Source organism: Dipodomys merriami, unplaced genomic scaffold, assembly GCF_024711535.1.
Source record: "Dipodomys merriami isolate MVZ:Mamm:240054 unplaced genomic scaffold, mDipMer1.0.p SCAF_1098, whole genome shotgun sequence".
NCBI classification, from domain to species: Eukaryota; Metazoa; Chordata; class Mammalia; order Rodentia; family Heteromyidae; genus Dipodomys; species Dipodomys merriami.
In genome coordinates, this window is record NW_027202380.1 from 9,417 (window position 1) to 153,286 (window position 143,870).

A 143,870-nucleotide genomic window follows, 5' to 3' on the forward strand; every position below is an offset into this window, starting at 1 on the left:
GTAAACATACATTTAGTATATTTAATTATTGCTGTCTTTTAATAAGTCTTCCTCTAATTCAGCACTTAATCCTATGCTCCACATGAGTCCTCTGACCCCAGAATATACAATGTAATCAGAGCAACTCTCACACGGCTGACTGGTTGGATAAATACATGATGAATAGATGGTGCATGATGCATGATGGATGGATGGTAGATGGATGATGAATAGATGATGGATGATGGATTGATACGGTATTATATAGCTCAATTAAAAATATTTATGAATTTTAAGTATATAACTCCCTCAGCCAGACCCAGAGGTAGCTCACACATGTAATTTTTATTACTTGTGAGTCTGAGAGCTAGAGGATCCCAGTTCAAAGCAAGCATAGGCAGAAAAGTCTAGGAGATGCCTTCTCCCCAAATAACCAGCAAAAAGCTTGGCTAAAGGCATAACAAGTGGTGGAGCAACAAACTACTAACAGTGAGGTCCAAGCCATGAGCACTGCCAAAATGCAGTATATGCTTCACAGTTCTTTTTTATTGCTTTCTTTTCTTCCTCTCTACCCCCACTTTGGAAGGCCTGGAATAGTAAAGCCTTATGCATGCTGGGTTTGCACATTATCGTCACCTACAACTCCAACACTTAGAAGAAATAAAGTATTGTCATATTTCTCCCACCAGAATGGAGTGAAGGTTTCTAGAACAGGTTCAGCTGAGGAATGGAACTGAGAAAGCACTTCTAAAGAATCTGTCATTTGGGGGGAGGATTGGGTGGGGGGAGGAGGCTTGCAAGGGATGGGAAGGGGAAACAAAGGAGGAGGCTACAATGCTTGATAAGAAATGTACTCATTATCTTGCCCATGTAATTGTAACTCCTCTGTACAGTATTTTTACAATAAAAAACTAAAATAAAATAAAATAGAGTCTGTCATTGGTCTTAAATGAAGGCTAGATGTGGTACCAACACACCCAGTCCTTGGCCAAAGCTTTAATTGAGGAGATTTGAGCCAACTTACTGTAAAAGCGACACACACCAGAGAAAATGGGATTCTGTCGTTGACAGAATTGTTTCTCTGCTGCTGACCACCTTCCATTCTAAGTATAACTGCTTGAGTGTGTGTAGGTGTGTGCATCTGACACACTCAGCACCTATTTATCAACTAGCATATAGAAGAGTCTCATTCCCCCAAGTCAAAAATGTTCAAGATGTTAAGGGGTAACTTCCACAAGTGGCCATAGAAAGAATTAGGTCATGAATCCACTGAAAAAGTCTGGGCCACGGTGAGGCAGCATGGATCAGGGTGGGCAGGAGTTATGGAGAAACCATCCTTCCAAGGCTTATTGGAATTCACATCTTGCTCAGCCAAAAAATGTGCAATCTGCCCCAAACCCTTCAACTGGTTGTACTTACAAGCCACACACACACACACACGAGTGCACACACGCACACACACGAGTGCACACACACACACACACACACACACACACACACACAATTATTTGGAAATGCATTACACTTCAAAATCAAGGCTAATTGTGTGTAGCCGCATGGAAAAAAATAGCTCACACAGGATTTCAGGGCCACTGAACGCCAGAATCCTAAACCCTGGCAATTTCGAACTGAAAATGGAACAAAGGAAGGAAGGAAGGAAGGAAGGAAGGAAGGAAGGAAGGAAGGAAGGAAGGAAGGAAGGAAGGAAGGAAGGAAGGAAGGAAGGAAGGAAGGAAGGAAGGAAGGTAGGAAGGAAGGAAGGAAGGAAGGAAGGTAGGAAGGAAGGAAGGAAGGAAGGAAGGAAGGAAGGAAGGAAGGTGGGTGGCTGTGACTTTTGAGAAGGCTGCTTGGGGAGGCTCAGCTAATCAACAGCCCAGGGATGCAGCTTAAGCCACCAGATGCAATAGCCAGACAGAGAAGGTAAACAAAAGGAAAGTCATCATATAAGAAAAGAATGTGGCTGGGTTAGGACACAAATCCCCTCAGGCAAACTGGGTAAAGATTTTACACAAATGGGGGACCACCAGGTGCTGGTGGCTTATGTTTGTAATGCTAACTACTTAGGAAGGTGAGGTTTGAGAATCACAGTTCAAAGCCACCCTGGACAAAAAAGTGCATGAGACTCTTAGCTCCAATTAATCAGCAAAAAGCCTGGGGCCCCATTTCTTAGGAAATGGAAAGACTTGGAAAAAATTATATTAAGGGAAGTAAGCCAGGCCCAAAGAAAAATAGGTTCCATGGTTTCCTTTATTTGCAAAAACTAGTATATGTCTGCGACAAGCAGAAAAGGTCAAAAGCTATGTACATATGACCAGAAAAGATGATGTTAACAAAATGAACCCCAAGATAGGGACACAAGTGGTTTTTTCTTTCTTGCTATTGTTCCATATGATTTTTTTTGTTGCTTTGTATGTTCCTCCCCCACGGTATAACACTTATTTTCACTGTATTTAATGTCAGTCTAATTTGGGGAGGGGAAGGGAAAAAACAAAGTGTTTAAGTAGGGATACAGGTTGACCCATTATAACAATTAGATATACAAGACACTATGTTGTTTACAATTTAGGTGAGGGGGGGAGTGTAGTTGTGGAGGTGGGAGGGAAGAGATGGTAAGGGAAAAACAAAGGCAACAATGCTTGACAGGAAATGTACTCATTACCTTCCTCATGTAACTGTAACCCCTCTGTACAGTATCTTTACAATAAAAAACTTATTAAAAACAAAAAAAGCCGGGGGCAAGAAGGAAAGGTATGCCTCAAATGGTAGAGTCCCAGCCTGAAAGAAAAAAGCTCAAGTCCCAGTGACAAACCAAAATAAATAATTTAATTTAAACAAGTAAACAAGTATCTCTAGCCTTCTACTGGGGACACTGACCAAGTACCAATATCCTTTATTACCCAGCTAGCCAAGAGGACTTGAGAGACAGAGAAAGAGGTGTGAGGCTCTTTACTCACTGCCCCTGTCCTATACATGTCTTTCTTTTCTGACTCAGACCACTAAGTATGCCACGCTGGGCCAGTTACCCACCCTCCTCCATCCATCTTATTCTTAGCCTCTGAAGGTAGCTGTCAACTCAGTGAGAAGCACTCAGAATCCAAACCTTGTTAGAAAACTAAGACTCAAACTCACCAGCCACCACTTCTCCCTTCCACCATCATATAGGTAAGTAAGAGAAAGAAATGGGAAGGTCCAAATTGCAAAGCATTTAGGGAGTGTTAGGAAGACAATGAATGGCCTTTTAGGAGTAAAGGAAACTGGGGAGGAAATGTGGAGAACCTAAGGAAAATAAAGCAACTCAAAGGGCAAAGAACCCAAGGGAAATTAAAGGAACACAAAGAACAAACAGCCAAGTGGGAATCCTCTACATGGGAGTCCTACTTCTAGGCTCAAAGAATGAAAACCCAGCTTCCACCTGCTGCAGAAGTCTAGATGCTCTGATATCACACAACTGCTCTCACTTCTTAGGCAGAACAAAGCAGGGGTTCTCAGCTAGGCAGGAGTGGGAAAGGGAATAGGCTGCTCCCTGAGAAGACAATCTGGAAAGTGTAGACACATTTTTTGGTTATCCCAACACATGAGCAAGCCAGTCCCCAGAAGTGGGGAGGGAAACTTTTTGGTTATAAAGCTTGAAATGTCAATAGCATTAAGACTCAGACTTTGTGAAATAGACGGCCAATTTCAAGGGCAGTTCTGCAAGTAGAGAAAGAAGGCTACCAGAGTCCTGAGCATCCCCCATGAGGAAAGCCATCCTGCCTAACAGAATTTGTATTCATCTATGGTTGAAAATAGCAGAGGCACCCTGGGGCCTATGCTCCTGTCTTCAGCGTGACTCAGTGGCCTGTAATCCTAGCTATTCAGGAAGCTGAGAGCTGAGGATCCCTGTTCCAAGCCAACATGGACAGGAAAGTCCATGAGACTCTTTATCTCTAATTGACCACCAAAAAGCCAGAAGTGAAGATGTGTCTCAACTGGTAGACCACCAGTAAAAACCTAAGAGAGAACTTAGCCCTGAGTTCAAGCCCCAGTACTGGCACAAGAAACACACACACACACACACACACACACACACACACACACACACACACACACACACACACACACACACACACACACACACATACATACATTTGTTCTATACGGCAAATAGTTCTTTTGATGACTTAAACTGCACTCTGGCTCACATGCCAGAGTACATCTATCCTGGGCTAGGTTGATGGGCACACTGTCCCTAGGGGAAGGTGAAAGCCAGGGTCATCTGAAGAATGGCACATCCAAAGAGGAGTCAGCTCTACAGAGTTCTGCCTCAGTGGCAGCAGGTAGCCCTGGTTTCCATGGCAACCCAGAAACCATCCCTCACAAGCAACAGCATTCACTTTTTTTTTTGTTTGTGTTGTTTTTGTTTTTTTTATGGTGCTGGGGACTGAAGTCAAGGTGGCATGCAACTTGAGCAACTCCCTCAGCTGAACCACACCAATTTCATCCTCATGATCCTCAGCTGCAGCCTTTGAGTAGCTGGGATTACAGGTGCTAACAACTACAGGTGCCCACTGAGCATTTCTATCAGCATGCATGATGATGATCCTCCCCAGAAGCTACTGCAGGAAAAGTCTGACTCAAGCATTCTAGTTTCTGAGGCTGGCAAGTCCAGGAAAACCACCAAGAGAAGCAATCAACCAGTACATTCAGACATCAGATATAGAAGATGAAAAAGGGTAGCAGAAAAAAGAATCAAAAGAATTGGATTTAGGCTCAGATATGCTCTCCAAATACCCCCGAGACATTTCACTCCTCCAAGCCCTAGGTGTCAGGAGATGGATTATGTGCACACTTTTTTTTTTAATTTAATTTTATTTTATTTGAGAACATACTGTACAGAGGGGTTACAATTACATGGGCAGGATAATGCATACATTTCTTACCAAGCATTGCAGCCTCCTCCTTTGTTTACCCTTCACCTCCCTTCCCAGCCTCCCCCCTCCCCCCCACCCAATCCTTCCCCCTTCCCCCCCACACCGACATTGTAAAGCTCGTTTTTGACATGACATTTTGTACTTCTCATTGTTGCAACAGGTCCACCTGGATCCTTAAACGACTTGTTTGTCCCCATCTCCTCCACAAGTTATACTGACATCAAATATAGTGAAAGCGGGGGTTTATGTGCAGACTCTCCAAATTGCACGAGGGAAAAGGGTTCCTGCTCAGGGGAAGAATCAACTAACTCCACACTGGGTCTCCAACCCATGTGCTAGTGCTTACCGACCCACCATCCCGCCAAATACTGCTCTTTGTGCAGAAATACAGTTCTCCCTGGAGCAGATCAAGTACCAAGAATCCAGCATTTTCAACTGAGGTAAAGTTTTGTTCCTATATTATTAACTCTCACAACTAAAATAGCCCAAACTGTAGCCTCAATTCTTAAAATTGCAGTTCAATAATAATCTTACTCCATTTCTGGAAGACAGGAGAAGTGGGGGTGGGGGGGAGTGAAGAGGGCCTCAGAAACCTTGAGCAGCATCTCCTTCTATTTATACATGTGACTCATTTCTCCACTCACCACTATATCAGGTTGTGCCTGCAGTTGAGTCCATTTGGTGAGCTAGCGTTCCTGTGCCCACATGCACTTCTAACTCCTCGGACTCCACTCTCCCATCACCTCCCACACACACCTCCCTTGGCTTGAGGACAGTGACAAAAGTGCTCAAATTATCAGAGCACTGACTTTGCAAAACTTTAGAAGATATACTGCAAAGACACCATTAATTTAATTGTATATCATGTGAATTGTATATCAGGCTTCAGTTGTGGTTATCATAGGTAGGTCATGATAGCTTATACTCACACAGCATAAATTATGCTCAGAACTAACTGAGAAGAGCAACCTGTGTGCATGCTGCACATGAGCTGGCTTTGCTTAGTAGCCTGCAAACACAACGCTGACATACTGAAAAGGCTGAGGGACGGGTAATTTCCAGGGACCACACTGGAACTTTGGATGTAGGGCTGGCTTTCACCTCCTTACGTTTTGATAGTGCTGAAGTTAGAAACCCTTGGCTTGTTTCTTTAGATAAAGGGTCTCAAGTCCCAACTGGCTGAAATGCCTAATTGAATCAGATACTGCAGCACTGTGGCTGCTAGCAAAAGAGATCTGCCAGTGTCTCTGCAAATCTCTTAATTAAAATCAAACATATGACAACTGCTCAGCATAAAATAGGAAAAGGAAGGCATACCAGAGTAAATTTCCAAAAATCTTCAAAGTTCTAAACTAGCAAATAGATTTACTTCTAAGTGCAGTAACTAAGTAATTCTGTATCACCACAGTGAAAAGCATGGTCTTGGGTCTCTGATCCCTCCAGGAGGGCGATGTTTGGGCCTAGCACACTGCTGTGGTCTATAAGCAGACAAAAAAATCAAGAGGATCTAGGTTTCAGGTCAGCCCAGCCCAAAAAGATGTTGAGACCCCACCTCAACAGAAAATTCAGCAGGGAGCAGCAGTGTGCACCTGCCAGCCCAGGACCACCAGTCCATTCACGCCATCAGGGATGAAAAGTAAGACCCTATCTCAAAAAATAACTACAGAAAATAAAGAACTAAGGGCCTGGGTCACATGGTAGTGTGCCTGCCTTGCAACACAAAGCTCTGAATTCAAACTCTAGTACAGAAGACAAAAATTGCCTTAAGAGGCATTTTTTTTTAAAGTTAAGCCAATAACTGACATTTACTGCTCTTGCTTTAAGCTTTAGAAATAGTGTCTTTTACAGATTATACCAACAGCCACCAGAAACAGCTATGTCTTTCTTATTTCAATATTCTCAGAGTCACTACAAAGTTGGCAAAAAGTGTAGATTCCTAGAACTTCCTGGATTATTAAAGAAAACTTAAAAAAAAGAAGGGCCTAGGAGACGTCGGCTGCACCTTGGTGCCATGGCCCGAAATGCAGAAAAGGCCATGAGGGCCTTAGCAAGATTTCGCCAAGCCCAGGTGGAAGAGGGAAAAGTGAAGGAACGAAGACCTTTCCTTGCTTCAGAATGTACAGAGTTGCCCAAAGCAGAGAAATGGAGATGACAGATTATTGGAGAAATCTCCAAAAAAGTAGCTCAGATTCAGAATGCTGGTTTGGGTGAATTCCAAATTTGAAACCGGAATGATGAGATCAATAAGCTGTTAAGAGAAAAAGGTCACTGGAAGGTGCAGATAAAAGAACTTGACGGCCCTGGTTATGGGAAAGTTGGTCCTAAAATGCTGGATCATGAAGGGAAAGCAGTCCCAGGAAACCGAGGTTACAAGTACTTTGGAGCAGCAAGGGATTTACCTGGTGTTAGAGAGCTGTTTGAAAAAGAACCTCTTCCTCCTCCCAGAAAGACACGTGCTGAGCTGATGAAGGCAATTGATTTTGAATACTATGGTTACCTAGATGAAGATGATGGTGTTATTGTACCTTTGGAGCAAGAATATGAAAAGAAACAGAGCTGAGCTGGTGGAAAAATGGAAAGCAGAGAGAGAGGCTCGGCTGGCAAGAGGTGAAAAAGGAGGAGGAGGAGGAAGAGGAGATCAACATTTATGCTGTCACTGAGGAGGAGTATGATGAGGAAGGCAGCCTGGAGAAGGGAGGGGAGGATGGGCAGCTGAAGTTCATTGCTCCTGTTCCTGTGCCATCACAGCAGGAGACTGAAGAGGCCCTGGTGCAAAGGAAGAAAATGAAACTGCTTCAGAAATAAGCCAGGGAGACCCTTCAGGTTCAAAGTGAAGAAGCCAAGAGGCTCCTGGGATATTAGGACAAGTGGGTGTTCTCATTGGAGTCTGGAGGATATCGTGGATGCCAGTGACCGCCCTTCCCAGGACTACCTGCACATGCAGCTGTGGCAGGCACCACCTGGCCTCCTTTCCCATCCTTTGTCCTTGCACCTTTTTCTGCCTCATCAGCTGGTCTGAGGGTAGGATTCTGTCCCTTTGTCTCCCGGTAGCTGTCAGGGTGCTGAACACCCTGGCCACCAACTTCATACAAATGTCTTTGCTACCCTATGAATCCATTCGTTTTATATAGGGATATGTAAAACAGGTTGCCACCTAGCTAAGTGTCTTACTCCATGACTTTGAAAAGAGGAGAATCAACTACAGAGGCAGCATAAAAAAATGTGATTTTTCCCCTATCTTCTCTTGGAAACGGAATCTCAGTTTCTATTAGCCAGAGCCACCTGAAGTATCTGCTTTACCTCTGTGCCTGGCTGGGGGAAGGGAATTGGAGCTAGAAGCATCTGTTTTATTATCTGCTCTGTAGATAGCTATTTTCATTAAAGATTTTTATAAGAAAGGAAACCTCTGTGGCTGCACTTTGTTCCCTCAGGTAACTATACCGAGGTGACATAAGGTCGGCCCATGAAGTGTGCATCTCTGCAGTCAACAGACATTTAAGAAGCACCTACTAAGAGTGCTCCATACGTAAAGGCAGAATCCATCCAGTGTGTAAACATTTTAAGGTGTTTTCCTCTAGAAACCTGCCCTGCTGGAGGAAGGCCCTTTGGCAATAAGCCAGGCTGCTTCTGAAATCAAAGGCTCCTGACCCTCCTGGCCAGCTTCAAGGGGCCCCTGCACAGACAGGATCAGTGGGAGGGGAGACGCCCTCAGCCACACTTGCACTGGCCTCACGCTCCCACGCGCGGCTCCCGACTTTCCAGGCCCCCGACTTTCCTGGCCCCATGCTCAGCCCGGGACAGGAGGCATTACTCCCTCAGCCCTGGAAACCGTCCCAGGGCCGCCGGGCCATGCTCTGCGCTCGGGCTCGAGTCCCCTGGCATTACTGCCTCGTCCTGCGGGGTGCGCCTGGCGGGTCCACGCCTCCAGCCCGGACCCCAGCGGGACCCCCGACGCATCCCCAGGAGCGGGAATTAGCGGGGATCGCAGCTGTCCACGGCGCCCCCTGTGCCTCCTCGGCCTCATCCACCGCGGCCGGCCCGGTACGCGCTCCCGGGTTGCTTCTGGGCTACACACAACCACGAGCGCGGCCCAGGCCCCTGTCAGCCGCGTCCCGGAGCAGCTGCCCGGAGCTCCGGACTCGGCCGTCCTGACGCCCCGCGAGCCGGTCCCGGTGCACACGTCTCGCTGGGGTCTCCGTCCTGCGGCGTCCCGGGACGCGTCACAGGCACGGGCGCCCTCTCCGCTGATCACCCGGCCCCTGCCCGGCTCCGACCCCCTCCGCGTCCGCCCTGGAGCCCCCTGCCCGCCATCCCCACCGCCCCACGCCGGTCCCCTCCCGCGCACCCCGGAGCCCTCCACGCCCACACCCGGTCCAGGCCCCTCCACGCCGGCCCCGGGAGCCCTCTCCCCGGTCCGCCGGCCCGAGGTCAGCGACCCCGCGCGGCGCGGGCCAGAAAACCATGAACCTGCCCGTGGTCTCCGGACAGCGGCGGCGGCGGCGGCGGCGGCGGCGGGGTTTCCCGGCATCCGGAGCCCCGACCTCCCCCCGCAGTGCACTGAGGCCCCGCGGCTCTGCGGCCCGGCCCGGCGGGTGGCGAATCGCTGCTCCACGCCGGTCCCCCAGCTCCGCTTGCAGGGCACACGCACTCACTCTGCGGGTCGGGCGGCGCCGCCCCGGCTCTCACCTCCTCTTCCTCGGCCGCAGCCTCCGTCTGCACCCGCGCAGAGCACCGCGCGCTCCCCCCGAACTCCCGCCAACCGCCGGCCCCGCCCGCCCGCCTGGCGCTCGCGCCCCCGCCCGCCGCCCACCGCGCCGAGGGCGGGGCCCGACTTCCCCACTTCCCTACCTCAAACGGAGGGAACGGCCACAGCCCGCGCCCAGACTGCGCGCACGCACCGAGGGCGCAGGGAGAAGGCCGGCCGCCGGCCACCTCCGCCCCCGGAGCCGCCTGGGCCGCCAGCAGCGCCTGCAGCTCTGCACAGGCTTCCATGCGGGGCTTCACTCAGCTCCTCCCCTTCGGCAGGGCAGAAACAACACAGAGCCGGTTGCCCTGCGTGTGCTCAGTCACTGGACCAAGCAGCGACCTCCTGAAGTTTGCACCTTGCATAGAAAGCCATGTGTTCCCCCACCTGCCGGGAACTGGATTTAGGTTAAATTCTTTCATCCAAACAACCTATTTTCAAAGCAGTGACGCCCAGCCTAGCTGGCACAGAGGAATGACAGCTGCTGGAACATTCAGGAGAAACACCTGTGCTGTGCAAATGCGGAAATCCCTGCTTCTCTGGAAAAGGCCCGGGTGCTGGCTAGGCATTCGCTGCTAATGGTGAAGGTGGTAAGGAAGCTCAAGCCTTGAGGGATCAGAGTCTAGGGGAGAACAAGGCAATGCTCTCTGTCTTTCTCCCTCTCCCTCTTTCTCTCTCATGCACGCTCCTGCACATACACACATACACACGATTTAAATTTTAACCCTGTTTGCTAGCCACTATTGAGTACTTGAAATGAGTTTTGTAGGTGTAGAACAAGCCCCAGCTTTAGTAGGAAAAAATGGAATGCAAGGTAGCTCAGTTTTTTTCATGTTGATTCTATCATTTCAGTAACTGAAAATGTTTACAGCTTGGAACTAAAAGTTAATATATCAGCTTAAGATAAAAATATGTAGAATTTATGGGTGGGGAAGGTGGCTCAGTGGTAGAGCACTTTCCTTGCATGCATGAGGCCCTGGGTTCGATTCCTCAGCACCACAGAAGCAAAAAGAAAGCCGGAAGTGGCGCTTTGGCTCAAGTGGTAGAGCGCTAGCCTTGAGCTGAAGAGCTGAGGGACAGCGCCCAGGCCCAGAGTTCAGGCCCCACAACCGACCCCCCCAAAAAAGATATAAATATACAGAATTTAAATTGATTTCCACAGTTTTGTTCCACACATACTAATGCATTCCTAGTAATCTAGGATGATCTAGGCCCAAATATAGGGTAAGGGAATATAGGTTAGCTACACTTAAAATGAAGGAAAAAATATTAATGCAAATTCAACTAAATAGTGTGATAGGACTAACAGCTAAACTGCCTTATAATATGTAAAAACTCGTATTAGTTCAGTAAATATTTTAGTGAGTAGAATTCTAATATATACATATACGTGGAAATAAATAAATATATAGAATTTAGGGGCTGGGAAGGTGGCTCAGTTGTAGAGCACTTGCCTTGCATGCATGAGGCCCTGGGTTCGATTCCTCAGCACACATAAGAAAAAAGAAAAAAGCCAGAAGTGGTGCTTTGGCTCAAGTGGTAAAGCACTAGCCTTGAGCTGAAGAGCTGAGGGACAGCACCCAGACCCAGAGTTCAGGCCCCACGACCGGACCCAAAAAAAAAAAAGATATAAATATATAGAATTTAAATTGATTTCCTCCATTTTGTTCCATGCATACTAATGCATTACTAAGAAATATCAGTGATCTAGGTCCTGAATATAGGGAGGCAGGCTTACAAGTGGGAATGCCTGAGTCCAAGGTAGCTTACAAGCCAAGTACTTAAAAGTAGGAGGATTCTAGGAAAAGAAAGGAACTGAATAGTAATGCCATCATAATAACTGTCAACAGTGGCTGAAAATGACAAGAGAATATTTTTTTTTAATTGTATTTTATTTTATTTGGGAACATACTGTACAGAGGGGCTACAATTACATGGGCAGGATAATGCATACTTTTCTTACCAAGCATTGCAGCCTCCTCCTTTGTTTACCCTTCACTTCCCTTCCCCGCCTCCCCCCTCCCCCCACCCAATTTTACCCCCCTCCCCCCACCCAATTATACCCCCCTCCCCCCCCCCACACCGACATTGTAAAGCTGGTTTTGACATGACATTTTGTACTTCTCATTGTTGCAACAGGTCCACCTGAATCCTTAAACGACTTGTTTGTCCCCATCTCCTCCACATGTTATACTGACATCAAATATAGTGAAAGTGGGGGTTACACTGTGGGGGAGGGACATACAAAGCAACAAAGAAATAATCTTGTAAATGCGTTAGAAACACATGCATGAAAGAAACGAAAACATTAAAATACATATTTAAGGGTTCATTTTCCTAACATCACATTATCTGACCTTTTCCGCTTGACTCATACCTATACTAGATATTGCAAATAAGGGAAACCATGGGACCTATGCTTCTTTGGGCCTGGCTTAGTTCACTTAATATAATTTTTTCCAAACCTTTCCATTTCCTAACAAATGGGGAAATGTCATTCTTTCTGATGGAGGCATAGAATTCCATTGTGTATATATACCACATTTTCTTGATCCATTCATCTACTGAGGGGCATCTGGGTTGGTTCCATATCTTAGCTATGGTAAATAATGCTGCAATAAACATAGTTGTGCTGGTAGCTTTAGTGTGGTCTTGTTTGTAAACATTTGGGTAAATGCCCAAAAGTGGGATTGCTGGATCATAGGGGAGATCTATGTGAAGTCTTTTGAGGAACCTCCATACTGCTTTCCAAAGTGGTTGAACAAGTTTACATTCCCACCAACAATGAAGTAAGGTTCCTTTCTGTCCACATCCCCTCCAGCATCTGTTGTTGTTAGAGTTCTTGATTTTTGCTGTTCTAACTGGAGTGAGGTGATATCTCAATGTTGTTTTGATTTGCATTTCTTTTATGGCTAGGGATGTTGAACATTTCTTCATGTGTCTATTGGCCATCCTTCTTTCTTCTTCAGAGAAGCTTCTCTTTAAGTCTTTCGCCCACTTATTTATTGGGCAGTTGTTTCTTTGAGGATTTGTTGTTGGGTGGTTTAATTTTTTGAGTTCCAAGTATATTTTAGATATGAGACCCTTGTCCGTTGTATGGCTAGTAAAGATCTTCTCCCAATCGGTGGGCTTTCTATTGATCTTGCTAGCTATGTCATTTGCCCTGCAGAAGCTCTGCAATCTTATGCAATCCCATTTGTCCAACCTTTCTTTGATTTGTTGTGCTTCCGGGTCTCTATTCAGAAAATTTCGGCCTGAGCCAAGGAGACCTAGGGTTTCTCCTATTCCATCCTGTAATGTTTTCAGAGTGTCTGCTTTGAGTTCAAGGTCTTTGATCCATTTGGAGTTGATTCTGGTGCAGGGTGATATATAAGGATCTAGCTTTAGTTTTCTACATGTAGTTAACCAATTTTGCCAGCACCATTTACTGAAGAGGCTGTCTTTCTTCCATTCTATTGTTTTAGCTTCCTTATCGAAGATTAGATGGCTATAGGTCTGTAGGTTCATTTCTGGGTTTTCAATTCTATTCCATTGATCCTGAGGTCTGTTCTTATGCCAATACCAAGCTGTTTTGATTACTATGGCTTTATAGTAGAGTTTATATATACCAAATATCAATTTGGTATTGATATTCCTCTAGCAGTGTTCTTTCCGTTGAGGAGCGTTTTTGCTATTCGGGGTCTTTTATTGTTCCATATGAATTTTTGGATTGCCTCCTCTATTTCCTTGAAGAATGAGGGTGGAATTTTGATAGGTATCGCGTTGAATTTGTAGATAGCCTTGGGAAGTATTGCCATTTTCATGATGTTAATCTTGCCAATCCAGGAGCATGGGAGGTTTTGCCATTTTTTAAGTTCTGTGTTGATTTCCTTTTTCAAGATTTTAAAGTTTTCATCATAGAGGTCCTTCACTTCTTTGGTTAAGTTAATTCCTAGGTATTTTATTTTTTGTGGGGCTATTACAAATGGAGTTGCTTTCCTAATTTCAGCCACACTTTAAGAGAATATTTTAAAAGCAACCAGTCAGTGGTGAGTTTGCTAGTGGTACAATGAGATGCACGAAGTGAGAAATATGGATCTGGTCAACAGCTGTCTAGCTAAGGCTTGCAGAGTCCTCATCTTCAGTTCAGCCATGAGTGAGCAGTCAGGTGATGCGACTACTGTAGTCCATCTCCCTGTAACCTGTGGTCTACTCTGCCCCATGCAATCAAGATGGCTGAAGTTTTATCCTTCTTTCATCCACCTTCTCTGTGGTCTCTTGGGGTGAAATCTAGTCATTCAGTGTCTTTCCTTACCAACCACAGATTAGGTTAAAAACAAACAAAACAAACCAAAAGTTAGATACCATTTGATATCCCAGTAGAGATTCTAGGGTTCCTGCTGCCAAGGGGGAGAAACATTCTCCAATCCTCAGGTTCATTCCAATATTAACAATGCTCTTAACAGTACATCTCCAAACCTCATTTTCCTGATGAAGACATTTAGACACGCTGTCGGGTATCCTGAAGGAATTCACTGGTGGTCAGGAATGTCACTGTAGGGTGGACAATGTCCTGTTGTCATGGATACGGGCTCATCTCACCACCTGGCTATTGAATATAAATCCTTGCATGCCCCTAAGTTGTTAGTCTATGCAAAACAGCATAGACTAAAAACTACCCCTAACTGGAAACACTGCACAAAGACAAAATGACTTAATTCTGTGGAGTTCTACTACAACAGTCTGCTGATAGACACTGATAGAAAAGTCACATCAACAGAGTCACAAAAAAGCAACATCTGCTCACTCCACCTTACTGTCTTCAGGTTTGTGGTAGCAAGGAGCCTGCCATTGAGGAAACACTGGGCATGTGCAGGGTGCAAAGGGTTTAGTCTTGTACTGTGGATGTGTGGTTCATTTTTCTATAGAGTCATGCCACTTTTCAACAAATGTAAAATTTCCACTTGATCATTTCAGCAAAACACATTCACTTTTACCTTGCTTTTCAGGCCCTGCTAGATTTTTTGGAAGCAAATTTTCATAAACTGACGGCCAGGGAGACACACACTCAGCAGCTGATACAAGGATGTAGACACAACTGACCACAGGCCAGTGCTGCCTTGAGTGCCTGCCTCCACCCAGCTTCAGAATGTGCACTGGGAGTTTCAACTTCAGTGACTGAAATTTCTTTTTCTTTTTTTAATTGTACTTGGTCAAACCCCTGTGAGATAAATCTACAAATCAGGTAGACTTAGTGTGTCAGCCTTTGTCCACTGCAGATGGAACAATCCTGTCTCAGTACTGGTTGGAGCTCGGGACATTCAGCCATGGGGTCCATGTATTGTACTGTTGGTGGGAAGCAGACTCCAAGTGGATTGATGATCTGCACCTTTTGTCAGACAACTTGGGCAGGGCCTGGACTCTGAACACATGGCCCATTTTCATGGACACTTGAGTGTATAGGGAAGTTCACCCCAGATCTCCTCTGTAGGGCCCACCCGTATCAGTCTCCTGATGGGAGGAAAAAAGAGAGCAAGTAGGGACAGGTGACTAGAGAAAGATCTGACAATCACATTTGAAGCCAGCCTGGGCAGGAATGTCCATGAGACTCCTGTCTCCAATTAAGCACCAGAAAAACTTGAAGTAGAGCTATGGCTCAAGTTGTAATCGCCTTAGCGAAAAAGTCCAGAGACCGTACCCAGGCCCTGAGTTCAAGCCCCAGGATTAGCACCAAAAAGAAAAAACAAAAAAACAAAAAAAAACAAACTTGTGCTTTGGTCATTGTCAATGGGTGGAGAGGTAGTCAGATTTAAACACAGATGTTTTGCTCTTCCTGGAGGTTCAGAATTTTAAAATAAGAGTAGTGGGACCTTAACTGAATGTCACCATGAAACTCCTTAAGTGTGCAACTGGCCTGTTATATTTTTAATCAGTGATGATGACAGGTATTGATCAAGCACTCACAAACACTCATTCTCAATCCATTCAGTAAAAACACTTATTGGGCTCCAAACAGAACCCATGTATTTATAATAACTTTAGTAAATGGCTTCAGAATTCTGTCCCAACTCAAAATTGTCATGAGTTTGTTCATCTTTCCTGTGTTAGAAATAAGGCTTCTCCTATCTGTCCCAGTTCTCAATGACTTGGGGGGAGAGAGAGAGACAGAGCGAGACAGAGACTGAGAGGATACCGACAGAGAGAGAGAGAGAGAGAGAGAGAGAGAGAGACAGAGAGAGAGAGACAGAGAGAGACTGAGAGACTGAGAGACTGAGAGACTGAGAGACTGAGAGACTGAGAGACTGAGAGGAGACAGATAGAGAAACGTGGCATGTGCCCTTCTGGCACTTCCATTCTAAGACGATAGATTTAAATGGATAAAACTAAGGAATATAATAGCTGGGGAAGGAGAGGAGATTGCAGTAGATAGCTGCTCTCCATGGGCTCCTCCTGAGATGAGGCCTGACGTTCAGGTGAGTGAGGCAATGTGAGACTCAAGCAAGGAAAGGAAGTAGATTGGTGATAGTGAGGATTCTCAGCAAACACATGCCTTTGTAGGAAGTCTATAGAAATCGCAGTATAGGAGGCACCTTGCAAGTCAATGTGGCAGAGCACTGGTGGCTCATGCCTAGAATCCTACACTATTCAGGAGGTTGAGATCTGAGAATCACAGTTCGAAGCTAGCCCAGTCAGGAAAGTCTGTAAGACTCTCATCTCCAGTTAATCATCTAAAAACTGGAAGTGAAGCTGTAGCTCAAATGAGTAGAGTGCTAGCCTTGAGTAAAATGGCTCAGGGACAGAGCCCAGGCCCTGAATTCAAGTCACACAACTGGCAAAAAAAAAGTCAATGTGGATGAAGTATGAGAATACCAACACTGGATAAATAAGTGGACCGTGCAAAACCCCACATTTGGACGCCCTGGAGAGTTATCTCACAGAATCTGAGCACATTACCAGAAAGGCACTGTATGTTTTTTACATGTTTTGTGCTTCCCCTGAAATGTTCTAAGCAAGGGAATCTGCTGGTCACTTTTGTTGCTAAGGCTGACTGTACTATTGGGCAGAGAATGGATTAAGGCAGAGACAAAAATGCATGTGGGAAGAACAGTGCTTTATTCAGCCTGGGTCTGCCCTAGCAACAGCACATAGACTAGATGACTTAAACAACATAAATCTATAACTCATAAAAGTTATTATAGTAAAGTGAGTCTGGAAATAATGAAAAGGTGTCCTGCCTCAACTGAAGGAAGGGCTGGGACAATAAGAGAAATTCAAGTGTGGTCCAGGAGATAGCCATGTGGGATGGAGAGATGCACAAATGAGCAAGTTTTTCTCTTTCTGTGTTGGTCAAAGAAATACTGAACTTGGTCTGCTTTCTTGGCACCTGGAGGCCAACATAGTTACACCTACATCTTCCCCCAAGTCAGCGACCTGCACAGGAAATGAAAAGGATGACACCATTCGTGTTAGACTCCTGGTCCTCTCTGTGGCACCATTATCCTGAATTCATCTCCAGCACATTCCCATCATCTGCCTCCAAACAGAAAATTATTCAGTGTACTATCTCTTCTACCCCTTCTCTCTAGTTCTTCCATTCTGCTTTTGAACAGAATGTGTTTTTATCCAGCCCTATAACCATTGTCTTTTTCACCTGTTCAAGGGCCAGTGGCCAAGATAATTGCCCTAATTGTCTGATGGGAAGAGTAACATTGATCCACATGCACTGTACTAATAAACCCATATGCATAACCCTCTTGCATAACTACTTAAAAGTAGTAATAGGGGCTGGAAAGGTGGTTTAGTGGTTAAGTCTTGCCTTGCATGCATGAGGCTCTGTGTTCAATTCCTCAACACCAGATAAGCAGAAAAAGGCAGAAAAGAGGCTTGGTTCAAGTGGTAGAACCCTAGCCTTGAGCTGAAGAGCTGAGGGACAGCGCCCAGGCCATAATTCAGGCCCCACGACGGGGACACACACACACACACACACACACACACACTCACACACACACACACACACACACACACACACACTAAGCAGTACTTTAGGAGAAAATGAAGAACACAACTGCCAAGAAAATGCAGTTACCACTTTCCTAAAAAGAACCATTTTGAAAATATACAATAAGAGTATAGTTCAACAAAACTTTATTATTTTTAACAAAGTAAAGTTGAAAGAGGGAGAAAAAGCAAGCAAGCAAGAAATGAAGAAAAGGAAACAAGGAAGGAAGGAAGGAAGCAAGGAAGGAAGGAAGGAAGGAAGGAAAATTATATGGAAAAAAGTCTGCACTCTGAATATAAATTGGACAGAGCCCATAGTGAAACTTTTACCCCATCTGAATGTTGCTCCTAAGACTTCTCTAGCTTCTCCAATTTAATGATACTAGTTTATTCAAGGGATATTCACAATTCAGCTAAGGTTTAGGATTCAACTACGGTTCACTCCTGCTATGATGCATAAAACCTCCCAAATCTCTCAAGGTATTTTCCTCAGGACACATGAAGCCTTCTCCTAATCCTCAGTGAAGATGAATGTCTGCAACCAGTCATAAAATCTTTTTTTTTATTGTTGTTTCAGTCCTAAGGCTTAAAGTCAGGGTCTGGGTGCTGTCCCTGAGCTTTTTAGCTTAATACTGGTGCTCTACTACTTGAGCCACAGTTCCATTTCCAGGATTTTTGGTGGTGAATTGGAAATAAAAGCCAAACAGACTTTCCTGCCTAGGCTGACCCGGAACTGTAATTCTGAGATCTCAGCCTCCTGAGTAGTTAGGATTACAAGCATGAGCCACTGATGTTCAGCTAACCAGTCATAAAATCCTGAAGGACACTTAAAAACTCACTCATTTTAAGTTTTAGGCTTTTTTTAAGCAATTCAGCAATTTATAACTTAAGTGAATCAGACAAAATGATCTCACTACAATGCCTTAATAAATAATGCTGGACACCAGTGACTCAGGTCTGTAATCCTGGCTACTCAGGAGGCGGAGATGTGAGGATTGCAATTCGAAGTTATCCCAGGCAAGAAAGTCCATGAGACTCTTATTGCCAATAAACTACTCAGGAAGAGCTGGAAATAGCACTGTGGCTCAAGTGGTAGAGCAATAGCCTTGAGCAAAAGAAGCTCAGGGACAGCACCCAGGCCTTGAATTCAAACCCCAGGACCAGCAAAAGAATTAAAAAGAGCTGGGAACAGGTGGCTCAAGCCTGTAATCCTAGTTACTCAGGTGGCTGAGATCTGAGAATCACAGTTCAAAGCCAGCCCAGGCAGAAAAGTCCGTGAGACTCTTATCTCCAATAAACCACTAAAAAACCAGAAGTGACTCTGTGGCTCAAGCAATACAGAGCTCGCCTTGAGCTGAAGAGCACAGGGACAGTGCCCAAGTCCAGAGTTCAAGCCCTCCCCCACACAAAAAAAAAAAAAAACAAGAAAAAAGAAAAGCATATTTTTAGAAGGTTGAAAACCTATTCTCTGAACAATTGATCAATTTTTCAACTTTGTCCTCAAATTATCCTAAAATAAAAATGACTCCCATTTTGGCAGCTATTGCTTTCCCTGAAACAGGAAATCTCTTTCAAAAATATTTCTTTCACAGTAATTCAATAGTTTTCAGTATAAACCATCTCTTTTATCCACATTGTCAAAGTTTAGAAAGAATGCACCTATTTGTCATTTCAGAGAAAGTTCTCTTGCATAAATTCCATCTTGGGCTCAGGCCCAAACAGGCCTCTGAAACAGCTGCATTTGGCAGGTAGCTCTCAGAACACACTCCTACCCAGCTCTGCTTTAATAATCTGGCAGAAAGCGCACCTAACAACTACCGCATTGTCCAATTAGAGTGTGAGATCTTCTCTGTCCCTCTCCTATTAGCACTGTTTCCTCACCTAGTTCTTGAGTTGGTGTCTCTTTTGTGTGTGTGTGTGTGTGTGTGTGTGTGTGTGTGTGTGTGTGTGTGTGTGTGTGTCCGGTCGTGTGGCCTGAACTCTGGGCCTGGGTGCTGTCCCTCAGCTCTTCAGCTTAAGGCTAGCGCTCTACCACTTGAGCCACAGCACCATTTCCGGCTTTTTTCTTTTTGCTTATGTGGTGCTGAGGAATCGAACCCAGGGCCTCTGGCATGCAAGGCAAGCACTCTACCACTGAGCCACCTTCCTCACCCTGGTGTCATTTTTTCATGTCATTGTTTTCTTGAAATTCCTGAGCATTTAGAATCCCACGCTCCCTTTTGAAATTGATAGTTTAGATTAAAACTATGTTGGCCACAATCCTATTTTTATTATTCAAAAGAGAATTCTATTTCACTTGCTTGTGAATGGAAGTCTTTACTAGGACAGGTTGTTTTTGAGAGGAGTCAAGGTGAGCCTGGGCAGAGTCCACAGAGGCCCCATGAGCAGAGGATTCTCCATTCTTCTTCCAGACCAAATGTTTGTCTGGGAGTCTCTGCACAGGGCCTGCTTTGAATGACCTCATACTCTTGCCTTCACTCAGGAGTAGGGAATCTTTCTTCTGCTAAGAACTATTTGGATATCATTACATCATTGACAAGCTATGCAAAATTATCAGTATGTACAGAAAGGGCACAAACCCAGCAAGAAGCAAACGGGGCCACCTCATCCTAGACCAAGTGATTGTGAGGGCCTATATGACCCAGCGACTAGAGTTTCCCAAGCCTGACTGGGGAAGTGATGAGCTGGAGTCTGCTGTTATTCTATCTCTAACTCCTTTCCATTTCCCTACAAGTCTTCAAGGAAGAAAGATTCCCACATGAGATAGCTTTTCTCCAACTTGTATGTGTGCTGTGTTCCTGAAGCTCTTATGCTTCCAAGTTTGCAGCACTTCCAGATTTCTGCTCCAATGACTAGCTTTTCATAATTATCTGGCACAGTTTGGAGACTTTTGGGACAGAAGAGAAAATAGGTACCAAGTGCTATATCTTCACACCTAGAAATTTCAAGTACCTGCTTAGTCTTTTTTAAATTTTTATTTATGTATTTGTTTGTTTGTGTGGTACTTTGCACAATAACTGACTCACCCCTAAGGACTTTATATCTCTCCCTTTTCTTCTTGTCCCTTGAGAACAAGTCATCTTAATTCATCTCTGTGACTCCCTCACCCTCCTTCCTTTGGTCTTGGCTACCACAGTATGTAGGGGCTAATGAAATCCAACCGGAGACTCAGTGTATCTCTGTTAAATAAACAAAAAAATTGCTTAGATTTAGTCACGTGGGCGGGGGGTGGGGGGCGGGCGGTGTCCTGGGCTTGAACTCAGAGCCAAGGCATTGTCCCTTAGCATTTGTACTCAAGTTAGTGCTCTAAACCACTTGGAGCCACAGCTCCACCACTAATTTTCTGGTGGTTAATTGGAGATGAGAGTCTCATGGACACTATAGCCCTGGGTGGATTTGAACCATGATCCTCCGATCTCAGCCTCCTGAGTAGCTATGATTACAGGCATGAGCCACCAGCACCTGACATAAAGCAAGGAGAGCTTGAATCCATCAGCTTGTTCCCTATCTACTACCACATGTACCATGTCTCAGTGGCTCTAAGCAGCTCCTGCCACAAGCTGACAGACACACAAAAGCTGTCACTCCACTGTGAACAGAATCAGTCTCCTGGGAATCACGGGAGGCTCAACTTGGAAGAACGTTGTGTAGTCAACAGATGATAAACCAGACACCAGTACCACAGCCATCTCCATGACTGTTGTACCAAATAGGTGAGCCATCGTGCCCTCTCTCCAAGAGCCAACCCTGAGCAAAGCTCCTGCACACACCACACTCACCTACTCCCACTGCTTCGTCTCTGCCTGCATAAAGCCCTCAGGATGACATGCGCTCCTTGTCTGGCCAGTGAATTCAGTCAGAAGTCTTTCCCAGTGGTGGTATTGGTGAACATTTGCCTAGCTTACACAAAAATATCCCTGCCTACCTTGCCAGCTCTTCAAGTCCTGCCACATCCTGCATAATCTATGCCGAGCTTTCTGTTGACTCACTGGGAAATTTGCCTTTCTCCTGAGGGAAAGAGAAGGCCTGAAAGAAATTTTGGTCTATGAGGAGCAAACTGGTTCTATTCCCTGTATTCCACAAACCTAAAAAGTGAATTCCTACAATCAACTGGAAAGTATTTGGATTTAGAATATTGGATCAAAATTACTTAAGGGCTTCAGTAAGTTTTCATAACTTACACACGCCATAGCTAATCCTTAAACCTTCTGTTTCCAAATCTGCATTTGCAGCCTCAAAAGAGCTTGTTTTGCAGGACTAGCACATTAGTGGCCAGCTTCTATCTAAGCAGTAGTTCCCCAGTCACACTTGTCCTTGCTGTTATCCACAGGAAGATCACCTTATAGCACACAAGTCTTTGTTCTTCCTTTTATATTATTCTGGGAGTGTGTGTGTGTGTGTGTGTGTGTGTGTGTGTGTGTGTGTGTGTGTGTGTGTGTGTGTGTGTGTGTGTGTGTGTGTGTGTGTGTGTGTGTGTGTACTTGGGCTTAAAATCAGGGCCTGTACTCAGTTTTTTCACTCAAGCCTGACACTCTACCACTTGAACCATACCTCCACTGACAGCTTTTGGCTGATTAATTGGAGATAAGGAGTCTCATGGACTTTCTTCTCAGGCTGGCTTCCAACTTCAATCTTCAGATCTCAGCCTCTTCAATAGGCACGAGATATCATTTCCTGGCTGAAAAATTTTATTTGTTACAGGTTGCATATTTATGTGAATCTACCAGCAGTGTACCATGTAAGAATCATCATTTTCAAGGATTTAGCTTTCTTTTAAAGCACTTGCTCTCTTTCTCAGCTCTATCAATCAGATTTACCAGACTTTAAAACATAGGCATTCCTCAGCACCACATAAGCAGAAAAAATCAGAAGTGGCGCTGTGGCTCAAGTGGTAAAGCGCTAGCCTTGAGCGGAAGAGCTGAAGGACAGCGCCCAGGCCCAGAGTTCAGCCTCCACCACCGGATCAAAAAAAAAAAAAAGGCATTTCTAAACACCACACCTCTCATTATCATGATTTTGAGCCAAGACAGTGACATTCTATTATTTCCCTCCCTGGGGAATGTTACTGGGACAAACTTGATGATGTGAACACCAGAAAAGCTCTATAAATTAAAAAAAAAAAAGTAAGTCACATATCACTTATGATTGTATTCCATACAATGGATTGGATTTTAACAAATGCTACTTGTTTAATAATGAGAAATTGGATCTAATTGTTAGCTCACATCAACTTGCTTGATTCTTTGTGCCTTAGGTCTGTGACAACAATAAAGATGAATTTTGTGTCCTTTCATTCTTTCTTTCCAGCCTCTCTTCATCTTTCCTTCCTCTTTTGTTCCATTCTTCTACCCTTCCTTTCCTTCTTTCCTCCTTCCTTCTTTGCTTTGTTTCTGTTTCTTTCCATTCCCTCCCCCATTCCTTTTTCTCCTTTTTCTCGTTTTCTCTCTTTCCCTTCCCTTCCTTCGATTCTTCCTTCCTTTGTTCCCTCCTTCCTTGCTTCATCTTTCTGTCTGAACTGGAATTTGAACTGAAGAGCCTTGTGCCTACATTGCTTCTTCTTCATCATCTTTCAACCTAAAATTCTTTATATTGATTTTGTTATGCTGTATGTCATATTATTTCCTTTGTTATTTTACATTATCTGGATCTTTTCTCTCCTCCTCTTCTTTCTCACCCTGCTTTCTACCTACTTTATTCCTGTCCATCCTCCTTTTGTTCTCTTTTGCCTAGTTTTATTCTCAAGCATTATTTTTTCCAACTATTTTCATTCCTATTCTTCATAACTAAAATGTTATTTCATGGAATATCTTACATCCTAGAATATAATCTTTCATCTACTCTCTTTGGAATTGTGGTATAATTACTTTTACTTGGGGGCTGCTTTTTTAAATTTCCATTGCTGCTTTGTCTATCAGCTATGGAACTGCAAGGCCGGTTCATTGCCTTGAGCATGTGAGTTGAGTGTTTTGATTTACAACCTCTGTCTGGGCTAGACAAACTGCCCTGCCATCTTGCCACAACCTAGTTCTTCCTCTAAAGCCATGGCAAATTCTACATCAGAAAGAATATGAGATAGGAGCTGAAGACTTTTAGACAAAGACTTGTCCCTGACTATGCAAATGGCAATGTAAAAATAAAAGCACGTATATATACACATGCAACCAATTAGGAAAAAACAAGACAACATAACCCTTGAAATGTTAATTTCATACATACACTGATTTTCATCAAGTCAAACTGGAGAAATTCCATTCCAAAGAATGATTCTAAGAATGAGGAACATATACAAATACAATGCTGCTACCTCTGCCACCCAAGCAGCCTGGACTGTAAGTGTGTCCCACATGCTTAGTTTCTCCAGGGATTTATTTGATGGGGTCTTTAACTGATATGCATGTAAACTTGTGTGACTTATTCATGCTTGTATATAACTATCCTTTACTTGTGCTCCATGTGATCTCATATCACATCTATATCCGTCTTGACTCATCAGTGAAGGTTACCAATGCAATATTTGTCATAGAAAGAAAGCTTACTGAAGAAGTAAAGGATTCCTTCCATCAAACAGCAGCGGAGATAAGAGGGCTTTGAAATGAGCTACTGTATATTCAGAAACAACCAGGGATTCTTAGGAGCCTTCCATCTTTAAGACAGAAAAGCAAAGCAGTATGGCCAAAGAAATGAGCCTCCGGTGTTTGTGATCCTGTCCATGTTATGGTGTTGAGAAGATGGCAGCTCTGGGGAGATCTCCGTTAGAAATGAGGACACCCTGACAAAACTGAATGTGTGGCTCTGTGCTTTGTGGAAAACCCCTTGTCCTCTGCAAGTGAGGAGCCAGTCATTTCCTATGCTCTTGTACCGTGGACTAAAGGCTCTCTGGACAATGACCCCGGAATGCTTCCACCCATTCTTTACTCAAGTCCCTTCTCTCAGGTAGGGTTATGAAGACTAAATTTGCTCAAGTCCAACAATGGTAAATATTCTCTCAATTGCTCCAGTCCCATTCCAAGTGTCCAGTAGCCACCTGTGACTATGGGGTTGCAGAGCATTGGGAGATGTTAGACACAACAGACAGTCCTACTGCACAGCAGTGTGCAGATAGAGCTGGCTAGCCTCCTCAACCTATTCTTTCTACCTCCTGTTTCCACATGTAGCACACAAAAGCAGCTCACAGACTCAGGCCAAAACTACCACTTTTGGCATCTTCGGTGGCTGTGACCAAACACCTGACCAAAGCCTGTAAAAGGACAAAAGGATCCTTTTGGCCCAAGGCTTTATGGATTTCCATCCATGGTCACTTGGCACCCTCCCTTTGAGCCTGTGTGGAGGCAGAAATCATGACAAAGCTGTTGAGTTGGTAATGGTCAGGAAGCAGAAAAAACAGAATGGAGAAGCCAAGGTCCCAACAACCCTTCCCATGGGGACCCCATGACTTACTTCCTTCTGTCTCCTAAGTAACACCAGAGGCTAGTGGCCAGCCTTGAGCACATGGGCTCTGAAGCAATTTCAGTTGCAGGTATTCATAGATACTGGCTGGAGCTCAGAAAGTTGTATGCTAACATTCCCTGCAGATGTAAGCCTCCCAATGCTAGAAAAGTGATTGACAAACTGAAGTCCCAGTGCCTGTGAGCTGTGAGCCTGGATCCCTGAAAGTCTTTTCAAAGCAGGACGTGGTTTAAGGATAACATCCTCTTGCCCAAGACGGTGAGGCAGGGATCTCACAGGCCTTTCACTGTAGCTGCCATTGTAGTCCACTGAAATCAAGAGTCTGAAGGAAGCAGCTTGTCCTATTTTGCAGCCTGACTGTGAAGTCTCTGTCCCTGATGACCTCTGGCCTCCACTATATTCTAGTGATTTCAATGGGAACAGAAGGTGAAAATTCCTTGGAGATTACTTCTCAGTGATGCAAGCTAAAGAAAGGAAATGAACTCTATCACTTGGGGGGTAAGGGGAGTCATGAGGACAAACACTGGGAGAACCAGAGGGAAGGGGTGACACTTTTGAAAAGAAACAGACTCAGTGCCCAACTTTAATCCCTCTGTATTTCATCTTTAGAAGCAAAAGAATCTTCTGAATCTCAGAATGAGTGTGAAGCTCAGCCCTTACCTAGAATGATAAAGAAGAAATGGGACAGGTAGCTCCAAGCAGGAATTCCTGTATTGTGTACAATGTGGAAGGAGTCAATGAAGTATGTGGCCCACACCCATCACACAACTGAAGCACAAAGGTTTCTGTGTTGAAACCCCAGTATTTCTTCCAGTCCATCTGAAGCTGTGTCTTCAGAAAAGCTGGGCTGGCCACAAGGCCATTTGAAAGGGAAGAGCTTTTTCTGCTTCTCATTGTGAACATGAGACCCAGCTATTCAGTCTCATGGCCTTGGTCCTAAGGCATAGATTGGAGCCATGCATTATCCTTCCCAACCCAGTCTCTTATCCATCTCCTCACATCCTCCTTCCACCTTCCTTGTGCCTGATAAACATTACATGAGGTTGGACACATGACTCATGCATGTATTCCCAGCTAGTGGAGAGGCAGCAATTGGGAGGATCACAGTTCAGGGCCAGGCCAAATAAAACTGTTAGCATGGAAATGCTGCTGTGGCTCAAGTGGTAGAGTGCTACCCATGAGCTGAAGAGCTGAGGGACAGCACCCAGACCCAGAGTTCAAGCCCCACAACTGACAAAACAACAACAACAACAAACTGTTAGCATGACCCCATCTGAAACAGTAAGCTAGATGTAGCTCCATGGTTGACTGCAGGTTCAAAGGATCCTGGTCCAACCTGAACTAGGACAAACTAGGAAGGGTTATGATAGATTTGCCTGAGAGAAGAGTTGTGAGTCAATTACCAGTGTGGTGTGTCACCAACAATGATAAAAACTGACATGCAGGGAACAGCGGCTCATGCCTGTAATCCTAGTTCCTCAGGAAGCTGAGATCTGAACACTGCAGTTCAAAGTCATCCTGGATGGGAAAGTCCAAGAGACTCTTATCTAAAATGAACCACCAAAAAGCCACAAGTCATAGTCTTGAGCATAAAGTTTAGGGGCAGTGCCTATGCCCTGGGTTCAAGCCCCAGGATCCAAACACCACTATGACATAACTAACCTCACATCTAAGTATATAAGAATTAAATTATTAGGAAAAAGTACTTTAGATTAAAATAAGAACAGAACAGAACATCCATCTACTACAGGTAGAGAATCACAGGTCATCTGCAGTAGATGCAATGGCAATACACAACTTTATTGATCTCAAATATATTTTGTTTATAAAGAAAACTCTACCAAAAGACTGAAAATTGTGATACATATTTGCTGCTTATATTCCAGTAAAACTGGAAATTCATGATAAATAGCTGAAACAAAATATCGACTTGAAAAGAGAACACTTCTTTCTAAATCATTTTTGAAAACAAAATTAGGAAGGAAAGCTATCTGATAGCTCCTCACAGAAGGAAACATTTCTCTTTACAACAAAACATTGTATCTTCATCTTTGTTTCCCCTCTCATCACATCCAGCACTGATGCTGTTAGGTCATTCCTTTGGGCAGTGATTCCATTATGAAGTTGAGTTTAATATTCTACTCTTGCATCTCATAGAATTTACCATTTCATGAAATGCAGCTTTCATGCAAAAGGTGAACTCCATGTGATTTCTGACCGTGTAATCTGTCACTGTATGGCCATGGATATGAAGCTGTAAGTTTTGACCGTCTTAGGTTTCAACAGTCTGCAAGGATATCAGGAATGGCAGCGTGTATCTCAGTTGTATAAGGTTGAAGATCTTAGGCTGTTGAGACACTGAAATTGCACCTGGCAGGTAATTTACAGTGGAGGATTGAAGCAACATTCCCTTCCCAGATGGTGAGTGTGCATTATCCTCTATTGCTCTCTTGCTGGGCTCCTTTGCTACTGCTCTGTGGATTATTCTAGGAGCATAGTCCTCACTTTCCTTCCTGGTCATGTGTGTCTGCTTGGCCGGATGGACATTTTGTCCACTGGAACTCTGGTATTGTGAAGTAAACACAAAGGGGAAGTGCTCTTGCCATGGCTTTCTTCAACTGTGTAATGGAGAAAAGATAATATATCTTCTTCCTGTAACTGGCATAAGAGCTCAGGAGGGCAACTATTGAAGAATTATTTGAACTCAGTGAAATGATGGGTAAAGAGGATTTATATTCCCTTAGGAATCTGTGAGTGGCTCTGGCATTTGACTGATGTGCTTTCTGTGATCTATGCTGTTTTACATGTTTTCCTGTGTTTTCTTTCATCAGTGTGCTTACGGTTTTAGGGATGTTCTTGGGTTGGAAGAACTGTGATTTTGGTTTGACTGAGTTTAGCACTTCTTGCAGCTCAGCAGTGTCCCCCTGGGTCTGGTGTGGCCTCACTTCGATTTTCCCCCAGGGTCCTGCATGGTGACCCCAAGTCCCTCCCAGCAGGTTGAGGTGGATTCCCTGCCTGCACAGAAGCCAGCAGCTTCCCGCACAGATGATGGCTGTTGCAAAGGAGACGTTTCAACACTGACATTTCCAGGCTTGTGGAACAGTTCTCATGAGAACACCTGACTGAAAGCCTAGCCCCTAGAGGGACCTGCTCTTGCTCATTCTGCAGGAAAAAAAATGAGCTCAAAGCCTGAAAGGATTTCTTCTTAGAACAGAATATGCAGAAGTCTCTGCCATTAACGAAGGCAAAGAAAAGCACCCACCAAAACCTTGCTCTTGTAAAGAAATGGTTTGAACAGGCTATTCGTGTTTCCACATAGGTTTTTAATCTAAATGACCTGACATTTGAGTCTTTGTGCATTGTGCAATGCATTTCCCATAACTCATTGGAGAATATGATTTTCTCTGGTTGGAGTCCAGGCATCTGGGCTGAATAAAGGACAGCCTAGGATAGAGCCCCATGCCCAGCTCTCTTGGTGGGCTGGGGGCTCAGGAACGGCAAGATTCCCTCATATTCTGTCATCTTTGCCATGTTGCAGTGTGAAGAAGGCTTGGGTGAGCAGCTCAAGTGCACGCTGGGTACATGGCTGCCCCTTCCACCGCTGAGCTGTTCATTTGTCTCCCACTGGGAGCTGCCATTGTCACTGAGCTTTCTTGTTGAAGCCTGGCAACTGAATGGAGAGATTGCCTTAATTCCAGGGCTTCCCTGAGCCCACAGGGCTGTCCCACACCCACTGCCCTCTGGGCTTGAGGCAGCCTTCATTAATGTTCATTTGCAAGTAGCCATGTGCCCAATCCTCTGAGGACCACCGTGGGACCCCAATGAAGGAAGTGAGGTGGGCAGAGGTCAGGCCACACCACCCAGACAAAGGCTTGTGTGGCAGTTGGTGGGAGGGCAGCCCCAGCTCATCAGGCTGCCTGTCCCACCACCCAGACCCTGGGGAGTCCCTGGCCCCTGGGCCAATGTACTTACTTTCCTGAGCGCTTCCGCAGGGGAGGGCTCCTCTTGTTGTTCCTGCTCAGGACAAGTACCCGGCGGGGAGGCTCCAGCTCCCTGGATAGCTTGGAGCTAAGACAAGAAGTAGCTGGTTGGACAGCAGGCTCCACCCTGGGGGTTCCCTCCCAGGGGCCCTGGGGACTCAGGAGCTCATATACCCTTCCTTCAACAGGTCTGGTGGGAGGCTGACTCAGGCAACAGGCTCTCATGGACTGGTGCTGGGGATTCCCATGTTTGTTGCCCCCACTGCCTACCCCAGCTCACCTTTCCAATTGATTCAGGTGGTTCATATTATTAAACCAAGATACGAACTTCATGTCAGGAACTACCTCGAGCTCCTTACATGAGCCCTGTAGTTCCTTGACCAGGGCCATCACCTTGAATTCCTGGTTGAGAGAAAGGACACAGTGGTGATGGACCTGGACCAGGGCAAGGTAGGCCAGGCAGCTGACTTCAGGTCTTCACTTGGCTTCACTCTTGTCTCTCCCCAACACACTCGCCTTTCTCTACTGAGATCCAGTGCCCAACCCCAGGAAGCTGTCCTAGATCCCCAGCTCAAGGCCCCATCTCCTGACCTCTGGAGGACAAGTAATGTGACCATCCACATCAGAGGGAAGGAAGGACCTAAGGGACCCGCACAGCTGGCTGCCTGCAGAGGAAGGTGTCATTTTCTCACCTCTCGTCGTCTTTTTATGTTCAGCCAAGAGCCCTGCAGAGCAAAGAATATGTGCTAAGAAAATGCTGTTTCCACTTGGCGCCCTACCAAGTCCTTCCAGCAGAGGGCAGGCTGGGTGCACAGCTGGACTAGGATTGCTCTCAGTCTAGGGCAGGGATGCCAGGGGCCTGAGGACAGGTTGCTCACTGCTCAATTCTCTGTGGACATGGCAGAGACTGAGGCTTCAGGGACAAGGCCATGCTATTCCCACATGCTATGTCAGCTTGAGCACCTGCTGTCACACTGCCACCCTCACTGACCTCCCTCTGAGACATGGCCAAATGTCATCAGCAGCACTGAGGTCTGAGGGCATAGGGCATCATAAGTAGGATTGCTGTGGTGCTTGGCACTCTGGGGCTGGGGAAGACGTGGGCTCTTGCTGGAGGCCAAGGGGCAGGGAGAGGCTCTTTGTCCCCAATCTGCTTTCCCAGGGCTGGGGCCCTGTTCACTCACATCCTTGGAATCTTGGTCTTTGTGCAGTGAGGCCAGGTGACTGAGGATGGTGCCCAGGTAAGGGACTGTGCCCTCGGGATACTCCTGTGGCATTGGGTGCAGAAAAATCAGAAGGGTCCTGTTAAGCTCCTCGCAAGAACCCGACTTACCCCAGTCCCATGGAGCCATCTATCTAGCAGAACTTGGGGCAAGACAGGCTCATTCCTCAATGATCCACCCTCTACCCCATACCAAAGACACAGCCCTGCATGGGGAAATCCATCTGGCCTGGTCCCCTCCAGGGCTGACACTTGACACCCATGCAAGGTCTGTGGCCCTGCCCTTCACCTGCTCCTGTGCTCTTGCATTCCTTACTGTGGTGGCTGCAATGCATTCCTGCAACATGCCATCTGAGCAGAGGCAGGGTGTAATGGGGCAATAAGGGAGTGGGCCAACTGGTCGGTTGTGTTGGGGGAAGCCCCTCAACTCCTCCTTCTAGGAAGCCCCTGGTCTCAGGCTCGCACACTACTCACCAGTTGCTGAGGCTTCCTGAGGCCTCTCTTGAGTTTCTTCCAGAGGGTCCTGTGTTTGGGCTCTTGCCTCTGGCAGCATTGGGCATGGGAGTAAAAAGCTTTCATTCTCTAACCATTCAATCTTCCAGAGTCCCTTCTTTCCATGGGGTGTGACAGCTTTGGCTTGGGCCTTTAGATCTCAGGCTCCTTGTGACCATCAGCACTGTAGCCCTGGGCAGGCTAGAGAGCCTGGCAGGGCCTGTCTCCAGGGTGGATGTGGACATTTGCGTGCCCTAAAAGATGTTTCTGTGGCTGCCTGGTCTGGAGGAACCCGCTGACCCACGTGACTGGCAAGGCTTCCCTCCTGGGATGGGAAGGCCACCCAGAAACCAAGCCAGGGCCTGGCTTGGCGGTGCCAGGCAGGCAGGTTGTAGAGAGGCAGCCTCATCACAGGCCACACTCAGGAGGAAGCTGGACAGGAAAGTGGACATCCCCAATCCTATCACTTCCTCCAACCTCCTCAGGCACCCAGCTTGCCTCCTCTTCCACTGACTCCATTGGGTCCCCAGGGGCCTCCTGTTCCCATACAATCTATCCTAGCCCCAAGCCCATGATGGATGCTTCTAGACAAGCTATGTTGGATACTCTCCTAGAATTCCATCAGAAAGCAAATCCTCGCCCGCCCTCCCTGGACCAAAAGTTATTCTGGGGCTCATACCACCTTGTACACCTGCTCGTGGCAATACATCTTCTTCAGCTCCTGGAACGTCTTCCGACTCTCCCTGGAGGAGGGACAGAGACAAGGTGACAGATGGGAGAGGGCGAGAGAGGGGAGGAGTGTGAATGCATTGCCCATTTTGGGGCAGGACTTCATCCTAATGGGAACAGAGCTGTGCAAGGAGATCCACTGTGATCCTAAGGTCACATGGTTTGGAGCCAAGTCTTGAGGGGAAACCTCCAGTTTCACCCAATTTCCAGTGTGGTTTTGTTTGGAAGAGCACTGCACAGACGGGTGTGGGCATGTTGTGTCCGAAGGAAAAAGTATGGCACAAAAGGAATCCCAACCACACAGGCAAATCCTAAGCAAGGTCATAGGTGTCTGAGTTGGGCAGAGCCGCAGTCCCTGCCATGGGGAATTGCCACTGGGCTCCCAGATGAGGGACGCTAGGCTGAGGAAGCAAGGGTTGCCCAGGAGAAAGGTGCACCCACCTGCCAATCAATCTCCACGTCTTCTTCAGGCCTTGGAGCTGGCTGCTCTGCAGAGCACACATGATGGGAACGAGGGTGCAGCTGTTCCTCAGAAGGTGGCACTCCTAGGAGTGAAGAATGGGTGAGGAGAGCTGTGGAGGAAACTCCTGGGCTCCTGCTTGGCCTGGGGCTGGGCCTTTGTTACTAGGCTGAACTGGGACAGCTTGGGGGAGGGGAATGACAGTGGAAGCAGGGCAGGAATGCACACAGCCCAAGTGAGGGCAGAGTAGGAGGAGGGCTGTAGGTTAGGCAGAGGCTGTGAGGGAGCAGGCAGCCCCCTGGTGGGAGTGGGAAAGGGAAGAAGAGCCCCCGGGCCCCTCCTGCTCATACCAGAGCCACCTCTATCCAGTGCTGCACCACTTGGGCTCTCTCTGCTGCCTCCATGCTGTGGTCCCCGAGGCACGTGGTGATCACACAACTGGAGACCTGCTCACAGTGCTCCAGTATGGGAAGCAGAGTGGGTGCCAGGCGCTCCAGACACTCCTTTTGGTCAGGATGGACATACACAAAGGTCAAAAGGTGGTAAGGGAGGAGTTTTTTGAACAGTTTCTGAAAAGATGAAATGAATGGTCAGCATGACTCTGCCCTGAGGCAGGTGTGGCAGTAGAGGTGCAAAGGAAAGCCCACACGCCCAGCCCTGCCAAGCTACTTACGATGGCCATGATGGAGAACTGATCTGCCTTCTCTTCGGGCAGCCAATCTAGCACTCGACCTGTCTCCTCATCACTGTCTAATTCCATCATGTCTAATTCCATCCGGGATGGCCCCCTGGAGGAAATCTGCACATCCTCCATCTCCACACACTCCCAGGGAGCTGGGTCTGTTTCCGCAGGCCTGTCTGCCGCACTAGCTGGTGGGCGAGCAGGCTCTTCCTCAGCAGCACAGGGCAGAACACCATCGGCGTCTTCAGCCACTGGCGGCTCAAAATAAGTAACTGGATGAATGTCCCCTCCTAAGCCTGTGTCAGCTTCCAGCTGCACAGATGGGACGGGTGCTACATCCCGGCTGGGCGGCAGAGGCTCCTGTACGGGTGGCTCTGGCTGCTCAGCACCAGACTCAAGGCAGTCAGCCTCTCCAGCAAGGGGGCAAGACTGCACTTGCTTCCCAGATGGACCGAGAGACTCCCCTTGCTCCCCAGATGGACCGAGAGACTCCACTTGCTCCCCAGATGGACCGAGAGACTCCACTTGCTCCCCAGATGGACCGAGAGACTCCACTTGCTCCCCAGATGGACCGAGAGACTCCACTTGCTCCCCAGATGGACCGAGAGACTCCACTTGCTCCCCAGATGGACCCAGAGACTCCACTTGCTCCCCAGATGGACCGAGAGACTCCACTTGCTCCCCAGATGGACCCAGAGACTCCACTTGCTCCCCAGATGGACCGAGAGACTCCACTTGCTCCCCAGATGAACCGAGAGACTCCACTTGCTCCCCAGATGGACCCAGAGACTCCACTTGCTCCCCAGATGGACCGAGAACAGACTCCAGGCTTTCATCTCCTGGAGCCTCTAGCTCTGGCCCTGAGCTGCTCACTACAATAGGTTTGGAGGGCTCTGGTTGAACTGCAGATGCGTCTCCTTCTTGGGCGGGTTGCAGAATTGGGTCACACTGGCCTTCAGGCAGCTGGGCTTCTGGAGTGGGCACTGGCATACCCTCATCACTGGCATGTATTGGTGCATCAATGGCTGGCTCTAGAGCCATTGCTACCACTGGGCTAAGTGCCCCTGGCACTGAGGGATCAGCCATTCTTCCTTCATTTGATAGAATAAGACTTGAGTATTGCAGGTCAAGATCCAGACTTGGTGCTGGAGATGGTGCAAGGCTGTGGGCCATTGGCTGACCTGCAGGTGGATTGATCTCTTCGGTCACAGTTGATCGAGGTGAGTCAGAACATCCGTCTGCATGGGGTTCTTGTTGGCGCTCCACTGCAGCTCCTGGAGCTGAGGGGGCCTCTGAGGCTACAGCTAGCTCCAGCTCTGACTGACATGGTAGTACTGCTTCTACGCAGGGTGTTGGAGCCAGTGGTTGGACAGTGATTTTCTCATAAAGCCTGGCAGTTGGTGGAACAGCTGCAAGAAAAGATCCCCTACAGCATTGCCTTCCCCTCAGTCATTCCTACGGCCACGAGACCCCTGCCTGCTGAGAAGCCCTAGTCCCTGGACTCCACCCCAGGAAGCCCTGCCAGGACAGGTTTCATGCCACGGCATCCAGGTTCCCTGGCTGTCCTGTTGATGGCCCCATGGTAGCATGGGAGCTGCCTTCAGGTGGACAAAGCTTGGAATCCCACACCTGTTCTCTCCTTTGCCAGCCCATGCTACTCACCCTCCAGCTCTGGCTTCTTGAGAAGCATGTGCTCCAGCTGGCTGAGCAGAAAGCGGGCCTGCTGCTCCTCAACAGAGCCAGGCATATTGAGGTGCAGATATGTTACCAGGTGTTGCAGGCAGGACGTGTCCGGTGCTCCAGTGAAGTCTTCTGGGTACTCCCTCATCCAGGAGCCCAGTATGAAGGAGAAGGCTCTAGGTGCAGAGGGAGAAGCAGCAGAGTCAGAGGCTGGGCCTACCCTCCTTTCAGACCCCCTCAAACACAGGTGTATGAATTGGGCTCCTGGGCCTGCTCATGCCCATAGCCCATAACGAGCCTGGTCACCTGGCTGCACTACACACATTGTCTACACAAGGGATGCGACTAGACCTACATCACAGATGAAACCACCCCACCCACACCCACCGCCTGGTGTCCCTGGGCATGCTCCCCAAACTGTCATCTCTGGGGTGCTTTGTCCTGTTGCTTGTTATCTCCAGAACCCAGAATCTCCTCACTTGGGCAGCCTCTAGTGGCCTCTAGTGGCCTCCTGTTCACATAGAGCCAGGTGTCAACAGTCTTGTCCTGACTCTCAACCCAAACAGCACATCCTGGCCCTTGAGCACTCACTGAGGCCCCTGGAATCTCAGGGCATTGTCCATGATGGCGCAGTGTGGCCCTCCCCGTTCTGTGTGGTCCTGAGGATTCCCAGGGCAGGCAAATGGGACTGGGTTGGTCACATGCCAGAGGCTTCTCCCACCCTCCATAGGCACAGAACAAGCACACACAATCCCTGCAGGGACACATTTCTACCTGGACTTGAGCCTTCCCCTCAGGAATCTCAATTTCCCTTTGCCCAGGCCTCCCAAAGCCAGCTCTTTGCAACCACCCCGAAGACACATGCCCTCCCTCCTCCCCCAGGCACACTCACCGCTGCAGGTGCTCCTGCGCGCCTGCCTTCTCCTCCTCATAGTCCTCAAAATGACTGTATCTAGGGGACACCATGAGAATGTCAAACATACTGTGTCTGCACATGATGTCTACAGTCCCAGTGGTCTCTCTGAGCACAGGATGGAGCTCAGGATGACAAGGATTTCCCTGTTCTTTCACTGAGTGGTGTCAAGCGTCTGGAAATGCATCCCCACACAAGATGATGAGCCCATTAGCTTCCTCCCCCACACACACCTCAATGGGCATGGGGTTTCTCAGTGTTTCCCCTGGGCTTCCTAGTGAGGTTCAGGTAGGTCAAGATGCCCAGATGGAACATCCACCACCACTGTCAATTTGGAAAATGCTTTTCTTGAGGTCTTATTCATAGGAGGCCTCGATGTAGAGAGGGGGTCTTCATGAGAGAGGGGCTTCTCCCAGCTGCGCCCACATCCCTGCGCTCCCTAGTGTGTAAGGTCATGATGTGGACAGGCCTGTTCAGGACCCATCCCACCACTCCAGCCTCAGGCAGTGAGGATGTTGCTCCTAGCATGCCAGTAGTCAAGATCCAAGCAGATCCTCACTGGTGCAGCACATGCCAAGGCCTAGCCAATGGACCCATCCCTAGGATCAGAGGTGGCACTTACCTGTTGAACAGAAGGTTCAACACGTGATGGGCAGTCGTGAAAGTGCGGTATGTCCCCAGAAATACTGGGATAAACACAGCATCTCCAAATAGCAGGGCAGGCACTAAGTGGTCTACTAGCTTCTCCACTTTACCTCCCTGCAGGTATCCTGCTTTGCAGGGATCAGGAAGGGTGGGGGCTAAAACCCACTCTAATTCCTGTGAAGAAATGAGACACAGTTAAACATAGAAACAGCAGCACACTGGGAAAAGGCTCAGGGCCATACCATGAAAATAACCTGGGGACACACACACACAGACACACACACACACACACACACACACACACACACACACACTTTCACCCCACTCAAGAATGTAAACACATAGCGTCTGAGGCTGCCAGAAGGTAGTAGGTTAGGGGACTCGCCCTCCCTCCACACCCTCCTTCTTCCTTGATTCACCCGTGGGATACATGGTGTATTTCTTCTCAGGCGACTGGGACAAGGGATGACCCAGCGTCTTCGAACAATATCGAACTCGCTCTGTGGCGCTGTTCTGTGGAATAGCGGGCAACAGCAGGAGAACATCCTGCTGTCCCTCCGCTGTCCATACAGCTCAGCTGGTTCAGCTGGTAACCAGCACCAACTCCTGCTGGCCCTTTGTGACGTCATTTCTGGAGATAACATCATCAATGAAGGGAAGTCCCCTCTTCTGAACTCAGCCTCAGACCACACCTCTGCAAATGTCCCCTGGGTGCTAGCTGGGCCCCATGGCAGGGCAGGAGCCAAACGAGACACACTCCACATACACAACCAACTGTCCTCTGTCTAGTTAATGTCATGGTTATGAGGACACACTTAATGAGTTCCCACCAGATCCCTCCTACCAGTTTAAATGTCTCCTCATGTACAAGTGCCTGTGCTTGCCTGCCTCCGCCAGTCACCCATTCATTCCTAGTGCTTCCACCCAGCACCTGCTTGAGCATATCCTACGCTGAATAAGACCCAGTATCTATCCAATGCTTGGGAACCCTACAGCTCGTGTCAGTCATTTTCACTGCACTCTACATTGTAGAGATTCAGTCCCTGCACATGGTGTCTAGACAGAGAATAAACTGCAAACCACTTGTCCTTGCCTAGGCCTCTCTTTCCTGTAGTAGGAGCCTCCAGGAGGAGGATACCAAGTTCAAGGAGGATACCTAGGCAAGAGATTCTATCTCAAATCCATGCAAGCCAACAATGAACGACAAAGCAAAAGGAAAGGCAACATCTGAGCTCTATGTGGGGGTGAGAATTTCACAAGTGCACACACAGATGAGGTCTTCTCTATTTGGAAGCCTACCCAGGAGAGACTCCTTTGTTCAACACACCTATTGAGAGAGGTACACACATGACCTCACATGGACACATAGACACAGATTCATCCACACAGACACAGTGGCACACGTCTGTGTTCATTCATATGGGTCCTCACATGCGCATATTGGAGCTCTGCCTGCCACAAGGTCTGTGTGCGAATGAGAGGGTGGGTGAGAGATGGGAAGCTGAAAAGAATGGGGAGTTTGTTCAGTGTCCTGTAGCCTCAGCTCTCTACTCTTCTGGAGAGTCAGAGAGCGTGGCGGCCTGGGATCCAAGAGAATTTGAGGCCAATCTCTGGGCTCATTTGGTGGGCTGATGGAGTGACCAGTGTGGGCATGGAGAGCCCGTGATTTCTGCACCATGTTCACTGAGGTAGAGGTGGAAAGGGCACAAAGGGATCGGGCTACCAGAGTGGATTGGGCGCCACTCAGCTCCTAGGGCTGAGAATTTTCGGCTGCCACTGGGCATGGGAAGAGGAGTTAGAGAGCAGCCTGGACGTGGAGTTTGTTGATGTGGAGAAATGTGGAGATGGGAGTCCTTTACTTTTCAAGCAACAGGGGAAGTGGACAGGCGACTCCACCACGGGGATCCCGGCAGGGGAGGGAGAACCTTGGCATCCTTTGCCTCTAGATTCCTAGGTGTGCCCTACTCTGTCTGCTCCTTCCCTAGGTCCACCATCTCCCTTGCTCAAGATGTCACAGTCAGGGCTGAGAAGGTGGCTCAGTGGTACAGTGCTTGCCTTGCATGCCTGAGTCCCTGGGTTCGAATCCTCAGGACCACATAAGCAGAAAAAGCCAGAAGTGGCGCTATGGCTCAATTTGTAGAGCACTAGCCTTTAGTTGAAGAGCTGAGGTACAGCACAGAGGCCAAGTTCAGGCCCCATGACTGAAAACAAAAATGTCACAGTCAGTGCCCAAGACTCTGATGATGGCAACTTATGCTCACTGGCATGGTTCGTGCATGCAGGGCCAAGGAGGTCTATGCATTCAGCCTGACTGGGAGCCATGGTGGGGGCTTTTTCATGGGAAACAGAGGCCGGGGTTTCCTGCTCTAAAGCCACCCAACAGGAGCCCTTGAGGCAACCCTCCAATGTGGTTTCCACCTCCATCACCAGGACCATGTTACTGGTCCTGCCGACCATGGCGCTGATCCTGCCATCTATCCTGATGACACAGTCCCTGACTCCTCCTGCCTGCTCTGAGGAAGTGACCACTGTGTGAGGGCTGCAGGGAGAATCCAGGCCGAGGACATTGATTTGATATATCTGTGCTTATTATTTTATACCATTATAGACTTAACCATTTTTAATTTCCAAAGGCTAATATACCAGTGACAATTGTCCACCTCTTAGGATGGTGGGGAAAAACTAATGGAACCAGAAGTATGGCACAATCAATTCAGCTCCACCATGGTATGGACTTTCTTTGTACACAACTCCAAATCTCACTCCCACGATTGGTAGCGGCATACTCATCCTCTTTCTCCAACATGTTTAATGGTAAGAATGGAAGCAAACAGCCGAGAACATCCAACTGTGATGTGGTGCTGGTGGTACCCACCGCTTCTTCTCCTACTGCTCCAAGCAGCAGCACCTCTGCACCACCTCTGCCAGCACCAGGCAGTGCAGGATGAGCTTCCTTTCTGCAGCCAGTTCCTTCTAAAGACCTGGCCCCAGAGCTTCTGCACAGATTTGACTCTTTCTGGAACCTGTTCTTGCTGACACCTCCATTTGGTACATTCTCCAGGGATCCAGATTTGAAATGGAACCTTCAACGTCTGTTGCTTTGAAGACAGGCCCTTTCTCCTCAAGCCAGGTTAGCAGATTGTAAAAAGACAGGAGAAGCCTCACTTTAGACAGCGCATGGTGGGGAGCAGGTGGGAGGCTTGCCCACCTTCTGCAGACATGGCCTCACTGTGCACTCAGCTTCCTTGCAGCTGTGGCTCAATGTGGCAGCTCAGTGACAGCCAGATGTCCCTCACGCCACAGGCCATCGGCATTCTTAGTGCTCTTCTCATCACATTCTCATGACTCTCTCAACCTAAACATGCCAGAAAATACCAACAATTGGGCCCAAAGCAGACAGGGTCCTCTGGTTCCCTTCTGTTTCCCACTGAAGCTCCCATCAGAGCTCCTGAAAACCTACAAAGTATGTAAAACGCCACTTCTCCAAATTGTGACCCCTTTCTCTGGGTTGTTTCTCTTCCGATAGCAGGGAAGAGCTACGATGTCTGCCTGTGCAACAGTGAGGACATTTTCCTGGGTAAATTCTGTCCCAAAGGAAGGGTCTGGTTCATTCATAACCTGAGTATGTATGGCAACTGATGCTACCCAGTCCACTGGAGCCAGGCCTGGGCTCACTGAGGGGGTTCCTCTTTGACATCACTCATGAATATTTACAAATGCAACTACTCACCAACCAGGGCACTGGCAATTCATTCTTCTCTTTGCAGGAAGCCACATCCACACCTGTGTCAGCATGTCAGCACATGCTTTGTAGGCATGGCCAAGGTGGTGATTTTGGAGCAAGTCCTGAAGAACCAGACAGGGCCCGTGCCTCCTTCCCCAGCATCCTGAGGACCTGAATACAGGTGTTTTTGTCACTACTTCTAAATTGGATATCTGCATGAGTTGGTCTTGAACAAACTGAATACATACTTTGACAAAATTTAAACACAGCCAATAAATTAGTAAGGACTATGGTATGTGAGGACTGTGAGAAGATGCAGACAGTACCATGTGTGGTCTATACTTGTTTCTGTGTGCTTCCCGCATGGCTGGGGAGAATGCACACAGTGTGAGGACCGCAGAAAGGCAACTGGAGTGAGGACTGAAAATCCCTGGATCAGTTACTAGTTGAACAGGAAATGTTGCCTTGGTCCTTTGCTTGTGGACTTAGCTGGGGAGGTGCTGGGAACTTAGCAGTTGGGACCTAGTGCAATAGATCACTGGTTAAGTGTCTGTCCTGCCCCTTCCTGTACTGTGCAGCCTGCTTTGGCTGCATGACAGAAGCAGCCTCTGCCATTGCTCACTGCTGATGAGATGATGTCTGACTTACCACAAGCCTCTCACAACCAAGCCTGGACTGAAGAGGCCGGAAGCAAGCCAAAACACTCCTTTCCTCCTTGAAACAGTTTCTCTCAGTCACTTGTTGTAGACAAGGAAAGTCTAACAGCATCCTTGCGAAGTTTCTTGACTTCTGTGCCTCAGTTGCCCCTTCAAGGAGTCAGTATACAGACTGAGTCAGAAAACACTTGTAAAAGGCCAGACCGTTCCCTAGCAGGGTAATATATAAGGATTCCACTTCTGAGCATTTACCCAAATGATCACAAACAAAACCATACTAAGGCTACCAGCACAAATATGTTTATCGCAGCATTATTCACCATAGCTGAGATATGGAACCAACCCAGATGTCCCTCAGTAGATGAATTGATCAAGAAAATGTGATATATATATAAATATATATATATATATGTGTGTGTGTGTGTGTGTGTGTGTATATACATATACACATATTTAAAATGGAATTCTATGCTTCCATCAGAAAGAATGACACTAACCATTAGTTAGGAAATGGAAAGACTTGGAAAAATCATATTCACTGAAGCAAGCCAGACCCAAAGAAATACAGGCCCCATCGTTTCCCTCATATGCAATACTTAATATACATCTAGCATTATTTTGTCAGATGAGCAGAAAAGCTCAACAGCTATATACATATGACCATAGAAGATGATGCTAGGTGAAATGAACCCCAAGAGGTCTTTCTTTATTGTAGTTTTTAATGCACTATGTGATTATTTGGTTTCCTTTGTATGTTCTTCCCCCTATGGTATATCCCCTGTTTGTCACTCTACTTGATTTTGGTACCCTGAATCTATTTTTTTTTCACCTGTACCCTGAATCTCCTATATACATTTGTATAATTTGGGGAGGGGAAGGGAAATAACAAAACGCTGAAACCAGGACACAGGATGACCCATTGGAACAATGATACTCATAGGACAGTATATTGGAAATTAAATTTACAACTTTCCTTCTGGGGAGGACTGAGGGAGGTGGGGATGGCAAGGGATAGTGAGAGAAGAAGGGCAGGGGTAACAATGCGCAACAAGAAATGTACTCATTGCCGTACTCATATAACTGTAACCCCTCTGTACAGCATCTTTATAATAAAATAAATAAAATAAAATATAAAAAAGAATTGAAAAGGCCAGGCCATGCTACTCATGAGACATTGCCTCCTACTGCATTTGTATAGCAGGGATTGGAGGGATGACCCCTGCTTTTCCAGGCAATTCGTGTGTGTGTGTGTGTGTGTGTGTGTGTGTGTGTGTGTGTGTGTGTGTGTGTGTGTGTCATGGGGCTTGAACTCTGGGAGTGGGCACTATCCTCAGCAATTCAGCTCAAGGCGAGCACTCTACCACTTGAGTCACATGCCAATTCCGGTTTTCTGAGAGTCAAGGGGTGTCCTGCCCAGGATTGGCTTTGAACCTTGATCCTCAGATCTCAGCCTCCTGGGTAGCTAGGATTACAGGTGTTAGCCACCGATGCCCGACTTTTTCTAGGCATTTTATGGGCTACTATCATAATCAGCCTGTGTCCTCATTCACTCAACTATACTATCTGAAACTAACTTAAGGAATTCTGTCCCAAGACAACAGTTATCAGTAGCTCTTAAGGTGTGATGATAAGGTCCAGACAGATGCCATGTTTGAGCTCAAATATCTCATTCTAGCAGAATGGGATAAGCTGGAGGGAGAGAGAAAATAACTGGAGACATGCGAAACCATTCCTCCAAGGCACCATCAGAAGCCAGGAGTGTAGTCATTGGCTATGACAGCTAAAAGACATTAGATGTAAATAAACTTTAGGTAATATAAACAGTCTGATCTATCTCAGAATGTTTATCATGTCTTCAGATATGAGGCAGTGAAGAATGGCAACATGTTTCTCACACCTCCATTTCTTCATCAGTAAAGCTACGTGAAGGGAGCTGGGAGCAGGGGTGCAGGCCTAGAGTCCCAGTTACTGGGAAGGCCGAAGTTATGAGGATCACTTGAGTCAACTACATCAGGATCAATCTCTAAATTGAGTATGCAAATAAAGAAGTATACAGTAAAGATTCTAGTACTTGACCTCCGCAACATGCTTCAATTCTATAAGCAACTATTCACTTACTGGACAATGGAGCCAACACAAGTGGGACTACTTTCTAGTCTTTGCAAGCTGTCAGCTCTGCTGCACCTGGACAACTGGCTGTGGCCCTTGGGGTTTTCTCTGTTGTCACCCTTGTATACAATGGACACAGCCTGAAGTCTCCTTCTCATAGGTTTCTCATGACTTACATCTGTCCTTGGTCTCTAGGTGCACAGTCATTTACATATACTGTTCCTCTTCTTGCTCTGCCAAAGTAGCAGACACCAGGAAATGCTTACCCAAGGATACCAGCCAGGTCAGGCGAGAGATGCCACTGAATGCAGGAAAGCCAAACTGCTCTTCGTCCATTGGCCAGCTGTGGGCAATCACAAATGCTGTGAGGACTAGGAAGTAGAGAATGCCTGACAAAGAGCAGGACCCAGGTGCATGGGAGAGCGCATGGACACAGGGACCTTGCCTTACAAGGCAGCCAAATGTAGCCTCAAATAAGAAAGCTTCTTGTAGGTTTGAACTTCAATTTTGCTAGTAAAATGAGACATGCTCCTGGCAATAGCACACAATTCAGCTAAACAGTATGATGAAAAGATCTAGGCTTTAAATATAGGAAGTTTACATGTACTTAGGAAGACAGCTACCCTCCACCCACCCCCCAAAAAAAAAAAACGCCTCTACAATAAATGATTTAAAGTTACCCACCATCCAGGCACAGTAGAGCAAACCGTAATACAAGCTACTTGGGACATGGACACTGGAGGAGTGTGGTTCAAGACCAGCAGTCTGGACAAAAGTTACTGAGGTTCTATATCAAAGTCTATATCAAAGTATAAGGGCCTGTGGTCCCAGTACTCACAGGCAGGACTAGGAAGGTCCCTGACTGCATCTGGCACCAGGTAAATGTTCAGGACCCTCTGACAAACAAACTAAAGCCAAAGGTGCTGAGGCATAGCTTATGTGTAGCAGGTAGAGAGTCCTGAGTCATTTGCCACTGCTGCCAATAATGTTAAAGTCTTCTGGCAAGAGGAGAACAACCATGGTCTGCTAAGCTCCTGAAACCCAGATTCTTATCAACTCCATGTGAAATGGCGCACATCATGAAAATGGAAATAGAGAAAACAGCAACACTGGTCAGCTAGTTCAAGAGCATCAAGTTGATGGAGTGCTAAATATTCCCTTCTCTCTTCACAAAACCACACTCTGGAGAGTGTATGTACTAGAATTTCTGCCTGATTATGAAACTGACTGCTCATCTTCGTCCTTAGCCCAAATCTTAAACAAAACCTAAACTTAAGACTTCATATACGTTATATTAAATTTGTCAATCATTTCTTATGATTCTGACATTAACACTTAAAACAATGAGCGTGTTCTAGAGAATGACATATACAAGTTGTAGCTGGGTGCTGGCAGCTCATGTCTAGAATCAGCTACTTGGGAGACTGCAATCTGGAATCATGGTGTGAAGTCCATTGGGTCAGGAAAGTCTGTGACGCTCATGTTCATGAACCACAGAAAGCCAGAAATGGAGCTGTGGCACATGGTGGAGTGCTAGCCCTGTGAGGAAAAGCTAAGGGAGAGCACACAGACCCTGAGCTCAAGCCCCAGCCTTGACACACAGAAAAATTCTAAGGAAGCACACATAACAATTCATGGAGGCACTAGGACCTAAATGAAGCATCAAACTTAGAAGCAAAATCAGCTCCCTCCAGGCTGCTCACCATCTCCTGAAGTCCATCTCCTCTGAACACCTTACACAACAGCTCCTACCACCTCCTGCCACAAACTGAATCTAACCTGGTCCTGACTGGTATGTGAGCTCAATGCCTGTGACCTTCTATTGCTTTACCTGTTCTGAAGGTAATAATTACCAACTTTACTTGGCTATTATGTGAGTTTCTGACACATATTGTTATACTCCTTGTCATAAGTCTCCTATATCATTTTCAAACATCTGGACAATGATATTCCATTGTTTTGAAACTCATGAGGAGATAAAGCATCTTATCACCCATTGAAGTCCAGGATCCTAAAGATTTTCCTTCTCTAATAAAAGCCACTCAGATGGTCCTGATACCCATATGAGCATTCATCCAAGCACAAGAGCAGGTATCTCTAACAGGGTCCTTTTCTCCTATTCTTGCTCAAAGAATGACTACCATACAATAAATGATCCAATGTACAATACATGAAATACTGTGTACCCAGCCAATGTTCCTCTAATTTCCCGGACAAGGAAAGGAGCTGAGTGTTCAATGTGTCTGCAGACTAAAACTGACCTGTGAAGAGAAGGGACCCTTTGAGCAGTTCTTTCCCCAGGACTTCTCTTTGCAGGATTGCAAATTCCTCCATCAAGAGTTCTCTGTGTTCTTCCTGTATGACTTTTCCTGTCATGACAAAAATCGGTTACACATGCCAATTTGAAGTACTGGGTACAGGTGCACATCTTGAGAGGCTGTGTCAGCCTCAGGAAAGGACAGGACACGTGTCCCTTAGAAATATTTCTCTTAGCAAGGTCCCAGTGTCTCACTACTGTAATCCAAGCTACTCTGCGATCCTTGGACCAGCACAGAAACAAGTACTATCCTGGCCAGGTGTCTAGGCTCTCCGCACACCTCCACCCACGTGCCAGCTGAAGGAGACTCCAGGTGGAAGCTCAAAACAAATAAAACTCTAAGAAAGCACGACGGTAGCCACCTGTCTCCAAAGACACCATGAAACTTCAGAAGTGTCTGAGAGCCCACAAGGGGTTAATCTGGGTTCTGGAAAGGATTCAGTTACACACACACACACACACACACACACACACACACACACACACACACACACACACACACCTATGACCTGAGGAAGGGAGATAATGTGTGACTCTATTAAAACTGAAGGAACCATGATTTATCAAATGATCATGTCTTCAGGATCACTGAGAAACATTATTTAAATTGTTGTACAAGTAAGATGTTAACAGTTTTTGATGTGTGGTGGAATTTTCATATCAAGGTGTGATGTTTCCCTGTATGTAAAACAAACAGGCTCACAGGTTGTTTGAGTTACACAAATTATCTAGAATAAAATAAAATAGAACACAGAGCCAGGCACCAGTGGCTCACAACTATAATTCTAGCTACTCAGGAAGCTGAGATCTGAAGATCAAGGTTCAAAGTCAGCCCAGATAGTAAAGCCCAGGTAGTATAGTTATGTCCAATTAACTACTAAAAATAGTCAGAAGTGGAGCTGTGGCTCCAGTGGTAGAGTGCTAGCCTTGAGCAAAAGAAGCTCAGAGATAGTGCCTTCCCCCTGAGTTCAAGCCACAGGAATGGCACAAAAAGAAAAAAGGATCACAATGCTACTCTGTTCACAATGCGTTCTTTTATTTCACATCTTTGGAAAAGTACCAAGCAATCACACTTGCCTGTGTGTTGGGGAAACGGGAATCATATGGGACAGGCCCTCTGGGACTCAATGTCAGGCTCCTTCACTGGAATTAGGGAGTCAGGAAGATAGTTATTGGTGTGATGGTAGTGAAAACACAAGACTGGCTGAATCACAGCCCAATAATGTCTTGCAATACAAAAGCTTTACAAAGGACGAGCAAGTGTCCAACGGCCCTCCAGGGCCAGTACACATGTTACTCCATACTACGACATCATGACCTAGCTGGTCCCAACAGCTGGCCTCTGGGAGGCTGCACTCAAGAGGGCTAACCTCCAGAGCATCAGGCAAAATGTGCTAGGGAACCCATCCCTATAAGAACAAAGCCAATACTTACTGCTCCTTATCAGTCGTTCCCAGTTGACAGCAGCCACAGGCAGAAGCAGGAAAGGCAGTGCAAGCTGCAGAGATGAGATACCTCTTGGCCTCAGAAGTATTTGCAGCCTGCGATGAGGACCCTGTAAGCCACGTAGTGCATTAGAGTCCGTTCCATCATTTTGCAAACATTTGACCTCCCTCCCTGAGATCTAGATCCTGTGTCAAACACAAAGAAGATCACAAATATGGGAAACAAGCTTGTTCTTGGGGTAAAAAATACTGATGGCCAGGGGGAAATCTGTGCTGTTGAAGTGTCATCATTTTCTCTCCTTGTAATTTTCCACCTTTGCTGCCTGTACCCAACACTTCTACTACTGGATGAGATGCTGAACTCAGTAGGCTAGAACAACAAGGGGCAGAGGAGGTTAAATGTAACCTCCTTAGGAAAGAAAAGAAAAAGTAGTAAGGAAATAAGGAAACAGTCTCATTCTTGGTTTTGGCATCTCTAAGAGGTAATGTTGAGTGGATGGTCTCAAAGGTCCTCCCAATATGATAACATGACTCACTAGTCATCAGCAAAAAGGAAGGTAGAATACAATAAAATGCCAGGTTCACCCTTCAAATGAGAAAAGCGCAAAGAATACAACAATACCATGCATCAACAAAAATATGGCATAAGCCAGATACTGGTGGCTTGTGCCTGTAATCCCAGCTACTCAGGAGGCTGATCTGAGGTAGCAGGGTTTCCCAGTGAGCCTAAGCAGGATAGTTCATGAGTCTTTGATGACTAATTAACCATCAAAAAGCCAGAAGTGGAGGTATGGCTTAAGTGACAGAACACAAACCTTGAGTGTAAAAGCCAAGAGAAAGTTTAAGGTCCCAAGTTCAAGGCCCAGTATCAGAATACACATGCGCACAAAAACACATGGAATGACCAAGATCACATACACAATGCTAAATGAAGTGTAAATTAGCATAACCTGTGTGGAGAACAATTCACTTACTAGAATAAAGTTGAACAAATTCAACAGGGCCTTTATTCAGAGTCTAGGATAACCCGTCTGGGTTAAATACATAAAAATATGAATTACAGAATGCTTCTTTTGGTGGAATTAAAAACAATTTCCATGTCTAGCGGTGTATAAGGGAAGTACACAATGCACTTGGGTGGTCTAACAGCTTAGTCTTCTTTGCATTGCTAAAACAAATACTTGAGGTGAATCAGCTTATACAGAAGAAAGGTATTATTTCAGTTTAGTTTTAGAGGTTCCAGTTCAGGGTCATTTGGCCCTTTGCTTTCAAGTCTGTGGCAAGGAGTACCACCATAGTGGGAGTATACACATAATAGCCAAGGAGAGAAAAAGACAAGGGCTCAAGATCCCAGGATCCACTTCAAGAGCAAGCTGCTCCCCACGCCCCACCATTGACCTACCTTCCCTTCCATCAGGCTCTTCCTCCTGAAGGTTCCACTTCTCTTTCCTAGTGCCTCTGACTTGTCACTTGGCCTTTCACACATGAGCCTTATACGATATTCCAGATACAAACTCTAGTATCCAATTCACAGCAGTTAAAGGGATAAATAGTACTTGTATAGCTCCTATTATGTTTTTGCAAAGAACAGATAAAATAAGAAGTTGATCAATATATAGATCATTCCTGAGAATCAGAAAAGAAAACAAAGAAGAGAAAAGAAAAACAAAAGGGGAAAAAAAAGACTTTAAAAACCAAGTAATTGGGCTGGGAAGGTGGCTCAGTGGTAGAGCCCTTGCCTTGCATGCCTAAGGCCCTGGGTTCGATTCCTCAGCACCACATAAGCAGAAAGAAAAAAGCCAGAAGTGGTGCTGTGGCTCAAGTGGTAGAGCGCTAGCCTTGAGCTGAAGAACTGAGGGACAGCGCCCAGGCCCAGAGTTCAGGCCCCACAACCGGACCCAAAAAAAGACAACCAAATAATTTTCTGACCCAGTAAAGAACATAGAGCTCAGCAGAATCTCGGCAGAAAGCACCTCCAGGAAGCTCACACACAATAGGGTTTTGCACATAACAAATAAAGTTCCCTAAAACCTACTGGATACTATTGATGATTTCTATTAAAACTTACTTATTAGTAACACAAATTATTTTAAAAGCTATCATTACTGGTTCGTGCTGATTTACAGGCATTATTTCATGGACACTCCTTAGTGACTTTCTCTGACAAGCATCTCACTTATATATTACTGCATGGAAACAATCCTAAACCCAGTAGTTTCAAACAATAACAATAGTTTTAGTCCTCTTAGAAAAGGGCCAGGGTTGGTCTGTGTTCAAGCAGAGTCAACTAAACCCAGGCTTTCTGGATGATCCACTTGCAAGACCGTCATTCACATGGTCAGGATTGGTCCCAGGCATTTACCAAGAGCTCAGCCAGGCCTGAGGGCCACAGGGCTCAATGATTCCCACATGGGTGTGGGCTTCCTCACAGCATGGCGGCTGGATTCCAAGAGCAATACATGTCTAGGTGCTTAGCATTTTGATCATAGAGCTTTGCTAGGAATATAATAATCGATTTCACTACAGTCTGTCTGTCAGTCAAGGCTGTCACAACATAATCCTGGAGACCAAAGAGAAGACACATCAACCCTACCACAAGGTGAGAGGAGTAAAAAGGGAGCAGTGTGGGAAATGTGTGTCCAGAGATCCATGCATGGCTATCTTTGGAAAATTCAATATGCTACAGGGTCCTTGGTATCATCTCCATTTGGAAAATGAAGAAACTGTGTCCTACACAGACTCAGACACAGTTTTCTAGGCAGCACACAGCTCACAAGGCAGAGTCCTTGCCAGCAACTCTCCAGCCTTCTAGTTCTTCTAAAATTTCTCCTGTAATTAATCTGGCCTGGATCACCTCTACTTTCCTTTTCTGGGAAGGGTCTATGTCATGTCACTAACAGGAAGATGAAGGTAAACTTCCCATTATGGGAGATTTTGCTAAATGAGATACCTGTCCTTTCTCCTCAACTAAAGTCTGAACTGCTTGCAAGACAGGAAGCAGCTCAGTAATACCTTGTATCCACTTGAAATTTGATCCGGTTCCATGGGCACAACAGGAGTTCAATGAACTCCTATTTGAGATGCACCTATTTATTTCCAGCCTGGGTCTCTGACTCTCCACTACGCTATGAATAAAAGGCACAGGGAGAGGGGCTGGAGGCCTGTTTATACCTCCTACTCTACCTCCTCATCCCTCAACTCACATATAGCCCCTCATGTTATAATCCTTGAATGAATTAAGGAATGTATGCACGCATGAATGAATGACAGATGGATCTAAGTGGGGTAGTGTTCCAGGTTTATCATCACTTTCTTGATCCAAACAAGCAAAATCTAGCATAAGAGATAGACAATGCCTTCTCATTGAGACCTCCAAGCCTAAGACAAGGCAACCTGATGTTTTGGTGGAAAATTAAACCCAGTGGGCCTCATGTTGGAAAGAAGCAGATAAAGATGCATCATACAGAGGATGGCAGTGCAAAGAGTTTTTAGCTGAAAGAGAGAAAGGATGTAAGCTTTGTTGTTTTCATTTTATGCTGGTACTGGGACTTGAACACAGGATCTGTACACTGTCTCTTAGCTTATTCACTCAAGACTTGTGCTTTACTATGTGAGCCACATCCCCATTTCTAGCATTTTGGTGGTTAATTGAAAATAAATGTATCATGTACTTTCTTGACCTGGCTGTCTTTGAACCGTGATCTTCATAGCATTATAGAGGTGAAACACTGCTGCAATCTTTAAGCCTGCTCATCTTCTCTGACATTTTCTAACACTCTCCTTACTGGGATCCTGTGGTTAAGTGCAGAAGACACAAGGATAAGAGGAGGAGGAAGCAGTCAGTGTTCCCTGATGCCTTCTCTACTCCATGCTGTCTGCTGAGTAGAAGCTTGGGCGTTTACTCCTACTTAGACAGTTTCATAATGAAATGAAATGGGGCTGGGGGAAGGCAGCTGCAACTGGAAGTAGGGACAAGAAGTAGCTGAGATGCAGCAACCAATTCCAGTTCACCAAGATTCTACATTGGAAATCCCACAGTTATCCTGAACTGTTAATGGAGTAACTCAGAGGTTCATTCTCCTTTACCACACATCTCTGTAAATAAATAAAACCCTCTGGCTTCTACTTACCATGCCAATCTAAACCTGGTTTCTCCCATCTACCACACTTTCTTGGTTTGAAAAGAAATCACTGCAGGAAGGTACACACATTTTTGTTTCCCACAATGAGTGGCACAATGAATTGTAACCGTGGAGCGATCGTGGAGAAAATTTTCTATTTTTCTATTTTTGCCTTCTCAGAGTTCCTTCAGCAACAATTAATTTTGCTGAGTCTTGACCCTTAAGGGTCTTAGAGGGAGGTCATAAACTGACCTCAATTGAAATGCTGAATTGAAATCTCTTTGTACAACTACTGAATAATATATGTATGTATGTATGTAGATTTATAAAACATTTACTAAATAGCATGCTGTGAAAATAAATGAAGAAATTAGAGAGAGGTAATGCATTCTCTTGTCTAATTTCTCTATTGTGTTGAAAGGTATCTTTTCATAAACACAGTCTACCAAAATATTGGGTACTAGTGATGACTCACACCTGTAATCCTAGCTACTCAGGAGGCTGAGGTCTGAGGATCATGATTCCTAGCCAGGCCAGGCAGAAAAGTCCGTGAGACTCTTATCCTCAATTAACCATCCAAAAGCCAGAGGTGGAGGTGTGTGTGGTCAAGTAATAGAACTCCACCAGCCTTGAATGAAAAAAGCCAAGTGAGAACTCCTGAGACCCTGAGTTTAAGACTGTTGAGAGAAAGATTCTTATGATCAGTGAGCATAGTTTTTTCCTTGTCTGGTCTGTAGTAATTTGCTGTGCTTTATCAAAGGCACTCAACAAGCACCTCCACAGTCTGCACTTCTCAGCATGGTAGGGGAACAAAGTCCCTGCATGGCTGCAGCTGTGTGACTACTGAGGAGGGAGCTTGAGTCTTCCTCCACTGTGAGGCCCTGCCTGGGGATTCAGGCCCTGGCACCTTATCAGCTGCCTGGCAACACCTCAGTCATGAGGTAAAGAAGGATATGTTAAGATGGTAACAGAGCTGGGAAATTCCTACCACCCACTGATGTCCCAGGCTCAAACAGCAAGGCAGGCCTCAGTGTCTGTGATGACAAGTGAGAGGCCAGGTGCCTGCAGGTACCATGGAAAGCCAGCACTCTCTCCACTCTATAAGCACACCACCCTGCTGTGCCCTGAATGCCTTTGCTCCTTTATGTGCTTACTACCTGGTACTTTCCAGCCCTTACAGCATGTTTCTTCTTCCATTAAAAAAAAAATCAGCACCCATTCTATGGACACAGCTTCATATTTGTGTTTATTGTTGCATTTTTCTGTGCTGTTAAAAAATATTTTGTTTGCTTGTTTTTAACAAGGTCTTGCAGTGTAGCTCAGGCAGTATTCAAGGTCTCAATCGACCTGCCTCTGTTTCCTAAGGGCTAGGATTTCAATTGTATGCCACTTCCCCCTACTTACTGCATCCAGAGACCACATAGAGTACCTGACCTGAAACAACCAGGTTTGTACAGGTACACAGGTATCGTCCACACCTAGGACTCATTCGTTCACCACCAAATGATGGATGATTGATGAATATTGGATTGGTTAAGTGATGCGCAACTATGTACATAATTTGTGCTCCAGAGAGAAGATTCTTTTCTAATTACAGTCCACTTCACCGTTTTCCACTACCATCCACCTCTGTCCATAACACAACTTCTAGAATCGAAGGCACGACTCAAGGGGTAGAGTAACAGCCATGAACAAGAACACTAAGGGACAGCATCCAGGGTCTGAATTCAAGCCCCAATACTGCCACAACATCAACATCTGAAGAGAAAATTACAATAATGGGGAAGAGAGAAGTACTGAGTATTTATAAGCAGCACTTCCAAGTCAGGGAAGTGTTAGAAGATAAGAGTGCTGTGACTGTGCTATGCGAGGTGCGAATAATTTCCAGGGCTTTAATTTACTGTCGAGTTGGATTTATTTTAATTGCTTTTTAATAAAAGGTAAAGTGTGTTGTTGCTGTTTTTATCTATATCCTAGTTGTTACAAGGAAGAAACCTCATACTGTGTGACTATACTGAGAAACAGTTCAGCAAACTTAAGATTTCCTTGTCTATTGAACTGTAGGGGTCAGTATCATTACTTTGTCATTAATAATTGCACACTGTGGGCTAGATGCAGGAAAGACCGTCTGTCACCCACATATGACTATGCTAACATCTTCATATTATTTTGCTCATCGTTTATGGAACTGAGACCACACTCTTTCAAACCACATGGCTTGTCCTTATAGGCATCTTCCCTTGCACAAAATGCTTCAGTCATTGCTCTAAAACTGAATGCAGGAAGACAATCACATTTCCATTTACTTCTCACTGGAAAACTAGGCTGTTTTCATTTCTTCCCACACAGCTAAGCAGAGTCAAACTCTTTAAACAAAAATCCTTGTCCAGAGTGCAAGATAAAACCCTTGAAACTTTTACCAAGTTCCAGGCACTACATTATGTCCTGGAACTTTCTGCACCTTGCTCCCAGTCATCTTACCAGCAGCTCTGAGGCATGTGCTCTGGTTTCACCCATTAAATAGGAGGAAGGAGAGCATTCAGGTCAGGGAGGGCAAAGTACATGGACCAGCACACTAGCTGGGTCCCCATCAGGCTAGGATCTGTCATCTAGACAGATCACAGGGGAAACCACATAGGCCAAGTTCACAGTCCCAACATGGACAAACTGCCTCCTAGAAAAGCCGGAGCGATTTTACCCAGCAGAGCTGTCCTGGCATGGCCAACAGCAGGACAGCAGTTTTATTAGGCTTTGAGCCAGGGACAAACACATTTTAAATATGATCATCTAGGCACAGGGGTGCATTTGCCATCCAGCTTATAAAACCCTTTCCATGATTGAGCCCTTGCCATTCTCACTCTAGGTCATTTTTGTTTCCTTTTGTCACTACTTTGGTGTTATTTTCTTGCAAGCCCTGCAACCCTAGATCCATTGTCTAGCAAGACCACTGGGGGGCTGTGGCAAACATAATGCTAAGTGCACTATGCCAATGGCACTTTCCATAGCCACACATTTCCCAGGCACCTTGGAATTTGCCACAACTTCAAGGAACACAAGTAGAATGTAGGCCCCAGGTTGGCAATGCCCCTGAACAGCCCCATTCGCACTACATCAATAGTTTGGGGTCATTTTATTGGATAAAATTCTTAAGAGGACACTGATTGGAACAGATGAAACCAGTAATGGACTCACTCGTGTTAATAAATAAGCGAATAGATCCAAGAAGGAGCTCTTGGCCTATCCTGGCAGCCCTGACTTCAGTTAATGGCAGAAGGACAGATAGCTCATTAGAATAATGTCAAACATAACTAATTAGACAATTATGCTGTCACCAATTAGAACCTGTCGATATCTAATTTTGACTTCTGTCTAATCAGGCAGGCCCCAAGTTCTCCTAACTTGTTTGTGACTCAGGGCTAACGATTATTTTTTCTTTTTCTTTTGTTTTTAATTGCTCTGTAGTATACTCTGCTGAATGTAATTAGTCTAAGAGGGTCTTTTTTTTTTCTTTTGTTTGAAACAGCATTTAGCCTTACCTAGGTAACTAAGGAGGAAAGCAATGTCTTCCAAGAATGAACCACTCTCAAGTCCTGCCAGTCTTTATGGCTCTCTTGGCACGTCCAAGTCCAAATTACCTAGCTCACTTGGCATCTTTTGTTCCTGTTTCCAGCCAAGCCATCCAGTCTGCCCACTTGGCTGTGACATTTCAGAGCTGGAACCTCCTAATATCAGGGCATAAGCACAACGCAGAATTCCTAGCCACGTCTTCCTTAGGCCTAAATATACTCTGCACCAGGCTTAGCTGTCTACTGAGGAGGCAGAGTGAGAGGCTAAGTTGAACAATTTCCTCCAAATAGTTTAAAATCCAAAGTTGTCTGCAAAGGAGCACAGATGTTCTGATCTCTGACAACAGCCAGAATTTGTTGCCAACACATCAGCCCACTGGCAGAGAAAAACAGACACAAAATACCAGATCTACGTGACTCTCTTTCTGCCTGACCTAGCACCAACTCTGTGATCTCCCAGGGCACACATACTTGGCGATTATCAGCCAGGAAGGCTCAATGTCACTAGTACCCTTCAGAAACCTCTGTACTCCAGCCAACAACCTTATCAAATTTTTATCACGGTTCATTTGGGTCACCCTCCACATACCATAAACCTTTTCCTGTGAGGATTCTCTCCACATAACAAAGCAGAGAATACAGAATCAAGACTTTGGAAGCTGATACCTCAATTCACCCCCTGCTTCTTCAGGATTTGAATCTGAAGCCAATGAATGAAGCATCAAAGGTAGGAGGAGAAAAGTAAAGTCTTTCTCAAAACTGGGCACTGTGATGGATCTTTCAGAATATTCTCCCAACAGGCAGGGATGAAAACCACCAGGTATCACAAACTTCAGCAGAACAGAGCTAGCCAGAGGATTAAGTCACTTTCATTGCCCAAAACTGGCCTAGTGCTTGGAGTTTGCAAATATACTATGGGGTTTAACTACAAGGAGCAGGACCAGAAGTGATGGGTGGGTGGATCAGTCCTGAGTAAGACCAAGAAGCCAATCTACTCTCCACAAATACAGACAAGGGGTATCTCTGTCCCCATCCAAATGGTAACCTTTAAAAAGTGCAGTTTACAACCCTAGTGTATTGTGCAACTGAAGTATTTGTGCCCTTGTTAGACTCATAAGCTCTGATGCTTAGGACATCTGGCCAACAAGAACAAAGCCAGGCTCAGCCAAAGTAGAGGGGCCCACCTTGATATCAGCATCAGATGCATCCTCAGCCCCAACCTGAAACACCACACAAGCAAAACAGGATTTATTCATTATTGATGACACTCATACTGTCCAGAGAAATAAATCAATGAAGAAACATGGATGCCTTCTTCATCATCGTCTTAATTCAGCCCTGAAAGAACCTTAGTTTTAAATCTCCACAGGGAATTTATCCAACAGGCTGGATATTATTGACTTAATTCATCAGGTTGGTTTTTAAATTTTCATGTGCTTTACTTTGGCCTCAGGGGTCTAGTATAAGTCAGAACACATGCGTAGCATTAATTGGGAAACTCATGTGGTTTTCCTGCTTCCGCTGGAGGATTTGGCTCTTGGCAAGAACAGACAACACTTTTAGGGAATCTGGTTTCATCAGGAAGCAGTTGGTTTTCACTGGCTTGCCACATTCCTGTGGCTGTTCTAACCGGTGAACAGGTGCATAAGCAAAAGAGGCAAGGACAGTCACCTTCCTGCTTAGGAGAGGATTTTAGAACATGTTCACTAATTGTCAAGTAGTGTATATCAGTACTGGAAGGTGTCCCATTGAAAGAACTCGCCAAATCCAAGGATGCTTTGGAGTTCCTTTGTGGGCTGGCTATGAACACTTGGAAACTTGTACACTTTTCTACTTATAATTCATAGGAAAGGGAGGCTACAAGTCTGTGTTGAATGTTCCTATCTTGCAGGGGAAGAATGGGAGATTTTCAAGCACTACCTACATTAGAGTCTCAATCCTATGACACTGAAAAAGGATCCAGGTCTGCCTCTTCCTGACTCCAGGCTCTCTGCCCCACACAGATATCTTTCCCCATGACAGGCAATTTCCTAAGAATATTGAAGAGGAAAACCCTCAGCACTTTCCTTCAGTAACATATGTCATGATTTCTTATGCCATCTGCCTTAAGACAGACACCAGTGGTTTATGCCAGTAATCCCAGCCACTCAGGATGCTGAGATAAGAGGATCACGGTTCAAAGCCAGGCTGAACTAAAAGTTCATGAGACTCTTACCTCCAGTTAGCCAGCAAAAGTACAGAAATGGAGCTGTGGTTCACGTGGTAGAGCACCAGTCTTGAGCGAAAAATCTAAGCAAGAGCAGGAGGCCCAGAGTTCAAACCTCAGTAATGGCACACAGACACACAAAAAGACATTCCTCTTACAAGCTGTGGCAAACTGCGCATATGACTAAGCTATGTCATACCTAACCTGTAAAGGCTCACTTTCCCTCTGAAATTAAAGAAACTCATACCTATCAATTCATTTCTCACACCTCTCTTCTTAATCTTCCTATGTATTTCATTGTAGCTCTTTCCTCAGATATAAAGATCTGCTATTGCTACAATCTATATAACAATGTAGAGGGAAATCATTCTTTCCTGAAAGTGCCCTCCTGAGGTTTTACCTCAAGAATCCTGCAAATGAACCTGGAAGATGGGGGTCAGATTGCCTTCCCTTCCTCTTCCTAAAGGTGTAAGAGCCTGTACCTGAGAGCGGCTGCTTTCATGATCAATGAATGGGAGATGTGGGGCTGAGAGCTCTGCGAGGTGGTGGTCTAGGATCCTCCCTCATGGGAGACCCCTTGAGCCACAGATCCACTTCTGGCAGTTTCTTGGTTAACAGGAGGTAAAGGTCTCATGAACTTTCCTTACCAGGATGGCTTGGAACTAAGATCCTCAGATTGCAGCCTCCTAAGGAGCTAGGAGCTATAGTGAATGCCCATCCCAAAGCTTTTCTAATCTTCTAACAAAAGGACACCCCCTTCCAAGCACAATTCAGAGAACTTCAGGCCATCTTTCCATTCAACTCCAGCCTCTGCTGAGATCCACCACCTTCCATAAGTTCATCCTCTCTGAATTGTGAACTTTTCTCATATGAAACAGGAGTACTACTAGTTAAAGGGCTACAGTGAGAATTAAATGAGATAAGCTGACTCCATCAGTGAGCACCTTTCTTTCCAGTGAATGCTCCAAATGCAAATATCACCATCACCAACACTGAGGTTTCAAGCTATGTCCTATCCAGCCTCTGCACCAGCTCAGGCCCCACACAGGCTCTGCAGTGCATCAGTGCTGCCCAGGCCTTTTCTAGACCCAATTATACTTCAATGTCTCTTAAAATCACTGCAGCTTAGTCTCATCTGTAGCAAGAACATTAGCTCCATCACAGGTCTGCTGTGCTCACTCTGCTTCATCAAATATGGGTTAACAGAAACAAACAAACAAACATTTAAGTATTCCTTTTAAGCCAGCAGGAAGGTCTCACACATTTCTTCCACATTCTGGCAACTGTTCACTCAGCATCCTCATCCAGAATCCTATCCCTAAAAAGTCTGTAGCTTCCTTCGGGAAAAATCACAAGCCAATCTTTGTAAAGCCTCCCCTGAGCCTCCTAAGGCAGTGGAGAGAGTTCAGAACTCCAGGGATGTCTTTGGAAATGACCTTCAAGCCACTGACTGTCTACAGTGTGAACTCTGACAGCTCCCCGCCCCCAGGCCTACGTGTTAGGTCTGATGGCAGCCTGGAAGGTTCTAGAACCTTAGCAAGAAGGGCTTAGTGGAAGGAAGTCAGGTCACTGGAGACTTGTCTAAGGGATGGTGGGACCCCACCCCTTCCTGTTCCTCTCTTTTTGCCTCCCGGCCACCATAAAGTAGGCAGCTTTGCTCCATCCTGTGCTTCCACCATGAGGACTTGCTTTGCCACAAGGCCCAAAGGCAAGGGGCCAAGACACCAAGACCCAAATCCCTGAAACCGAAATAAACCTTTCTTCCTTAGGGTTTGGCTGATCTGGGTGTTTTGTCACAATGACAAAAAGCTGGTAACACAGGTGTGGAGCCGACCCTATGGCTTTCCTAAGTCAGACTGACACCCAGACTGCTCCTGTCAAGAATATTAACCTATGTACTTCGGTGGAATCAAATGGCTTGACTCATGGTCAACTTTTTTTGCAGTTCAGTTGCTAGAATAATAGGAAATCTCTGTAATGAGCTGTATTCACTGAGAGAGGAGAGAAAAAGTTTTCTTTGGTGGTGCTGGGGTTTGAACTCAGGGCCTCCCATTGGCTAAACAAGTGCTCAGCCAATTGAGTCACTCCAACAGTTGCTTGATGCAGTGTTATTTTTGTTTGTTTGTTTTTGTTGGTCATGGGGCTGAACTCTGGGCCCTGTTGCTGTCCCTGAGTTCTGCAGCTCATGGTGAGCACCCTACCACTTGAGCCACAGTGCCACTTCCAATTTTCTGGTGGTTAATTGGAAATAAGAGTCTCATGGACTTTCCTGCCTGGGCTGGCTTTGAACCATGATCCTCAGATCTCAGCCTCCTGTGTAAAGAGGATTACAGGCATGAGCCACCAGCACCAGGCTGCAGTTTATTTTCAAGGTGAGGTCTCAATTATGTCCCAATCAATGTAGACTGTGATCCTCCTATTGGTGCTTCCCTTCACGGATGACAGGCATGTGCCACCAAGCCCAGTGATTGACTGCATGGGTCTCAAGAACTTTTATGGCCTCAAAGTACCATCCCCCAATCTGCACCTCCCAAATAGCTAGGATTACAGGCTTGAGCCATGACATCTGGCTGAGGAGCACTTCATAAAGATATAAGCTGGGCTAAGATTTTTCCCAACTTCTGGACTTGACAAAAATCATGCAATAGATATGATGGTCCTGGCCAAGAATGAGAGGCCCAGCCTCCCTCCAGGAAAACCTCAGAGCCCAGTCACATCCATAAGAAACAGCAGCAGCCATCACACCATAGGGTGGCAGCAACCTGCACAGAACATAATCACAGCTCATGCCCACAGAGACCCTCCTTCCTATGTGGCAAATGGAAAGCCACTGCTGACATGGGGGAAAGTAAGCATCATTACAATGACCTAGGATGAAATTTGGAAAATCTGTTATGGACTCCCAAGGCTCAGCCCTTTCGTGGACAAAAAAGCTGTGTTAGTTACACACGAGTGTGAATCATCTATGCACGAATACATCTGTGTGTGCATGTGTATTGGTGCATGTGTGCATATATACATGTATCTGCCTTTGTGAGTGTATATTTGTGTGGGCATTGTGAGCGTGGTGCATGAATCTGTGTATGCATGTGTCTGTGTGTGTCTCTGTACACATGTGTGTGAGCACGCACCTACGTAGGCATGTGTGTGCATATGAGCCTGTGTGTGCATGTGTGTGCATGCGTTTCAGAATATTCATGTATATATGCACATGAGTGGGCAGCTGTGTGGGCATATATGCATGCATCCCTGTTTGTATGTGCATGTGTGTGCACACATATTCGTAAGTTTAAGGAAATAGACTCCAGACTTCTCATAGGAAGGGAGGAGTTAATATTCCACAGGTTATTAATCCTGTAAGCCTCTTCCTCTGGGGACACATCCCAGGAAAAAGGGAAGCAGGTCAGAGGGACCAAACAGTCTATAAAGTAGTACAAGATTCTAGAGCTAACCTTGCCTCTCATAAAAGGGGGAAAAAGTGAGTGATGACTTTGGGCACCTGTCCCCAGATACTAAACTTGTGGAAAGGTGAAAGTAAAACTTCAGAGGAGCTGTCCATCCTCAGGACAATGAAGGTTGCTCTGCAGCCACTTAGCAGCTCTGAGTAAGGGGACATCTGGTCCACACAGGGAGAGGACACCCCAGTGAACAAGCAGGGACATGCTGCAAAGCCCAGGACTCCCACCTCCTCCGCACAACCACCAGGGCCCCGGGCCCACACATGATGCACCAGTCCTCATACAAGTCCCCAAGTCCACATACAACCTAAGAGATGAAACCCACGTAAAGGAAGGGCACATTACCAACACCTCAAACCAAATGCTCGCCACACTTTTATGTTTTCACCAACTCACAGACTCCACAGAAAAAAGAAGCGCAATTCACCACTTCACCCTGCTCACCAGATGAGCTTTTTTCTTTTTCTCCCCTTTTTAACCAACAAAGTCTGTCCTTAATCCAAAGGCAGAAGCAAAACACAAAATGTGCAGCATCCTGCTACCTCTCCCATTCCCAGGCTCTATACCTCCTCCTGGCAGTGTTTAAATTTAAGAGTCAGCCTGGCAGGCCCAGCAGCTCTGAGATGCAAACAGCCTTGGTCCCACCCAGCACTGTGCCAGCATGGGGGAGGGGGCACAGGAAGCCAAGCTTCCTGTTTGTAGCCAGATGCACCCCCCCACTTTCCCTCTGGAGGAGGAACCAGGGGCCCCACATAGAGGCAGGGAGGTCTTTGCCAATGAGGACAGACACAGAGAGGGTACTGCATTTTGGAAGGATTTGCACAGTGCCTAACTTTAAGCCCTCACTGGCCAACTTGCCTTACCAGGTACCACCTTGGTACCAGACACAAAGCAAAGAGGAAGAGACTGGCCCAGATGAACCACTCCAATGGCAATCCCAACTACAAAGGAGGGGTTTGTGTGAGACACTTTTTTAGCTTATTATTTTTATATTGAGGTCTAACTAGGGAAGAGATCTAACACTCAGTTACCACCCCCTCCAGCTCCCACCCACCCAAAAAAACAGCCAATATACTTTCAATCTTTCCTAGAATTGCTTCTTAGGTTTGGAGATAGCTTAAATGTGTCCCCCAAGCCTCTCAACCTTCACCCCCCACCCCCCTACACCCCAACCCTGGCAGTGTGCCAATGTTAGGAAGGACTAAGGCCTTTAAGAAGAGAGGCCAGAGGTGTACACTGAGAACATCACAGTTGGCTGCCAGTCCCAGCAGAAATTAAGACCCCAGTCTGGAAAGGTGGGTCAGTGGTAGAGTGCTTGCCTTGCCTGCATGAGGCCCTGGGTTCAATTCCTCACCACCTCATAAGCAGAAAGCCTGGAAGTTGCCCTATGGCTCAAATGGTAAAGCACTAACCTTGAGCTGAAGAGCTCAGGAACAGCACTCAGGCCCAGAGTTCAAGCCCCATGACCCACCAAAAAAAAAAAAAAGAAAAGAAAAGACCTCATTTCAAAAAATAAGCCCCATCCCTGAGCTTTTGTACTTAAGACTAGTGCTCTATACCACTTGGACCCACAGCTCCACTTCTAATTTTCTGGTGGTTACTTGGGGTTGAGAGTCTCATGGACTCCATAAGCTTGGCTGGCTTTTAACCATGATCCTCCACTCTCAGCCTCCTGAGTAGCGACTGTTATAGGCATGAACAACCAGCACCTGACATAAAGCAAAATATTTTTACGGAAAGCTTCAATCCATCAGCATGTTCCCTATTTCCTACCACATGTACTATGGCTTGGTGGCTCTAAGCAGCTCCTGCCACAGGCTGGCACAAACACAAAAACTGTTACTCCACTCTGACCACAATCAGTCTCCTGGGAATTACGGGAGGCTCAACTTGGAAGAACACTGTGTAGCCAGCAGATGGTAAACTAGACACCAGTACCACAGCCATCTCCATGGCTGTTGTATCAACCAGGTGAGCACTCGTGCCCTCTCTCCAGGAGCCAACCCTGATCAAAGCTTCTGCACAGACCACACTCGTCTAGTCCCACTGCTTTATCTCTGCCTGCATAAAGCCCTCAGGATGACATGAGCAACTTGTCTGACTAGTAAATTCAGTCAGAAGTCTTTCCCAGTGGTCGTATTTATGAACATTTGTCTTTTTTACCCAAAAATATTCCTGTCTACTCTGCCAACCCAATTTCAAGGACTGGGACATCCTGCATAATACATGGCTAGCATTCTGTACACTCACTGAGAAATTTGCCATTCACATGACAGAAAGAAAAGGACTCAAAGAAATTTTGGTCTACGATGAGCAAACTGGTTCTATTCCCTGTATTCCACAAATCTAAAAAGTGAATTCCTACACTCAATGGGAAAATATTTGGATTTAGAATATCAGATCACAATTACTTAACTGCTTCAGTAAGTTTTCATAACTTACACAATCCTTAAACCTTCTGTTTCCAAAGCTGCATTTGCAGCCTCAAAAGAGTTTGTTTTGCAGGACTAGTACTTTAGTGGCCAGGCTTCTATCTAAGCAGTAGTTCCCAAGTCACACTCACTGTTCTTGTTATCCATAGGAAGATCACCTTACAGCACACAAGTCTTTGTTCTTCATTTTAGTTATTCTAGGAATTTGTATGTGTGTGTGTGTGTCTTTGTATGTGTCTGTGTGTGTGTCTTTGTGAACTGGGGTTGAAAATCAGGGCATTGTACTCTCACTTAGGTTTTTTACTCAAGCCTGACACTCTACCACTTGAACCACACTTCCACTGACAGCTTTTGGCTGATTAACTGGAAATAAAGAGTCTCATGGACTTTCCTGCCCAGGCTGGCTTCCAACTTCAATCTGCAGATCTCAGCCTCCTCAATAGCTAAGATAATAGGCACGAGATATCAGTTCCTGCCTAGAAAACTTTCTTTGTTAAAGCAAACATTTTTATGTGAATCTATCAGCAGTGCACCATGTAAGAACCATCATTTTCAAGGATTTAGCTTTCTTTTAAAGAACTTACTTTCTTTCTCAGCTCTATTCCCCAACGGTTCTTGATTTAACTCACAGAATACAGTAAGTCCAGACACCACATTTCCTAAACAAAAAGATTTTTGCTTACTTTTCATAAAATAAAGAGGTTTCTGAAAATGGCCACATTTAGGGTTTTTTTTTTTTTTTGGCAGTTTGTTTCTAAACTACATCTTTAGTTTATAAGCCATTAGCTGGCATGACTCCCTCTTCCTTAGAAGTGAATGTTAGTCTTCTCTTACACCTCTTCCTCCTCTTTCTCCTCTTCTTCCTCCTTCTGCTTCTCTCTCCCTCTCTCAACTTTCACAAAAATTGTCCTAAATTTGAGAATTGACATCATAAATTCTGATCCCATGCACATCCAGTTGCTTTCTTTTTTATATTATTATTATTTGGGGGTCAGTTATGGGGCTTGAACTTGGGGCCTGGGAGCTGTCTCTGAGCTCTTTTTTGCTCAAGGCTACCACTCTACCACTTAGAGCCACAGCTCCACTTCCCATTTTCTGGGGGTTAATTAGCGTCTCAAAGACTTTCCTAACCAGCTGGCTTTGAAATCAATCCTCAGATCTCAACCTCCTGAGTAGCTAGGATTACAGTGTGAGCTACCAGCGCCCACCTAAGCCAATTCTAACCTCTGTGTTTCTTCCTTGCTATAAGCCATGTTCTCTTTTTGTCTACCTTCTATCTCTTAAACATCATGACCACTCCCAACTCAGGCACAGAGAGACCCCTGGGGATACCTGGCTTTTTATGGAGGAGGTGGACAGGCCAGCCTGGCAGGAGGTTCCTTCCCAGGAGAATTGTCCAGCTGCTGTCCTTCATCAGAACCCCGCCCCCCACGACACCTCATCTCACCATGACAGGCCTGGCAGCTCCTGGCAGCTGAACCACCTACTCCTGCCTGTTGGCCTTGACACCACATCCAAGGCTTCACCCAGCCCCAAGAAGCACCTCAGGGCTCTCCAGGCCATAGCTGCCCACACATTTCTAACTTCATTCCTATGTGCTGAAGCTGGCAGCAGCTCACTGGTAGACCACACACCTGTTAGCAACTGCACATTGCAGGATCAATTCTCTGCAGTGACAACCACCCATGGATCTCACCACTGCCCAGTGTGGCAGACCCAGGAAGAAAGTCTGGGTTAGGCCTTGCCAGTGTGTCTAACCACACAGATGGAATGTTCTAGGGATGCTAGGAAGCAAACAGATACCACAAAGCCATTTAAGGTGACATGACACTTACTTTTCTTTTGACTGACTTTAGAAAAATAGCCTCTGGGCCCATCTAGCCTAAGCATGAAGGGCAGAGGTGGCTCATACCTATAATCCAAGTTACTCAGGAGGCTGAGATCCAAGAATCATGGCTCAGGAAGACAAATCTAAAACACTTGTATCTCCAATTAATTAGCAAAAAGCCACAAGTGGAGCTGTGGCTCAAATGGTAGTGCACCAGCTTTGAGTGAAAAGTCAAGCAAAAGTTCTAGACTCTGAGTTTAAGACCCAGTATTTTATTACGGTACTACATGAGTTATAACATTTATAAATATAACATGTAATATTATGTTATAAATAATATAATACTGTTACAGTATTATAATAATAACAATAATAAATCAATAATAACAACAAACCAAAAAGGGCTCAAGATGTAGCTTGGTGGGAAAGCACCTGCCTAGCAAGCATCAAGTCCTAGGCTCGAACTCCAAACTGCCAAAATAAAAAGTTGTGAAAAGTTTCCTGAGATTAAACCCCAGCTTTTAAGTCCCTCACTTTGTAACATTAGACCTATTACTTCCCTTCTCAATACTCCTGTTTTCTCTTCTGTCCCTAAGGGTAAACACAATGCCACAAAAAAAAGAGGGTCACAAATGATGTAAGCTTCTTAGACTAGACCTGATATGTAGTAAGATGTTATATAATGGCACCTCCGAAGAGACCACTTACTTCTTACATTCTCTGTCTGGACACTTCACTGGTCCCTTAAAAAATGTCCGGGATAAGGAAATCAATGGCCAAGGAAGGTGGTCCATGCCCATAATTCTAACTACTTGGAGGGCTAACATTGGCCAGGACCGATCTAGGCAGGAAAGTTTTCAGCTTACCTTTGCCACTGAGATTTGGGTAAAGTGGTACACATGTGTAAACAACAAGTGGAAACTTAAAGAAAACAGGCAGATGACAGTCCAGGCACATGCCTGGGCACGAAGTGAGACCCTAGCTCAGAAATAACCAGCACACACAAATTCACTCTTATACTTGGTTGCTAGAATTAGAAGATAAACATATAAGTAAACACATACCAAATCCTGTACCTAAATATGTGATCAATCTGATTAAAGTACCATAGATGCATGCGTGAAGGGCCATAATAAAGTTCCTGAGAACAAGTACCATGAACTTTAACAAAAACATTAGGAAGGTGGAACATGTCCTGTCTGTGGTGTAGGAGCCAGTGCAAAGGGGTGGGAGAATGGAGAGGGTGAAAGGTAGCCAAGGGGTTCACCATGTTTTATGTCGATGTGTATGAAAATAAGCAATAAAGCATGGTGAGACTGATTTAGGAAGGAGGAGAGAGGATGAAGGGGAGCGATAGAAGGGATGAGTCTGACCCAGGAGCACGGTGTGCATTAAGGACATGTCAAAATGAAACGTCAAAAAACAGCCAATGAAAGAAATGGTTGGGGTGGGGCTTGCCTAGCAAGCAGGAGGTCCTGAGTTCAAACCTCAGTGCTGCTAAAGGAAAGGGGAAAAAATGAAGAAGTGTCTATTTCCTCCTTCTTCCTTAAAGTGACTGGCCTTTAAATGCTACCTTTTGTCCTTCATTCATCATGTCTTTATTCCTAAAGTCAATTTCATCTGTTTGATAACTCGATTCTACCAACTTAAAGGCAGAGCAGCCTCCGAGATACTCTGTCATTACTCAGGCAAGTAGCTAATAAACATAGGTTAAGAACACATCTGTTCTCAGATTTTTAGCTTCTCTCCCTTTTTATCTAGTCTCTGATTGTTCCTGAGGCTCAGGCAGGCAGCTGGCCTTGGGACCAGCACAGACCAGGACAGTCTCACCCCCATTCCCCATTCTCTCATCTGTCCTTTCTCCCATCCACATCCTCTTGCACCATTTCCATTGTAACCACAGGTTTGAAAGATTTAGGTCCTAGACTATTACCAAAAAGCTTTTCTCTTGTGCTTTGAAAGAATCTGGCAGATGCTTTATTCTGTCACATTGAGGCAATAGAGCACAGCAAAGCACTTGGGTTTCCCTTTGCTTTTATAGATTGAAATTCATTAAACATATTCTGCACGGCAGTTCTGAGTAATGTTGGCCCGGGAAGAAAAGAAACACAGCTCCCAAAACACTGAGAAAGGATACTCAGATGGACCACAGCTTGGAGAAACGTTGAGGTTCAGTAATCCGTCCACCCTTAGACAGTCCGCAGGACATCCCATGAATGACACCACTTTATTATAGTTTTATTCTCCTCTGATGAGCCAGTGACACTCTCTGAGACACAATGAGCTGGTACAGAAGGATCTGCTGTTTAGAGAGGGGTTTTCTTAAGAGCAGTTTCTTTAGTTTGCAGGATGATTCCTAAACCATGCTTTCCTGAGGCAAAGTTAGCTGGATGTTTGGAAAGCAAGGGTGTTGACACCAGCTGTGAGGTAAATCACCAACTGAAGACTCCAGTAATCATCAGAAATGACAGGAGAGGCTCACAACCACCCTCCAAGGCTGGAAAACCTGGTTATCAAATTAATTTTGGAAAGTGAAAGATGAAAGGACAGGCCACTTTTTTTACCCCCTGGAAGAATGCTGATTTGGTTCAAAAAATGATTTATGAAAAAAGACTTGTTTCAAGCTTCATGAAGCTAATTAAACAGGAAATTTGCACCAAGATAAATTCAATCTTTGTGTCATAAAACCACTGGACTGTGAAGAGGGGCAGAGGTATAACTGATTATGAGTTATGAGACATAACTGAATGGGTAGGCTGAAGATAAAAAGCAGATAGAAAGTCTCCATGCTGTTTTCTTTTGGCAGTACTGGAATCCAAACTCAAGGCCTTGTACTTGCTCAGCTTGCATGCCCAGCTGGCATTCTATCTACCTATTGAGCCATGCCTCCAGCCCAACATTTTGCTGGTTATTTGGAGGATTAAAAAGTCTTATGGACTTTTCTGCCCAAGCTTGCTTTGAACTATGATCCTACAAATTTCACCCTCCTGAGTAGCTAAGATGAGAAGCACGAACCACACATACTCTTTGACATTCTAACATACTACTAGTCTATAGAGAGTGTATTTCTCTTCATTTGGAAGAGACACTGCAATAGTAGAAGACATGCATTCAAAATTAAAGCACTGTTTGTATCAACAATATTTAGTTAGCTCCCTCTTCATCCCTATTTTATTTATTCCACTGCAATACTGCTATGGTGACAAGGAATCATTTTCCCTAAAATTGCACTTTCTCTGATAGCAGCACCAGTTTTCCTTTTTCTATCTCCCTCTTTCTTAATCTTCTTTAATCTCAGTCTTCTCTAGAAAGTATTTGCAGGTAACTCTGTACTGTCTCACTCCATGACATTGTAATTCAGGGTTCACACAGATTCAGTCCTGGTCCTAGGTCTGCTTCCCTTCATCCATGCCAAGCAATGTATTTCTCTTCGTAAATTCCTACATGGAAGGTTGGCTATGTTTACAGACATGGGATGAAATAAGAAGGATAAAGCAGGGTTCCCAGGAATAGCTGTCTGCTCGGACAGGCCATCCACCACCTCTGTTTACAGAAGAGGTGAAGAGACAGGAGGAATTTAGCTAAGTTTTGAAGGCAATTTCAACTTCCACCCAGGGTTAGGAAGGCTGTCAACTACCTAGAAGCTGACACTGGATGTAAGACAGCAGTGAAAAGAATACTGAGAAGAACTAGTGGAATACGGCATATTAAGAAGTGAGTTCAATACTTAAAGATAATAAGAAAAAAAGGAGGGGCTGGGAAGGTGGCTCAGTGGTAGAGCACTTGCCTTGCATGCATGAGGCCCTGGGTTCGATTCCTCAGATTCACATAAGCTAAAAGAAAAAAGCCAGAAGTGGCGCTGTGGCTCAAGTGGTAGAGTGCTTGCCTTGAGCTGAAGAGCTGAGGGACAGTGCCCAGGCCCAGAGTTCAGGCCCCATGACTGGACACCCCCCCTAAAAAAAAAGATAAAATAAGGAAGTGAGTTCAAGCTGGGTACAGTGCTATATACTTGTAATTCTGGATACTGGGAGGACTGGATTTCCAGAGCAGCTTATGTAAAAAGTTACAAAGACGCCATCTCCAAAGAAAACAAAATGCTGTGTATAGTGATACACACTTGTCATCTCAGCTAGGGAAGAAAGTATAAATACCAGGTTCACAGTCCAGAGACCAGCTCAAGAAGTCATAAGGTCTTATCTCAAAATCCACCAGAGTAAAAGGGCTGGCAGCATGACTCCTGTGGTAGAGAGCCTGCTTAAAAAGGATGAAGCCTTGGTTTCAAACCCCAGTATAACAACACACAATAATCACAATAACGTTTTATTTCTCATTCATCGTTCCTCTCTAGCACTCATCTCTTTTCACTACCTAGGGGGTCTAGGTTTGTAAGTGGAGGCACTAAATTCAGCTCCTTGATGGCTAACAGATATGCTGAGCCAGCCACCTGTAGGGTGTGAAGGGACAGAGACTTCAAACAAATGTCCATTCAATGAGACACTGGCAAGGCAAGCTGAGCCAGAGCCCCAGCCCTGAAGAAAAACCAGGCAGGCTTTGTAGGAAAGGACCTATCCTAACAATGGCACAACCTCACCTTCCTCAAACTCCCCCAGCTTCAATCACTCTGTGTTGATGTGTGTGTGTGTGAGAGAGAGAGAGACAGAGACAGAGAGACAGACAGTCAGACAGACAGAAAGACAGACTGATGGAAAGACAGACTGACTGACAGTAAGAGACAGACAGAAAGAGAAAGAGAGACAAAGTGTGTGTGTGTGTGTGTGTGAGAGAGAGAGAGAGAGAGAGAGAGAGACAGACAGACAGACAGACAGACAGACAGACAGACAGACAGACAGAAAGACAGACTGACGGAAAGACAGACTGACTGACAGTCAGAGACAGACAGAAAGAGAAAGACAAAGTGTGTGTGTGTGTGTGTGTGTGTGTGTGTGTGTGTGTGTGTGTGTGTGTGTGTGTGTCTTGGGACTTGAACTCAGGACCTAGCTGCTGTTCTTAAGCTTCATTTTGCTCAAGGCCAGAAATTTACCACTTGAGCTACAGCTACACTTTTGGCTCAATCACACTTTGCATTACCTATCACCACTCAGCTGAGCCTTCTGAAAAAAAATATTAATGCCGGTAGTTACAGTTTTTGAGTAAAATACACCATATCCCCTGAACGCTCTCAGTGCTGTGTGTGCTGTACTACTGAGAAGATTGTAGGAGGCTCCTGAGGTGTTTCCTGATGTGTTCCATGACTCATTGCATAGATAACAAAGACTCTGAACGATACTCATGTAATTCTACAGTCCTGGCTCTTGAACTCCATCTAAGTTTAGAGTAGTTGCAGCCAGAAGCAAAAAGCCCAGATGCCCAGAGGTCCCATCTGAGAGGAAGGACGCTGTTACTCCAGACTCCAGCACAAAGGTAAGTACAGAGGTTTGTTTTTACAGTTCTCCAGTTTGAACTCATACCTTTGTACTTGCTAGGCAGGCACTTTACCACTTAAACCACAGTCCAATACCAATCATCTATTTTTCATTTCAATTATTTTTCAGATCTCACATTTTTGTCTGGGGATGGCCTCAGATCACAATCCTACTATGTCTGATTTCCCAAGTTGCTGAGATCACAAGTATACAACAACAAGTCTGGGCTTCTTTGTTGAGAACTTGTGGCCTGGGCCTGGGCAACTGTGTTCCTGCTACCTCTACATCAGGGTAGCTGAGATTCCAGCAGTAGCCACTGATCCAGGCTTGCTAAGCTCCTCACAAACAATATCTAAAGTTCAATGGGCATGACTATGGTAATCGTAGATGACTTTTTCTTACCGTGAGTTGAATAAATCATGATGAACTCCTAAGTGAACATTAAACTTCTCACACCATCTACTCTGGAAGTCAAAGGTCTTCCCTCCTCTCCTGCTTGTTTTACTTCAAAAACCAAAATTCCCCCACCCTCCCCCCACCAATGCCACTCCTTTGTGGTCCCTTTGGGCCCAGGGCACTTCAAGGGGAGAATATAGCCACATGTAAACTCCATCTCAAGTCACGCTCTGAACTCTGACTTCTCAACTTGTGTTCATTTTCTACTTTGCCAGAACTTCAACCTGGAATGAACATTATGTCTTCCTCATCCTCCCTGTTCTGTCTATTTCCAGTTTGCTGCTTAAATCTGAGGTCAGGTTCTAAACTTTCCTTCTTATTCTGCCTGTGGCTAGCGAGGAAAGCAGATGGTAATTGGACTGTGTGGAGTATTTCTATAAGAGCAGCAAACACAAAGGCTTAACTGAATGGGATACAGGGGACCTAACAATGTCAGAGAAATGAGTAGCTGACAGTGGCTCATGCCTGTAATCCTAGCTACTCAGCAGGAAAGTCCATGAGACTCGTCTCCAATAAACCACTAGAGAACCAGAAATGTCACTATGGTCAAGTGGTACAGCACTCATCCTGAGCTAAAGAGCACAAGGACAACAGCCAGGGCCAGAATTCAAGCCCCATGACAGACAAAAAATAAATAAATAAATAAAAAAAGAAATGTGTGGCCAAAAAAGCAAGCTAGAAGCAGCACACAGCCAAAGTGCCTCATTCTTTCATTCACTCATTTATTGACACTGAGATTTGAACTTGCAGTACTGAGTTCTGAACTTAGCAAGGGTGAAGCCTGCTGAGCCACGCATCCAGCTCATCACAGGCTTTTGGATGGGAAGTAACAGTTGGATACGTTTTCTCAAAGGACTGGAGACTACACTGAAAGCTGACACACCAGTTACCTAGACAAACTGGCAAGTGGGCTAAAATGTAACAAGCTTTTGAAAGGAGCTCTGACTGTATAAACACCCAGTCCATTTTCCTGATCCCCACTGTGAGTGAGCTTGCCATATTTTGGTGGATGCTGCCAGCATCAACGTGCCTGACCATACGGAAATCTTGAAATTCTCCTCAGCACCCCCCATTCTATTTAAACATTTAAATATTGCCTATTTAAATACTGCCTTGCTTTCATGGATTCACTTCTTCATTAGTGGAACTTCCAATGAAAAGCAGGTCGGGACTTCTCAACTTTTCCTTTTCAGCCCAGTTTGGCTTTCATAGTTTTTATTCCTTTATCTCTCAGTGGTGTTCTGGGTCAATTTCTTACTCACAGAGTCCACAATTCCAATTCTCTCTTTGGCTAAATCAAGCTCATCATGAAGTACCTTATGGATTTTAAATAATTGTTATAGAGTTAAATTATTATATAATTGTTACACATTGTTAAAAATGGTTAGGTATCGTTAAATAATTGCTATTGTTCCATGGAGGTTTTCACTTTTGAGATTTCTAATTGGCTCTATCCAGGTGCACGTGCTCTCCATTTGCACTGGAGTACTTAGTGTTCATCATGTCCTGCTTCTATGGGTACCGTTCCCTGTCTTTCAAAGTTCTCTCCTTGAGGAAACTTAACACTTGATTTTGTAAGTTCTTTCTGTGTCCCTCCACCCTGACCAAGTAGAGCATCAGCAGATATTATGAAGCAAGGGTGGGATCACAGGACACCTGACTGCATAGAGAAGCAGAGGGGCAGAGAAAATCTAGGAAGATGTCACCATGGTCACGTGGGGGTGGAAACTAACCTCCATAGCTGTGGGATGGACCTCTGGGCTCCTAAATTTAGAAGGTGAGTAGGCACAGAGTAGAGTCTTCCTGAAGAGGCACGGGGAAGCCTGCATGTCTGCTGCTTTCAATTATCCAACCTCAAGTACCTGGTTATAGTGACTAGAAGAACAAACATGAAGATTCATCATCATCGCTATAGCCCATACTATGCTGTTGAGTCTCAACTGACTTTTAGTTGTGGTTCACCTCCCTGCACAGAGTTCTGGGCCCTGGACTGAGAAATGCAAGGGTGCATGAGGCTTCTACCTTCTGTGTATCCAGAGAAGCACCCATCTTATTAGCCTCATGTGGCCTCTTGAGGTGGAAAGCCAACATCAGCCAGAGCAGAGGCCACGAAGAAGCTAGCTAATATGGCTGACACAGCTCCTTGCACAGACTTTGACAGTGTACCGCAAAGTCTATTGGTTAAAAACTCCAAGGGACTTTTTTCCTCCTGACAGCAAACACACAACTGTCATCTTCAAACTTACAAAGATGGGAAGTTACATGTGAGTCCACTGTGGGCTGATCAAAAGTCTCCTTGGAACACAACAGGCTGAGGGAGCTGATAATCACCAATGAAAAATCTTCTCTCACTAACTCAATAACACCATGGGGAGACTGTCCATGTTCTGTAAACAACTAAATGTCTACAACCATTTCTCAAGCTATCAGAACCCCTGCATCACATCCTTCTGGTGCTTATCACAAATGGCATTAAGCCATCACCCACTACCCAACCCCAGGCTGCCAGAGGGAAGACCCCTGCAGAAGGAAGACTGGACACTCGATGTAGACCCCAAATGATTCTTTTTGGTTGTGGAACTTGAACTCTGGGCTTGGGCGCTGTCCCTTCGCTCTTCAGCTCAAGGCGAGCACTCTACAGCTTGAGCCACAGCACCACTTGCGGTTTTCTAGTGATTTATTGGAGATAAGGGTCTCACGAGTTTTCTGCCCGGGCTTGCTTTGAACTGTGATCCTCAGATCTCAGCCTCCTGAGTAGCTAGGATTACAGGCATGAACCACCAGCTCCCAGCTCCAAGTGATTCTTGTGCACACACAACATGCAATCTGGAATCAACGGTGGGACACACACGATCCCACAGAACACAGCACAGCAGTGTCGAATTTACCCTCTAAAAACGGCTCTTCCTGAAACAGCATCTACCTACCCAGGTTAAAAAGAAGCAAAACAGTGGGACGGAGAGAGATCAATTTCCTGCTCCTGACCAAACAGTAGCAGACTACCCGAGGAACAACCATTGGTTGACCACGTGGGTGCACGTGGAAGACATGGATTGTGCTTCCAGTTGCTGTGCCCAGGTCTCCCTCCAGTATGAAATAGCACCTGCCACCCACACTGCCATACTTGAGCCATTGCAGGGCACTGGGAGTCTGAGCTCCTCAATCTCAATGAGGGTGTTTCCTGGTGGCCTGCAATTTAGCCAACTGCTTCTAACATGAGTCTAAAGCCAGTTCCTGGGGTTATGGCCTAGCCTGTCACTCCAGAACAAATTCTGCCTTTTCTAATTCAATATTCTCATCTGTGAAGCTAGAATAATCACCGAGAAGGAGAGGAGGGAGCATCACAGGCCTCCTGATAGGATGCACTGCGAAGGACAAGACATCAATCACCTCTCTGGTATTTCTGCCCAAAATGCAAAGCCCAAAACTAATGGGGGGAATATAGTTGTCATATATTCCACAAAGATGTCACTAACGGTAAAGGAAGACTAAGGGGTTGTTCCCAATGACTGGAGACCAGAGAGTCATGACAATAAGCATAGCCTATAACCCTGGATGGAATGGTAGACTGTAGGAAAATTTAGAAGAAAAAGAAAAAACTCACTTGAGAAAATCAATTAAAGTGATGTTGGCCAGGTACTGGTGCAATCCTTGCTACTCAGGAGGTTGAGATCTGAGGACTGCAGTTCAAAGCTAGTCAGGGCAAGAAATCTCGTGACACTCTTATCTCCAATTAACCACCAGAAAACCAGAAGTGGTACTGTGGCTCAAAGTGGTAGAGTGCTAGCCTTGAGCAAAAGAGCTCAGGGAAAGTACCCAGACGCTGAGTTCAAGCCCCATAACCAACAAAAAAAAAATAAAATGTAATAATTTTTTTAAAAAATGAAATGATGTTAGTGTGCTGATGACATCTCTTTGTCAACAAAACCCCCCGTCCCCAAACATACCTTTCCTTACATTCAAGAGTAAGCTCCAGAAATTGCCCTGTATCATTTAGTATTCCTTTGAATTTTCACCTTGCTATATCATTTCTGCATTCTATACCCAGGAAGAAAACATCATGTAATTCTGAAGCAGAATTGAGGTCATAAAAAATAGAGTTACCATGATATTCAAATTGGGAAAATGAAGAAAACCACCTAGAATCTTACATTAGAGGCTTTTGAAACCTGTAAATGGATATTAAGTCTCAACCTCTCTTTCCTTCCATCATTCCCACAGCATACCCCAGGGAGGGCAAAGCTAAGCTTCTGAGACCATCTGTCACACAACAGTGACCGAGAACTAGATCACAAGCCATCACACAGCACTCAAGCCAAAGGATCTCTCACAGCTCAACCGTCTCTCACAAACCTTTAGGATACTTTTCATTCAGTAAACATTTCCTGAATGTCTCATGCATAGAACAACCTGCTACACAAACACATAGTAAAATTTACACTAGCAATAAAATTACAATTGGCTGGGATCCAAGACTGGAGTCCCTCAATGTTAATCTCATTGTAAAGCTGTTAATATAAACAAGTAGCAATGTGCTTACTTGGCTGCTTCTCCAACAAGTGAAGAATGATTAACCTGGACTAGTGCTTCATACCTCTAAATTCTAGCTCCTCAGGAGGCTGAGAGCTGAGGATCATGATTCAAAGCCAGCCCAGGCATGAAAGTCTATGTGACTCTTTATCTCCAATGAACCACGAGAAAAGCAGAAGTAGTGCTGTGGTTCAAAGTGGTAGAGTGCCTTTGAATCCACAAAAAATATAATAATAATGTCATCTGGGAAACCTTTCCTAAAGGACACACACACACACACAAAGCACCTTTCCCCACAGCAGCTGTGCACCTGGAGGAAGGTGCTTAACTTGCCTATTGTATTTAGAAGTGGGGTTGCTGGAAGAAGGGGATACTGGAAGTAGCTAAGGTTATCAAGATAGAATATTGGTGATTTTATAAGAGGAGGAGATCAAAAGACATCCAGTCAGGGTTTCCAGTGACCACTTGAAAGTTCCAGAATATCAAAGCATTACTGTGGCCCCGACAAAGAAGGGCTCGTGGGGGTAGGGGGATGGGTGGGCTTTGGGTTCATGTCTGTCTCCAGTTTCAGGATGCATAATTAAAACAGAGGTGGCCCCCAGGGCTGTCTCTGAGCTACAGGATGGATAATTAGTACATACACACCCTCAGCCACAGCAGCACCCCCAACCCTGAGAGAGCAAAAGGCCCTGGGAGAGGCAGGAGACCAAAGGGCCCAGATTTGCTCTGCTTCCAGAGTGAACTCAAAGACTCAACTTTGGGGTTGGCTGTGCGTGCTGCTCGGTTTCAAAGAAGTGGGAGCAGCTCAACCACTCAAGCATCAGGATAAAGCAGAGCGTCCTGGAAAGAGCCAAGATACGATCAAATGGGGAGAAAATGTGGAGAACCTTAGGAAAATAAAGCAACACAAAGGGCAAAGAACCCAAGGGAAATTAAGGGAACACAAAGGACAAACCGTCAAGTGGGAATCCTTCACGTGGGAGTCCTACTTCTAGACTCAAAGAATGAAAACGCAGCTTCCACCTGCTGCAGAAAGTCTAGATGCTCTGATATCACACAACTGCTCTCACTTCTTAGGGAGAACAAAGCAGGGGTTCTCAGCTAGGCAGGGGCAGGAAAGGGAATAGGCTGCTCCCCAAGAAGACAATCTGGAAAGTGTAGACACATTTTTGGTCATCCCAAAACAATGGGCAAGCCAACCCCAGGAAGAGGGGAGGGGAACTTTTTGGTTAAAAAGCTTGAAATGTCAATAGCACTGAGACCCAGACTTTGTGAAATAGAGGGGCGATTTCAAGGGCAGTTCTGCAAGTAGAGAAAGAAGGCTACCAGAGACCTGAGCCTCCCCCATGGGGAAGCCATCCTCCTAACAGACTTTGTATTCATCTATGGTGGAAACACCAGAGGCATCATGGGGCCTATGCTCCTGTCTTCAGCATGACTTGTGGCCTGTAATCCTAACTACTCAGGAAATAGATCTGAGGATCCCTGTTCCAAGCCAGCCTGGACAGGAAAGTGCATCAGACTCTTTTTTTTTTAATATTATTTTATTTTATTTGAGAACATACTGTACAGAGGGGCTACAATTACATGGGCAGGATAATTGCATCAGACTCTTTATCTGCAATTAACCACCAAAAAGCCCAAAGTGGAGGTGTGATTCAACTGGTGGAGTACCAGTGAAAAAGCTAAGAGAGAACTTAGCCCTGAGTTCAAGCCCCAGTACTGGCACACACACAGAAAAGAAGAAGAAGAAGAAAAAAAACGCACATTCGTTCTTCATGGCAAATATTTCTCCTTTTGATTAATTAAATTGCACTCTGGCTCACATGCCAGAGTACATCTATCCTGGGCTAGGTTGATGGGCACACTGTCCCCAGAGGAAAGTGAAAACCAAGATCATCTGAAGAATGGCACATCCAAAGAGGAATCAGCTCTGCAGAGGTCTGCCTCAGTGGCAGCAGGTAGCCTTAGTTTCCATGGCAACCCAGGGCACATCCCTCACAAACAACAGCGTTCATTTCTGTTGTTTGAGGTTTTGGGTTTTTTTTATGATTCTGGGGACTGAAGCCAAGGTGGCATGCAACTTGAGCAACTCCCTCAGCTGAACCAGACCAATTTCATCCTCATAATCCTCCAGCTGCAGCCTTTGAGTAGCTGGGGTTACAGATGCTATCAACCACAGGTGAGCATTTGTATCAGCATGCATGATGATGATCCTCCCCAGAAACTAATGCAGGAAAAGTCTGACTCAAGCATCCTAGTCTCTGATGCTGGCAAGTCCTGGAAAACCAACAAGACCAGCAATCAACCAGTGCATGCAGACATCAAGGATGTAGAGGAAGAAAAAGGGTAGCAGAAAAAAGAATCAAAAGAATTGGCTTTAGGCTCAGATCTGCTCTCCAAATACCCCTGGGACATTTCACCCCTCCAAGCCATAGGTATAAGGACATTATGTACAGACTCTCCTGTGGCTTCCAAATTGCATGAGGGTAAAGGGTTCCTTCCCAGAGGAAGAATCAAGTCCACACTGGGTCTCCAACCCATGTGCTGTGCTTACGGACCCACCATCCTGCCAAATACTGCTCTTTGTGCAGAAATACAGTTCTCCCGGGAGCACATCAAGTACCAAGTTTCCAGCATTTTCAACTGAGGAAAAGTTTTGTTGCTACATTATTAACTCTTAGAACTAAAATAGCCCCAACTGTAGCCTCAATTCTTAAAATTGTGGTTCCAATACTAACCTCGCTCCATTTCTGGAGGCCAGTGTTAGGGGAATGAAGAGAAGAAAGGGGGCCTCACAAACCTTGAGCAGCATCTCCTTCTATTATACATGTGATTCATTCCTCCGCTCACCACTATGCCAGGTTGTGCCTGAGGTTAATTCCATTTGGTGAGCTAGAGTTCCTGTGCCCACATGAACTTCTATCTCCTCCTACTCCACTCACCTGTCACCCGCCTTCCCTCCCACAGCTTGAGGACAGTGACAAAACTCTGCTCAAATTATCCATGCACTGACTCTTGCAAAACATCAGAAGATATACTGCAAAGACACAGGCCGTTAATTAAATTGTAGATCATGAGAACTGAACCCTGGTAGGCTTCAGTTGTGGTTATGATAGGTGGGTCATGCTGGCTAAATTATGCTCAGCCTAAATTATGCTCAGAACTGACTGAGCAGAACAACCTCTGTGCATGCTGCACCTGAGCTTTGCTTCCTCCCCAAACACAATGCTGATATACCGGAAGGCTGGGGTCAGGTAATGTCCAGAGGCCACACTGGAACTTTCACATCCTTGTTTTGGACAGTGCTGAAGTTAGAAACCCTTAGCTTGCTTCTCTACATAAAGGGTCTCAAGTTCTGACTGGCTGAAATGCCTAACTGAATCATATATTGCAGCACTGTGGCTACTAGCAAGAGAGATTTGATAGGGTCTCTGCAAATCTAATTAAAATCACAGAGATAGTGACTGCTCAGCATAAAATAGGAAACGAAAGGCATGGCAGAGTAAATTTCCAAAGACTTCCAAAGTTCTAAACTAGCACACAGATATACTTCTAAGTGCAGTAACTAAGTAATTCTGTATCACCACAGTGAAAAGCATGTCCTTGGATCTCTGATGCCTCCAGGAGGGTGATGTTTGGGCCTAGCACACTGCTGTGTTCCATAAGCAGACAGAAAAATCGGGATGATCAAGGGTTCAGGTCAGCCCCAAGCCAAAAAGTTGTTGAGATCCCACCTCAACAGAAAATTCAGCAGGGAGCAGCAATGTGCACCTGCCAGCCTAGGACCAGCAGTCCATGCCAACAGGGATGAAAGTGAGATGCTATCTCAAAAAATAACTACAGAAAATAAAGAAATAAGGGCCTGGGTCACATGGTAGCATGCCTGCCTTGCAACACAAAGTGCTGACTTCAAACTCCAGTGTAGAAGAAAAAACTTGCCTCAAAAGAGGCATTTTTTAAAGTTAAGCCAATGACTGACAGTTACTGCTGCTGCTTCAACCTTTAGAAATAGTGACTTTTACAGATTAAACCAACAGGACGTGGTCTACAGAACACAGCTATGTCTTTCTTATGTCAATATTCTCACAGAGTCACTACAAAGTTGATTTAAAAAAAGTATAAATTCCTAGAAGTTCCTGGATTATTTTTTTAAAAAGAGTTAAAAAAGCAGGGGCCTAGAATAAGGCTTTGTGGTACAGTGATTCCTAAGCATGCATGAAGCCCTGGGTTTGATTCCTCACTAACACATAAACAGAAAGAGCCAGAAGTGGTGCTGTGGCTCAAGTGGTAGATTAATTGCCTTCAACAAAAGAAGCTCAGTAACAGTGGGCAGGCCCTGAGGTCAAGCCCGAAGACTGGCCAAAAAAGTAAAGAAAAGAAAAGACACATTGCTGCTCTTACCTAAAATTCTAGCTGCTAAAGAGGCTGAGAGCTGAGAATCGAGGTCTGGAGCCAGCATTAGCAGACAAATTCCAAGCAATATCACAAGGCTCTGAGTTTAAATCCCAGCATGGTATTAAACACACACACACACACACACACACACACACACACACACACACACTCACACCACATATCAAGCCATACATTGGTCAATAAGATGGAGTGAATGCACAGAGTAACACCAGGAGGATATTCTTAGGAGAGGGTCACAGAGGCTCAACAACTATGTACATCTGGTCATATAAAATAATATTTATCAAAATGAACTCCAGGAAAAATGATCTTTTTTTCCTTTGTTGCTGTTTTCATTTTCCTTTCCTCTTGTCTTGTTCATTTATCTGTCTTTGGGAGGGTAAGGTGGAACACCAAAATGGAGGGACAAAGAGTGAACAAACACAGCAGGAGTATTCAATAGGCAATGTTGAAAATGGACTCTACAACTTATTGGGTGGGGACTAGAGGGAAAAGTGGGGAGAACGCAAGAGAAGGGATGACATTGTCCAAAAAGGAATGCACTCGTTACCTGACTTATGTAACTGTGACCCCTCTGTACATCACCTTTCCGGTAATAATACTTTTTTTAAAAAACCTCAGTGTATATTTTGTGAAACAATTTCTCCTCTGCTCACCTCCACTGCAGGTTTTATCATTTGGTTTTCTGTTTATTGTGCCAGTACTGGGGCTTTAATTAGCCCCAGGCCCTGTCCCTTGTGTTGGTGCTCTAACCCTTGAGAGCCACACCTCCACTTTAGGCTTTTTGATGTTTAATTGGAGATAAGGTTCTCTTGGATTCTCCTGCTTGTGCTGGCCTCAAACCTTTGTCCTCAGATCTGAGATCTCTCCTGAATAGTTACAATTAGAGACATGCATACCTATGCTGGGCCTACTACATGTGTTAGTCAATGCTAGTCTGAACCAACCAAATTAGTATTATCACGTCACATACTCCTTAAGCTTGCAAGCCCTAGCCTAGTAGACAGAAGCCAAACTGAATGTGCCCAGCTGTCCCAAGCACCTTCTGCTCTGCAAGGTGGACCCATTGCAACAATGAGATGTACAAGTCGTCATGTCGAAAATGAACTTTACAATTTTGGTAGGGGAGGAGGAGGATTGGGGGGGGGGCAGGGAGGATGGGAAGGGATGGAAAGGGGAAACAAAGGAGGAGGCTACAATGCTTGATAAGAAATGTACTCATTACCTTGCCCATGTAATTCTAACCCCTCTATATGGTATTTTTACAAAAAAAAAAAAAAAAAAAAGGCAGCCAGGTTCAACAATTCCCAACCTTTTCCAATTTCAACAGGATGTCTGCTAAGACAAGCCATCTGCTTGGTGGTTGGGGACACTCAAATGTGGTTGCTGAGCTTCAGGCTACTCCAGGCTGCTGTTCTACCATATGAGACACACTTCCACTTCAGCTTTTTTCTGGCTAATTGGAGGTAAGAACCTCAAGGACTTTCTTCCTCAGGATACTTTTGAACTGAGATCCTCGGATTTTGGCCTCTCAAGTAGCTAGGATTGGAGGCATGAGCCACAGACACCTGACTTCTAGTAGCTGTTTTAGATGGAATGGTCAGAGAAACTTTGCAAACCCACAATTCAGCAGACTAAAGTAATGGAAATAAGAGAAAGCAACTCACGTGTAAATACAGAATGTGCAAAGGCCCTGGGCTGAGAACTCAGTGAACAAGAAAAATGGGATGTGCTCAGCATGGCTGTACTAGACACATGCCATCCAGCACTGCAGCCAGTAGCAGGTCCTGAGTTTCCCCAGACTGCTGCCTGAGCCTACCCCTGGCTGACACCACCCAAGAGTCTGGTTCCTACCTTTCCCCACAAGTCCAGCCCCAGCCCCAGCCCCACCTGGAGTCCTCATCCTTATTCTTTCACAGACTACCAGTTCACCTAATTAACAACAAACACACCAGAAACTGAGGACATGTGTAATGGGAAAAGCAGCAGGCCACACGATCTGTTCAATCTACACTTCAATACATAGGACAGAGGTTACTGAGGGTTAAAATTAAGTGTGTTGTATGTCTGCTGAAGATCTCACCTGCTAACTTAGCAGGCTCCCCGGTTCTACAAATGATGGGACAAAAATCCTTGAAACAACCTTGGAACCATGCAAACCTGGAGCAGAGAAGGCCTCAATAGCTTCTGGCAGCCTTTGCAATCTCCAGGTGCAGAGAACTGGACCAGGCCCTCAGGTCCCTAAATTGCTCCCAGAGATTGCAGACTCAGTTACTCTTGTTTTCTAGCTATCTTCTTTCAATGCTCAAATTTTCCCACTGTCCCTAACCTCAAGTCACAGGCAGGAGCCTTTGCCTCTGGGCCACAACCCCCTCTCTAGGGTTCTGGGACATCCTACCCCTGACAGTGAGATCCAAGCGTCCCCAGCAGAGGTGGGAGGCCTGCGCAGGCTGAGGCCTGGGGAGCTGTCCAGGGCCCTGGGCTGGCCCTGCGGGGACCTGCCCTGCTGCAGGAAGGCCCTTTGGCAATAAGCCAGGGCTGCTCCTGAAACCAAAGGCCCCTGACCCTCCTGACCAACTTCCATGGGCGACAGGATCAGTGGGAGGGGAGGCCCTGGAGACAGAGCCCCCTGTGTGGTCAGCCAGCCTTGTGCACCCGCCTCCTAGCGCGCTCCTGCCAGGGGCTCGGCCTGGGACCTGAGTCCCTCGAAGCTCTCGAAGCCGCCCCAGGGTCACCAGGCCGCGCTTCTGCTCCAGCTCCGGGAACGCTAGCGCGGCGGCCTCGTCCTGCAGGGTGCGCCCACCGGGTCCACGCCCACCCCGGACCAGGCCCCCTCTGCCGCTCCCCAGACCCTGCCCCGCTCCAGTCCCTCCATTCCCCCTGGAGCCTCCAGCCCGCAATCCCGACCGGCCCACGCCGGTCCCCGCCCCTCGCACCCCGGAGCCCTCCACGCCGAACCCCGGCCCCGGCCCCTCCTCGTCGGCCCCGGCAGCCTTCTCCCCTCCCCGCCGACCCGAGGTCAGCGACCCCGCGCGGCGCCTTGGGGTCTCCGGACAGCGGCGGCGGCTGCGGAGGCGGAGGCGGGGTTCCCGGCATCCTGAGCCCTAACGACCCCACGTGCAGTGAATTGCGAACTCGGGGCTCAGCGCACCGGGAGGCCGGCGGATCGCTGCTCCCCGCCGGTCCTGCCGCTCTGCTCGCACTCACTCTGCGGGTCGGGCGGCGCCGCGGCTCTCACCTCCTCTTCCTCGGCCGCAGCCTGCGTCTGCACCCGCGCAGAGCACCGCGCGCTCCGCCGGGAACTCCCGCCAACCGCCGGCCCCGCCCGCCCGGCCGGCGCTCGCGCCCCCGCCCGCCGCCCACCGCGCCGAGGCCGGGGCCCGACTTCCCCACGTCCCCACCTCACACAGAGGGAACGGCCACAGCCCGCGCCCAGACTGCGCGCACGCACCGAGGGCGCAGGGAGAAGGCCGGCCACCGGCCACCTCAGCCCCCGGGGCCGCCGGGGCCGCCAGCAGCGCCTGCAGCTCTGCACAGGCTTCCATTCAGCCTCGCACTCGTAGACGACTGCGGGGCTTCACTCAGCTCCTCCCCTTCGGCAGGGCAGAAACAACACAGAGCCGGTTGTCCTGCGTGTGCTCAGTCACTGGAACCACCAGCATGTCCACCTGCCTGCCCTCCTGCCAGATAAACACCGCTGGAACTAGCCAATCAGAGGGCAGCTGGAAAGTTGGGAAAGGACCAGATGTTCCCAATAGTTAACTTTGGGGTCAGGCAGACCAGGAGCCACCAATGGGAAGAGAGCATTATTTGTTTTGTAAATGTCAACCAATCCTGTATTTGTCAAACTGGAAACCCCCTTTACTTGTTTGTACCCCATTATAAAAAATCCTGTGTGAACTGAGCTCGGGGTCCTCGCCCTTCGCTGTATCCATGCTGGCGTTGGTCTGGGCTCAAGCTTGCTAATAAAAGGCTCTTTGCTTTTGCAATGGACTTAACTACTCTGTGTCTTTGGGGGGTCTCAGATTTGGGTGTTACAATATGCTAAATTGAAACTCTTTTGCATAACTACTTGAAAGTAGTAATAGAGTCTAAAAATCGTAATAGAATAGCTTTTAAAACAAATACAAAACCTAAGAATCCTTCCAACTTTACAATAAATGTTAACAAATAGACTGACCATCCATTCTTATCAGAGAAATGATGCAGAATATTTCAAGGCCCAGGTATTGGGGGGGACACGGTGGAAATCCCACCTGCACTTGTAGCCAAGTGACATTGGACATCTTTTTAGGCTTTGTCTTTTCTTCTAAGTTCTAAGATGAGAGATGTTAGGATCCGAATGCTTCTCTCAGACAGTGCTGAGCTTATTTTAATTGCCCAACAGATGGAGCCAATGGGAAAATGCATTTATAATGGCTATTAATGTATTGTAGGAATACCCAGTAAAGATCTCAGTACTCCTTAGTCAATATGTCTTTTGTAAAAAGTAGAGAAATAACTCACAGGAAGGGACTGGGGAAGAAACTGAAGGAAAGTGAAAGAAATAGTGACATTGTCTAAAAGAAGTGACATTGTCGAAAAAAAGAACATGTAACCTGTTTGATTTGTAGCCACCTTGGGCTGCTTTCCAAAGGCCTGGTGTCCTGTAGTAACTTCTTCTAAGCCTGAGAATCTGTTCTCGAATGAGTCTAGAATTTCGGGCATGAGTGAGCAAAGTCAAGAGTAAGGAAAAATCACTAGGTTGTTTGTTTTCTGCCTGAAGGCAGAATACTTAAATAGCATATTATATCCATGAGCAAAGGGTTTTGTACACACACACACACAAACACCCCCTCACACACACACACAAAGAAGAGAGGCCTTCTTTTACTACACTATGGATTTGAAAAGAAGAAAGAGGTAGATTAATGGCAAAGTTACATTATCTTAAATAATCATTTGCATATTCATTTATGGAAAATAGGAAAGTTTTGTAATATTTGGGAAAGATATTTCTGTAGTTTATTTCAAAGAGACTAATTATAAAGGAAAAGGAATTCAGCATCCAGGCAGGCAGTGTGTTGTGGCTATGTTGCTTTTTAATAAGGTAAATAATAATGAAACACTGCAGACACTAACATTCCTGTCTGAAACTTTACATCTGAAGATGTAAGAATGAAGTAAAGAAAAGGTTTCTTTTATTGAAGTCCAATTCCACAGCAACCCGAGGAAAGATCTTCCATTATACCCGTTTTATAAATGAAATAGCCGAAGAGGTTAAGTGGCTTGCCCAACTGACGGTGTTATCAAGTGGCAGAAGGAAAGTGAAGTCAGATTTCTCAGTTCCAAGCCAGTGACTTTCATGCTGCAATAGCGTCATACAGAAATGGACCCAGTCTCATGGAGACTGCAGAGTCTTCCAGCCAGAGACTGTCACATGACTAAACTGGACCTGGGGAAAAATCTTTCCTGTCATAGAAGAAAGCAGAATTGGCAAGTGCCTGTATATTATAGACACACAGATTACTGAACATGAACTAATTTGATATTAGTAGGTACATACTTAGTGTCATTTAGGAGCAGGGACTGTGCTTCAACAAGACAAGACCCCTGATGTATTTTAGTACATTCCATATGGCAAGGAAACAAGGGAATTACATGTATTTATTTACTAAAACATCCGTTGAGTAAGGCTGGTCATCTTATTTGTGTATGTATGGCCTGGGCACTGTCCCTCAGGTTTTGTGCTCAAGACTAGCATTCTACCACTTGAGTCACAGCTCCACTTTCAGAGGGTTTTTCAGGTGGTCTATTGGAGATAAGAGTCTTACTGACTGTGCTGCCCAGACTGGCTTCCAACCACACATCTTGGCTTCCTGAGTAGCTAGGATTACAGGTGTGATCCATGGGTGCCCAGCCACCTTACTTTTTGAGTAAAGCAAACCACCACTGTGGTAACAGTTTTGTAAGAATCACAGGGATGGGATAGGGTGTTTGGATGTGGTGCATCCCTCAAAGGCCGGTGTTCTGAAGGCTTGGTCAGCAGTCTGTGTTACTATTGAGAGCCTCTGGGAGGTGTGGCCTCGTGGAAGGAAGTTAGGTAATTGGGGGCGAGCCCTGAGGAACCCCAAGCCATCTGTGTGTGTGCCTCTCTCTGTCTCTGTCTTCCTATATCTCTCTGTCTGCCCTCTGTCTGTCTCTCTGTCTCTGTCTCTGTCTCTCTCTGTCTGTGTATCTCTCTCTCAATCCTCTTGTCCTCAGCTGCCATGAGATGAACAGCTTTGTTCCTCTATTCTACAAACCATTCTACAATCCCTGAAACAGTAAAAGCCAAGCACATGGACAGAAGCCTCTGCACACATGAGTCAAAATAAACCTTTTCCTCACTCATTTCAGGTAGGTTATCACAGCCACAAAAAGCTGACAGAGATGTTAGGTATGGATGAATGTAAAGGCGAAAGATTATACTCTGATTATACTACTTCTTGGCCTCTGCTTTCAGTGACATATATGAAGCCATGTCAGTGTTAATAAATGAAGTTTCATCTGAATTAACTACTTCACAGGATTTCATATCATGAATTAGTAAAAAAAAATTCTTCTTTATTATCAATAATAATCCAATGAACATCTTTGCATAAACAGCTTAACCATTTTTCTATTATTTACATATTCTCTATTTTATCTCATTATTTCCAAAAATATCCTAAAATTCATTTGGGTTTGAGCTCAGTGATAGAGAACTTGTGCAGCATGAGAGGCTCCAGGTTCAATATCCAGAACCAAAACATTAAAATGTTATTTTAAAAAACCAAAAGCCTTCAGTGCTGAGCTCTGGTGGTTCACCCTTGTAATCCTAGCTACTCAGGAGGCTGAGATCTGAGGATCACAGTTCAAAGCCAGCCTGGGCAAGACAGTCTGTGAGACTCTTATCTCCAATTAACCACCAGAAAACCGGAAGTGGTGCTGTGGCTCAAGTGATACAGTGCTAGCCTTGGCCAGGACAGCTCAGCAACACCACCCTGGCCCAGAGCTGAAGCCCCACAGCCAACAAAACCAAAACAAAACAAAGAAAACCTTTAGGGCTGGGAAGGTAGCTAAGTGGTAGAGTGCTTGCCTAGCATGCATGAAGCCAGGGGTTCAATTCCTCACCTCCTCATAAACAGAAAAGACTGGAAGTGGCACTTTGGCTCAAGTGCTAGAGTGTTAGCTTGAGTAAACAAAGTTCAGAGACAGTGCCCAATGCCTGAGTTCAAGCCCCATGACTGGCAAAAACAACAACAACACAAAAGCCCTTCAGACCAATTGTTGAATCAAAACATGGATGTGTTGAATATGTTGGTAAATATAATTGTCTTCTGGAAATATAATAGCAATAAATTCATAAGTGAACTTCCTATTCACATCTGTCTCTCTTTCTAAATGCCCGTTGCACATTTTTAGGCCAATATTTCCTGTCAGTTATTTTTATTAATTTCTAAAACCTTACAAGTTATCCACTATCTACAAATCCTTCCAAGCACTGGCTAACACTCATTCCCTTCCAGTCCTAGGCCAGCCTGTCCCTTATGGCTTTAACTCTTTGGTTTTTCAGTATGATTCCATACTTTGGCTACATTGGTCTCCCACACTGATATCATCATTCTCAGTGCACCCATATAATGAAATGTTAAACAGCTCTGAACAGAAGTCTGTCTGGATATTACTTGCCAAGTGAAAAAATATATACTCAAGAGCATCAAAGCTCTGTATATGAATTGTGTTTGTTTTACTTCTTTCCTTTGTAACTGAAATAATGGGCACATATTTTCTTTGAAAATTGAAAACATTGTCTATAACACTTTGGCCATGAGCCTTTCTAGACATATCATCTTTCCTTTCAGTCTCCTCACTTCCTGTTTGAGTGTCTGTCATCCTAGTGGCACTTGGCAAATAAGCCAATGCAACCATCTCCCCCAAGAAAACCACAAATTCATCCAGACCTTGAGATACTTCTTGTGCAATGCTACGTGATTCATAAAAAGCCCAAATCATTTACCAGAAAAAATGACTATTTGTATGGATGGTGGCTTGCCTGTCTGCCTGCCTATCTTAAACATTCTGCATGACTGAGTTGTCTCCCTTTGCTCTCAGAATAGAACAGCTACTGTACACAGCTGAATGGTATTTGCCTTGAGGAGGCAACAGTTCTGGACAGGCCTCATCTCCCAACTTCTTTCTCTTTTCCCATTGAGTGCACATTGAGTGATCTCTTAGGCAAAGGATGGATTTCAGCTTTTCTTATTAGAATGTGCCTTCAAGGCTGCTGCAATGGATTGCTCAAAGGTTAGTAAAATGTTCAAGGAACCCACTGGTACTTTTTTTGTTTTGTTTTGTTTTAAGCCACTCCCACAGGCTATTCCAATAGGCACATCTTCATAAATCCGGTACACAGGAATAGATAACTTTCACTTAGATACTTCCTTTTTGAACATCTTGAGCATAGAGTCAGAGACTGTATTGAGAACACTTAGTCTTAAATATTCCAGATTTAGAGGAGGGTGTTAACTATAGTTCTTCAGTACTCCTCCCGGTGGCTCAGGGTAGAGTGCTTGTCTTTTATCCATGAGGCTCTGGTTGTGATTCCTTAGTACTACATAAACAGAAAAATCCAGAAGTGGCACTGTGGCTCAAGTAGTAGTGTGCTAGTGAGCTGATGAGCTGAGGAATAGCACCCAGGCCCAGAGTTCAGGCACCAAAACCGACAAAAATAAATATATTAATTAATTAATTAGTTCATTAATTAAAAATTAAAAAAATAATAAGTGAGTGATGTGTTCTCAGCTATTAGCAAGATTATCTAAATTACTGGTAAAGGTTATCTAACATAGACATGTCTTTTGCTACCAAATCATTAGCAAAATGGGCATGGTTATGATTTAAATTTATATACTGTCTCTTGCCCTTAGTTCTTATTTCTCCCCACAAAGCTCTAACTAAATGTTTGACTTAAAACTTATATTCTGGTGCATGTTTAATTCAGTCTGCATGTAATAAGAAAGGTTTCTCATAGTGAGTTTCACAGGGTAAATAACTGTGGCTCCTTGGGAATTGGCTTACATCTTTTTTTTTAATTTGTGTATGTGTTGAATTAAATTTTATTTTATGTTTTAAATGAATAAATATATGCTTACTGTAGAAAACACTAAACATTAAAAATAAACAAAAAACATCCCATATAGGTAACATCCTATATGTTCAATATAAATCTTTTAGAGGCATTTTGAAAAACAAAAGTAGAATGATACCACAAACCTAAGGGTTGCATGCTGTGTTTTGATTTTGTTACTTGTTTGCTACCTTTATGTTTTAAAAGTAAAACAGCAGAATCATCTTCTATCAAGATCCAGAATGAAAACCAATTGTTCAAATCATCTTTACATGAAAGGTGAAAATTATCAAGATTTTCCTTTCTGTCATAATCACCCTAATTCCTGGCTTTTGTAACATAATTCTGTTTGTGACTAAGATTTTGACAACCAAATATTTCTTGGAGTATATCTCTTCTTTGCAAAAAATATTATTTTTACTTTTTATTGAGATTTGCTTTTGGTTTTTGAAGTAAGTCTTTGAATTAAGTGGTACCCAATATTGCAGCCTATCTTGGGCACAAAAATATACATTCTTGTTGGGTGCAGTTGGGTCATAGTTGTAATCCTTGCTACTTGGGAGGCTGAGATCTGAGGATCCTGCTTCAAAGCCAGCCGGGACAGAAAAGTAAATGAGAATCATCTTCAATTAATTGCCAGAAGGCTAGAAATAGAACTGTGGCTCAAATGCCATCTTTGAGCAAAAGAAGTTCAGAGGAAGTGCCTAGTCCCAGAATCCAAGCCCCAGGACCAACACAAATAGATAAATAGATAAATAAATGGGCACATAAATACATTATTGAGTCTTCACTTTCTCTTTCACTTAAATGGAATACATGATGTTTTTAGAGTAAACAAAACCTTTTTTTGACTATGGTAGGGATTAAACTCAGAACTTTGCCCTTGCTAGGCAGGTGCCGTGCCACATGAGCCACACTCCAGCTGAGATTCATCTTTTAAAGTAAGGGTGAAGGGCTATTATATTTTTAAATAGTTGCAAATTTGAGACTATTTTTCAGTTGATTTCATACTGGAAAATTATCTTGCATATGGTAAAATTATGGCAAAATTTTCTGCCCTCAAAAAGAACTCTGCCAATGATGTGTCTTTGGCATTTAGTGTCACAGAGACCTGAGTGATTGTTTTTTCCAATCCTATACCACATAATGCACTACAGGCTTGTCTTTAAGATCTTTGGAGTTTTTATAAATTGAGTATTTGTCAAGATGTAACCTAATTTTTGTAGGAATGTGGTGAAACTTATTAAGATTCATTTCCCAGTGATTCATTTATTTATTTATTTTGTCTAAGAAAAAATTCTACATTTGTGTGTGGTTCTTGCTCTTGCAAGAATCTTCACCAGAGCCAGGCTCTGGTGGCTCACACCTGTAATCCTAGCTACTCAGGAGGCTGAGATCTGAGGATCGTGGGCAAAGCCAGCCGGCAGCAAAGTCCGTGAAACTCTTATCTCCAATAAACCACCAGAAAACTGGAAGTGGCCCTATAGCTCAAGTGGTAGAGTGCTAGCCTTGAGCTGAAGAGCTGAAGTACTGCGCAAGGGCCCAGAGTTCAAGCCCCATGACTGATAAAAGAGACAGGGGGAGGGGTGCAAAACTTCTAGCTTTGGGGTTTTATCAAGGAAGAAAGGGATGCAGATGAATCTCACAGCAAACCAGAATTTGCTGGATGAAATATGATGGTGTTCTCCTATCCAATCCTATCAGCTTCAGAATTAAGAGATGTATTCTAAAAGCCAATCACAGTGAGATCAGAAAAAGGGACATCTAGGGTCCTCAGGACAACCCCCTCCCCTGAGGTTCTACATCCCTCACCATGGTCCTGAGAAGTCCTGTGTGCAGGCCCTTGAACTCCATAGCACCATGGTTGTGAGCATAACACATGCAGGCCACTAGGCATCACATCATGGCCCATGGTAATGGAAGACCTGCAAGTGAACAGTAGACTGAAGGAACCCCAGAGTTATCCAGGATGGAGCACCTGGTCAGAGGGAGTAAGGATGCAGATCTCAAGAGTCATATAGCTCTCTCCTAACTGAACCTTATTCACTCATGCACAATGCACCCCAGGCTAAGCTCACTCTTGGGACCCTCTTGCCTAGCAGGAGCCTGCTTAACTTTTTCTTCAACAAGTCTTTGCTGTTTTGGGGGTTTGTTTTTTGGGGGTTTAGTTTTTTTGCTTTTTGGTAGGTCATGGGGCCTGAACTCTCAGCCTGGGCACTGTCCCTCAGCTCTTCAGCTCAAGGCAGGTGTTCTACCACTTGAGCCACAGCACCACTTCCAGCTTTTTCTGCTTATGTGGTGCGGAAGAATCCAACCCAAGGCCTCATGCATACAAGGCAAGCACTCTACCACTGAGCCGCCTTTCCAGACCCTTACATGCATTCTTTTCTTCCTTTTATTTTTTTCGATGGGGAGCATTTGAACTCAGGGCCTTCTACTTCTTGTTGGATTCCTGTCCTTAGCCTTTTTTTCCCCTCTGTTGTTGTTTTTCCAAGATGGACTTGAGCTTATGCCTAAACCTGGACCATGATCCTCTTCTTTGTACTTCTCACTTAGCTGGGAAGACAAGCATGCACCATCATGTCTAGCTTTATTACAGAGATGTCTCAAAAACTTCTTGCCCAAGAACTTCTTGTCACTAGAACTTCTTGTGATCTGTCTGCTCTTTCCCTTCTGAGTAGCTGGCATTAAAGACATGTGTCTGGCACTTTCAAGTATTGTCATTGGTGGTAGCATAATTGTTTAAGTATCTTTTAGCGATGTGGTGTGAAAAGCCATTGGAAGTGGGTGACTGTTCATTTGACTTGGTCATTTTGATATCCATCACAATTATTATTTTCAAACATAATAACTCAGTATCCTATAAAACATTATAAACTACCATGTAACTTCCAAGTTATGAACTGTTTGCTGATAAATGACTTGCAATACCAAGGGTTTAAAATTGGATCATACAATAGCTGTAGGTTTTTAATGTCTAAAATTAATATACTCTAGGCTTATTTAACTAATCTAAAGGTAATAGAACTGGTTCATTGGTACCTGGAAATTAAAGTATGGTATTGAATGAACAAAGCATACACATATAATGGAATATTAATTGGTTTGGAAAGTTTTATTCAAAACAAATTTATTAAAAAATGGGCATATCTGTTATCATGGTTAGTGTGTCTAGGTTTTAATCATAATTTGTCTTCTAAGCACTTAAAGACTAGCTTTTGTAAGCAACAGCAAATCAACCCTTTCAACATCACTCCTACTTTAATTGACAAAATGAAGAAATCTCTGAAAACAACACGGAAATAATTTCAGGCTTAGACTTCAGCATGAATGGTATCACCGTGCCCTTTCCCTCTAAAACACAGCTATGTTCATTTTAGAGAGAACATTCTACTCCTAATGACGGTGGGGAAAAATGTAGTTTGTCTCAAAGCTTTTTCTTGTCAGCCAACAGCAAGGACAGAATAGGAATCAGGAGTGGAATACAAAGGGTTTGTGGTCAGATAATCAGATTATTTCTGAGCTTTGTAAACAGACATTTGGTGTTGTAATCTGTAAATGTGGAGAACAGATATTCTGATTTCCAGTGCTTCCTCCTAGAGTTTAAACTTCAAAAGAACAACTTCCAAATTACTTTTAGCTTAGCCTACCCAAATGGGCTGCAGTGCCAACAGAGGTGGGCAGCCGGGCACCAGTGGCTCACTCCTGCACTCCCAGCTCCTCAGAAGGCTAAGGTCTGAAGATCATGGTTCAAGCTAGCCTGGGCAGGGAAGTCAATAAGATTCTTGTAAGGTCCACCCTGGGAAGGCAGAGCAGACTCCTCCCTCCTCTTGGTTCAGACTCCGCCCAATAGCTGTTTCACCCAGGTAACCAACACAGGTGGAGGCAGTCACCTTCCCCTCCCCCCACCCCAGGTCACATCCCCAGCCGGTGTGGCCACACCTTCTTCTGCCCTTAGCTTGCCTGTGGTTCAACCCTTTTTTATTCCTGCTGCTTGGGCTTCCAACTTGACCAGAAGCAGCCTGCAAAGAAACCTTTTCTTTGCCTGAATACCACGTGCTACTCTCTTTCCTTGGCAGCCAATTTAATTTACCCAACAAAGCAGAATTCTAGGACTCAAAGCCAGGTCCAGATGCAGTTCTCATGAGCAATGTGTATTTGCATTTCCTCTCTTTGCCCTTTTTGTTAGGGGTAGAGGGAAGAAAATACATTTGCTGCTTTGAAATGCCTATAAATTGTGTTTTCCAAATTCTAGAAATCCCAGAGAATGTTTATTTCCACTTTGATTATAATGAAGCAGTCTTGGACAAATAGAAGTCAACAGCTGTCAGCCAGACTTTCTGCCTTTTTAGGAGAAATTTAAATTCATACTGATTTAATCTCTGGACATGGAGTGACTCTCTGAGGAAAAAACTAGATCACAAATAGAAATATCAATATATTTGACTGCATGGGAATAAAACAGCTCATATGTTCAAAGCAGAGCACAATTAAAGGCACAGTATTTAGCCACAAGTGGGTGCAAAGGATACACAGTTTTAATATTTAACAAGGTTATATAATAAAAGAAGAATCACTCAGTAGAAAATGATGGATAGAGATGATTCACACTGGAAGATATACAAGTGGCTGGTGATCAGACCACAAAAACTGCTAATATGCAATTCAGAGGCTTAGAAATGATGGTGATACATCTTTTTTTTTTTTTTCTAGTAGGTTAGCAACAACATGAAAACACTGTTATAAGACTGTCACAATACACTAAAATACTGGTCTACCTTTCCATCCTACAAAGGTTCCTCCAGGCCCTGGTGGTAGATTATATGGGGCCACAATTAGGTACTGGTCTGAATTGTAAGTTATTTGTCTCTGCCTCAGTTTTCTCATCTGTAAAATAGGTATGAAAGAATACTTCCAGTGTGTGGCTGTGGATAGAATTAAATGAGCTAGTCTACAGAACTCATTTAGCATGGTGATGGTTCAGCTGCTATCTGCTGCTGGGAGAGTGGCCTATACCTATCAGATAGGTCTTTTCCTCTGCCTTAATCTAAACTAAACTTTGATCGTGGGTATGGACATATAGGAAATAATACAGAATACATAAGATTGGGTACTATCCATGGTTTCAGGCATTGAAGGGGCCTTGGATTATATTCCCAATTCATAATACGTCAAAACAATGCGGCTATGCTTCCTATAAATGAAAATTCAGAAGCACATTTTGGACATTTTTGTTAAGACAACAAACACACCAAGCTATTAGCAGGTTAAAAAAAAGAGTAAAACACTTAAGATTGATACAACTCAAGGGGCTCACTAAGCTTTTCTAAGGGTTATGATTATAGCCGCAAGTAAAAAGAAATAAAATTAGAGCGATTTGTTTGAAGTAACTGCTCAAACTGCCCACAACTCAACCCCTTGCAGTTCCATCTTTTGGGAAAGCAATCAGGAGAGAAGAGAGAATTAGAAAGCAGAGCCAGCCAAGGCCCAATGGAGAAGAGTGGCTTAACTGTGTTGACAGAGCTTTGGTCCACTGTGTCTTCTCTCCATCTTGTCCTCCCTCATCTGTCCCTCCCTCCCTCCTTCCTTCCTTCCTTCCTTCCCTCCTTTCTTTCTTCCTCCTTCCTCCTGCCTTCCTTTTCCTTCTTTTTTTCCTTCTTTTTCTTTCTTTTTTTTTTCTCCGTCTCCTCTTTGTTTCTATTTTTGTTTCCTTTCTATTATCTGTAAGTAGTTGTATTAAGGGGTTTCAATTCAAGATGTCAGTTTATAAGTACAATGCACCTTGGTCAATGCCACCCCTTCCACCCATAGTTCTCTCTCATCTCTCCCCTCCCCACCCATCCCAAGTTACCTGGTTCCATTTTCACATCCTTCATTCATTTCTAAACAAGCTAACGTGAACATCAGCCTTCAAGGATTCTGCCCATCAGAAATGGAAGGGGCCCAGCCTACAGCTGTGCTGTGGATGGCAGCATGCAGTCACCACTGAAAGCAGAGGAAATAAGGACAAATAGAAGTCCACGGCTGTCAGCCAGACTTTCTGCCTTTTTAGGAGAAATTTAAATTCATACTGATTTAATCTCTGGACGTGGAGTGACTCTCTGAGGAAAAAACTACATCACAAATAGAAATATCAATATATTTGACTGCATGGGAATAAAACAGCTCATATGTTCAAAGCAGAACACAATTAAAGGCACAGTATTTAGCCACAAGTGGGTGCAAAGGATACACAGTTTTAATATTTAACAAGGTTATATAATAAAAGAAGAATCACTCAGTAGAAAATGATGGGGAGGTTCAGGAAGCCAGCAGAGGAGCCCGGGTTGAAGTGTGGAGCTCAGCATGTCCTCAGCCCCTCAGTGGGTTCTGAAAACACCACTGTCTTCAAACACCATGAGACCACAGGCTGTCACACTGCTGGTGAAATGAGCCCATTCTTTTCTTCAACTGGTTGGAATTAGAGTGTGGGAAATACTTTGTTTTAGAATACTGTCCACATAAAATATTTTAAAACAAGTGGGTTTAAAGGGAAAAGCTTCAACTTGACAAAAATCATCTTGTTAGAAAACGTAAGTCATTTTGGGGTGTTTTTTCCTTTTAAAACTTCTATAGACACGTGTACATGCACACAATGGAGGAGCAATGGAGGAGCATCCAGAGGCAGTAAACCACTGCTTGGATGGCAGAAATGTCAGATCCTAGAGTCACTTGTGCATGGCCCTTCAAAACTGGTCAGAGCCGGGAGGTCATGGGAAGAGTTTGTAAGCATGCCTAATGTCCATGACTATCTACCTTGTAAGGGACAGACACTTGCCAGTCCTCTGTGATAGTAAAAAGCTAATGTTATAAAATATGGGAAATAGCTTAAATCTCAGCCCCTTTATGTGCCAAAAGCTCTAATTGGCAGCTCTAATTGAGCTGACACTAGTTACATGAAGTTCATCTGCTCAGGAAAAATACAGAGAGTGTGTTTCTATTGATATCTGTCTTAGGCATTGTTTGGGATCATTAGAGATCACATTCCTAAGCCATCTAGGAAGATGCTTTTGCAAACCAGAGTGCTAAACAAGCTACACTGCTGTAGCTGGAGAAAAGGTCTGTGCAGTTGTCAAAATATTGTTCTTAATGACATCTAACCCTGATGGCCTCTTTGTAAAATAGGCTAAGGTTATAGGTTCCTGGCTAGGTAAGATCAACGCCCCTGAAGTCAGCTTGAAAAAGTTACAGAAGATAGACCTTCGCTCTTCTACCCCCATTTTAAGATCAAGGGTCCAGAGTCAGTTTTGGAGAAATGAGGCAAAATAGATAAAATTAAAAAAAAGACATAAAAATAGTGTTAACTGTTGTAGGTGTGCAAGGTGTGGAGACTGCATCTGTCAGAGATGGTTACAAGACTGAGCCTTCTGTGTCTATTTACAAAAATATCTGGTTAGTAAAAAGGTTGTGATTTTGGTAAATTGTCCTGGGCTATTGTTTAAAGATCTTAAAGACCAGCAGGATCAAAGCCTGCCAAGCCTATGCAATGTATCTTTAACCAGTCTGTGTAGGAATTTACAGCCCAGCATGAGGTGGGATAGTCCCTTGGAGCCACTGAGAGCCTGGGCTGCTGCGGGGGCTGCTGCTGCTGCTGTTGGGGAATGATGACCTGACAGCCACCTGGAGGAACTCCTGCCTGATTCCATCACCTGAGTCTGCTTCCTGGTTGACTGCTGCTAAATCTAAGAACTTGTGGGACATTCTTTTAGGTGATATCCAGAAACCCTCTCTTCCCACAGTGGATATTGGGGACAAGGATATCACTGGCTTGCTTGCCTTAGGCACTTCAGTGCATAGTGACTGGAAATCCACTCTATGGTCACAGCCTAGTTTGGCTCTGGTATGGTAATAACCTGAGTGTGTTATCAATGGAAATAATAAACTGAAAGGGATCGGGAGGTAGTAAAGAAAGCCTTGGGAAAGGAACTGGAGAAAAATTGGTATCCCCTTTGGATAAGAAAGGATTTGAAAAGTAAGGATTGTCTTTAAGACAAACCTCAGAAAGTTTAAGTATGTCACAGATGGTATGAGTATGTCTTAAAATTGGAGCTTACAAGTGCAGCTGGTATAAAATTAAGTTAACTGTGATACACGGAGTCAGGACTGGTGGAAAAAAAATGTAAGGGCCCTGGTACTGTTACTTTTGTTACAATCGGACCTTGTATACTCAACAGACTTGTAAAAAAAAAAAAAAAAAAAGATCAGCTCAGTCCGTCTATTAGTTCTGAGATCCAAATACCAAGCATTGAGAACAACTGACACCACACAAGATAATATAGAGACACCCTAAATTTTAAGATTAAAATTAGTCCAAAGACAAGAGGAGGGAATGAAAGATTGAAATTGGGGCTATGTCCATTTTACAATATGCTAACTGCTAATTCTGCTTCTGTAAACCTGCTTGTGCTAACACTGACTCTTCCCTTCCCAGAAATAAGTTAAAAAGTTACAAAGTCCAGATGCAGGCCCAGGGACAAGGTCTGCAAACATAGATAAAAAACAAAAGCATATGTTCTCCTGAATTCCTGTGTAAAAACTCACGGCAGGGGGCTCAAGACAAGGACCATCTGGCCAGCCCAGCAAACTAGGTCAAATGTCAACCAATCGCGAGCCTGTAACTATGTGGACTCCCCCCCAGAGAAGCCTCCCCTAGGGAACCAACCAGTTTTCAACAAACAAGTGTTACAAAAATGATTGCTGGAGTATATGATAATTTTTAAGCTGAGCCAATCCTGGGGAGCCTGGGGTCTTATGCTAATCCTGTGGTTTTTGTCTTTAAAAGGGCCTGTAAACCGCTGCTCCGGGCTTCCAGTCTGCCTTGGACAGGGAGCCCGTTTGCGCAAACGCCTAATAAAATCCTCTTGCTTGTTGCATCTGCTGGTTTGGAGTCTTGGTTCGTGGGGTACCCTCCCGTAGAAGAAAGCATCCCAGTGAGTCTGGGGTCTTTCAGTGAGTCATGTAGCTCTGTACTAGAACAGCTTAACACCAATACAATGCACCTCAAGCCCTGCCTTCCCTTGAGGACCCTGCCTGTCCAGCAAGAGCTCTGCTTATCTTTTTCTTTAATAAATCTTTGCTGCTTTGCCTCTCCCTCTGTGTCTGTGGACTTTTCTTCAAGACCATTAGACAGCCTTTCAGTATCATAAGGCTTCTGATACCAAGTTGGTAAAACAACTAACAGGAAAAATTATTACTATATACCTGACTTTGCTTTAACCCAGTCTTACTCTGCGCAGGACCACAGGATTTTTTTTTTAATATTATTTTATTTTATTTGAGAACATACTGTACAGAGGGGCTACAATTACATGGGCAGGATAATGCATACATTTCTTACCAAGCATTGCAGCCTCCTCCTTTGTTTACCCTTCACCTCCCTTCCCAGCCTCCCCCCTCCCCCCACCCAATTATACCCCCCTCCCCCCCCACCGACATTGTAAAGCTGGTTTTGACATGACATTTTGTACTTCTCATTGTTGCAACAGGTCCACCTGAAGGACCACAGGATTTTATGCATGGAATAGTTACAAGCCATTTTCTCTCCAAAGCTTTTAGGATGACTTCTTTGCATTCTGGAAACACTGGTGAGAAACTTAGCTCCCAAGGTAGGTCATACAAATTTTAAAGCTTCTTAATAATTCCAAAAGGATATCTTTAAAAATTAAAAACCCAAACAGACTTTTCTTTTCTTCCATTGACAATTGTTAGGTTGGACAGACTGCAATTGAATTGCAAGGTCAACCAACCAACATTTATATTGACTATTGGAAAACTTAGAAAAGGAAGAGGAAGTTCTTATTTGTCGAGAAGGTTCACCTTGCAGATGAAAGCGTGTCAGAAGAGACCACAGGAGCCACACACTGCCAGATGTATTCAGTGTAGACCTTTCACTCACGTGTGCCCCAGCCTTTGGCCCCTGCAGGACAGAAAAGCCACTCCTCAGTGCATTCGAACCTCCACCACCCAACTGGACTTTGGAGAGCAGGTCATGCTGTACTTTGACTGACAGGGCTGCAGAAAGGTTTCCTTTTTATGCATCAACAGAGGAAGGAGCTCTTTCCTGCATGTATTGTGCTGAGGACAGAGAGTGTATGAGACTTTATTTCCTGTGCTTCTCATGGCCCATTACTTCTGGGACTTCTGTGCACCAGAATTTAAAGGGAGGTGAAAGGCCATGACCAGAGTGTATAGCTGGCTGGAAAGCTGGGCTGTACCTTGGACTCAGCTGGAGAGATGAAAAATATTGATGCCCTTTTTTGTTGGTTTGTTCATTGTTTTTCAATACTGAGGATAAACTCAGGGATTTGTGCTCGCAGGGCAGCTGCTCTACCACTTGAGACATGCCTCCAGCGCTTTTTATTCATTGATTTATTTATTTAGTGTTGGTCATGGGGCTTGAACTCTGGGCCTGAGACCTGTCCCTCAACAATCCAGCTCAAGGCCAGCACTTCACGACTTGAGCTACAGCGCCACGTTTAGTTTTCTGGTGGTTTATTGGAGATAAGAGTTTCGTGGACTTTCCTGCCCGGGCTGGCTTTGAACTGTGATCCTCAAATCTCAGCCTCCTGAATAGCTAGGATTACAGGTGTGAGCCACTGGCCCCCAGCCCCCTTTTATTTTTGAGGTAGGATTTGCTTTGTGTCTGGGACAACCTGGTCTGCAATCTTCCTTCTTATGCTTCCCTGCATTTCTGGAGGTGACAGGCAGGCTCCTCTGCACCCAGCCATTGTGCTTTCCCCACAGCTGGGAATAATAGGTGTAAATCATCAAGCCCAGCCATTGGTTGAGATGCAGACTTGTCAATTTCTTTTTGCTTAAGCTGACTTTGAACCATGATATCCCTGATTTCTATCTCCCAAATAGCTGGGATTGGAGGGCTGAACTACTGTGTTCAGCTTGATGCCTGGGCTTTAATTTGTTTGGGTAGAGCTGTCATGATTTCAGAAAACATATGAAGTGCTTACAATACACAGAAGACTGAACATTTAGTAATTGGTTTGTTAGGTTTGGGAGGGATTAGTTTCTTGAGTTCCCTGTATATACAGGATTTTAACCCTGTGTCTGATATATTGCTGGTAAATATTTTTTCTACCTTGGTTGTGATAGATTTAGCTGTGCAGAAGCTTTTTATTTTAAGGTAGTCCCATTTGTCGAGTCTCTCTCCAACTTGTTGTGACCCTGGGACTCTGTTCAGGAAGTTCCTTCCTGCGCCTATTAGTTCAAGTGTCTCTCCTACTCTGTCCTGCAGTAGTTTCAGAGATTCAGGTTTAATGTTAAGATCTTTAATCCATTTTGAGTTGATGTTGGTGCATGGTGATAGGCTGGGGTCCACTTTTAGTTTTCTGCATGTGGCTGCCCAGTTTTCCCAGCACCAGTGGTTGAAGAGGCTGTGTTTCTTCCATTGTATATCTTTGGCTCCTTTGTCGAATATCAGCTGGCTGTAGACCTGTGGATTTATTTCTGGATCTTCTATTCTGTTCCATTGGTCTTCGGGTCTGTTTTTGTGCCAGTACCATGCTGTCTTTGTTATTATAGCTCTGTAGTAGAGTTTGAAGTTCGGCATGGATAGCCCTCCCATGTTGTCTTTATTCCCTAGAATTGTTTTGGCTATTCTAGGTCTTTTGTTGTTCCATATGAATTTTTGGACTGTTTTCTGTATTTCAGTGATGTACGTCAATGGGATTTTAATAGGAATTACATTGAATTTGTATATTAATTTTGGAAGTATTACAAGGAAGGCATTTTTTAAAGAGATTTCACAAATATCAACACTCATTTTTCCCCCAATATCCCAAAATTCACAAATCTCTTTGAATCAAGTGATGTATTTTGGTTCAGAAAGTGTGGATGTTGAATCCACTGAGGGCTGTTTCATCCAGGGGTGCAGTCAAGGTCAAGACGCACACAGCATTAATAAACATAGCTGTGGCTTCATTTTTGGAGCTGCTCTGATGCTGCAGACTGAAGCTAGGCATAGGTGAATCTTGCCCAGCAACCCAGACTGTCCTGTGGGTAGATGACTTGAGTTTATCAGCCTTCCATCAGCTTCTTTCTATTAAGGTAGTCATGGATGGGTGTGGTGGCTCCCTTCTGTAATCCCAGCTACTCAGATGGTAAAAATGTGGGAGGATAAAGATATTAGGCCAGCCCAGGCAAAAAAACAAGTTAGTGAGATCCCCTCCCCCATCTGAACCAATCATCTAGGCACACGCCTGTCATCCCAGCTACATAGGAGGCAAAAGTAGGGGGAGCTCAGTCCAGGCAAATAGTTGAGATGCTCGGCAAGCATGAAGTGCTATTGGTGTGGGTCCAGATATAGAATGCCTGCCTAGCAAGGCCCAAACTCTGAATACAAACCCAGTACTTTCACCACAAACATGAAAAGAAAAAAAAGATTAGTCATCTCACCAACTAACAACAAATATACAATATTATTCACTACAGGGAAATAGAGCAGCCTAGAGAAATTCTGGGTGTCCCGGAACAAACAAATTAATGTCTGGATGGCAGTGCCAGGAGTCACCACAGCCAAGTGTCTGAATTTTCCTGTACCTGGTTGCCCACAGCCTCACACTGCTGAGAATTTTCTGCCCTGTGTTACTTTTAGGTCATTTTGTTTTAGGAGCGGAGACCATGAACAGTATTGACAGATTTATTTTAGCAGCTGGGGGCAAAAGAGGCCAAATAAACCTACAACAGAAATTCATATTTTGGGGCTGGAAGGTGGCTCAGTGGTAGAGTGCTTGCCTCACATGCATGAGGCCCTGGGTTCGATTCCTCAACACCACATAAACAGAAATGGCCGGAAGAGGCACTGTGGCTCTAATGGTAGAGTCCTAGCCTTGAGCTGAAGAGCTCATGGACAGCACCCAGGCCTAGAGTTCAAGTCCCACGACCAACCAAAAAAAAAATTCATATTTATTTTGCCATTAGTCTGCAGACTTAGGCAAAGAGCAGCAGGAGATGAATAATATAAAGACCAAGGAATAGAGAAATGTCTCAATCAATACATATAAACACACATATACACCATATATATATTATATAGACATAATATTAACATAAATACACATATGTGTGCACACAAATACACATATACAAATATGGCTAGCCTTTGTAAATACACATACACAATCACACACACCCACACACAAATATATCCGTCTCAGATTGTTTTCCTTTCATTCTTCCTGATGAAGACACTGTGTGGCTGTGTATGCAAGTTGGAAGTATGCTAATTTGACTTAAATATTAACAAACTCATAATTGGGTATTAAAATTTGAAAAAAATAAATCTTCCACGCAAACACAATATTAAGAAACATGGAATACAATTTCAAAACAAAGGGTACATGCACTTGCACCCCCATTTGCAGACTACCCCAGGCAATGATTGAAGTGCCTGATTTCATGGTTAGAGGCTATGGCTCCCCCTTGTGTTTACAAGAACCCCAAATCTTGCACGGATTTTGGTCACTCTTGGGCTGTTTCAATATTCATTGCTACTTAAACATTTAAGCACTTTTGTGCCAGACCTTATCATTAAACCATGCTTCTGCATGTGCTGACAATCCTATCTGAAAGGCAGTCACTTTTGAATGGACAGGACATAAAATGCCATCACTCAAGCCCCCAAATCACCCAGATTGGCCAGGCAGTAAACTCAAGTGAGCCCTTAAGGAGCATTTTAGAGAAAAATACTGAAAATAGAAAAACAGAATCCTAAAGGAGATATATACCCTACATGTTCATGGAGAAACTATTCTGAAAGAAAGGCTCTTCTGCTCTGTAAGCAGCTATTGTTTTCCTTTAGCAAAAAAGATCATTGTACTGCATAAATTTTCAGTTTTTTTTTTGTTTGTTTTGTTTTTCTTTGCCAGTCCTGGGGCTTGAACTCAGGGCCTGGGCACTGGCCTTGAGCTTCTTTTATTCAAGGCTGGTACTCTACCACTGAGACACAGCACATTTCTGGCACAATTCAGAACCATTTCAGGCACAATTCCCAGCATCTGCCCCCAGCTTGTCACCAAGCAGAAATAAACTACTGGGAATTGTCAGAGGGCTGGCATTTGCCTTGGGAGGTGAGAGCCAAAGTTCTTCACTTGTACTTCAGCTGTGAGCCAGCAGTGAGCTGAACAGCTGCTGCAGGACAAGGCTAAGCAGAGATGTTGGGGTGGGGGTACAGGTGGGTTGAAGCAGGAGTCAGGTGCCCAGATGAGTGGTTGGGGCTGAGGGCTGAAAGAAGGCCAGGGAGAGGTCCTAGGGTTTAAACCTCTGCAGAGAGCCAGCATTCCAACATAGAGCAGGTTGGGGATTTCAGTGTGGAATTGTTGGAGCTGGCAGGGACAGAAATAAAAGGCTTTTCCCTGCATTTGGCCAGAGAACACTGGCAGAGAACCCTTCCCTCAGTTGGGAGGGAGGATCAGCTGGTATGGACTGTCTGACCTGGACAGTTATGGAGTCACATATCTAATTATTCACAATGCAAGGCGATTACTCAGGGTGATGTATATTTTGTATGTATGCAGGGTAGTAGTTTGAGAGATAAAAACTGTTGCTTAGGATGCTTAGGATTTCTGGCTACTGTAATTTTATTTTCGGAAGCAAATGTCTCTAATGATTCTCTCTACAAAACACAAGAGAGTTCAGCAAAGCAATTGATAGGCAATAATGAAGCAAGCACATGAGAGTTGTTTATTACAAGCTCCAGCCTGGATTTAAAACGATCACCGACGCCAGCAGGTCAGAGTTGAGAGCCATGACCCTTCCTTCAGCAGGGTTTTTACAGGATTTCTGGGGCATTCTATACACCATAGTATCACATAGCAAATCATATCACACCATGGGAAATTCATAAAATAATTCTAAAAGATGATTAGTTTAACTCGTGCAGGAACCGACCAGGGACTGGGGGTTGGCTGGTTCATGGGGCTGATGCTCTTTGAAATGATCTGAGCTGCAACCAAGTGGTCTTTATCTTGCAGGAACATTTGGAACTTAGCTCTACTTTGTGGAATTTACTGTAAAGGGTACCGTAAAGGGTACTGTAAAGGTTCCTGGAATTTGGGCCCAAAGGGAGTTGCTGATACAGTTCCTGGAGTTTCAGTTATAGTGCCTTAACAGGATAGAATCTAAGCTAAAATGGCTATGTTATATTTTGTTCGGGCTTCACACTCCCTTTTTTGTTTTTGTTTTTTTTCTCAATTGTGGGGCTTAAACTCAGGGTCTGGCCACTGTCCCTGAGGTCTTTTGCTCAAGGTTAGCATTCTACCATTCTGAGCCACGGTACCACTTCTGGTTCTCTGGTGGTTAATTGGAGATAAGAGTCTCATGGACTTTCTTGCCCAGTCTGGCTTTGAACCACTCTCCTTAGATCTCAGCCTTTTAAGTAGCTGGGATCACAGGCATGAACCACCAGCATCTGGTGACAATGCTCCTCTTAATATAGTTCATTCTCCTCCCATTTCTCATCATATAATAAGAGGTTTGAACCAGCTGACTTGATGACATCTCAGGTCTTGTCTGTTGACAGTCCTCTGGTGACAGTGGCTGCAAGCTTGTTCCATTTTTTGCAACAAGCTCATCTGCATGTCAGTGGCCATGGAATGAAATCAGAAGTGGCAGAGGAATGCTCAGGTTTCTGGGGAGGCAGAATGCTTGTCACTCAGCGAAACTCAGATTTCCTTGGTATGCACCATTGATATATCATTAAAAAAACACATACAGGGCAGAGGTAATGACATCAAAGCAAGTTAATGATGTGGACCACTTATTCTTACTATGACTTATTCTGGCAGGCTAAATTCTGAGGCCATCAAGATAAAATTTCAGGAATGGCTCTTTTGTTAATTATTGATTGCAAATGGAAGAGGAATGGTTTCTCATCGGACACTATTACAGGGAACTTGTCTGCTCTTAGGCTCCTCTTGTTTTATTCCTCAACTGCCAGAGATTGGCAGCATTTTGGCTGTGTTTGTGCATACGCTTGTCATTTGTGTAATACAAGAGATGATGTCCAGCTTGGCAGCATGTTCTCCAACATGGCCATGAGAATTCAGACTGATTATTGGTTAAGCTGGTAACTGAGTTAGACTCTGGAGGACACGGTCAAGGTCAAGGTGGAACTAAAGGGCAGCCTTGTAGAGGCTATCAAAGAAGGCATGGGAGGGGGCAGGCACTGGTGGCTCATACCTGTGACCCTAGATAGTTAGGAGGTTGAGAGCTGAGGATCTAGTTTGAATCCAACTCAGGCAGGAAAATATGTGAGACACTTATCTCCAATTACTACCATGAATTTTTTTTTTATAAAAAAGCCAGAAGTGGAGCTGTAGCTCAAGTGATAAAGTGCTAGTCTTGAGCAAATAAAGCTCAGGGACAGCGGCCAGGCCCTGAGATCAAGTCCTAGGACAGGGACAAAACAAACAAGCTCAGATCAGCAGCCCCTAGACTTCAAAATTGTGTTTCTTTTACCTTAAAAATACCTAAGTATAGACTTTATTCTCTTCCTCCTAGGATCCTGGAAGCCTGTCATCTTCCCATGTTACTTCTGATATAAAGCGAAGCCCATTTAGCTCTGCAGCCTTTAGACCTCATCTGTTAGCTCATACAAAACAAAATTTATATTAAATGGAATTTCAGAAACATCATCCTGGTCTAAATTGAACCTCACTTGATGGGAAGCAAAATGTGTGTTGGTAATTTTGCTTTGGATTCTTGCCTTGGGGCTCTTTGAATTCTAGGGCTGAAGGGAGAGAGAGCCCCTGTCCAGACCTCAGTCTGCCCCTCCCAGGGTGTGACTCCTGACACCTCGCTCTTAGTCACCCCCCCCAACACGTTACACACCCCAATCAGACGTAGAATAGAGGGAAAATGATGACCTCCTAGAAGCTTCACTTTTCTCTGTTCAGACCCCTGATTGAAAAAGAGCAACTCTAAAATATGACAATCACCCCAGTATCTCCAATATCAGTCCTTTAGGCTGCTAGACCTTGGGGGACACTGGCAGCATTTGTTTGGGCAAGAGTTGACAAAATAGGGGTGAACACATAACATGTGGAAAAGCATGAAGACATAAAGCCAGAATCCATCTTCAGCTTGGACTGTTCACTCCCAGGGAAAATGCTCTTTAGATGGCGGGGCATGGATGGGGCAGGAGGGCAGCGCAGGTTTCCAATGACAGAGAGGACATAGTGACATTCCAGGGAAGGCCCACAGTGGCCCTGGGAGGAGCTGTCATTGCTCCAGCTCCACAGAGCAGGGCATGCAGGGTGAGAAGGGCCTGAGGTCAGGAAAAAGATTGAGCAGGAGTGATAGATATGCTTGGTAACTTTGTGTCACCCTCTAATCAAGTCAAGCGTTGCTCTTAGAATCCATGATAACGCTGGTACTCAGCTTTCTTCCTAGTTCTGCTTCCCTTGTAGCGGGGATTACAGAGATGCACTGGCTTGGTTTTATGAGACAGTGTCTCATTAAATATTTTTTCATTTTTATTTTTTTATTGTGAAAATACTGTATAGAGGGGTTACAATTACATGGGCAAGATAATGAGTACATTTCTTATCAAGCATTGTAGCCTCCTCCTTTGTTTCCCCTTCTCATCCCCTCCCATCCTCCCCCTCATTAACTATTTTCATGCCTGCACCAACCTTGAACTTGTATCCTACATCTGATATCTCCCAAGTAGCTGAGATTATAAGTATGATCCACTGAGCCCAGCCCTCACACCTGTTTTTCCAGTGATCAGGTGAGAAGTACTTTGAGGCAAAGATGGGAGAAAAATCAGTTCTGGTCATAGAGGAATTTGGCTCTTGCTTATGGAAGACAGTTGACTGACCAAAACTGAATACAGGCCAATGTGGCTGCTGGTTAGCAACAATTCATCAGGTCAGATCAAAGTCACCAGTGTTTTAGCTTTAGATAAGCAACTCACCCATTGAGGGGAAAAGTAAAAACAGTCTAGGGTGATTTTTGTTAGTAGTAGAAGAGTTGGCCCAGTTCCTTCCCCACCCCTACCCCTTCTACCCAGGAGCCAAGCATTTCTCTCACAGATAAGTTTTTTTTTAAAATTTTTTAATTTTTAATTTTTTATTGTGAAAATACTGTACAGAGGAGTTACAATTACATGGGCAAGATAATGAGTACATTTCTTTTTTATTATTTTTTATTTTTTTACAGAAACTATTAGTATTTATTTTATTTTGTGAAAATACTGTACAGAGGAGTTACAATTACATAGGCAAGATAATGAGTACATTTCTTATCAAGCATTGTATCCTCCCCCTTTGTTTCCCCTTCCCATCCCTTCCCATCCTCCTCCTCCCCGCCCCCCACGAAAGTTGTAAAGTTCCTTTTTGACGTAACGACTTGTACATCTCATTGTTGCAATGGGCCTACCTGTATCCCTATTTAAACGGTTTGTTTTTCCCCTTCCCCTCCACAAATTATGCTGACATCAAATACAGTGAAAGCAAGGGTTATACTGTGGGGGAGGGCCATACAAAGCAACAAAGAAATAATATTATAAATGTGTTAAAAAACAATTGCATGAAAGAAAAAAAAACATTAGAATACATATCTTAGGGTTCATTTCCTTAACATCACCTTATCTGTCCTTTTCTGCATGGTTTCCCTTATTTGCAATATCTAGTATATGAATACATTTCTTTTTTTTTATTGTGAACATACTGTACAGAGAGATTACAATTACATGGGCAAGATAATGAGTACATTTCCTATCAAGCATTGTAGACTCCTCCTTTCTTTACCCTTCACATCCCTTCCCAGCCTCCCCCGCCCCCCCACTCAATCCCCCCTTCCCCTACCAAAGTTGTAAAGTTCGTTTTCAACATGACAACTTGTACTTCTCATTGCTGCAACGGGTCCACCTGTATCCTTTTTTAAACGACCTGTTTTTCGTTTTTCCCCTTCCCCTCCACAAATTATACTGACATCAAATACTGTGAAAGCAGGGTTTATACTGTGGGGGAGGGACATACAAAGCAACAAAGATATAATCTTATAAATGAGTTAGAAACAATTGCATGAAAGAAAAAAAACATTTAAATACATATCTTAGGGTTCATTTTCCTAACATCACCTTATCTGACCTTTTCAGCTTGACTCATACATATACTAGATATTGCAAATAAGGGAAACCATGGGACCTATGTTTCTTTGGCCTTGGCTTACTTCACTTAATATAATTTTTCCAAGTCTTTCCATTTCCTAACAAATGGGGCAATGTCATTCTTTCTGATGGAGGCATAGAATTCCATTGTGTATATATATCACATTTTCTTGATCCATTCATCTACTGAGGGGCATCTGGGTTGGTTCCAGATCTTAGCTATGGTAAATAATGCTGCAATAAACATAGTTGTGCTGGTAGCTTTAGTGTGGTCTTGTTTGTAAACATTTGGGTAAATGCCCAAAAGTGGGATTGCTGGGTCATAGTGAAGCTCTATGTGGAGTCTTTTGAGGAACCTCCATACTACTTTCCAAAGTGGTTGAGCAAGTTTACACTCCCACCAACAATGAAGTAAGGTTCCCTTCTGTCCACATCCCCTCCAACATCTGTTGTTATTAGAGTTCTTGATTATAGCCATTCTAACTGGGGTGAGGTGGTATCTCAATGTTGTTTTGATTTGCATTTCTTTTATGGCTAGGGAGGTTGAGCATTTCTTCATGTGTCTATTGGCCATCCTTCTTTCTTCTTCAGAGAAGTTTCTCTTTAAGTCTTTAGCCCACTTATTTATTGGGCAGTTGTTTCTTTGAGGATTTGTTGTTGGGGGATTTAAATTTTTAAGTTCCAAGTATATTTTAGATATGAGACCCTTGTCTGTTGTATGGCTAGTGAAGATCTTCTCCCAATCCGTGGCCTTTCTATTGATCTTGCTAGCTATGTCGTTTGCCATGCGGAAGCTCTGCAACTTCATGCAATCCCATTTGTCCAACCTTTCTTTGATTTGTTCTCACAGGTAAGTTTTATGCATTAACAATTACGCTGAAACACAAATTGAAGAGTTTCTCTGAGCAAAAAAAGCAATTTCATTCTCCTCTGATTTTTTTTCTTCTACGGACAGGTTAGCTTGAATCTGCAAGCTGCCATCTCTGCAGACATATTCTAAGCTGACCTCTTGACAATGTCATCTTAGAGATGAATTGAAGCCTCAGACTAGACAGGGGTATAAAACAAACAAAGAAACAAAAACCAACAACAAAAAACCAAAAGCACTTGCAGAACTTGGTGTCTCCCCATATTATCACGCTGAGTTTTGGACAAGTCTTTCAAATGTTAAGTGTTTTAAAAGTCCCCTAATCTAATTTGCCTTTCTGTCTTCTTCAGGGATGGTGAGGGAAGGTTAATGAGAAGATGGCAGCTGCTTTGATCTCCTGAGGAGAGACGTGTTTGAATATCTCACACAGTGACCAGGTAGAGGCAAGATTTTAGAAGGAGAAATGACCCATCATTAACACGCTCATCTGTACACCGGAGCCGGCTGTTATTCCAGGCCAGTCCTATTTATGGACTTGTTGTTCTGAAGAGAAAGAGAGACTCTGCTGTGTTTCCAGCATATCTGGTGACTTCTGTCCCTGGCAGCCGACCTCATGGTGCCTTCGGGATTACAGATCAAATAATCTTCCACCACCTCTTCTTCTTCTTGGTTTGATCTTTGCTTAACCTCGCCTCACTCAATTTTTATTGCTTCCTACTTTTTCCTCTTTTATTGTGGCAATTCCTTCTGATGTTTTCCCAACATACCAGGCTCTCTCCCTATCCTTTCACCTCCCCCGACTTTTGTAACAGAATTTACTGAATGTTCTTTTTCTTCAGAACTCTCTTTTTGTCTGTTTCTGTTTTTGATACCAGTACTAGTGCTTGAACTCAGGATCTGGGTGCTGACCCTGAGCTTTTGTGCTCAAGGCTAGCGCTCTATCATCTGAGCCACAGCTCCACTTCTGGCTCTTGGTAGTTCATGGGAGACATGAGTCTCTCATGGACTTTCCTGCCTGGGCTGGCTTTGAACCTTGAACCTCACATCTCAGCCTCCTGAATAACTGGGATTACTGGCATAAACCACAGACTCCTGGCTGTATTCTTTTCTTCCATCTTCCCAATGTTATCATGTGGCCAGTTGCCATGACCTGTCAGGTCTGAGCGGAGCTTTGTGTCCCTGAGGAAACTTTGTGTGTTTTCCTAGTCTAGTAGAGAGGGCCTTGAACAGTCTTCTCTCATCATGTGCTCAACTTTTCCTAGAGCTCCCTGAGCATCCATCGTCCTCTCGCTGCAGACCAGAGGTTGTCAATCTCCACAGTGCTCTAAAAGCACCTTGGGGTAGAATCTAGGGAACAGCACTTATAAAGTTTTCTAGGTGCTGCTGGGACCTCTGTCCCTTTGAAAACCCCTGTACTAGATTGTCATATCCTGAGGGCATGGGTTGTGACCACACCTACAATGCTGGCTCACTGTTGCATGGAAGAGTTTATGGAATGAGTGAATGTAGCCTTAAATGTGCAGGTCCCGACCTTTGGTGGCCAGACTGCTGTTGGAAGACCAGCCTCTTGGGAACCTGAGGTTCTACAATTATCTTCCATAGAAAGGAATTAAGTGAAAATGAAATCTATTGAGTACTTTTACTGCCTTGTCTTCATGAGTCCTTACCTTTGGCTCATTCTGTTCACTAATATGGAAGCTTATTTAGAAAGTCAGCTTATGATAAGGAGGAAGAAGAAAGGACAGTAATGGCCTTGCAGGGTAGTCTTACTTGGCAGCAGTGTTTGACAAACATCCACTTGCTACTCTCCAGATCCTCTGATTGGATCTTCTTGACATTTGATGAAGTTTATCTGAAGGGCATTGAAATCACAGAGAAGCTTTTGAAAATTTCTGCCCATGCTCCTAAGAGCATAAGACTAAAAAGATATTTATTTATTTACTTACTTATTTACTGAGTCTCAAGGCTGGAACTCAGGGCCTGGGTCCTGTCCCTGAGTTTTCATGCGCAAGCAAGTGCTCTACCACTTGAGCCATGGCTCCACGTCCAGCTTTTGGTGGTTAATTAGAGATAAGAGTTTCATGGACTTTGCTACTTGTGCTGGCTTTGAACCATGGTCCTCAGATCTCAGCCACCTGAGTTTTAACTAGGATTACAGGCCTGAGCCACCAGTGCCTGGCTTCCAAAAAGTCTTTATAACCCTAACATGGGCTTGGGGACAGCCAGCTGCTGTCCCTGTGGGCCAGGAGGAGACCTGGGTGGGAAGTCCGGGAACTTGGAACTCTAAGGATAGAGAATGACTGACCTGTCTCTTCACCTACCTTCTGAGATCTTCCAGAGTGGAGGCCACCATGTCTGTTTCCATTTCTTTTGGGCCTGGCACAATTTCTAACACCAATTCATAATATCAAAGGTCAAGACAAATTCTGGACTTTTGGTTAATTAGGCTCCATTGAGTTTTAAGCGATAGCAAACCAACTCGTGACCATTGAAGCATAAAATAATTGAAGCAATTGTAGTAGTTTGGAAAGCCAAAACCAACATTGGCAAAGGAAACCCTCATCCAGCAGAGGGTCTCAGGAAGGCTGTCCCCATGGCCCCTCTGGGGACCACTGACCCTTGACCTCAGCATCCTGGCTACCACTGCCTCTGCTTCTCTGGTTTGTCTTGGGTTTGTTCTCTCTTCCTGCAGGTGAGCTGTGACAGGCAGTAAGCATGAATGATGGTGGTTCCCAAAAGTTCTGTGTCCTCCAAGCTCATGTAATAGACTCCATCCAAAACAAGGACACTGGCTAGGCCAGGATGAACAGTTGGGTCTGCAATGGTACACCTCAGGGCTGGGCCTGTTAGCCCTGGGCATCAGGAAGTGTCTTTGAGGAATAGTACCTTTGTTCCCACCAGGGGATCCATCGCTGGTATCTGGACTTCCTGGCTCCTCACAGGCACTCTACATCTCCGTAGAGAAGCACCAACAGGCTCTGAATTTGTAGATTTCTTGAGAAGATACAATCATGTCTAAACATCCCTGCACAGACTTATTTATCCATGGCAGTCAGTCCTCATCATAGTTAGGTTGTAGAATCAGCCTATGTGCTTGTCATCTGACAGATGGATAAAGATGATGTGGTAGGTATACATAGTGGAGTCTTACTCAACTGTAAAGAAGAAGGAAGGCAGAGAAGGAAGAAGGAAGGAAGGCATATTATTTTCAGGAAACTGGGTGGAACTTGCTGATTTTTATGTCCAGTAAAATAACCTAGAAGGAAACCATATTTTTCAGAAAGAAAAATATCACGTATTTCCTTCAATGTGAGGACTCTTGAAAGTTGAAAGGAAACTCTTAGAAAGGAGAAAAGGTATCAAGGTGAAGGAAGAGGGGACGACAAGGAGGGAAATAGGAGGGACCAACATCAGTAAAGTAGCCATGGCTACCCATGGCTCATATCTGTAATCCTAGTTACTCAAGAGACTGAGATCTTTGAGAATCAAAGTATGATGCTAGCCTAGGCAGGAAAGTCTGTGAGACTCTTACCTCAAATTAACCACCCCAAAGTTGCAAGTGGAGCTGTGAATCAAGCGGTAGAGTGCTAACCTTGAGCAAAAAAGCTCAGGGACAGCGCCCATGCCATGAGTTCAAGCCCAAGGACCAGGACACATACAGAAAAAAAAAGTATGGTATTTTCCTGTATGATATCACAACAAACCTCATTATGCTGTAGAACAAATATATACGAATAAAACAAGAAATGTGAGAATTGTGATAGTAGAGGAATTAAACAGACAGAGGCAGCTGAGCCTCATTCATACAACACAGAATGTGGGAACCAAGGAAGATCCTGGACTATGGCAGGCAAAGGAGAGAACAAAGTAAGTTGAGATCTGGGACCAGAGAGACTGACTGAATGGAGCAGAAGAGACTGAACAGAACTGTCAGCAGGGTGCTGCGTGAGGAATACCAAGGACAATAGGTGGGCAATGGGCTGGGGGAAGACTTCTTTACCTTCTTAGCTGCCCCCCTTCAGACCAGTGACCAGGGAGGAAAACAGGCAGCAGCCCTTTTACAGCTCATTTTGAAGGGGACCGCTTCCTGTGGCAGGCCTGGCAGGCTATCTATACAAGCTGTCCCCGCGAGCGTGACATACAGGCACATGGGCCTCTTTGATGGTGCTGCCTTTCAGAATAACCAGAATTTGAAAACTTGTCACATAAACCATGCACTCTGCAGTGCTCTTCTCTCTGCTACCGTAATGGCTCTCTGGGTGCAAATGAATTTTCACTTAGCCAAGTCAAGCTTCTCTCCTAAGCTAGACACAGCCCCACGATTTTGAAGCAGAGGACAGAATGTAGCAAGAAGGGTATGGTTCTGCATAAGAAGGAGAGATATATTCACTTTGTGTGGAGGGAGCGGGTGGTGGAGGGACGGTCATCCTCTAAGCAGGGGACAAAGGGACAGAGGCTGACTCTTGAGAAGCAATGGCCAGTCAGAAAACCATAAGCTGGAGATTTTGGTACATGGGGCTTTTCAAAGCAATAGTATCCATCCTTCAATTTTCTCACTTCCTTAGAGAAACCATTATAAGAACAAGATGTGGGGCTGGGAATGTGGCTTAGTGGTAGAGTGCTTGCCTAGCATGCATGAAACCCTTGGTTTGATTCCTCAGTACCATATACAAAGAAAAAGCTGGAAACTGCCCTGTGGCTGAAGTGGTAGAGTGCTAGCCTTGAGGAAAAGAGGCTCAAGGACAGAGCCTAGGCCCTGAGTTCAAGCCCAAGACTGGTTTAAAACCAAAAAACAAGACATTTACATATAGCATTCAGTTTCAAAATGTAACAGCAAACCAAGGTTTTGTTAAGTTTTGCTTTCAAAAGGTATCTGGGTCCATATCCTTCGACTCAACAAAAGTTGGACTGAAAACATCAGGGGAAAATGGTGTCTCTGTCAAATGTGTAGAGACTATTTTTTTTTCTGTTATTACTCCCTAAATGACTCAGTGGAAAAATATTTACATAAGATTACATTATGTTAAGTACTATAATCTAGAGTTGGATCAAAGGCCATGGGAAGACGTGCATATCTTACATGCAAATATGACACCATTTTATATTAAAAAGTGTTTGCACATTCTTGTGTTTTTGGAATCCACGGAGTCCTGGAACCGACCTTGTGCAGATACAGAAAGGCGACTGAATGGATGCATCTTCCCTTTGTGCTTTCTGGCTCTGATGAGCAACTGCCTCCTGCTCTCTGCTCCAGAATTGCTAGTGAGAGGATCACACACAATGGCCATGGTGGAGCTTTGTGTGGATTGGGAAGAAGGGTTGTGTGGGGCGAAGACAACCAAGCTCCAGCAAACACAAGAAAGTGGTGCTGTACATTCAGCAATGGGCGCAAGGGTGAAGGAGAACTCCAAGGCAGATACAGAGAGGGAAACTGGGTGTCCCACCATGCCTGGGAAGGGGGCTTTTATTTTGCTCAAAACTAGTGCTTTACCACTTGAGCCATGCCGTCAGCCCAGCTTTGGGCTGGTTCATTGGAGAAGGAGTCTTTTAGACTTTTCTACCCAGCCAAATTGACTTCAAACTGAAATCCTCCAGATTTCAGCTTCCTGAGTAGCTAGGATTATAGGCATGAGCCACTGACACCAGGCTCCAAGTAAATGTATAAGCAAAAAGCATCCTACCAAGGACAAGGATGCTTAGTATCTCATGCTATTTGTTTTATCTTTCTCTATATGCTTTATCATGTTTATTCCTTGTTTTCTTACTCATTGTTTTGTGGAAACACTGGCATTTAATTACAAGGTACCAGGTTAGTAAGTACTGTGGGTTTACCTGTTTCCCCAGAGCTATTTGACTTGCATATTAAAAGGCAGGGTCAGTGGTAAAAGCAGGTGGCCTTAGCCTTCAACATGAGAGTTGCAGAGAGGAATATGGAGAGGCCCTCACTCCACCATGACCATCCCTGCTCCTAGTAAGCTCTATTCTGGAATGTGGAAATGGCTGCCTAGAGACAGTATCTCTCTCCCCACCCCCGCCCCTGCCTTTCGCAGGGCTCTCTGTGTCCTCTTTTCTTGAGTCTGTTTTGACTCTGTCATTCTGAAACTTCTGCTTGCTGCTTGCTTTCCATGCTCCCTTTTCCATATCTGAAAGCATTGTCATGTTTTGGCAAACGGAAATTGGAAGAGTGTGTCAGGGTAGCAGAGAGAGATAAAAAAAAACTGTCTTAGATGCTGTGGAGCCCAGAGCAAACCAGAGGCCAGTTTGGATGAAGGCTGTGTTGGACCAGCCTGATAGTCTCCACCTTCCCGAGTATCCTGCCCAGCCATGCGTATCCTTCTGTATGTCCTGATACTGCCTCTTAGGTCTCCCACAGGATTTCTATCTTTCATAGTCTTTGTGGATTTCTCTTTCCTCCTCCTCCCTCCTCCTCCTCCCTCTTCCTCCTCCCTCCACCTCCCTCCTCGTCTTCCTCTTCCTTCTGCTTCCAGTCCTGGGGTTGAACTCAGGACCTGGGGACTGTCCATGAGCTTCTTTTGATCAAGGCTAACATTCTACTGTGACACAATTGAACCCAGGGTTTCATGCATGCTAGGCAAGCACTAAGCCATATTCCCAGCCCCTCTGTCTGCTTTTTTTATTTTTATTTTTTTATTTTTTTTATTTTTTGGGTCCAGTCGTGGGGCCTGAACTCTGGGCCTGGCAGCTGTCCCTCAGCTCTTCAGCTCAAGGCTAGCACTCTACCACTTGAGCCACAACGCCACTTCCAGCTTTTCTTCTTTTTGCTTATATGGTGCTGAGGAATACGAACCCAGGGCCTCAGGCATGCAAGGCAAGCGCTCTACCACTGAGCCACCTTCCCAGCCCCTCTGTCTGCTTTTATCTTTTCCAGTCTGCTTGTTTCTATGGCTTTCCTCCTCTTTCTCATCTTCCCCATACCCTCCTCATAGTCACACAATGTTGAACTTGGAGAAGCAGGAAGAGGATATGCCATTTGGCACTAAATGCTCTTTTGTTAAAGATGTTCTCATCTAGATGCCATCTGTGGGGCCTTTCAAAACAAAACAGAATGTGACTCTCAAGAATAATATTGGCAAAAATGCATGAAGTAAAGCACATAAACCACTCCATAATTTTGTGTTTGTTTCCATTTGGGGGCAAGTGTTTGTGGCATAACTGTGTACAATTTCCCCCAGCAGGACACCTGATTTCCCAAACTGCTCTTCTGTTTCCACACACACTTCTTGAAAGGATGGGAGTCTGTGTCAGTGAAGGTGTCAGGAAGATGTGGGTGTGGTATTTCTAGAGGCCTGCTGAACAATCTGCTACCCATGCACCTGAGAGTGGTAAATGCTGGGTTGGCAGCATCTGGATTCAGTGCTATGTGACTTGCCCCCTGTTTTCCAAGAGGAACCTCAAGAGGGAGCCCTTTGTATTACAAGTCATGTTTGTTTGTTTGTATTCTGATGCTGAGGATGCAAAACCCAGGGCCAGGTACAGGCCACACCCAGCGGCATCCCCAGAGAGAACACTTTGTTAAGGCAAATTGCTTAGGTTCACTGTACATGGTGCTGCAGAAACATCATTTTTCAATTGAAAGCAATCAACATACATTGGGAACTAGTCTATTCCCCTATCGTGCAAGCCCTGTACAGGGCATGCCCAGATGGCTTAGGATATCAGACACACAGGCAAGCAAAGACAGACATAGAGAAAGTGAGGAGTCTTGGAGAAGAATTGTTCCATTCCACAGGGGTGGGATGAGGCAAACAAGGTCTTGAAAAATGTAAAGGACTTTGTGCCAAAGGGAGACAAGGACTGGAGATGTAGCTTCAGTGGTAGAACACTTGCCTAGCAAGCACAAGGCCCTAAGTTCAAACCTCAGTATTGCCAAAACAGTGGAGGGAAGGGGGTAGCAAGGAGACTCATGCTGGGGACCACATACAAGCGTGAGTGCAGACTGGACTATTCCAGGGCAGTGGAAATTATAGCTAAATCTACAGCATGGGGCTCTTGGGAGGGAGGTTGGGGGTCTTCCTGGTAACAAGAACCACTAATGTTTCCTCTGCTCTGTTCAGTGCAGAGTGGCACTCGAAGGCCCATGTACAGGATGGACCTGGGAGATGCTATGGGCCTTTGAAGGTTCTTAGGTCATTGGGAATATTGACGCCAGGGCTGGTCCTATTGCTCTGTACTTCCTGGCTGGTAGTTTAGCATTTGTTTTATCACATGCTGCACCATGATGTGCTATGGTTGCCAGAGGCCCCAGAACCACCCAGAGACCATGGACTTCCAAAACCATGAACCAAAACAGCCCTTCTTCCCTTTCCGCGTTGACTATCCCAGGCATTTCTTCATAGGCAAGGGGGCGGGGAGAGCTAATCAACTCATCCACTCTGCGTTCTGAAGTCAGCACAGACCAAGTTCTTGCCGTGGGCTGACTAGAAATGAGTATGTCTTTGTACACTTGCCTTGTAAGTAGAAAATGAAGGGATTTGAGGTTAGAGAAACAGGTTCAGTTCCCAAACTCTACCTAGCCAAACATTACATAAAATCATCCTGTGGGCACCACTACTCCTGTCCTCCATTCTTCCATCCCTCCTTTCCTCCCTCCCCCTGTTCTTCCCCCTTCTTTCCTCTCTTGTTTCCTGCTCTCCTTTATTCTGTCTTCTCCACTACTTCCCAGAGAACAAAACCTTGCCTTGAAGTGCCATCAAGGGCATACCCTACTCAGGTCATCCCCGTGACCTCCTTATACTTCTACCTCTGCCCTTGCCCAGAGCCAAGCCAGATGTCAGGCTTAGCACATGACTGAGTCCCCACAAGGAACCCATTAATGGAGAAGCACTGGGGACCCATACAGACTCAATTGAGGAGCGCTGGGAGGCAGATTAAGATGTTTACACCAGACATTCCACAGAAGAGAACATAAAAAATAAAAAAAAACTTCCATTGGGCATTACTGTGCTTTAAAGCTACTTCCTGCAGTAGAGTCGCTGGACAGTAGCTTCATTTTCCTTCCTTTTACACAGCATCCACAAGCTCCCCTCTTTTCCCTTTCCTCCTATTGGAAGAACTTCCTTCCAGTCTTGCTGCAGACACAAACTGTAGTTTATGTCACCCCATCAACATGGTAAACAAACCAGAGACCCGTAGATGTGGCCACCTAATAGGGCCATTCATTTATGATTTGAAGACTTAGAAGAATAAGACAAGATCTGCATGGGTTACTTTAATTCAGAGCTTGATGAAAATGATCATGTGCTATTTTGATACAGAGAGCCATACTTGATGGCTAGAAGCATGTATAAATTTGATACAGAGAGCAGTACTTGATGGCTAGAAGCATGTATAAGCTGATGCAATCACTATAGCTCACCTCCAGTCAGCTCTAAGGGTCAGGTAAGAGGTCATTGCTCTTAATGTCCAGACTCTACTCACAGTGTGGCTGGTGCCTCCCTGAGTAGCTTGCAAGCGGTCTAATTCCCTTCCTTTCTTCTCTTCCTGGTCATATTCCTCACACCAGGGAGGAAAAGCTCCTTCCCATCCTATTATGCTTTCCACAGTCCTTTCCGGTTGCTTGTTAGCATCCAGAATGGCTTGTAACGCTGCAGCCTGCTCACTGCCACCCCAGTTTCTGCTGTTTGTAATGATCCTGGCAGATGTGTTCTAGGTATCAGAGTTCTGCCGGCTGTGGTGACAAGGCGGGGGTGGGAGATTAACTTCAAACAAAAATTTGATCCCCTAATTGTGCTATGTCCTGGCACTACAGAGAAGCATCATTAAATTCCACCCTCCTCCATGGCAGCAGATTTAGGTATTATTCTGCAATAACTCTCTACTACATACTCCAGGGATTACATAAGCTGCCTAACCTGGATTCTGAGTCTCTGTGTATCCGTATGTAGAATGGTGATAATAATTTAGACTTCCAGTGTTATGAGGATGAGTATGGTCAGGTTAAACACCCTTGATTATGTTATGCATTATGAGTATGTCTTGGCAGCTAATAAGTCTTTACATCTATTTCTTTCCTACAGATTCTTCTCCACAAATACTAAATTGATATGACACCACCATAAATTGCAAGGTTCATCTAGAAAACAAAGGAATAATATAATAAAATACCAAATATTTGTGAAACAAGTGATACATATTATTTATGAAATCTGATTTAAAACTAGAAAGGAATTGGGAGAAATAACGAGGAGACTACAGAGATATCTTTGAAGAAATACAGGTATTCATCATGCAACTGTCTGGATTCTAAATCACAATGTATTAACTGGATAAAGAAAAATAATATACAGGTCTTTATTCTACTCTGGGAATCGCTGGTTCTGTCTAGAAAAAAAAAACTTGCCAGATTCTCATTACGTTGGTGGCTTTGCTGCAATCAGAACAGAGAACCTCCCATGCCACATCCAGGATCACCTCCATGTAGCACCGTGCACACCTTCTAAACAGAAGGCTGGACTGTTCATTATGGTCTTTTGTTTTTGCTTTTTTTTTTCTGTCAGTAGCAGGGCTTGAATTCAGGCCCTGAGCACAGTCCCTGAACTCTTTCACTCAAGAATAGCACTTTACAACATTGAGACACAGCACCACTTCTGTTTTTTCTAGTCATTAATTGGACATAACAGTCTCAAGGACTTTCCTGCCCAGGTAGCTTTGAACCAGGATTCTCAGCTCTCAGCCTCTTGAGTAGCTAAGATTACAGGCTTAAGCCACCAGCACCAGGCTCATTATGTATTTAATTTCAACATTTTCTTTCCAAGCAATGATGTGAAAGGAACTCTGTGAATTTTTTATTTTACTTTTGTTGTGGGTCCTGGGACTTGAACTCTGGGCTTGGACGCTGTCCGTGAGCTCTTCAGTTGAAGGCTAGCTGTCTACCAATTAAGCCACAGCCCCGCTTCTGGCTTTTTCTACTTACGTGGTGCTGAGGAATTGAACCCAGGGCCTCATGCATGCAAGGCAAGCACTCTACCACCACCTTCCTAGCCCCTCTGAATGAATTTGAATTTAGTTTGGATCACTTAGAAGGAAGGTGACCATGGCCAACTTTCAGGTTATGTTTCTCAGTAACTCTGCAGGACAGTTCTTATCCCATGAAAAGTTGTTCAGCAACTAGAATCAGGCCTCTGATTCTTTTGTTGTTGTTGTTGTTCCAGTCCTACGGCTCAGGGCCTGGGTGCTGTCCTTGAGCTACTTTGACTCAAGACTGGCGCTCAACCTCTTGAGCCACAGTGCCACTTCCAGCCTTTTTTGAGTAGTTTATTGGAGATAAAGGTCTCACAGATTTTCCTGCCCCAGCTGGCTTCAAACCTTGCTCCTCATATCTCAGTCCCTCCTGAGTAGCTAGGATTACAGGCCTGAGTCACCAGCACCTAGCTTAGGCCACTGGATCTTGATTTCAATCCGTCACTATCAAATTTAGATTCTGCCTTGATCTTGCAAATCTGTCCAAACATCAATTTTCTCTTTGGCAAATTTGGTCCCTTACCTGGCTTCAACATTTCCTAGATGGACCTGTACACTTAGCTTGGGCATTCTTTTCATAATATGCTAATTAAATGTCCACATTGTGTGTGTGTGTGTGTGTGTGTGTTTGTGTGTATACATGCATGTGGGTACACTCACCAGTCCTGGAGCTTGAATTCAGGGCCTGGGTGCTGTCCCTGAGCTCTTGTGCTCAAGGCTAGCACTCTACCACTGAGCCACAGCTCCCCTTCTGGCTTTTTGGTGATAAACTGTAGATAAGAGTCTCATGGACTTACCTGCCTAGACTGGCTTCAAACTGTGATCTACAGATCTCAGCCTCTTGTGGAGGTAGGATTACAGATGTGAGCCACCAGCACCCAGCAAGTGTACACATTTCATGTCAAGTGTGTGTATGTATGAACACACATGTGTGAAGCTGCAAAGGGATTTGACTTGTGAGCAACAATGAAATTTGACAGTTGTTTGGGAATACCTGATCACAGCGGTGAATCCCCTGGACCCTCCCATGTTATCTACCAGTGTTCTAACTCATCCCTGGATGTGGAAGAGAGTTAAGACTCCTCACCTGTTGTGAACACAGCATCCAGTAGCAAACACTGTCATATTTGAGCAGAAGTTAGCTGGCATTCTGAGTCATTGCCTAAGGCAAGGAATAGATTCAGTAGCCTCTTCAAGAGGGGGTGAACTCAAGAGTGCACCCTAGCCCAGGACTGGCATCTGCCACAAGAGGGGGTGTACTCAGTAAAGTGCATCCTGGCCCCGGAGTGGCACACAGATGCCCCCCATCCCTTACCCTCTACAAACCCAACACAATATGAGTCAACAAGCCTACTGTAAGAACCCAACTTCAAAACTACTAGAGGAAAACATAGCCATAACACTCAAAGACATAGATCTTTCTGAACAGGAATCTCCAATATTTCAGGAAAGAAGAGTAAGAATTGACCAATGAGATTGCATCAAATTAAGGAAACTTCCATGTCCTGAAGGGAAAAAACAAGTCTTTTGTTGTTCATGGTGCCTGAACTCTGGGCCTGGGCACTGTGCCTCAGCTCTTCAGCTCAACGCAAGTGCTCTACCTCTTTTTTTTTTTTTTTGTCGGTCGTGGGGCTTGAACTCTGGGCCTGGGCGCTGTCCCTCAGGCGCTCTACCACTAGAGCTACAGTACCACTTCCGGTTTTCTGGTGGTTTATTGGAGATAGGAGGCTCACTGTCTCTCCTGCTCTGGCTGGCTTTGAACCGCGATCCTCAGATCTCAGCCTCCTGAGTAGCTAGGATTACAGGGGTGAGCCACCAGCGCCTGGCTCAAGTGCTCTACCTCTTGAGCCACGGCGCCACTGCTTGTTTTCTGGTGGTTAATTGGAAATAAAGAGTCTCATGGACTTTCCTGCCTGGGCTTGTTTTGAACTGCAATCCTCAGATCTCAGTCTCCTGAGTAGCTAGGATTACAGGTGTGAGCCACTGGCACCCAGCCAAAAGGAAGTCATTTGAATGAAAAGACAATTGAGAAAATAAAAGAAAACCTTTGCAAGTGATTTCTATATCCAGAATATATAAAGAGCTAAAACGCGTAAGCAACAAAAGCTGAATAAACCTGTCAGTGGACCAATGACTTTAATTTAGACAGTTCTAAAAATGTGGACAAATGGCAACTAAATGCATCCATAGCCATAAAGGAAATGCAAATCACAGCCCCAGAATGGGAATCATTATAAAACAAGTCCTGGTGAGGATTCAGACAAAAAACAAAAAGGAGCCCTGATATACTGCTGGTGGGGGATGTAAATTAGTGCAGGCACTATGGAAGTAAGTATGGAGGTTTCTTAAAAAAAAAAACAAAACTAAAGATAGACCTATAATGGAATCCCTGTCTTCAACTCCTGGGCATAAAGCCAAAGGCGTATAAATCGACACAATAGAGATACACCTAAGTTACTTCCACTCTATTCGAGAGAGCTAAGCCATGAAATCAATCATTGTGCCCAACTCCTGAGTGGAGAAATCAAGCCCTCTAATAATCATAATGAAGTGTTACCCAGCTATAAAGAAGAATGAAATTATGTCATTCACAGGAAAGAATGGGAGGAACTGGTGATGGCCATCCTGAATGAGCTAAGTTCAGAAAGACAAATGCCATCTTTCCCCTATTTTGGTATAAATATTATTGCTATTATGGTTAGTAATAATAATACTATACAATTGTCAAAGAGGGGGACTTTTGGGGTGGAACTAGTTGGAAGGGGAGGGAAAGATGGAGAAGAATGTGATTGAAGTTTGGCATATATAAAATTAATATGATAAAGCCCACTAGAAACTTCAGAAAAAAGGTGGAGGGGGAGGAGGAAAGGGAGTTCAGGAAAAGGGGTAAAAATTTGGCCCAAGTGCAAATTTATACATATGTAGAAATATCACAAGGAAACCTTCTTGTCCAATTAAGTTATACCAGTTAAAAAGATCAGTGTTAACCAAATGCATAACAGAATATAAATCAAACATTATGTAATGTACCTGCAGAAGATCGTTACTAAAATTATTCATCTGTATTGATAATTTTCCATCCAAAACTGATCAATTATTATTTAATTGGTAGTCTACATTAAAAAATTTCTTCATTTGGATTTTTGAGTTTGTCCTGATGTTTCATACCAACTTGCCATGAACTTTGCAGGTGTGTGAACAACAAGAGAACAGGGCTGTGGATTTTAAATATATCTTCAAAGTACAGTCAGCCCTTTAAAGAAAACTACTACTTTATTGTAAATAGATATCTTTTCTCAACTGTAGTACAATTAAAGAGTATTTTTTAACAAGCAAGCAAAGATAAACAGTGAAGAAAGAGATGGAATAACTGAAATATAGAAGCAGAAACTAAGCAGGAATCACTTGAAACTTGAAGATAACTAAAAGTATGGGACAAGAGAGGAGTGGAGGGGAAAAGAAAATAGTCTTGAATCCACTGCTTCCATGTTGATGAGAAATCAAGTGATGACGTGACAGCACCCTCACTGAGAAAACACGAGGGGCTCTTGCCAAACAGCGAAAAGACCCCATGTGAAATCCTATACAGCTCCTTTGTGCTGAAAAGCAACCTTTAGTGGCAATGTTTCATAGCAGTTTATACAAAATAAACCATGAGTTGACCAGAGGAAGAGAAAGATCACTTTATTATACCACATCAATAATCGATTTTCCTGAGGCTCCTCATGGCTCATTCCATAAAGGCCAAATAATGCAGCAATATCATCTTTTGTGTCTGCCTCTGCCTTCCTGCTCAGGAGGATCCCATTTGTTGTTCTGTTGAGGCCCTACCTATGAAATTTCTCAAGGGCACTCGATGCACACAAATCCAATCAATCGATGTAGTCATCTGGAATAATTCAGGAAAAAAAGGAAATGTATAATAAATAAATCAGCACTGTTTTCACTCCCAATCCCTTTCCTCATCGCTAGGTGATTTTGTTTCAATTACCTGGATACTTAGTTTAATTATTCACCCAGTCTTTCTTTAGAGCAATTGCCATAGAATGGGGGTATACACTTTTCCAAAATTATTCAGATTTTGGGTTTTTTTCAGGTCCCGGAGCTTGAACTAGGGCCTAGGTAGTGTTCTTTAGCCTCTCTGTGCTCAAGGCAGGCACTCTACCACTTGAGCCACAGCACCACTTGCAGCTTTTTCTCTTTATGTGATACTGAGGAATCAAACCCAGGGCTTCATGCATGCTAGTCAAGCACTCTACCACTAAGCCACATGCCCAGCCCCCAATTCTTTAGATTTTTAAACTCTTTGGATTTTGGTCCCTTCATCTAGAAAAAAGAATAATAAATTTAGGATTGGGATTCAAAGAGATAGAGGATATAGGTCACAAAGGAGACTGAGTCTACTTGTTTCTTTCTTGTTTGCCTCTATTCACATTTTTTAACCACTTTGTATATACAAAACCTGTATCTATATGCATTTGCTTATATTAAAAAACCAATGGCTGTCCCTCAGCTCTTCAGCTTAAGGCTAGTGCTCTACCACTTGAGCCACAGTGCCACTTCCGGCTTTTTCTGCTTATGTGGTGCTGGGGAATCAAACCCAGGGCCTCATGCATGCAAGGCAAGCATTCTACCACTGAGCCACCTTCCCAGCCCCTTCTCAATTGCTCCCTTTTAATTGTCCCTTCTTAATTGCTCCCTTTTGTGGGATGCTATGCTTACCCTGCACCGTCCTTCAGAACCAGTCCTTCTCATACTTGGCACTGCATCTATCAGAATCCTTTAGAATATTTGTTAAAACATGCCTCACTTGGGCCCATCTTCAGAGTATCTGGTAGGAGGCTGAGAATTCGCATTTCTGACCAGTTCCTAGGCATTGCTGCTACTGCTGCTCTTCCCAGAAGGCCTTTGATACCCCTTTAGTTTTCTAGAGCTTCCTATGCTATCACACCTACCTGGAATGTCTTTCCCTAGGTAATCTATACCTACATGTCAAAACCCCTCGGTGGACTAAGTGAAGCCAAATCCTCTCTTCCTTTGCTTTCTGCTTCATCTGCCTTTATCCCCACTAAGGAAGGCATGTCAGTATTAGAGGTACTTAAAAGCTGTTTTGCTGGGCCTATGAATTAAAGATAGCAGGAGAAAAACTTGGCATCTCCTTTCTATTTTGTATGTGTCCATGATTCTCTCTACAGTCACTCTACAATCACCCTGGAATCTGTGAAGGACAGGATTAATCAGTATCTTTATGACAAGGGACCACAACTACCCCTGTGGAACAATAGCACCTCCTCAGGACAGACCATTCACAGGTGATGATTTCTTTATCTCAACCAGTGATGACAGAGAGTAATGAGAGAAACACACATGCACACACAATATATGTATGTATGCATGCATGCACACATAAACTGCTTTACAATTCTGGTCAAATCTGAGGAGAGAGAAAGTCTCAATCTGATTGCTGCTTTGCTCATAACAGTGTCACAATTCATAGACGGAGGAAACAAAATCATGAAATAGGCCGGTGCTGGTGGCTCACGCCTGTAAACCTAGCAACTCAGGAGGCTGAGATCAGAGGATCATGGTTCACAGCCAGTCCAGGCAAGGAAGTCCGTGAAACTCTTACCTCCAATTAACGCCCAGAAAATCAGACGTGGTGCTGTAGCTCAAAGTGGTAAAGTCCTAGAGAGCCCAGACCCTGAGTTCAAGCCCACAAAATAAAGCAAAACAAAAAGAAAGAAAGAAAAGAAAAAAGGAAAAAAAGGCAGGAAATACAATAGTTAGATTTTGGTGTGGGCTCCAGTAACAGAATTGGCAGTCTTTCTCCTGGGAGCTAAGTATTTCTGCTGGTTCTTGGGGAGGCCATTCTCACTCATGGCATGGTATAGAAATTGCAAGGGTCCCAGGTCCCTCTCAGCATGGGACCAAGCTTCAGCCTGGCTGCATTTTCAGCAATGTTGGGAGTGGGCAGGAGGCTCACTGAAGTTGATTCCAAGAGTCAGTGAAAAGGAAGAAGAGTGCACCACAGTCAGTCCTGGTGCTTTCTAGAACTCTAACTGATAGGGCCAAATCCTGAGCTAACATTGAGATCATCACTTTCTCTCACAATCATAGATACTTCCTTTAGAGATGGGAAGAAGCAGCACAGTTGGGCCAAGGCAGGATTTGGTACCATGAATCTTTTATCTAAATTACCAAATCATCCCAATAGCACTCCACCTTGATCTTCAATACCCCCTTCAAACCCAGCCCCTTCAAGTCACCTTTCCCACATGTACTTCTGAGAGAAACTGCTTTGCCACCTTGCATTCAAGTCCTTTTCAGGTCATCTATGCCTCTCCTTACTTCCTTCTAAACTGTACCCTGAGAGCGTGCCTTATGTATTTAGTGGGTTTAATTGAAACAGACAAGAGAGTGCACACTGGACACGTGCCATTGCCAAAGGGGGAAAAATCAAAGACATTAAATTCAATTTGGGGGGAAAAAAGCCCTAATAAATCCCCTTCAGGATGAAGAAGGCTAGCCACAGTATGAATGAGATTTCATAATACCTCCCAAATGTTTCAATACTCTATTATTTCCAGCAACATTTTTATGAAATAATGTGCATAACTATCCAAAAACCTTTTCATAATATATTTCCAGCAACATTTTTATGAAATAATGTGCATAACTATCCAAAAACCTTTTCATAATAAAACTAAATTTAACCCTGGGATAAAACACAAAAATCAGGGGCTGGGAAGGTGGCTCAGCAGTAGAGCGCTTGCCTTGCATGCCTGAGGCCCTGGGTTCGAGTCCTCAGCACCACAGAAGCAAAAAGAAAAAAGCCGGAAGTGGTGCTGTGGCTCAAGTGGTAGAGCGCTAGCCTTGAGCTGAAGAGCTGAGGGACAGCACCCAGGCCCAGAGTTCAGGCCCCACGACCGATCCAACCGCCCCCCCACACACACACACAAATCAAACTGCTACTCTTAATATTCGTAGAAACATGGTGCCTACTTAGTTGGTATCACTCAAGTAAAATAAAAGTGGCACTACAGAATAAAATGTTCTTTAGAGAAAAAGGAAGAAAGAAGGAAAGGTCACTCACCTTAAGAGTAGCTGGAGCATCACGTAAACCAATGAGAGTTCTGAATAATGCCAGGGACACCACACAGAGCTGAGGAGTCATGAACACATTATTCTGTTTCAGATACTGGAACAACAACCTCATCCCCACCACTGTCAAGTAAGTCAGAATTACAAAATAAAATGGCTTTCTTTCCTCTAGCAGTTTTATGAAACACACACTGCTGATGGAGAGAATGTGTACTGAGGATATGGGCTCTCCTGTAGGAGGGGGTAAGGCAGTATCTGGGCATGTCACTGTGCAGAATTATCCTACAAACATTTGTCAGCCATTAAGGATCCAGGAAACATGCTCCCTGTACCACCACCTTCTCCCCCTCCCCCTCCCTCTCCCCCTGCCCTTTCCCTTCCCCCTCCTCTTCCTCCTCCTCCTCCTCTGGTAATTTATTCTCTTATCTTTTAAATATGGACTTGGTTATTCATAGGCCAGATCTCACAGAATGCAACCTAGTCCAACTGTCTTTTAGAGTTCTCAGCTTCTCTCTTGGCTTTGGGGACAAATATTCTCCTTGGTTCCATTTCCTAAACCACTTAGAGTGTCATAATGTACTTCTCAAAGAAGATCATTTTTGAAAAACCACAAATTCTTTCAATTTCTGATTTTCAAAAGGAAAAAAACAAACTTCCAAATAGCGGTGATACCCAAAGGTATGTTATAAAACCATTGTACTCTTTTGAGAGTAAGCATTCATCAAACTTCCAGTCCATTTAAGTAATTTAGGCTCTCATTCTTCGCACAGGAGAGTAAGTACTAGTTTGTCTTGGAACAGGATGGGCTTCAAAATCCGGTCAATGAAATCCATAATGGTGTGGTAAAGAAAATCTGTACTTGACCTACCCTGACATATCTCTTTTGTTCAAGGAAAGTCGTATACCTGTAGTTAGTCAGAAGCAGAATATCCACCAATTCCAAGTCATTGTATGTGCTGTTCCTTTACCTGGAATTCCTCTCCCATCTCTTCAAAATGCACCTCTTACTTATTCTCAAGGATTTAGGTTAGGTATCAACATCTCTTGGAAATATTTCTATCCTTCCTCACAATATCACCATTCAAAACCTCCTTTGTCCAATCTCAGTTAGGAATCCTTCTTACCTATTGCCAGGAATCCTACATATCATTGCCAAGTGGGGAGGGGGCTCAATTATATCTTTTTATAACTGAGTTCTTTGTTCTATGTAAAAAGTACCTTATCAGATACATGATTCAAAAAAAATTCTCCTATCCTTTTGTGGGTAACCTTTTCAATTTGTTGATGGTGTTCATGGAAAAACAAAAGTGTATCATTTTTCTGATTGATGTCCAATGCACCTGCTTTTTCTTTTGCTGATCATGATTTTGGTGTCATATCTTAGAAAACTATCATCAGGCCACAAGATTGACTTCTATGTTGTTGTTGTTATTTGAAGAATTATATAATTTTTGCCAATACATTCAGGTCTTTGACCCATCTGGAGTAAACATGTATGCGGTATGACTTAAGAATTCTAGCTCCTCTGACTTTTCCATATGAATTTTGGAATCAGCTTATGAATTTCAGCAGAGAGGACAGAAAAGACAGGGAATGCTTTAAATCTCCAGATCAATTTGGAGAGTGGTCTTATATCAACAATATTGGGACTTCATTTCTTCCTAAATATTTTATTCTTTTAATGCTATTATAAATAGTATCATCTTCTTAACTTAATTTTTGGATTACTTACTGCTTTTGTATAGAAATTTCATTGATTTTTACATTAATCTTACATGTTGCAACCTTATTGAACTCATTGTGAGTTCTAATAATTTTTAATTTACTCCGCCTTACTTTTTTGTATTACAGATCTCTTCATACACAAATGCAGATTGTTTTTCTTCTTATCTGAATGATTTTATTTTCTTACTTAATTTTCCTGACTAGAACTTCAACTACCATATTGAATATAACTGTTGAGTACAGACATTCTTACCTTATTCATTTTTTAGGGGAATGGTTTTGAACATTAGCTCTGAGTTTTTCAGAGATGTTAGATATTGAGTTGAAGAAGTTCCCTCTATTCTTTGTTTGTTGATATGTTTATCATTTTCTATACCTTCTCAGATAAAGATAATTTTTTCCTTTATCCTATTGCTATGATGTAGTATATTAGCTGATTTATTAGACTTTAAGCCAACTTTGTAATTCTAGTTTGCTAACTCTCATCTGATCAGAGTATAACTGTTTTCATATATTCTAAATTCTATTCACTAGTGAGAATTTATGTGCCTTTATTCATAATAAATATTAGTCCACAGTGATTTTTTTCCTTCCTTCTAATATCCTTGTCTGGTTTTAGACTCACCCTGAGCTCATAAACTGAACTAGAGTGTGTTCCTTCCTATTCTGTATTTGGAAGATTCTGTGAAGCAGTAATTATAATTATTCTGTTTCAAAAATTGTGATAAACATACTATAAAATTTAATTTCTCAATGAGTTTTAAGAGCACATTTAATAGGGCTAAATATATTCACATTGTCATGCAACAGATCTGTAACACAGTTATAGCAAAACTAACTGAATACCCACTCCTCATTATCTTTACCAGCCAGCCCCTGGAAACAACCATTCCACTCTGCTTCTACAAGCTTAACTACTTTAGATGAACTACTCTGATGAGTGGGTTCAAGCAGCTCATGCTTGTGTGACTGGCTTTCTTTACCTTGTACAATATCCTCAAAGGCTCATTAGTGTTGTAGTATATCAAAGTAGATTCACATTTTCCTGATGATTTCTTGTTTGACCTACTAATTAATTACTTAGGAATGTGTTATTTAATTTCTATTTGTGGATTTCCCAAATTCCTATCAATAGCTTTTCATTTCAACCCTTAAATCCACTGTAACCAGAGAACATACATTGTGTGATTTTGATCCTTTCAAGTTCATTAGGTCTGTGGTATCCCCTGTCTCTCTTGGAGAACGCTCCATAGACACTTGAGAAGAATGGACATCACTGCTCCGGTTAGACAGAGTATCAAGTTAACTATCACTCCTATCCTGCCTCTTTTTCTTTCCAGACTGGGTTTTTTTTTTTCCTTTGGTCAGTCCTGGGGATTGTCCCTGAGCTTCTTTTGCTCAAGGCTAGCACTCTACCACTGAGCCATAGTGTCACCTCCGGCTTTTTCTTTTTATGTGGTACTGAGGAATTGAACGCAGGGCTTCATGCATGCTAGGCAAGCACCTTATCACTAAGCTACATTTCCAGTTGAGACTGGGTCATGCTGTACCATTCTTGCTATTCTTTTGAGTCTACTGTTTCAGTCTCCCAAGTACTAGGACTATAGGTGCATACCACCATGTATCTAGCTCCTGATTTTATTTCTTCAGTAATTTCTTTAGCAGTTGCTCCCAATATTTAACTTATCAGATTCTACTTTAGGGTCAGCTAAATTATTTCCAGTGAAACATGGAACTGTTTCTACTATTCTCCTGTTCTCCCTCTTTATGCTCTTATTAGGTTAAATATATTACAGTATATATACAATAAATTCAAAGGTATGTTGCTATTCTTGCCTTTAAAAGAATACCTTTTATTACAATAGGGATTGTTTTTGGTAGGGGGTATGGATATGAGAGTGGCACTAGTGGTGTTAAGAGGATTTTTCAAAACAGAACTCCCAACTAAGTGACTAGCACCTCAACTCATAATTTCCCAGCCTTTCACTTCAGAACACTTGGACATAAATATAACCGCCAACAACTGAACCTGATATACTGTTTTCCTTTCTCTACCTGCACCTAACACAGTTCTGCCCTTCTGGAAATGAGTTCTGCTTGTTGCACAGAAGAGAGGGCCAACATAAGCCAGGGGAGGAAAAATGTCCTTCCTATCAAAGGTGGCAGTGCCTGTCACCTCCCTGGCAGGACTCCAAAAAATGAAAATGACATACTTCATCTCTACCCAAACAGAAAGAAGTTAATGGCTGCGGAAAGAAAAAAGAAAAGAGAAAAAAACGAGAAAAGTAAGAAGAGTAGAGATGATCCAGTTTCCCAAACAAACCCATGGATGGTGAGTTGCAAGGCACTTCCTCTGGAGCTTGCCTTACCCGGAACGGGGTGTTGATCCAGCTGGTGAGGGTGTCCAGGATGAGCACGTTCTCATGGTGGTGCAGCAGGATGAAGCGCAGGACGAGCTCCAGCAGTGTGGGCTCTGAGATGCTGCACAGGAAGAGGTCCAGGTATGCGGTGGGGGTCATGATCTCCTCCACAGTCACCTGGGACCTACAAGAGAGTGAGTACAGGTGAGCCCCTTCTCCATGTTGCCATGCTTGCGTTCCCAGGGCCCCAGCCTTGTCACAGTGACCCCATCCAGGGCATACCTGCCACAAAAATTACTCATCAGAAGCTCACAGCCTGAGCCTGCTCCTATGCCATAATGGCTCGTTTTGCTTCCATCCTTTAATTCTACTAGTGAGGACAAAAAAAGCAAAGGCGAAGGAAGTGATTCAAGTGTTCTAACAATGCTAATCATCAAATGTAGTTCAAATACCATAAAGATTTTAGTGCATAATCAAAACTGAAGAGGGGGATTGTATAAAAGTATCTGCATGGTAATAATGGATTAATGAGAAAGCTTTGTATAACTTGTTCAATTATTAGTTATTCACTAAACATTTATTGGGATCCCTGCCATGTACTAGAAACTAGGAAGATGAGGATATATTTTATACTCAGGAAGATGAGCTTTCACAAATGAAATAATATAATAAATTGCAAAGAAGAGGTACAGACACGATGTGTACAGATGTTCAGATGTGTTACTGGAGAGTAGAAAGTCAAGTTTTACAGCTGCGCACTAAACATAAAGAGCCATTTTTAAATGGTATTAGAATTTACTGCTTAATAAAGTGACTGTGATTTTTTTTACAATACAAATTAATATTTTCTACCTATATGCTGTTCCCATGTTGTAACACATCAAGCTCTGAGTGACTAAGACTCTGAACAGCCAAGTGTTTCAAAGAGATGATCTGATGCTCATGGCATCAAAATTGAGCCTTAAACATTCTGATTGGGAACATTTTAAGAGCTAGTCTGTGCATTTTTTTTTGTTCTGCTAGACATAAATGTAGTATCTCATCTTGATGACTAGGGATCATCATCAGAGTCATCAATATATATGAATATATAAGATCATCAAAGCAATAGTTAAACCTTTCAGATTCCAACCCCACACCCTAGAAATCCCTGCCGGGAATTCAATGCACCTGATTCTAAATGAAACAAGATGGCAGTGTTTTCAGTAACTATAGCTCCTCCTTTATGGCTTTCCATCTTCTTTCTTCCTCTGTCAAAAGTGTTGGCTGTTACTTTATTGTACCATTACTGTGCCATTCCTTTTCGACTGCATTCCTCTTCCCTTTTAATTTTCAGCTTTCAAAACCCACAGATCAGTTTAGAAACCAGATGTCCAGATCTGCTAGATAAGTGTGGATAGGCCCTGAGTGGATGCATCTGTGAATAAAGGCTTGGCAGCATCTATTTTGGCGGCTTAAATTACTTTTTTTAAGTTCATGGTGCTCAGCTGTGTTGTGAATAGATAAGTCTAGGTGGATACGATATGAGTTACATATCCAATCTTTGTTGTTGTTGTTTTGTCAGTCCGGGAGCTTGAACTCAGGGCCTGGGCATTGTCCCTGCGCCTTTCTGTGCTCAAGGCTAGGCACTCTACCACTTGAGCCACAGCACTACTTCCAGCTCTTTCTGTTTGGGTGGTACTGAGGAGTCGAACCCAGAGGGCTTCATGCATGCTAGGCAAGCACTCTACCACTAAGCCACATTCCCAGCCCCCAACTTTTGTTTTTTTAAGACAAGCTCTTTCTATGTGCCCCTGGCTAGCCTCAAACTTAGTTCTCTTGCCTCAACCTTCCTAGGGCTGAATTACAGACATGTACCACCATTGCTGCCCCTAAGTATTAGTTTATGTTCATTTGATTACTATAACCTTAGGATTATTTAGCAAAACTTAGTGGAAAGTGATTCAAGCCAAAGTCTAATTTCCTAACAATCTTGATTGACAGATAAAAGTACCGTAAACTGGGTATTGGTTGCTTATGCCTGTAATCCTAGCTACTCAGGAGGCTGAGATCAGAGGATCACAGTTCAAAGCCAGCCCAGGCAGGAAAGTCTGTGACTCTTATCTCTAAATAACCACCAAAAAGCTGGAAGTAGAGCTGTGGCTCAAGTGGTAGAGTGCTATCTCTGAAAAAGAAAAAAGAAAGAAAGAAAAGCTAAGGGACAGTGCCCAATTCCTGAGTTCAAGTTCCAGAACCAGAGCCAGAAAAATAAAAATAAAATACTGCAGAGTAATGGCTGCCAATGGGCCATTTAGTATAGCTTCTTTTTTTTTTTTTTTTTTTTTTGCCGGCCATGGGTCTGGGCGCTGTCCCTCAGCTCTTCAGCTCAAGCCACAGCGCCACTTCCGGCTTTTTTCTGTTTATGTGGTGCTGAGGAATCGAACCCAGGGCCTCATGCTTGCAAGGCATGCACTTTACCGCTGAGCTACCTTCCCAGCCCCTATTATAGCTTCTTTAACATCACATTTTCAACCTCACTGTGCACAGCTGACCTCTGGTTCCCCCTCCCCACCCCATGTCATTTCCCCTCTTAAGTTAAACTGCCCTTAATCAGCTCAAAAGCAAAGCAATATGTTAACTGTAGAATATGAGTCTCAGCCTTGGGGGCTAAGAGGAATGGAGGGCATTTAGCATCTTTTGTTTACTACACTTCCTTTGGATAAGTGAAAATATTTTCTTTTTAGAAAGCAAAGATATCACTAATAAGTGCAAGAGATTTTAGAAAGGACTTGAAAAGGTAGTATTTATATAGCACATAATAAATATTAAGGAAAAAACCAATTCCATTAAGTATCAAGGTTGCAAACTCTTTATAAACTGAGGTCATACTTACCATATGTTAATACCCCAACCAGGAAAATGGTTCCTCCCTTTCTCTCTTTCCCTTCATCCCATCAGACACTCAGAGCCTCCAGAAGCCTTTTATCCCAGAAAATCTTTCTCTGCCCCATCACCGTACTTTCAGAAACTTCTTCTAATCCCCCCACATAGGCAACCTCCTTAGCCAGGCTGAGACCAGAGCCTAAGTGTGATTACTTGAAAGCTAACGATAAACCACTAGAGGAAAGATGCTCTGCTGGGAGGAATGCAAAATGGAGTCTTCCACTAATGCCCCAAAGTAATACAGCAAAGCAGGAAAGGAGCCAACTCTCCATGTTCCAGAGAGGAAAGGCAGCCAGCTATCATTCTCTTATAGATGGCTATCAATATTTACTTACCTCATTCTGTAAAGGAAGGCAAAAAGTACCCAGGATTTAGCTGTCCTAGGCCAAATTCCAATTAATGTACCTAGGATTTAGCTGTCCTAGGCCAAATTCCACTTAATGTACCAAATAACTACAAGAAAAATATGTTTCCTTCCAGTCCATGTTTCTGGGCTCAATTCAGTTTGGAACATTCCTTGCATACCTGTCTCCATACGGGGAATGGACCTCACCAAATCATTTATTTTTCCTATCAACAAGACAACACAGCTTATGAACTTGTCCCAGTGGTTTAAAGTCAGCTTTAGTCCTGAGCATCAGAAACTTGTCTAACTCTGAGATGAAACAGGAAAAAAGGAGGAGCTATAGACAGACAGAAGAGTGTCCTAAGTAATAACATTCCAAGGAACACTATCTTTAACCACAGAAAAAAAACAAACAAAAAAACAACCTTATCAAGGAGTCTGCAGTAGTAGAACTGCTGACATTTCTATAGACTCAACTACTTTGTGGAGTAACAGAAGCCCTCATCAATGCCTTAGGCCCTTCATCTTAGGAGGAAGAGCTTTTGTTTTATTTTCAACCAGCAAATTTGGTGTTACCTGTAGAGTTGGTGTGACAGATACAAATTTTTAAATGTTAACAAATAAAAGCTTCCTAAGATAGTCAGAAGAGTAATCAAAGTTCTCTAACAATGTCTCAACTTTCATCTCTCCAAGGCTTTTTCCCCTGTCATTTAGTCTACCACAAGGCAAGTATCAAAAGAACAAAGATGAACATGGCAAGTGAATAAGATTCAAATACATGTGACAACTCTACATCTAGAAACCATGTGCTCTTCAACAGATTCAGGCTATGTGGAAATCTATACAAGATGCTGTAAATAAAACATACTATACTTTGCACTATTGTGAGAAGACATTTGACCTAAGCAATCTAGATGGTTCCATTTATTTTCCCATCCTCATTCTCTCTGAAATGAAAAAGATGACTAAATCCACCACTTTTTCCTCATCTATCACCACTGCTGTATTCTTTTCTTTCTTGAGACAGACAGAGTCTGACAATATAGTCCAGGCTGAGCTCAAACTCAAGGACTTTAGGTCTCAGTGCTAAGATTACAGGCATATACCACCAAGCCCAGTCCTCTGATTTTTTTAACCTAATTCCTATGTTCTTGTAGCTCTAAGGACAGACACTATTAGTATTCAGCGCTTGAAAGAAGTATACAGAAAGGTCTATGAAATCACAAAATAACAAGTGGTTAGTGCACACAGCAATCCATTAATTGCTTGGTAAGCCAACGCTCCTTTCTAAATTTACCCTCTTCCATTTTGGAAATGCAAAGTCACAAATATAAGAGATAAAAACAATATACTAGATTATAAACTGTTCATGAAAGTGACTATAAAAATTAAACACACACATACATAAACATATATATACTATTTCTGATCAATGAATTCAAACCAAATCCAAAGAACTTCCTAGAAGCAAACTGTGCAAGGTCTTCAAAATAGTATGTAAGACTGAAGCTGTTTCCTATATCTCTCAGATCTTCTACCACTGAGCCACCTTCCCAGCCCGTCTCTCAGATCTTCTGCAGTTGCATTTCTTATTTTCTGCCTTTCAATTCAACAGTTCATTAAACATCTATGATATGTCACACTCAGTTCTTAACACTGAAAATGTAGATAAATTACTAACGGTGCTAATCTGGAGGCGCTCACAGTGAAGTTGGAAAGAAGATAATGTACCCATAATTGTAATAAAAGGTGACTGGTTTAACAGGGAAAGAAAACTCAGGGTGAAATTGCAACACAGAGTGGAAGCATAAAAGACAGCAGGAAAAGGCTTCCAGAGGAAATGAAGTTCAAAACAGTTCTGGAGAAAGAAAAGCATTTAGTCAAGCAGCAGAATACTCGGGCAGAAGCAAGAGCAAGTGCTAAGGCAAAGAGGCATGAAACCAGGGAGTAGGTGGCCAGAAACTCTAAGCAGCTTTGTATTTCTCATGACTAAATGAGACGTAGGAGTGGAAAAAGGGCATAAAGAACTCTGTGTGCCAACAGGGCCTGTGGGTGGCCAGACGGTGCTGGAAGGTCCAACAAAAGGAACAACCTAGAAAGGTCTTGGTTGTAGATTCACTGCAACTTAAGTGACAAGGTGGCCATTCAGAAGGTGTGAGGAAGTACAAGCAGGTGCTATTTCCTAACCACATTCTTCAGTCACTTACCAGGAATGCAGTTACTCCTGAATGCCTACTCCAGAACTATTCTGGGGCTGCCACAGGTCACTGGACCAGGGAACAATTCGGAAATTCAAAGTACCTCTGGAACTATCCATGTCTGTCTCCTGGTAAGCTCCAGAGTCACAATCTGCTTTGAATATGATCCTAGCTAGTTAGACAACTCCTCTGACAGCGACATGGTGCTCGAGACAAGATACTATAACTAGAAGGGCAAAATTTGGGCCAGAGGCTATCTTCCATCTATGACCTCTCCAAAACAGATGTTACTGATAAATAGCAGAACAGAATCAGTCAAATGCAGGTCAGTTGTGTTGTATTTTTCACTCAAGGGCCCTATCAGAGAACTCTGAGTCCTACAGACTTTGGTACCTTCATTTCCTCTCATTATCACACATAAAAGCATTGCTCTACTCAGCTAATAGACACTTCAATAAATAAAATGTTGCCATCTTGTCTTGTCTTTGCCACATTTCTGATCTTACATCTCTTCTGGGATTTCTAGGATTTTCTCAGGAAAGTAGCAACTGCAATTCCAGCAGGCAAGAGGTGTGAGTCAGATTTTAACACATTTCTCTACTGCTCTTCCTCTCCAATGGAACAACTCATTACAAAGACTGCCATCTGAAACTCTAAAACAAAGAATACACAACATTCATTTCTACCAGCTGAAGGTCTCTCATTTCCAACCCAAATTTCTTATCCTGAAATTTTTTGTCTTCTCCAACTTTCCCCCCCACAATCCAAAAAAGTCTAAAACTATTCATTTCCAATATTCATACCATAAAAAGTTTTCTCCCTCCCTTTTCACACCTAAGTTACCAAATACAAAACAATCACTTTTCCCTCTCACCAGACCATTTCCATCCATACCAGCTCCTTCCCAGGGAGAAGCCACCATTAATCACTCTGTGATAAGGATTGTTACCCAACCACATTAGCTTGTACATTTCTTAAAAGCCCAGGCCAAGGCTCCCAGCTTAAATCCCACCTGGGATGCAGACAGGGATGTATTAGTAAGTACTATGAGCTAAATAAACCCCTCAAGAACAATAGCCATTTGCCAGCCAAGAGAGTTTCTCAACTAGTACTCTCATTCATAAGGTACCGAAAAAGCCCTCAGGTCCTCCGCAGACTAAAACTATGAGTATTTTTAAGATTTGTTTAAAAGGAAAAGTTAAGGGTGCCAGGGGCTCACACCTGTAAACCTAGATAATCAGGAGGCTGAGATCTGAGGATGGCTGTTCAAAGCCAGATCGGGCAGGAAAGACCGTGAGACTCTTATCTCCAATAAAACCACTCAGAAAACTGGAAGTGGTGCTGTGGCTCACCTTGAGCTGAAGAGCTGAGGGATAGTGCCCAGGCGCAAAGTTCAAGTCCCACTACCGATATATATATATATATATATATATATATATATATATATATATATATATATATATATATAAATTCTATAGCTGGGCTCTGGTGGCTCACGCCTATCCAAGCTACTCAGGAGGCTGAGATTTGAGGATCACGTTTAAAGTCAGCCTGGGCAGGAAAGTCCATGAGATTCTTACCTCCAATAAACCATTAGAAAATGGAAGTGGCACTGTGGCACAAGTCATAGAGCTCTCGCCTAGAGCTGAAGAGCACAAGGACAGTGCCCAGGTCCAGAGTTCAAGGCCCACAACTGACCATAAAAAAAAAAAAATAGGAAAAGTTAAGCCTCAAAAGATTTTCAAAAAGAGGGGCTGGGAAGGTGGCTCAGTGGTAGAGCGCTTGCCTTGCATGCCTGAGGCCCTGCGTTCGATTCCTCAGCAACACATAAGAAAAAAGCCGGAAGTGGCACTGTGGCTCAAGTGGTAGAGCGCTAGCCTTGAGCTGAAGAGCTGAGGGACAGCGCCCAGGCCCAGAGTTCAAGGCCCACAACTGACCAAAAAAAAAAAAAAATAGGAAAAGTTAAGGCTCAAAAGATGTTCAAAAAGAGGGGTGGGAAGGTGGCTCAGTGGTAGAGCCCTTGCCTTGTATGCCTGAGGCCCTGCGTTCGATTCCTCAGCAACACATAAGAAAAAAGCCGGAAGTGACACTGTGGCTCAAGTGGTAGAGCGCTAGCCTTGAGCTGAAGAGCTGAGGGACAGCATCCAGACCCAGAGTTCAGGCCCCATGACCGGACCCAAAAAAAAAAAAAAAAAAAAAAAAAAAAAAAAAAAAAAAAAGAACCTCAAGGAAGTTATTTAACTTCTGTAATTTTCCATTCCCTCGTCTGTAAAATGAGGAAGTTAATACTACTCTGTAGGTCTGTGGAAATCGAGTGATAGAAAGCACAATACTTGGTAAATCCTTAACAAATGTGTATTTTGTAGAGTTTAAGGACTGGATGGGATCAGGAGGGAAAAAGGACCAAAGGGAGAGCTTATAACTATGGTGAAGAGTTTTGTAAGGTGATGTAAAAGTCATTTCAAGGAATGATTGCTGTTATTCTAAAATTACCTGGGGAACAAGCTTGTTTCTTTTTTGTTTTTTTGTTTTTTTTGCCGGGCAGGGAGGGAAATGATTGTTTTTTAACTGGGTATCTATGATAGGAAAGGAAGAAGAGAATGTTGCTTTTGTTTCCATCTAAGAGGGTTTCCCTCCTTGTGTTTCTGAGAACTGAGTTATCCGTCACACAGGTAGAAAACCCTGGCTCTGTGTGATAGAGGCTGGTGGGGCTCTGAGGCCAGTAAAGAAGGCGGAGCTCACACATTATCTGTGCCCAGTGGTTTGTAAACACAATCATGCATGTTTCTGGGTCAACTCCTTGCTGGCTCACTGCAGGCTGGAGTTTGCTTTCTGTCGAAACTGATGACATCATAAACCTTCAATGCTTCTAAGTCATATTTAATGTTCGCAAAAACGTGATAGGCAATCATTAACTTTCAAGCATCACATCAGAAATGTAGCTTCTTCTGTCTGTAGGTTCCCAATCCAGTACCCCAAGTCTGTAGGTTCCCAATCCAGTACCCCTTCTTAGGAAGTTAGACTCTTCATTCTCCTGACTATAATACAACTCCTTGCCCTATTTTCTTAAGGAATTTCTATCTTTTCTAGAAAGAAACAATTCATATCACTTTTTTTTAGACCAAAATGCTTATCCAATTGCACTTTAGAGACAGATATCTGAGGATTCACAATGTATATTTATACAGAGAACATAGCATAAAGAAAACCTGGGCCAGGTGCTGTGGCTCACACCTGTAATCCTAGCTATTCAGGAGGCTGAGATCTGAGGATCATGGTTCAAAGCCAACTTGGGCAGGAAAAACCAGTTAATCACAGAAAAAGTTGCAAATAGTGCTGGGGCTCAAGTGATAGAGCTAGCTTTGAGCAAAAAGGAGCTCAAGGACAATGACCAGACCTAGAGTTCAAGCCCCAGGATTGGGGAAGGAAGGAAGGAAGGAAGGAAGGAAGGAAGGAAGGAAGGAAGGAAGGAAGGAAGGAAGGAAGGAAGGAAGGAAGGAAGGAAAGAAGGAAGGAAGGAAGCAAGCAAGCAAGCAAGCAAGCAAGCCAGCCAGCCTGGCAAAGAAAGGAAAAATAAGTCAGACGAGCTAAGCTTGAGAAAGGAAAAACTATGCAAGATCCAAGCAATGGAAATTGTACTGAACACACCCAGATGCCAGAAAGCCAGGCATTTCTTTCTATTCCCTCTCTCTTGCTTCCGCATTAGAGTATTCAAATACTGCCCCATTCCCGGAACAATATAAACTGAAGTAATCCTACCACCAGAAGAGATGGATTAAGATGCATAGTTCCTCCAGCACCATAGTTCCTCCAGCACCAGCACTACATGGACTGCATTTTCCTCTTATCAACCTTTACTTTTTTCTCTTTCTGCAGCCATTGCAAGCATTTTATTAAACTCAGATCACAAGAACCAAGTGAAGAACGGGAAGAAATCAAGCAACAAGCTGGGACAGGCAGAAGGGGCAGTCAACAGAATGTATGCCTAGGCCAGGATCATGGAGTAGCAGACACTTGTCTTGCCCACCGCTCTCAAGCTAGGGTAGATGATGCTGACGGTTTACAATGAAGCTTGCCACTCTCGGCGAAGATCCAACCCAGTGCTTTAAATTTCATGCTTGAGAGAAAGCTCTACAGACCATTTAGACCTTAAGAAGTGATCTTTTTCTTGTTTTAAACAAACCACAGACACTAAAAATTACCCAAAGGATTCCGTTTACAACAGTGATGGCACATGGTTTTAAGGTATGGTTACTATTACTGAATTTTTTGATGGGGGGTGAGAGGGCAGAGAAAAGATGGCTTGTCAAAATAATATGTATGACAACTGGATATTTCAGCACAGATCCTACACTACAAAGACTAAACTGCCCATACTGTTTCTGAGGACACTACTGACTGCTCACATTTGTATTTTATTAATATTATAAAGAGACATATCTTCCTTTAATCACCAAAGAAAATATTCTATTAAATATTGTTGAAGATGAAATTACCAATATAAGAATCATGTTTTTATTTGTCCTTTTTTGAAAAGACATTTATATTTTGACTATGCAGAACAATATATGCTTCCATATCCCGTAAGTATAAAATTTACAATACAATCACACAAGTTTGAATTCTAGTGCTCTCAATCACACCTCTTTCCAATGTAAAACTTTTTTCAAATTCATTCCCAGACAGTCTAATTTCACATTCTTGGAAAGCTGTGGCATGTAAGAAAGTTATACATGTGTCAAAATCACATTTCTTGTGTGAACTACCAACAAATTCTATTTTAACATACCACACTCCCACTAGAAAACAGAACTTAGATAATAAACATTTTGGCATTTACTTACATATAATGTCATACTATCCTCCCTCCATCCTTCTAAATGTCCTACTATCCTTCTATTCTTCTATGTATTTGAAAATAATAACAAATTATTTCTTAAAAACATCCTTAATGGAAAGAGTTGTGCCAAAGGAAATCTTTATTAAAGGAAAACAAGTCATATTTGAAGGCCTACTGGAGAGAATCCAAGAGCATAAACAATTTGACAAAGAAGGTTGATGGAACAAAGAGAGAGAAAAGGTGGGGTCCAGGGAACAGGTAGGAGAGGCCCAGGGATAAAGGAGAGAAAAGCTGGGTCTTTAGTTACCAAGTCAGAAGTAATACCTAGAACTTGACAGGAAGACACTGGGACTCCTTTCCCACTTCTTCATCTGTCCTGATAGTTCTCTTGTTGATTTGAAGAAATGGCCAAAGAATTTAGGTGAGTTTGAAGCAAAGACTAAAGGGTAAGGGCTATGAGGTAGTATCTAAGTTCTCCAAGCCTGGATGTTTAAATATATAATGCTAGAGCATGTGAACTTGAGCTTTGAACTCAAAGACAGAACATTGGGACTCTAATTCTAGCTCTCAGAGCTGTGAGATCTTCAGCAAACAAATGGGGCTCTCTCTCTGGAACCCACTTAGGTAAGCAGTTAGGACTAAATCATCATTTCTTAGGTCTCTTCCAGCTCAAGTCATTATTTCTTGTACTTTATTGCAACTATTATACCAACTGGGGAGAGTTAATCAGATAATCATTAAAGAAGGATAATAGCCTTTGTATAAAAATCCTTGTAAGAATTCTAGTTATGAATGAGATTCCATCTGTATTCTTTCTTTACTATTAAAGCACATTTCCCTCAAGGAATCCACTGCACAGAAATCAACTGCTCAAATGTAATTTCATGAGTGAGTTTTTTTTTCCTTCCTTGAGCAACTGTCAATATAAAAACTCATTGTTTTAAAATGCATACTGGAATGCCTTGAATTGTTTGCTCCTAAATACATTAAAAATTCTATTACTGTAATGTGCTTATCATGTAAAATTCACTCTAAGGGTGAAAACTCTTCAAATATTAGGAACACCCAAAGAGAGGTGAACCCTATGTCCTCAATTACAACTCAGTTGGGGAGGGGGTTCATTTTGAGTCAAATTCTTCTCACAGCCTCACAAAAATCTTAATCCTAAATCCTCCTATGCTCTAACCCTTAGGCTCAATGTTCTTTTTCCTCTTTCACAGAATTGAGTGAACTATGGAAAGTAAAGCATGCATCTAATGGCACCTGATTCACTTAATCCTTCCGTGTGCCCTCAACATACAAGAGTCTGACCTGGCCTATCTGTTGTACAATGTCTAGTATCTCAGTAAAACAGTCTTGTTTTCTTCCAATAACTTATGTGCATGAAGAAAACTCTCTCAATATACACATTCTAAATGGCTCCAGGCTTTGAAAAATGCATGCTTCAGAACAGTAACAAGGCTGCAAAATACTGTTAATAAGGCCCTGAAGTAATCCCACCATGTTTTATAACTCAGTTTCATATGAGCAGGCTACCAGCTAGTTATATCCAACTGAATGGTTAGCAGCACAGTGGAGAAAGATAAATCAAAATTAATATGTAAATTCATACTTGAAATTTGTTTTAGAACTCATTTTTAAGATTATTTAGGAAAATAGCATATCAGATGCACTACTTCAAAAAAGTTTAAAAGCCATTTCAAAGATGCACTCGGTAAAAAAAACATTTAAGAGTCCAAAAACAGGGGCTGGGAAGGTGGCTCAGTGGTAGAGTGCTTGCCTTGCAAGCCTGAGGCCCTGGGTTTGATTCCTCAGCACCATATAAGCCTAAAGAAAAAAGCCGGAAGTGGCGCTGTGGCTCAAGTGGTAGAGCGCTAGCCTTGAGCTGAAGAGCTGAGGGACAGTGCCCAGGCCCAGAGTTCAGGCCCCACAACCGGACCCCCCCCCAAAAAAAAAGAGTCCAAAAACACAGGCTAACAGCCAGTTTTGATGCTAAAACTATTATTGCAGAGAATTGTGAGGTTTTATGAGTTTTATAACAACAAAAAAGACAAAATGAAATCATAGATAAGAGGTCTGTCTGAGACTGTCCTGTAACCTCTCTTACTCCAGAGATACCATTTTAGCACTGTTTAAATAGTCAGCAACTACACATCCTACATTCATCAATGGCAGTTTGGATATATAAATTATATGCCATTTCTAATACTACATTACAATTTTTTGTGTTTTTAAAAAGAGGTAGTCCCGGGTTGGGAAGGTGGCTCAGTGGTAGAGTGCTTGCCATGCATGAGGCCCTAGTTTCAATTCTTCAACACCATATAAGCAGAAAAAGCTGTAAGTGGCCCTGTGGCTCAAGTGGTAGAGCGCTAGCCTTGAGCTGAAGAGCTGAGGGACAGTTCTCAGACCCAGAGTTCAGGCCCCACAACCAACCAAAAAAAAAAAAAAAAAAAAAAAGAGGTAGTCCTAGTTGGGTGCTGGTGGCTCACACCTATAATCCTAGCTATTCAAGAGGCTGAGATCTGAAGATAATGGTTCAAGGCCAGACTTGGCAGTAAAGTCTATGAGACTCTCATCTCCAATTAGCCGCCACCAGTGCTATGACTCAATGTGGTAGAATGCTAGCCTTGAGCAAAAAATGCTCAGGAACAGTGCCTAGGCCCCAAGTTCAAGAACTACAACTTACCAAAAAGAAAAGAGACATGGCAGGAAAGGGTAAGGTATTCAGAAGAGCAGTAGACTTGTTTTTAAGAAGCTCTATTTTTAATCATTATTTTAATACTACTGCAAATTCATACTTATGGAATTAAATAGACGTAATTTACCTTCAGCCTAAGGAGTTCAATGCTCTAGTAATTTATAAAGTTAATGTTTTGCAAAACTTTTTTGTTGGGGGGGGGAGGATTGGGTTGGGGGAGCACGGGGAGGCTGGGAAGGGATGGGAAGGGTAAACAAAGGAGGAGGCTACAAGAGGCTACAATGCTTGATAAGAAATGTACTCATTATCTTGCCCATGTAATTGTAACCCCTCTGTACAGTATTTTCACAATAAAAAAAAAAAGGAAACTTTTTTGGTGGGTCTACAATTATGTTCAGAGAAGACTCAAAAGCCCCTTCCTTCAAGACCATTTCTAGTGGTTCTAAGGTTCTTGGTCATTTTTTTCTAGGATGTCTTTTTAAGAAAAAACAAAATCAGTCAAAGTAAGCACAGCAAACTACAGGAAGTGTTATTTCCAAAAGAAGCATCCTGAACCATAGTTATACTTGACTAGCCTTCCCACACTTCACAACTTGTTTAATTTGGCTTTTCTTAGAGGCCTCTTTTGTATAAACTATAATCTACTTTTGCAGACCAAGATATACACTAAAAACCAAAGATCATTACATATTTATAACTAAGTTAAATTTTCTCCTAAAAAATAGTATACTCAAGCCAGGCACTGGTGTCTCACACCTATAATCCTAGCTACTCAGGAGGCTGAGATCTGAGGATCACGGTTCAAAGCCAGCCAGGCAGGAAAGTCCGTGAGACTCTTATGTCCAATAAACCACTAGAAAACCAAAAGTGGTGCTGTGGTGAAAGCAGTAGAGAACTTGCCTTGAGCTGAAGAGCTGAGGGACAGCACCTAGGCGCAGAGTTCAAGTCCCACAACCGGCCAAAAAAAAATGTGTGTGTGTGTGTGTGT

The 143,870-nt window shown here is 44.1% G+C and overlaps 3 protein-coding genes, 2 long non-coding RNA genes and 1 pseudogene across 8 annotated transcripts; 3 read left to right on the forward strand and 3 right to left on the reverse strand.

Annotated features, from left to right (window-relative positions):
- The first annotated feature begins 6,879 nt into the window (after nt 1-6,879).
- Nucleotides 6,880-7,751, forward strand: LOC138815480 (pre-mRNA-splicing factor ISY1 homolog pseudogene; annotated as a pseudogene).
- Nucleotides 7,752-9,689: 1,938 nt separating this feature from the next.
- Nucleotides 9,690-14,862, forward strand: LOC138815488 (uncharacterized). Its single transcript, XR_011368334.1, has 2 exons — nt 9,690-10,223; nt 14,622-14,862. It is a non-coding gene; the product is annotated as an uncharacterized lncRNA (long non-coding RNA).
- Nucleotides 14,863-26,835: 11,973 nt separating this feature from the next.
- On the reverse strand, nt 26,836-33,195 carry LOC138815508 (ral guanine nucleotide dissociation stimulator-like). Its single transcript, XM_070004959.1, has 10 exons — nt 32,613-33,195; nt 32,290-32,442; nt 31,921-32,024; nt 31,433-31,493; nt 30,733-30,801; nt 30,221-30,304; nt 29,729-29,761; nt 29,317-29,438; nt 29,029-29,124; nt 26,836-28,726 (listed from the first exon to the last, which is right to left on the reverse strand). The coding sequence occupies exons 1-10, from the start codon at nt 32,751-32,753 to the stop codon at nt 28,501-28,503; spliced, it is 1,089 nt and encodes a 362-aa protein (XP_069861060.1). The 5' UTR covers nt 32,754-33,195; the 3' UTR covers nt 26,836-28,500.
- Nucleotides 33,196-38,942: 5,747 nt separating this feature from the next.
- On the reverse strand, nt 38,943-82,517 carry LOC138815513 (uncharacterized). 4 transcript variants are annotated; one of them, XR_011368339.1, is made up of 7 exons: nt 81,788-82,515; nt 46,100-46,220; nt 44,610-44,717; nt 42,615-42,691; nt 40,232-40,389; nt 39,590-39,754; nt 38,943-39,214 (listed from the first exon to the last, which is right to left on the reverse strand). XR_011368339.1 is itself a non-coding variant. In XM_070004978.1 (6 exons), exons 1-6 carry the CDS (start codon nt 82,092-82,094, stop codon nt 39,656-39,658), a joined length of 870 nt encoding a protein of 289 aa, XP_069861079.1. In that variant the 5' UTR covers nt 82,095-82,515; the 3' UTR covers nt 38,943-39,655. The 4 variants fall into 4 exon arrangements, 1 of the variants encoding a protein (XP_069861079.1); XR_011368346.1 differs by having other exon boundaries at nt 82,001-82,506; XR_011368345.1 differs by lacking the exon at nt 44,610-44,717 and having other exon boundaries at nt 81,788-82,517.
- A 14,036-nt stretch (nt 82,518-96,553) lies between these two features.
- On the forward strand, nt 96,554-104,364 carry LOC138815492 (uncharacterized). The gene is made up of 3 exons (XR_011368335.1): nt 96,554-96,667; nt 97,204-97,323; nt 104,231-104,364. It is a non-coding gene; the product is annotated as an uncharacterized lncRNA (long non-coding RNA).
- Nucleotides 104,365-122,393: 18,029 nt separating this feature from the next.
- On the reverse strand, nt 122,394-133,211 carry LOC138815495 (FHF complex subunit HOOK-interacting protein 1A-like). The gene is made up of 4 exons (XM_070004934.1): nt 133,136-133,211; nt 129,888-130,062; nt 125,786-125,854; nt 122,394-122,581 (listed from the first exon to the last, which is right to left on the reverse strand). Exons 1-4 carry the CDS (start codon nt 133,138-133,140, stop codon nt 122,486-122,488), a joined length of 345 nt encoding a protein of 114 aa, XP_069861035.1. The 5' UTR covers nt 133,141-133,211; the 3' UTR covers nt 122,394-122,485.
- Nucleotides 133,212-143,870: the final 10,659 nt, after the last annotated feature.

Coding starts and splice junctions, on each gene's coding strand:
- LOC138815513 (XM_070004978.1), bottom strand. CDS start 82,094: ATGGAAGCCTGTGCAGAGCTGCAGGCGCTGCTGGCGGCCCCGGCGGCC. Junction 46,221..81,787: donor CTGCGGCCGAGGAAGAGGAG/GTGAGAGCCGCG, acceptor CGTGGCTTACAG/GGTCCTCATCGCAGGCTGCA. Junction 42,692..44,609: donor AGGGTCCCTTCTCTTCACAG/GTCAGTTTTAGT, acceptor GATTGCCCACAG/CTGGCCAATGGACGAAGAGC.
- LOC138815495 (XM_070004934.1), bottom strand. Junction 125,855..129,887: donor GGATCAACACCCCGTTCCGG/GTAAGGCAAGCT, acceptor ATGACTCCTCAG/CTCTGTGTGGTGTCCCTGGC. Junction 122,582..125,785: donor ATGCTCCAGCTACTCTTAAG/GTGAGTGACCTT, acceptor GAATTATTCCAG/ATGACTACATCGATTGATTG.
- LOC138815508 (XM_070004959.1), bottom strand. CDS start 32,753: ATGGAGGATGTGCAGATTTCCTCCAGGGGGCCATCCCGGATGGAATTA. Junction 29,762..30,220: donor AAGACCAAGATTCCAAGGAT/GTGAGTGAACAG, acceptor TTTGCTCTGCAG/GGCTCTTGGCTGAACATAAA. Junction 29,125..29,316: donor CACCTGAATCAATTGGAAAG/GTGAGCTGGGGT, acceptor TTCTTGTCTTAG/CTCCAAGCTATCCAGGGAGC.